The following is a 144,179-nucleotide window of genomic DNA, read 5'->3' on the forward strand; positions in this document are numbered from 1 at the left end:
TCAAAAAGGGGAAGTGGGGCTTTAATAATTTTGATTTTAAATTTTAAAGCACATGTCCAAAAATTAAAGATTTAAATTTACCATAATACAGCCCAATTTTTTTGCGGACATTTCAAAATCAGAAAAGTAAATAGCTTAATTTCAGATCATAGGATCTTAGCCCTGGGGTGGGGGGGGGGGGGGGAGGAGGAGAGGTTGAGCCCAAGCCACACAAGTTTATTTAGAGGGTAAATATAAGGACAACTGTTCCTATCCGGAACTTCAGTGTGATCCATCAAGGGGACCGGGAGAGGACGGGGGTGAGACCCCAGAACAAACCTAAACCAACCCTACAGGCCGAAACCGCCTACGCCCTAAATGCTTCCCTACTTCTACTGAGCTCCAACCCCCTCCCTCCTCCCATCACCCAGATACCAGGCGAATCCAACCGTCGTGCCGTCCAGTTGCAGCGTCCTTCACTGGCTTTAGAAATCCAACGATGGCGTCACATTAGTCATGAGCGAATCCAACGTTGAAATAGAATGAGATGGGAAAACATTATTAGAGTTCTTTTGTTGTGAAGTCTGGTGATGTCGAGAGGAGTGAAACGTACCAGGAGAGAGATCCAAAGAGATGTTAGTCTGAGCGCTCATACAACTCGATTTTCGTCGTATAATTCATTAGTTGTTAAATCGGCCTCGGTGGCGTAGTGGTTAGGCCATCGGTCTACAGGCTGGTAGGTACTGGGTTCGGATCCCAGTCGAGGCATGGGATTTTTAATGTAGATACCGACTCCAAACCCTGAGTGAGTGCTCCGCAAGGCTCAGTGGGTAGGTGTAAACCACTTGCACCGACCAGTGATCCATAACTGGTTCAACAAAGGCCATGGTTTGTGCTATCCTGCCTGTTGGAAGCGCAAATAAAAGATCCCTTGCTGCTAATCGGAAAGAGTAGCCCATGTAGTGGCGACAGCGGGTTTCCTCTCAAAATCTGTGTGGTCCTTAACCATATGTCTGACGCCATATAACCGTAAATAAAATGTGTTGAGTGCGTCGTTAAATAAAACATTTCTTTCTTTAGTTGTTAAATCTGAGCGCACCCGTCGTAATTCGGGAGTTTCTGCCGGCAGTTGGTAGTCTGAGACTTAGCATTATGCTAGTGGTCAGACTACCAACTATCACTACGCAGTTGGCCAAAATGGCCGATCTCTCGACTTCTACGACTGTCCAGTTACTAGTCTCGATTATCTACACATACAACTCCTACAACCGATTAGTTGTTAATCTCAGCGCACCCGTCGTAAGTTGGGAGTTGGGGAAATCACAACGCAACTGTCGAGTTGGCCAACTCCGTCGTGACAATTAATAGACTGATCCTAGCGTAATAATTATAAAAGGAAAAACAGGTATAGAAATGAAGTTTAGATTACTGAAGACTGATTAAATGACCCCATAACGAGTGATTAATTGACCCCATAACGTAGATTGTGGAGAGGCATTTAAATTGTGGCTACATTGACCAACAGTGATTAATTGACCCCATAACGAGTGATTAATTGACCTCATAACGTAGATTATAGAGAGACATTTAAGATATACTGACCACTAATATCTAATCATTTATAGAACCAACCAACCCAGACCCAAACCAACCAACCAACCAATCAACCAACCCAGACTCAAACCAAACAACCCAGACCCAAACCATCCAACCAATCAACCAGCCAACCCAGACCCAAACCATCCAACCAATCAACCAACCAACCCAGACCCAAACCAACCAACCAACCAACCAACCCAGTCCCAAACCAGCCAACCAACCAACCAACCAACAAACAAACAAACCCAGACCCACACCAACCAACCAACCCAGACCCAAACCAATCAACCAACCCAGTCCCAAACCAGCCAACCAACCAACAAACCAACCAACCCAGACCCAAACCAACTAAAAACACCAACCAACCAATCAACCCAGACCCAGACCAACCAAAAAACCAACCATCCAACCCAGACCCAAACCATCCAACCAACCAACCCAGACCCAAACCCAAACCAACAACCAACCCAGATAAAAAAAAAATACTTGCCTATTTTTAATTTCTTTTGCCATAATTGCATGAACGAATTAAACATCAAAGCCTATTTTGTTGAAAAAAATCACGAACCAGGAAGAAATGTTTATTACATTAAGCCGCTGTGTACACACCACATGTATGCTAATCACGAACCAGGAAGAAATGTTTATTACATTAAGCCGCTATGTACACACCACACATATGCTAATCACGAACCAGGAAGAAATGTTTATTGCATTAAGCCGCTATGTACACACCACATGTATGCTAATCACGAACCAGGAAGAAATGTTTGTTACATTAAGCCGCTATGTGCACACCACACATATGCTAATCGCGAACCAGGAAGAAATGTGTGTTACATTAAGCCGCTATGTACACACCACATGTATGCTAATCACGAACCAGGTATAAATGTTTGTTACATTAAGCCGCTATGTGCACACCACATGTACGCTAATCAATTAATAACAACCGAACAAAAAACAGTTAATAGTACAAAGTCGATATATGTAACCATATTGATGAATATATTATTCATATAAGGATTCTCATTATAGACGTATGGGAGCGGGATTTAACTCAGTCGGTTGAGTGCTCGGTTGCGGTGCTTGCGTCGCAAGATCAAACCACCTCGGTGGATCCATTCAACTGATTGGGTTTTTTCTCTCTCGCTCCAGCCAGTGCACCACAACTGGTCAAAGGCCGTGGTATGTGTTTTACTGTCTGATGACTACGTGTCAGAATTATCAAATGTTTGACATCCAATAGCCCATCATTAATTAATCTGTGCTCTAGAGCTGTCGTTAAACAAAACAAACTTTACTTTACGTGGTAAGTGACAGAACCTTAATTGGCTGGGCAGGGGAGGGAGGCGCTTGCCTTGAAATATTTTAGGAAGCCTGAAAGGATGTCCCACTCTGGTAAGAGCCAGTCCGCTGACTACACACATGAAAATAATTTCGTGGCAGCAGTCACAACATTATCAATATACACTTTTGACTCTGCCTTGTGCAGAGATATCATTTTGAAAATGTCAATGTTTTGTCGTTCAAATTGCATACAAACTTAAAGCACTATAATTTAGCACAAATCGGAGCCTGGGTGCTTATGACTACCTTCTGTTTTAAATACACCAAGTTTATCATGATGGCTTTTCCTAATGCTAGGATTATACTACCAACTATTGCGACGAAGTTGGCCAACTCGCCGATCCCTCAACATCTACGACTGTCCAATTTCTACTGTGGGCGCTCTTACAACTATATTCTCGTCGTATAAAACACCTACGACCAATTAGTTGCTAATCTGAGTTGGAAGTGTGGGGAATTACAACGCAACAGTCCAGTTGGCCAATTTCGCCATGACAGTTGATAGTCTGATCCTAGCTTTTGTCTAAGCACACAGTTTGTATAAAATATGTATGAATAATGATCTAGGTTAACAGTTTAAACATGTTACAATGGAAACTGTTAACACCAATGATTATCTCACTCATCTTATCGAAATCAGGACTAAATGACAAAACCGTATTCCGTGTCTGAACAAGACAGAATCGAAAGGTCGTTTTAGGCAAAGTAATTTGGTAGTTTAGGCGAAACAGTTTAAAAGTTGCACACCAATTCTCTGAAGTCAAGCTGAAACGAAGCTGGGTTAAGTCAAACTATCCACACCAATGTCCTCAACTGTAGTGTGTTTAAAACAGTTTGACAGTTATCTATCAAATGTCACAACTAAAGCTAACTTAATAGTTTGAAAGTTCCACGTCAATTTCCTCAGCTTCGGTGTGTCCAAAACGGTTTTGAAAGCTCGAGATCAAATCCTTCAAGTGAAGCGGCTCTAAAACGGAATGAAGGTTCCATACCAGTTCAAACAACTGAACTAGGTTATGTTGCGGCAGCGAGATTCTTCTCACTCCAGACCAAGTCATTTCAATTATGTTAGACACCACGTCAATACAGCCGTAGTTCAAAATGCAATGATTTTTTTACAGACAAATTCCTTACTCTTCTAATCTTTATGACATCATCACTAACTTCGATATGATCTAAAATGGCCGAACCAATGCACCGTGTGTCCAACAAAGTCTTACTCTCACTGTGGTCGATGGCAGTAATATTTCTGGACAATGGTGTTGCATTGTTTGCACCTGACCGAGCAGCACCAGTAGAATTTACAGTTACAGCTAGAGCTGGTCTCCACGGTGTATTTTCGAACCACGAATCCACACTGACTGCACAGTCGTCTGCAGCTTACCTTCTCCGACTTTGCTACCCTCAGTCCGCGTCTTGGTCTTGAGCAATGCCTACCTTCCGTGCCCCTTGTCCCCATGGCAGTGCTTGCCGTGCAATAGCTTGGCGATTTGTCGACGTATGCAAGGTCTTTGGAAGACACTCTCGCCATGATGAACATCCGCAGTTCGCCGACTGGCTTGTTTTCCTTGTTTCCAGTTATTACTCTGACAGATTTGTTATATCTCTTTTTCAGAAAGTTTCCCGAAGACCGGAAGTCGGAAAGCTTTCGCCAGCATGTCCGTATAGAACAACTTCCGGAAACGCCATGGCACTTGCAGCTGACTTGGAGCATTCTCCAAATAGACTGAAATGACAAGGAAAATACATTTATTCTGTTTTAAATAATATTATAATTAAGTGAAAACTTTGTTGGTCTATATTGTTATGGAATCATATGGATTGTCCAATCCCTCCCCCTCCTTCTACAACTGGGAACAAAAATCCTATTTATCTGGACTACTTGGTTATTCAAATAAGCATTTTGATGTTTATGCGACGTCAGATTCGGGAACGGGGCTACAGGGCACCCCCCCCCCCCCCCCCACACACACACACTTTGAAAATAATGCTTTGACCCTCCTCAAATGAATATATAGTAGCCCCTGCCCCATTTCATTCAGATCCTGTTATTTTCTGAAGTCTTTTACTTACTACGAACATCAGGGTGACCAGAAACACGTTATATTTGCCAGGATTGATAAATTAAGCTAAACGTGATGAATAACAGTTAGTAATGCTGTGGTAACTGAACAGGTAAAACACGGAATGTTTTGTATGTTTTTTCTCTCTCTCTAATTCAGGACACAGAATACAATCCTAAGTCTAGAACTGATAGCGAAAACACTAAAAATAAATTTATTTCTTATATTAATTCTGACAGATTTTAAAAAAAAAAGAAAAGAAAAGAAATGTTTTATTTAAGGATGCACTCAACACATTTTATTTACGGTTATATGGCGTCAGACATATGGTTAAGGACCACACAGATTTTGAGAGGAAACCCGCTGTCGCCACTACATGGGCTACTCTTCCGATTAGCAGCAAGGGATCTTTTATTTGCGCTTCCCACAGGCAGGATAGCACAAACCATGGCCTTTGTTGAACCAGTTATGGATCACTGGTCGGTGCAAGTGGTTTACACCTACCCATTGAGCCTTGCGGAGCACTCACTCAGGGTTTGGAGTCGGTATCTGGATTAAAAATCCCATGCCTCGACTGGGATCCGAACCCAGTACCTATCAGCCTGTAGACCGATGGCCTCAAAAAAAAAAAACACACCAAAAGAACACCAAACAAAAAAGAAAAAAAAAAAGAGGTGGAGGATAATAATTTTGTAGGAAAACAACACCAAACAAACATTAGTTTCAATCATTTATAGTAAACCATAATGATAATGACAACTATTCTGATAATTCTTCCACTATTTCACCAAAATTTCAAGAAATATGTCTAAACCAACCTTTCTTCCCACACCGTTGTTGTGCAGATTAACAATGGCGCGGATAGTCCCTCTGTTAATGGCACCATCGATATACTTCCGTGACAGGCTGTCTCCGAACCTCACCCCATCATCACACCCACTCCACAGCCACTGCCCTGTTAAAAACATTGTATAAAAAGCTGTTAGACGGCGAGGGGGGTGGGGGATACTGGGTACCACTCATTAACCCTTTTCCCTATTAAATATAATTTTATCTTGAGTTTCATAAAAAAAGCGTCCCATGTTTTAAAGTTAAAAGTTTGTTTTTGTTTAACGACACCACTAGAGCACATTCATTTATTAATCATCGGCTGTTGGATGCCAAACATTTGGTAATTTTGACATATAATCTTAGAGAGGAAACCCGCTACATCTGTCCATAAGTAGCAAGTAGCAACCTTTTATATGCACCACCCCACAGACAGGATAGAACATACCATGATCTTTGATATATCAGTCGTGGTGCATCGGCTGGAATGAGAAATAGCCCAATGGGCCCAGTGATGGGGATCGACACTAAACCAACCGCGCATCAGGCGAGCGCTTTACCACTGGGCTACGTCCCGTGTCCACCCATTTTCAAAGACAAATAGCGGGGGAAACTTGCAATACAGGATTATGAAACTTTGCACAGAACCAGCATCGTGTGTTGTCGATTGATGGATAAACAATCCCGTTGAGATATATATATATATATATATATATATATATATATATATATATATATATATATATATATATATATATATATATACTTTGTAAAATGGTGTATGATAAAAATGTAATATCAAAAAGTGTTATGCCATTGAGAAGCTACCCATTAACTACTGTACTACTAATAACTTGTTGATGACCCATTATCTGTTTTACCACTGTCTATAGGTTTTTCCACCACAAAAATGAAATACACTTTTTTCTTGATCGAAATGGGTTTTCGATATTTACTTTAAAGTTTTGTTTTACCACCAACTTGGCCATACGACCGGTGTCAACCTTCTTGTAGAAAGAATCCCATATCTATTTGTGCGTAGCGTAAATTGAAAATATCAAAATGTTGGGGAAAAGTATCTCTTGGAGAAATAACGAAGAGCATTTTATCATAAGGAAGAAAACCGCGAAGGGTTGTAGTAGAAGCAGGGAACATTTTAAATGTTGGATTAGCAACAGTTAGTGATCAGTCAAAAATTCAGTAGCAACTACTATTTAACATTTTAAAATTGTGTAGCGATTTCTGAAATTTGTGTAGCAAATCGCGAGACGATACTGAAGAAAATGTTTTAAAGGGACAGTCCTAAGTTTACAACCATTGTAAAATGTTTCCGACCAATACAGCCTTTTCGATGATGTAACATACAAATTAAATACATTTTCTTATTTAAATTATCAGTGTCTGTATTTACAAGGTGTTTGTTGTTGTCCTAATGCTTACAATAGCCCAGACTGGATTTTACCTCCCAATAATTTTGTACGTACAAAAAACTTATATCACGAATTAAAGTAAAATCTGAGTGCTACAAACAGTAGTATAGGGTGTATACTACCAAATCAAATCCCATAGACGACAATAGTAACATATACGGCTAAAACTCCTACCTGCAACGTATCAACCGACATAAACGCCACGGATATAAATACTACCACCCCTTACACTTAAAGTGAATCAGAAAAAAATGGGGGTCAAGCTGCTCGTTTCTGAGATAACGGGTAGCGTCTATGACTACCCTAGTTTCGCACAAAATTTGAGTACTTTTTTTTACAGGTACCCCATACATGTTTCAAGCACAAGGCTACTTGACACATTGGTACTAGATGAAATAAAATTGCACATTTATTTTACCCAGATGAAACTATTATTTTTTACAACCAACACACTCACATTTATAACCAATCACAGGACTTGTGGTGTTCTCTTCTCTATCAAAAGTTCGGTGCACCTCGAACTTTGACCCAGCCGGAAGTTATTTGGTATAGTACTACCTATACGACCGCAAACATATTCGATATACGGACACTGGTATTCTAAACAAGAAAATGTATTTAGTATGAAATAGTAGTCGCCAACAAGGCTCTGTTATCGCAAACATCGTACAATGGCTGCAAACCCAGGACAGGCCTTTTAAGAAAAGACAATAGGGAAATCGACGATCGCTCTTATTAGGTGTACAGTATGAGTGGCAAAGGAAACGTTATCGGCCGAACTAGGAATGGAATAAGTTACGCTAATAAGACTTGGCATATAATAAGTTTAACACCTTAGAAAGTTATCAAGTGTATCTGAACTAAATGCATTATCTGCTTCATTTAATAAAACATTTTTAAAAACTGACTAGTCATCTCCATCTCCATCTCCATCTCCATCTTTTGTCTGGTGGAACAATACATCTTTCATGGGTTTTCTGCGACGTTTCACTTAAATGTTTTCACGCAGCTGCTACAACAGGTTGGCGAAGGATGTTCAGTTTATTGCTTGACCCCTCGGATAGTAGTTTACCAATCGCCTTCCGTTGAAATCCCCAAAATCTGAAACCACCTTCTTGCCCGCTTATGAAACAATTTTGACTTTTTTTGCAGTTGGAGAGAACAAATAACTACACTTCTTTAATTGAAAAATAAATGATTCAGCTAGTGTATCTTGTTTGATACACATTCTAAAGTGTTGAATTGACTATATGCAAAGTTTTATGCTAGGACAAGGCTAGCAACTTTCACGACGGAGTTGGCTAATTCGACAGTTGCGTTGTAATTTCACCCAACTCCCGACTTAGATGGGTGCGCTCAGATTAACAACTAATCGGTCGTAGGAGTTGTATACGACGAAAATCGAGATGTAAGATCGCTCAGACTAGCAACTGGACAGGCTTATAAGAAGTGAGATCGGCGAGTTAGTCGACTTCGTCGTGACAGTTTGTCGTCGAAGACTAGCATTTCACGCGTAAACGTTTTTCAGTCACCTCTCGTATATGTCGAGTAGCGTCTCAGTGGCATAATATTTTTAACGTTACGTTTTGTGCACCATTCTGTGTGTTAGACGATATTTGTAGAACTGTATATGTAAAGATATGAATAAAAAGAAATAAAGTACAGTACCTTCAGTCTTTGTTTTACTTTCACCGCACGCGCAGTCTGCAAGGTGTCCCGAACTGCAGTTTTTAGTCAACACAAACATTACTCCCGCTGTGGTAATGGCTTGAACAAATGATGTCTCCTTGTTCGCTGAAAGGTGAATGGATAATAATTCCTTGCCCACTGGACTAATAGAATCAATCCCCGTTGTGAGGTATAGATAAGGCAATTTCAACCCGAGGCACAAAATGTTTTTTTGTTTTTGTGAGGGCTGAGGTTTTTGTGCCTCGGGTTGGAATTGCCTTATCTATACCTGACGACGGTGATAGATTCTATTAATACTGTTCTCTATATAATACGTGCTATACCATGACACGGTGTTTTCTTCCATTTGATGTCTCATGTGCTGTAACACTGACACCACTTTGGGATGTCACTATAGTGTGTGTGTGTGTGTGTGTGTGTATGTGTGTGTGTGTGTATGTGTGTGTGTGTGTGTGTGTGTGTGTGTGTGTGTGTGTGTATGTGTGGTGGGGTGATCGTCGCCTAAAAAGCGTGCAGGTTAACTATTGGTCTAAGGGGCAGATCGCAAATACATCATACATAAGTCCATTGCAACCTATTATTTTGAAACCAAAGACTGTTTGAAAGGTGTATGTATTCATTTTACACTGACACGTCACTGGTATTCGACATATAAAAGTTCGATACAATGGAACTTCTGGGCGTGTTTCGATGTAAAACTATAAATGCCACAGACAACGTTTCACATGCATGTACATTATAAATTATTGTAAATAGAAGAATGTCTTTAATGCTACGACATAATTGGTATCTGAGTTATTAAAGTTCGACATATTTTGGTTGGTCTCTGCAAATATGTCACCTACAGTGGTATACTTACATGGCGACTTCTGATTGTACTGGATGTCGGAGACATCACTTTCAGCGCAGCTCCAAGGATCCCAGCGAAACTGATGTCCACATTCCACCAATCCGAGTGTAATCCCACGTGAAACGCTTTCAGCTATTGGCAGATGAGGCTGAAATCGAAACATTAAATGCGTTTTGAAATATTATGAACATGTCAAGTGTAAACAGATCAGGTCCCCATTTTACGAAGCGATCTTAGTAAAGGGACTGCCCTGAGTTTGCGACCATTGTAACATTGTAACAGAGTCTTGTTGGTGACTACAATTTCATACTAAATACATTTTCTTGTTTAGAATACAAGTGTCTGTATATTGAATGCGTTTGCGGTCATGTACTAATGTCTGTAGCACTCAGATTTTACTTTAGTTTTGGGCTACTACAAGCATTAGGACAACAACTGACACCTTGTAAATACAGACACGGATATTCTAAATAAGAAAATATATTTAATTTGTATGTTACGTCATCGAAAAGGGAGGCGGGACATAGCCCAGTGGTAAAGTGTTTGCTCGATGCGCGGTCGGTCTAGGATCGATCCCCATTGGTGGACCCATTGGGTTATTTCTCGTTCCAGCCAGTACTCCACAACTGGTGTAACAAAGGCCGTAGTATATACTATCCTGTCTGTGGGATGGTGCATATATATATATATATATATATATATATATATACAAGATCCCTTGCTGCTAATCGAAATAAGTAGCCCATGAAGTGGCGACAGCGGGTTTCCTCTCTCAATATCTGTGTGGTTCTTAATCACCTGTCTGACGCCATATAACCGTAAATAAAATCTTTCTTTCATCGAAAAGGCCCTATTGGTCGGAAACATTTTACAATGGTTGTAAACTCAGGACTGTCCCTTTAAGTGTACAGGGTGATCTTAGCTCTACGGTCGCTTCGTAAAACGGGGCCAAGAATGGCAAACCTTTTTAAATATCAGTGATCATTAATGGATATGTATATTTATTACAATAACTTTTTTTCTCGTTATACCAATTCAAGTGTAATCTCTGGTGAAACGCTTTTAGCTAATAGATTCCTGTCCCGAGTCAGACCCCCGATCATATTGGAGGTCGGACTCGGGATAGGCGTGTTCGAAACCCCAGTGGTATATGAGCACGTTAAACTAGTTACCTACCTATCAGCTAATGGCAGACGAGGCTTAAATCGAAACATTAAATGCGTTTTAAAATAGTTTGTAAAAAGATAAGAACGGTTAACCTTTTTTTTTTTTTAAATATCAGTGACTCATTAATGGATAGGTATGTTTATTTTAATAAATTTCTTCTTATTTAAAAAAAAAAAATTTGTCCTCTTAGTGGAATCCTCAGGTCAAAGGTTTCTTGACAATTCGTTGCTGGTATAAAGAAATACAGCATATTAACGACTACCTGATACGTGTATATTAGGCCTAAACAAACTAATACAGACATCTTACATAATAACTACCCAATGGGCCCACCGAGGGGGATCGATCTCAGACGGACCGCGCTTCAGGCGAGCACTTTACCACTGGCCTTCTTAGTATGTACGGTCTAATAGACTAAGAATATTTTATTTGTTGAGTGCATATCAAAGATTCTTAATACGTAGTCCATTCGTTGCCTTTCAGAAGAAAGTAATTAAAAAAGTCTACATAGGCTGAGCGACTATGAATCGAAAACTAATCTTTCTAAACACGAGATTCCAGGTTAATGTTGCTGAAAGTCGGGAAAAACAAGAAGAAAGAAGAAATGTTTTATTTAATGACGCGCTCAACACATTTTATTTACGGTTATATGGCGTCAGAGAAAAAACAACAATAAAAAGAAAATAATAATAATTATGATTAGTTATATTATCATCTGAAAACTTTGAATGAAGAATTATATTATTATAATTAACGACCTTTTCTTATTACTCTGTACTTTTGTTGAATTGTTCTATTATTATTTTAGAACATTCTTTCTAGACGTTGATAATGGTGGTGCAATAATCAATCTGTTCATGTGTTTATTATTTTTGTTTTTAGTATGCTTTCATCATACGCATTTCAAAAGGCTGAATGATAACAAGTTCACGCGAGAGAAGGGACTCGCTGGTTCCACATATGCCTAGATATGGAAATTAACTTCCCAAAGACAGGATGTCCCATACCACGGCCTTAAATAACATGCCGTCGTGGAGCACTGGTTGGAATGTGAAATAACCGAAATGAACTCCAACCATTGTACATCAGGAAAGTCCAGTGGACGCACTAATTAACGGTTTATCTAAGAATTGGTTTAGGAGCGGACACAGAATTTTTACTTAGGAGGGTGATTTATCTGTCTGTCTGTCTCCCCCCTCTTGAGAAAGGAAACCCGCTGTCGCGGGGTACTCTTTTTCGATTACCAGCAATGGATCTTTTATATACACCATCCCACAGACAGGATAGTACATACCACGGCTTTTATTACACCAGTTGTGGAGCACTGGCTGAAACGAGAAATAGCCCAATGGGCCCACCGATGGGAATCGATCCTAGATAGATCGCGCATCAGGCGAGTGTTGTACCACTGATCTACGTCCCGCCCGCCCATATAGATTAGTGATTAAATCGAAATACGAGTACATTAGTTTCAATTGAGTCTAGACTGGATGCGGGCGAAGCATGCGTCTACAGAACGCATGCGGCCAGCCTCAGTGAAATAATCGGCATCCATTCTATATATATATATTTTTTTAAATATTGATTTTGTTTAACGACACCACTAGAGCACATTGATTAATTAATTATCGATTACTGAGTGTCAAACCAGTCTATATGAGCCTTTAACTTCAATGTCCCAAAGTTGAAATGGACAAAAGTATTAAAGGTGCAGTCTCTGTTGAAAGGTCTACAGCTGTTGATCAATAACACACGTGTCGTTTTGTTGTTAACATTATCATCGACAGAGAGACCAATGGGTGTCTGTGACACTCAGCCCACAACAGGGTCACAACAGGATACCTTACACTACGAATCACACAGTGCTCTGGTCACAGATAAATAATTTCCCGTGTCACCTAAACGTTTAGCCCAAGGGGAAGCACTCTAACTGCTTTCCAGCCAAACGGAATGTGACGCTAAACACACGGATGCGCGTGCTCGCTGCGTGGGTGGAAGGTCGTGACCCGGATCGCTGTCAGAGAGGTGTCACGCTCACCTACGCCCACAATAGCGGGGGAGTGGTTACGGGTCTACCCCCAAGACATAGGAAACACTTTGGTGAGTGGATCATGTCAAAGAAGGTAATGCAGCAAAAGGAAGCCATTACTCTGAATACTAATTCGGAATCTCACGCCACACAAACAGAGTGGTATGATTAAGTGGAACTGTTCTTATTAGCATGGTTTCCGTGCATTACTTTTCGTCAACTATGAGATTTGGGTTGTTGTTTTCTCTTTTGAGTTTGTTTTTTTTTAAACAAGAGGGAAACGCTAACAGATTGTTAACAACTAAATAACTATTATCGCTTTCACTGATTTCGTTCTCGTGGTTTCTGCCTGTAAACAAGCCCCTAGACAGTAAGGGGAGGGGGCACAAACTCTGGTGGGTGGGTGTGCAAAAGCCAGTGTTGTATCTTTATTTATTTATCTTTATTTCCCCTACAGAGTAGGGGAAAAAATAACAAATACATTTTTGTCCTCAAGTATTAAAGGGTTGTTTGTTTTTTTGTTTTTTGTTTGTTTGTTTGTTTGTTTTTTGTTTTTTTCGTTTTTTATTACATACACCACATTGATTTAATAATCATTGGCTAGATGCATGTTAAACATTTGTTAATTCTAACATATATTCATATAGAGGAAACCCGCTACATTGTTATATTAATATCAAGGGATCGTTTATATGTACATGTATCATCCCACAAAGAGGGTAGCACATACCACGGCATTTGATATACCAGTCGTGCTGCACTGGCTAGAATGAATGAGGATAGATCCCAGACCGACCACTCTCAGGGCCGTACCCTCTGGGGAATCTCATTTTTTTTTTTTTTTTTTACTCCAGAGAATAGCATACACATCTCAGAGTTTAATTTGTATAGTGTTTCATTTGTTTATAAAAAAAGTAGTGCCTCCACCATAGGATTTTGATCAGGGTACGGCCCTGGCTTTACCACTCGGCTAGTTGATCATGTATACTATACCGTATGTTAAATAGATATTAATACATCATGAGTGGCCGTTAGATACCATTTGCCTTACAACGAGTTGTTTTAAAATGTATCTAACGAGCGTAACGTTTAAAATATTTGACAGTCAGTGCATTTTCTTACCGGTATTCTGTTGTTGTGTAAAGCATACAGCGACGAGTTCCAGCTTAGTTTATTGGCTTTTGGTCCACTGAGAAGAATTTTGTTTAATGTCCTGCACAATAAAACATCAGTATGAAATAGTAGATTTTTATATATATATTTAACAATATTATTTAAAACATTATTTCATATAATTAAAAATTATATATATATATATATATATATATATATATATATATATATATATATATATATATATAAATTTAACTTTGGTGAATGGTTTTACAAAGAGCGCTCATCTTGTCAGGAGCAGTAATATTAAATAATTCCAGACTTCAGTAGTTCTTCATCGTTTTATTGCTACAGCTCTGTTTCGTATGGTCAAATAATGACCACACTCTTCAGGAAATTAACCTGAAGAGTGTGGTCATTATTTGACCATACGAAACAGAGCTGTAGCAATAAAACGATGAAGAACTACTGAAGTCTGGAATTATTTAATATATATATATATATATATATATATAGACACACACACACACACACACACACACACACACACACACTCTTAAAAAAAAGTAGGGGAACCAGAAATATTGAAACATACGTTTTGACCACAGACATCCTAGTAAAGAACGTTCAGGTCTGTTTATCAACACACCGAAACACATTCCATAGTTTGCACAAGCATTACGCAGTTGCCCCGTACACGTGCGTGGGGTGTCATTATCGATTTTGCAAATTTCCAGTAAGGTCCATTAATCACTGTGGAACATTATTTCTGTCAATCGTTTTCATTCTGTTGATCATACAGTTGTTATTGTTTTGTTTTAGTCACTTTTATTGTTTGAATTTGCGAATTACTGATAAAAAAACGTCAACTTTTAAATTTCACTTCTGTCCCCAATCGTCCTTCAAGATCTTTGGTGGTCATAAAACCTACTGTAATAATGAACTACCTGTTGTAATGTTTGCCAAATTAATTCACTATTATCATATAACCATTCGCCAGAGCTAATATACCTTATAATTTTGGCAACTGTAAATTCTTATTAGAGTTTCCCTATTTTTTTGAAGAGTATATATATATAACAAATAAAGCCTTATTGGTAAGCGTGTGACGACATACAATTTATATGCGTTACCCCCTCCCGCCAAAAAAACAACACAAAAACAACAACATAATAACAAAAGGGCTTAGTAATTTCGGCCCTATTATGATTCGATAGAAGGACTAATCATTTAGCTAGTTTCCCAAATCGGCACTGTTAGTGACTTAACGATGGCAAGCATTCTCAGAAGTTTTATTTTATTTTAGAAAGAAATTAAATTATATATTAACCATAAAATGTATTACATGTAACAAGCCTTTTAAGCGTAAAAAGCGAGAAGCAAAATCAAAGTGGTGACCTATCGATATCCGTAACATTAAAGGGACATTCCTGAGTTTGCTGCATTGTAAGATGTTCCCGACTAATAAACTATTTATACAATTAAACTTACATATTAAATATATTTTATTGTTTAGAATATCAGTGTCTGTATATTCAATGTTTTTCTGGTCGTCTTAATATTTGAAAGAAGCCCAAACTGGATTTTGTCTTCAAATTCTTTCGTACGTACAAAAAACCCCGTATAATTTAGGAAATAAAACGACCAGAAACACGTTTAATATACAGCCACTGATATTTTATGCAGAAAAATATATTTGATATGTAATTACAATCGTTAAAAAGTCTCTGTTAGTCGATAGCATCTTTAAAATGGCAACGAACTCAGGAATGTCCCTTTAACAGTGTAGTTGTGAAACCTCTCTTATATCGGAATAGAATAGAACAACAGAACAGAACAGAACAGAACGGAACAGAACAGAACAGAACAGAACAGAACAGATGTTTAACGACACCCCAGCACGAAAAATGCATCAGCTATTGGGTGTCAAACTATGGTAAATTCAAAACATTAAGTGATGATCAACATCAATATAAAAATGCAAGAGGTAAAAATAGGCTCTAATATCGTAGACAAATCAAATTAATACACATGTATTTGCAATCTTAAACGAGAACTTTGTGGAATATCATTTCTGTGAAACGTACCAAATATATTCGTACTCAATAGAAATTATATATTCATAGCGATAATTATATAATATATTGAATACGCATTCAAACACCGCTGTATTAAAAAAGAGAATAGTTTACAGAATCATTTTAGAGCATAGAGCAAGACACGAAAAACTTGCTACATTGTATAACTATTGCCTGTCTACAAAGGACAATTCGTAGATGTTCTCTACATCCAAATACATGAATAGTGTATCGCTATAATAAAGCAACTTGTTCATAACGACCATATTTGGAATAACCCATGGGTGGTCGTTATAGACAGGTTTGAGTGTACACATAAATCACTTACCAGAATGAAGCGATGGGAATACCAGTCGATATAATCAAGACATGAAACAATACATTTAACTCTTGTTCAAACATACTATGTTATATACGTTATGTATTGTACAATATTAAAATATTATTTCTTGAGATATAATGAATACAACACGGGAACAACTGAAATACTGTCCAGAACCATCCTGCCTCTAGTCTGAATGGACGGAAATAAAAAACAACAAAAAAACAAAAACAACAACAGGAAAATAGCCTAAAATACGGACCATATAGCTTGTCCATTTTATTCCACCCGGTGTAGAATAACTCGATTCAAATTCAACGACGCGAAATGATTTGTTCCCCGTCGGGAAGGCCTATTATAGACGAACAGATCGACTTTTCAAAGAAACCCCAGTCTTCACCTGCATTAGTTCACGGGAGTGTCCACAGCCACACCCCTAAATCAGCCTAAACCATTGTAAGACCAGGCATTATTGTTAAACAAAATGACCAGGTAGTGCTAATTAGGGACTTCCCTCAGTTCCACCAGCATAGACGTATCCTCTGAATAGAACAGGGTCCAGTTTGGTTTATTGTCCAATGCTGGAGGCTAAAACTTCATGATAGCTGTATCATGACATTTACATGGAGACATCATATACCACAGCGCTTACAGGGGCAAGTACCGCGTGATTGCTGTAGTTAAGGTGTTCCACCACGCATACATAAAAAGTTTTGAAGTAAATATAAATGTCGGTTAAGTGTTTTGTTGGGTTGTAAACATATACATTCATTTCATTTTGAGATCAGTTTAAGCACGGACAGATTGGTAAAATCATAACCAAGGAAGGTTTCAGCTTGTATAGAAATTTTAAATTTGAAAAAAGTGTATACAACAACAATAACAATAACAATAACAATAGCAATAGCAATAACAATAATATTACTAATAAATTAAATGAATAATACGTATAGACAATTCGAATGTTTTTTTTCTCTCAATTATCCCTGAATTAAAAAAACAAAAATGTCTTGTGCTGTGCTGTGCTGTATTTTTTAATTTTAATTTTAAATTTTAATTTTAACTTTAATTTTAATTCCTTTTATTTGAAAGTTTGTTGTGTTTAACGACACCACTAGAGCATATTGGTTTATTAATCATCGGCTATTGGATGTCAAATATTTGGTAATTATGACATATAGTTTTAGCAAGGGATCTTTTATATGCACCATTGCACAAACAGCGTGGCACATACCACGGCCATTGATATACCAGTCGTGGTGTACTGGCTGGAACGAGAGATAGCCCAATGGGCCCACTGAAGAGGATCGATCACAGACCGACTGCGCCTCAAGTGAGCGCTTTACCACTGAGCTGTCTTACGCGTCACATACACATGATTGCCAGGTTATTTTTCATAACACATAGTTGTTTACATAGATATTCAAAATTTCAAACATACGACTGGCTTATTCTATGTGATGATCAAGTTACCAATGCCATATATCCAATGAAAACCAACACGATGGAAATCGAGTACACTGTGGCGCATAGTTAACCTGACGAGCATGTATCTGTAACGCGTAGGTCAGCTACAAGTGTAAAAGGGTTGTAAATATATTTTAGTCGAGAACGATGTTAAAATTTGCTTAAACCTGCTTTTTAAGGATATGAAAGAAAGAGAATAATACACTCGTGTCCGTTAGATACCATTTATCTCACAACTCGTTGTTTAAAAACTTACCAAACTCGCTTTCGCTCGCTAGATACATTTTAAAACAACTCGTTGTGAGATAAATGGTATCTAACGGCCACTCATGTATTATTCTCTGTATACAATGTACATGTGATAACAATTTCAAGACTTACGACTGGCTGCTCCAGGGTGATGACCAGCGCCCCATTCCACGAAACGACCTTAGCCCTAAGATCACCTTGAGTGCATGACTATCTTATGCACTTAAGGTGATCTTAGCGCTAAGATCGCATTATGGAACGGGGCGAATGTCATACCATCCAATGAAAAAGAAAAGAAAAGAGCACGATCGAAATCGATTACACTGTGACGTATAAGTTAACCTGACATTGTGACGCATAAGACCCAAAACACACCGGCCCTAAGTTCAGCCAGTGAACATTTCGCTAACGTTCGCGAACTATTTGATTGGTTCCCGACGTGGCCATTTGGTTTAACGTGAAGCGCATAAACCAGTCTAGCGGACGTTTTTTTTTCTGTTCGGTCTGGCTGAACGTAGCCCTGATCTCGGTCTGGGTCTGACAAGTATGGTACCAGTCGAAAATGAAACGCATTGGCTGATTTTTGCCCGAATTAAACAAAAATGCCCCAATCTGGATAACAACATTTGTTAATATTAGCTTTCCAGTGTAGCTGCCAAACAGCTGTATAAGGTTGCAAACGAAGCTCTTATATTTACATGGAGGAAGGAAATGTTTTATTTAACGACGTACTCAACACATTTTATTTACGGTTATATGGCGTCGGTCATATGGTTAAGGACCACACAGATATTGAGGGAGGAAACCCGCTGTCGCCACTTCATGGGCTACTCTTTTCGATTAGCAGCAAGGAATCTTTTATATGCACCATCCATAGACAGAATAGCACATACCACGGTCTTTGATGTATTACAGCAAATATTGTCGTAGAATTTTGAAAATATATGATGGAAAGGTGTCTGGCCAGCTCATTTTACTGGAATATCTCTATCGTTTTTGCTCGAATTTTAATATTTGCTGCAGTTGCCCCCCCTCCCCCCGCTCCTCCTCACACGTCTCGTACACTTATGGTCAGTATAGTGTGGATGTCTGCATACTGACTGTTCCACGTAATATTATTCTCAATTGATGGATTTTTTAGCATGTTTTGTTTTTAACGAATTGGGTAACAAGTTGGACCAGTAAATTTTCAATCAAGGCTTGTGAATGTTGAAATCTAGAAGCCTCGAATACATTAAAATACATAAAACAAATTTCTTTAAAATATTAAAATACAAGATATAACTACAACCCCCCCACCCCCACCCCACCCCCCAAAACAAACAGCAAACAACAAACAAACAACAAAAACACAACAATTGAAAAAAGAAGAAAAACACACAACAAAAACAAAAACAAGAAAATACTAATACCTACCTACCTACCTACCTACCTACCTACCTACCTACCTACTACCTACATACATACATACACACCTGCCTACCTTCTTATCTACCTACCTACCGGCCCAATGTTTGTCACCATGAAACCTTAAACAAACCTATTTTTTACCTTCGTTGCAATGGGTATATAATATATATATATATATATATATATATATATATATATATATATATATATATATATATATATATATATATATATATGCATGGAGTCAAATAACTTCAAATTAATAGGCAATGCTTTAAACTCCTCTTCTATTCACACCTCCAATGTATTATAAAATTTTGTTATACACAGGCTACTCATTCCGAAAAAGCAGCAAGGGATCATTTATATACATTTTCCCACAGACAGGACAGTACATTCCGCGACGTTTGATATAACAGTCGTGAGGCACAGTTTGGGAGAAGAAAATAAACCGTGCCACCCATCCCACTTAACGCTGAGATCTACGAGGGGCAGATATAGGTGGGGTGCTGGTTTTATTTTACGTTTACCTTGTTTGTTAATGCCACTGAACTACAAGAAATTGATGTTGATTCTAGACCCGCTCCTGGCAATGATCACGCCCCGGTAGAGAAGAACTTGAAGAGGTGGACGGGTAGTGCTACAGGGAAGATGGAAAGAGAGGGGGCTGATAGCTTAGTGGATATGAAAACGGGGGAGGGTGGATAGGAGGGTGCTTAGTGTTTTTCGTGGAGTAAAAGTAAAAATTTGTCTTGCTTAACGACACCACTAGAGCACATAAATTTCTTAATCATGTGTTACTGGATGTCAAACCTTTGATATTTAGACGTATTCTTGGGGGAGGGGACTCCCTACATTTTTTTTTTCATTAGTGGCAAGTGACCTTTTATACACGTTTTATATCCAATCGGTCCACCGAGGTGGTTTGATTCTACAATCAGAGCTCCTCAGAAAATCGCTCTTCAGACTGGACAAGTTTCCCGTTACATGTACATGAACGATTCACAAATGTTAACACCTGTCAACTGTCACGACGAAGTTGGCCAACTGGCCCAACTCGGCGATTGCGTTGTAAGTTCCCAACTGCCGACTTACGACGGGCACACTCAAATTACCAACTAGTAGGACGAGAATCGAGTTGTAAGAGCACCCAGGTTAGCAAATGGAGAGTCGTAGAAACCGTGAGATTTAAAAACAAAATGGCAACTTTGTCGTGTCAGTTGGTAGTCTGAGCCTAATATAACGGCCCTAAATAAAAAGGTGACAATAGTCGCTGAATGTTCCTTTCCAAATAAAATAAATCCCCCCGCCACAAAAACCCACAAAAAAAGAAGAAAAAAAAAAAAGAAAAAAAAAAAAAAAAAAGAAAGACAGTTTTATGTTATTTATCATCGACATGCAAACACTTCAAAGCAAAAAACCCACAAAAAAAAAAAAAAAAAAGAAAAAAACAACAAAAAACAACAAAAAACCCAACCAAAAACCAAAACAAAACAAAACAATTACCAACAAACAGAATATTTTGTCAGGAAACGACCATTTTGATACAGCCAATCAGCCAATGCATGGTCACGACATAGAACTAATGATATAGAACAGCAACTAGATTTCATGTCCTCGATTATGACGTACTAAGAAGTAATCACTTTTAAAAGTCGTTTCTTCACCGCGATAATAAAAACCGAAAATACTGACGTAATGAAAGTCCTTGAATAGATCTAAAGATGTAGGTCATCATCAAATGATAATTACTTGCTATCAAATACCATCTCTTTTTTTCTTTCTTTCTGTAGTTAAACCTATACTGCTAACCCCTTTACAACAATATTATATTTTAGTATTGAAAATAGAACTATCGACAATTTTCAACTAATTACTTATACATGTATGTGAAAGTGCATCAGGAACCTCCGGTTAAATGACCACTTCAAAGCATCAATGGAAAATGGTTCTCATGATAAGCTAGGTAATGGCGGACGAATTACATGCCTGCGAGCGTGTCTTCGTGTGCAAAAGACATTTCTCTAATTGGATTCTTGCAGTGTATTAAGGCGAGTTGTAGATTTCCGTGTCAATTACGATGTCAGTTTCAGCGACAGGCTTCAAACAGCTGCTGGCTAGAGGCCGCGACGATGCAAGATGACGTTCTCCGTAAAGAAGCGAGGGCAATTGAGATTAACTAATAATGTCAAAGTTGATGGGATTATTTAATTAATGTTGTCAGAAGTATCGCGTGGAATCGTGATTCCGCTTGAACTTCCCTTACCAAGAACAGTTCACAAATGTTAACACCTAACGCTAGGATCAGACTGTCAACTGTCACGACGAAGTTGACCAAATGGACGGTAATAGGTAATATAGGAAACATATATTTATACATAACTAACTAAACATTCGCTCCCGACCTCTACATCAACGCCAGTGCCAACCAGTGTTGGTTATTGGTTAGAATGCCATCATCGATCATCGGTTATAAATAATCGGATCACACGAATCGATTAACTTTCGATTACTGAATCGGTTACAATAATGTGAGCTTCAGAAGGATTTTTAAATTAGAAGGATGATACACCTATTATCTTTGCAGCGAGACAAACCATACAAATCACTCGTTTTACCTTTAAAGATAAAAGTTTATTTTGTTTAACAACACCACTAGAGTACATTAATTAATCATCGGCTACTGAATGTCAAACATTTGGTCATTCAGACTCGTAGTCATCAGAGGAAACCGTATACATTTTTCGTAATGCAGCAAGGGATTTTTTATATACACTTTGCCATAAACAGGAAAACACACACCACGGCCTTTGACCAGATATGGTGCATTGGTTGAAACGAGAAAAACATTTTACCTTTTAAAAAAGTTTATTTATTTTGTTTAACGACACCACTAGAGCACATTGATATATTAATCATCGGTTATTGGATGTCAAACATTTGGTAATTCTGACTCGTTGTCAACAGAGGAAACCCGTTACATTTTCTTAATGCAGCAAGGGATCTTTTTATATATGCACTTTCTCACAAACAAGAAAGCACATACCACGGCCAGTTGTGGTGCACTGGCTGAAACGAGAACAAACCCAATCAGTTGAACGGATCCACTGAAGTGGTTCGATCCTGCGACGCAAGCACCTCAAGCGAGCACTCAACCGCCCCCTTTTACCCTTAATATCAACTAAATAACCGTTTTCTTTATGTACATGTACACTTGAATACAAACACAACCCTTAAAATATCAATTCCATCATCTAATCGGGAGAGAAAATTACAGTTAAAATGTCCCCACACAATTGATTACGTATTTTCATAATCGATCATCGCATCGGTACAGCCAAAGCGATCAATTTCCAATAATCAATCACTGGAACAACACTAGTACCAACAGTTTGATACATTTAAAAATGACGACTTTCTACGTATATGCTGTTGATATATCTAAAGCCGTGGTATGTACTATCCTGTCTGGGATGGTGCATATAAAAGATCTCTTGATACTAATGGAAAAAATAGCGGGTTTCCTCTCTAAGACTATATGTCATATTTACAAAATGTTTCACATCCAATAGCCAATGATTAATAAATCAATGTTCTCTAGTGGTGTCAGTAAACAAGACAAACTAACAAACTAACTGTTCGAATATCTATTACTGGTTTTTTTTTTTTTTTTTTTTTTTTTTTTTTTTTTTTTTTTTTTTTTTAAATGAATGACCAAGAACTATTTGTGATGAGTGGTGGGTTACTGGCTTCCATTTTTGTAGAGGGCAGGCTGATTTAAACATTAATGTGCGAAACAACGTTGATTCATATTTTCATTTCTAAACTACTCACCACGCATGTTTACTAATAATGTTTAATGGATTGCATCTCTAATTGTGCTCGCTCCAACCAGTGACTGGTATATCAGAGGCCGTGGTATATGCTATTGGATGGTGCAGCATATACAAGATCCCTGACTATACTGATGGATAGCTAGTTTCCTTTCTTCGACTACATATCGAAATTACAAAATGTTTGACATCCAATAGCCGATGATTAATAAATCAATGTGTTCTAGTGGTGTCGTTAAACAAAACAAATTTCAACTGTTTTTATCTCATATTGTGAGTAGAGAAATTATGGAAATAAATCGCTAACAGGTTTGAAATTAGCTCATTTTGTCTTCATCGTTTTTGCCTGAAGAGTTGACCCCCCCCCCCCCCCACCCCCAACTCGAGGTTGTTGAGAATTGTCCGAGATGCTTTGGTCGCAAGGTCGAATCCAGTCGATGAACTGTTGATGTGCATGTGCACCAGGACCCCGTTTTACGAAGCGATCTTAGCGCTAGGATCACCTATGCACTTATGGTGATCTTAGGGCGGGACGTAGCCAAGTGGTAGAGCGCTCGCTGGATGCGCGGTCGGTCTGGGATCGATCCTCGTCGGTGGGCCCATTGGGCTATTTCTCGTCCCAGCCAGTGCCAGTGCCGTAGTATTTACTATCCTGTCTGTGGGATGGTGCATATAAAAGATCCCTTGCTTCTAATCGAAAAGAGTAGCCCAGGAAGTGGCGACAGCTGATTACCTCTCTCAATATCTGTGTGGTCCTTAACTATATGTCTAACGATTTATAACCGTAAATAAAATGTGTTGAGTGCGTCGCTAATTAAACCATTTCCTTATGGTCATCTTAGCGCTAAGACCGCTTCGTAAAACGGGGCTCTGGTTGCAATTACAGTTCATACTTGTCTGTGTGTGTGTGTCTGTCTGTGTGTGTGTCTGTGTGTGTATCTCTGTCTGTCTGTCTGTCTGTCTGCCCCTCTCTCTCTCTCTCTCTCTCTCCTCTCTCTCTCTCTCTCTCTCTCTCTCTCTCTCTCTCTCTCTCTGTGTGTGTGTGTGTGAGAGTGTGTGTGTGTGTGTGTGTGTGTGAAATTGAGCAAACACCTTAATAATAATTAGGAACACCTTCAAAATTATATTAAATCAACTTTTTTCTTATATATTTCTTAACAAATCATAGATATTTGCCCATGTTGACGAAAACTATAATCCTTTAAATACATCAGACTCAGACTCGCACCTCAGACTAAGGTATCAATTATTGTGTCATCGTATAAATAAATGTAAATTCCCTTAATGACGCTGGTCATACGGATAAAGTCATTGCGTTTGGATAAAATACGCCGCGGTCTTCAGAGCTTACACGCTACTGACGGAAGTAAGGGTATAAAGTGTTGATTTCACATTTTAAAATATAAATACATTTTCAACACCTAACTCTATGTAATATACTTTTCAGTATGTCAGATCTATGTAAGCACGTACATGGGGTGTTCACGGAATAATGACGAAACGTGCAAAATCACAGGGATACATTAATATCTTGGTGGGTTTGGTGTCAGGCGAAGATTACCACATAGGCGGGACGTAGGCCAGTGGTAAAAACACTCGCTTGATGCGCGGTCGGTTTAGGATCGATCCCCGTCGGTAGGCCCAGTAGGGTATTTCTCGTCCCAGCCAGTGCGCCACAACTGGTATATCAAAGGCCGTGGTATGTGCTATCCTGTTTGTGGGATGGTGCATATAAAAGACCCCTTGCTACTAATGAACAAATGTAGCGGGTTTCCTCTCTATGATTGTCAAAATTACCATGTGTCCATGTGTTTGACATCCAATAGCCGATGCTGAATAAATCAATGAGCTCTAGTGGAGTCGTTAAACAAAACAAACAAACTTTTTAAGATTATATTATTGTTAAAGTTTTGTTTAAAGACAGAACTAGAACACATTTATTTATTTATCATCGGCTATTGTACGTCAAACATTTGACATAATATTAATCTTAGAGAGGCAACACGCTACATTTTTCCATCAGTAGCAATGGATCTTTTATATTCACCATCACACAGATAGAGTAGTACATACCACGGCCTTTGATATACCAGTCGTGGCACACTTGCTCGAACGATAAATAGCCCAACGGACTGGTATCAATCCTAGACCGACTGCGCATAAGACGAGCGCTTTACCACTGGGCTACAATCCGCTCCCGGATCTGTCATATTCACCATCCCACAGATAGAATAGTACATACCACAGTCTTTGATATACCAGATGTGGTACACTTGCTCGAACAAGAAATAGCGTAATGGGCCTATTGACGCGGATCGATCCTGGACCGACCGCGCATCAAGCGAGCGCTGTACCACTAGGCTATATTCCGTCCGCCCAATAATAAGTAACAACATATAGCGCTTTCTCATATTTAATTGATAGAAAGAATCACAGTTTGGTGTCAGAAGTGCAGCGTTAACAGCAAACATGATGACATTTTAGTAGGCGTTACAGTCATAACACGTGTATGTACATGGTCAGAATATTTAGATAGCTAAAAGAAATTGAGCAGTCTGTGATGTACATACAAATACTGAAATGTACTATACGGTTATTAGACACATTATCCAGCATTAAAATATAAACATGTTATGCACAAAAGCGATACTAAATCTGATACTAAATACAATCTAATATTAATAAACATATTTAAAAAAAAACTTAAGCTGTATGTTTGATTTGGATATAGCTCGAGTATCCTCTAGCGTTACTCTAGTATATAACATATAACAAAATAACGCTATTAGAGGACACTCGAAATTGACATAATACTGAACACCAAACAAAACAAAAATGTAATATTCAGCTATAACATTAAAAAATATATATTAATACTTTTTTTTAAAATAAAAGATTAAGACATACTGATATTCAACAGAATCACAGAATGATTTTCATTTCAACTTATTTTCGTGCTTATATCCAATTAAGGTTCAAGCACGCTGTCCTGTGCACAGGATGATATATCGTTTATCATTTCAAAGAATTTCATTTCATTCAACTTATTTTCGTGCTTATATCCAATTAAGGTCTAAGCACGCTGTCCTGGGCACACACCTCAACTATCTGGGCTGTCTGTCCAGGACAGAGGGTTAGTTGTTAATTGTTAGTAGTTAGTGTGAGCCGGTACCGGGCTGCGAACCCTGTACCTACCAGCCTGTAGTCCAATGGCTTAACCACTGCGCCACCGAGGCCGATTTCAGACAACTAAACCTTTCTAATCAAAGAAATCTATTCTAATCACAAACTAACCATAACACTGATTTGCGTTTCTTTTGGCGTTCAGTATACTAGTAATTATGTACACAAAACATGGCGAGTTTAGATGTATGACATCAAACATTTGCCGAACACAGGCTTGACATGTGATTTGCGGACTAAAGTTAAGTCAGGTAGTAAATAACTATGTACAAAAAACTACAGTAGATTTAACAACAAAACAGTGAAATGCCCTTCACGCCACCCCAGCTTCCGGTCGCACCTCAGGCTAGCGTCCTACCACTGAGCTACATCTATTCGTTATTAATCCCCTACTGGACTAATCGGAGGGGCTATAGGTTTCATTTCTGTCCTGTCTGTCTGTCCCACATATAGCTTTCCGGATGTTTTTTGTTTTTTACCACATTGCCTTGAGGTACTGCGCCGAAATTTTGTTTAGCGTTATGCTCTTAAGGTACTGAGATCGCTTCGTAAAACGGGACCCTGTTATAGATAAAGTTTGACCTTTATTGCGATTAACCCATTTTTCACATAGTTATGGCCCTTGAACTTAGGAGATAATAAAAGTAGTTTTTTTCGAATTAAAAAAAAAATAATTGCAATGCCTAAAAATATTGAGCTGAATTTTTGTGTATAACTTCATCATGTTCTGTTACGAATGTCTTCCATGTCAGTTTACCAATTTTTCACGCAGTTATAGCCCTTGAAAGCAGAAGATATATGAAAACCTGTTTTCGGGACTTTGTTTTTGGAATGCCTGAAAATATTGAGATGAAATTGTGTATATTGCTTTACCATGCACTGTAACAGATCAAATTTTAAGTTTCATGGCAATCTACACGTTTTCATAATAATGGCCATTGAATGCAACAGATACGAAAATTTGTTGGGCCCGGAAGGGGACATGTATTACATTACTCATCAGAATGCTCGTATACCCAGATGATCTAGAGCGAACAGCGAGGCCCGACAGTTTGTACACCCACAACTTCCGCCTGCAGAAACGTTTTTGAAAAAAAAAATAACTTGGCATGTTACGTCTAAACATGTCTCACTACCATACAACAATGCTGATAGACTCGCTGTCTATCCCACACTCTCATAAATCTTAAAGGTGCTATGTCAAAGTTGCAATAATGGCGGTTCCCGCCAAAAATATTTTAAAATGTTTGCTTTGAAACATAAAGTTTATACCTTCAGCTATATGCCTATAAAACATTACAACCAAATAATTCCATTACTAGTAGAACAAAATATATTTTTGGAGAATCTTGAGAGTGTTTCACACGCATTAACTAGTGAAGTCATTATTTATGCGAACACATTCAACACACTAAGTTTACCCAGATTGTTTTGTGGTCAACTGGCAAAAGAAACAAAGATGGTGGTCATGCTATATTTAGCCACAAATTATTCGGGAAACCCCTCTTGTCGTCCATTGCAAGACTTTTTAAAATTATTATTCTAGAGTTAATTATGGAAAAAATATGTGTGGGATAGATTAATTTGTAATTATTTATTACAAATAAATGTGAAAATAACAAAATTTTGTAATTTCAACTTTGACATAGCACCTTTAATTGATATTTTCATTAAAAATAGTCCTAATGTAACAATATTAGCTAAAAAAATCTACGTATTCCATTGGTTCATTTTAACTTACACAAGATGAAGATAAAATAAATTTTATTTACACATGGTAATATATATATATATATATATATATATATATATATATATATATATTATTTTAAGATACGAAAAAGCACCGTGTTTTTCACATAATGAAATACGTCAATATTTAATAATGATGATGATGATAATAATAATAATAATAATAAGATACACAGAAAATTACTACAATGCCCTGATGAGGATGAACATGAATACGATGATGATGATGATGATGAAGATGATGATGATGATGATGATGATGATGATGACGATGACGACGATACAACAAAGTAAATTAATAATACAATTATATATAATATACAACAATAAAGTGTTATAATGAAAGATGACGATTGTAAGCATTAAATTATACAATAATTTAATAACAATAAATTGCACTTTTAGCATCATGTTTACAGCATAGAGATAAAATACAACTCATTAATCTGAACGTTATGTCTAATGCTAGGATTACCAACTGCCAGCAGGAAGTTGGCCAACTTTCTGCTGTCACGACTTCTACGACTGTCTAGTCGCCCTTACAAGTCGATTCTCGAAGTATAACCTGTTAGTTGTCAATCTGAGCGCACCCGTCGGAGGTCAAGAGTTGGGGAAATGACAACGCAACCGTCGAGTTGGTCGACTTTCTGCTGGCAGTTGACAGTCTGATACTAGCATTACACGCGTGTAACTACATACATTTACACTGCTTAAACAGGCACGGCGGAGCAGAGGGTGGGGCTGGGGGGATGGAAGAGATTAATTTTATTTGTAAAATGCAGGAAATTGCATTTCAGGACATCTAGTTTTAAAAAATTCACGGGGGAAGATACCACCGAACCTCCTAGAAACTTTGCTTTGCGCCTTCAATCTCAGTCAGCCCCCTACCTATGTCTACTTGCTTCCGCCGTACCTATTAAACACCTGCGTTTAAGAAAATTCGGCCCTATGTGAATTAAAAAAACAAAATAAAATAAAACAACTCCCCCCCCCAAAAAAAAAACCACACACCAAAAAACACAAAAAAACACCAACCGCGCCCAACAAATTCAAAACAAATTTCAAATGAAGACGTAAATCAGTAACACCTTTAATCAGGAGCCTATGTCAGGCGGATTGTCCACAGGTGTGTCGTTCGTGGAAATTGTGTCACTGTTTCTCTGATAAAGACTGATATTCTCCACAGTTAGATTGGGTCGTTTGAACGCCAGCTTCACGTGCCCGTTGGAATAATCGACGGTCATGTGCCGCGTGCTGGAATAGTATCTACTAAACACCAACTGCTGAGACTCCGAGGACGAAGCACATATGAGCATCAGCCGAATCCTGCCTCTGATTCGCTTGCTGAACAGGCAGTAGACCAGTGGATTCATGCACGTGTTGGACGTCCCGAGCCACTGCGCTAGAGGCATTATGGAGTTCTGGAGTATGCCCATCTCGTCGCTGGTGTCATCGGGACGAAAGAAATACAGTTTGATCTGCACGGCGTACAACGGCAGCCACGACAGGGCAAACAGCAGGACGACGACCACCAGCATCTTGACGACCCTGATCTTCGACTTGAGGATGACTCCCCTCTCCGTGGTGATGCCCGGCGCGTCCCTGTTCCACACCCTCAGGCCGATCATGACGTAGCACAGCACGATGAAGACGAGCGGGATGGCGTAGCACAGGAGGAAGACGGCGACGAAGAAGTCTCGGTCCTGCCCGGTGGTGGGCCACGTCTGGTAGCAGACGTAGAGGACCTGGATGCTGGTGCGGTACTCGACCTGGTTATAGTACAGCGCCCAAGGGATCATGATGGTCAGCGCCACGCACCAGATCACCACGATTATCATCCTAGCGATACGCATCGTCATCTTCAGTCGCAGGACGAAACAGATGGCTATGAATCTGAAAATGAATGCAAGAACAAAAGCATTGTTAGTGTTTTCAGGAGGCATAAATCCATATGGAAAAAAAGAAAGAAATGTTTTATTTAACACATCAACACATTGTATTTACGGTCATATGGCGTCGGACATATGGTTAAGGACGACACAGATATTGAGAGAGGAAACCCGCTGTCGCCACTTCATGGGCTATTCTTTTCGATTAGCAGCAAGAGATCTTTATGTGCACCATCCCACAGACAGGGTAGTACATACCACGACTTTTGATATACCAGTCGTAGTGCACTGGCTGGAACGAGAAATAGCCCAATGGATCCACCGACGGGGATCGATCCCACACCGGTCGCGCATCGAGCGAGCGCTGTACCACTGGGCTACGTCTCGCCCAATTCCACATGGAGCGCTGAGAGAGGAGAGATGGGGGGGGGGGGGGGGGGGCATTTGTGTTTCGAGCATGGATTCAGATGGAGCGCCGGGGCAGGAAAGAGGGTGGAGGGAACACATTGGTGTTTCGGGAATGGATTCAGATGCAGCGTCGGGGGAGGTGTGGCTGGAAGGGAGCACATTCGTGTAGCGTGTGCCGGGTGAGGAGGGGGAGAAAGAGATGGGGGAGCACAGTCCGAATTTGGTGGGCAATTTCGGGCAAATATGGAACAGATATTCGAACACAAGATGCTAGACAGACCTTTTTACCATATATTTCCATGATTCTACCCTCCAAATTACGCCATGTGCACATGCGCAGTGATTCGTTTGCAACCCTATATAGATTTTTGGTAGTAATGCTAATATGAATAAATGTTGTTATCCAGATTCGGGTATTTTCGTTTAATTCGAGCAAAAGCCAGCCTGTCCCCCCCCCCCCCCCCCCCCCTCCCCCATACAAAAATGGGAGCCCGTACGCCTATACAGGTGGCATGGATCCAAATAGAGCGCTGGGGGTGAACAGGATGAGCGGAGCACATTGGTATTTCAGGCAAAGATCCAAATGGAACGTCGGGGGAGGACAGGGTTTGGGGGGGGGGGGGGGGGGTGCACATTCCGAACGTCAATGTGGCCAGAAAATCTATAGTTGTTTTTTCCGAAAGGTGTGTATGTTTTGCACTCAGCCAACTCCCGACTGATTATCAATAGGTGCGCGATGGGCAAAAGATATGCAGTTTTAATTTGCGAACTTTCATTGGAACGTGTGTGTATGTGTGTGTGTATGTATGTGTGTGTATGTATGTGTATGTATGTGTATATATGTGTGTATATGAGTATATATGAGTATGTTAATATGTGCTTATCGAGCATTCCAAAATAGGTCTACGTAAGTAACTATACACAAATATACGTGTTTTTTCTCTCCGTTCTTAAACAATTCCAGTCAGCCATCTGTAATGTATGTGTACTGAACACCTCCACTCGTTATATCTAGTTTGAAGTATTGATACTGCTACGCGGTGTGAATCACTCCAGACTGCCACTGACACACTGAAGTATCGTTGGTAAAAACGTAATATTAGTGAAGTTGACAGTTTAAGACGTTCTGGGCTTTTTATTAGAGGGGCGGAACGTAGATCAGTGGTAAGACGACGCCCCCTCGAAAAAAATCACACACACACACACACACACACACACACACACACACACACACACACACACACACTAAAATACCTCAGCAAAAAAATTACAGCAATCTCCCCAAAGAAAAAAACAAAACAAAAAAACCCACACACTAAAACCCCCAAAACAAACACGAAGGTAATGTGTAATTTAAAGATAAAAATATGTAAAGACAAAATATAATTTTGTTTCGCGACCTATGTCTACGACCTTTCACACACAGGTCGCTCATTCGTCTACCACCATTCGTCGTGTCGTTATTTCTTGTAGCAGCTTAAAGGGACACGCCCTTGTTTTTAAACACTAAGGCATATTTTTGACTATTATAGCCGATTTTGATAACCGAAATCATACTTTACTTAGATTTTATGGTTTAAATTATCAATTTACGTACATCCGAAGTGATGTTGGTCATCCTGGTGTTTTTAACATCACAAAGTGCTTTACTCATAATTTTTAAAAACGCACGTGCGTCTCAGAAGTAACAGTTATGGAGTCGAGTTTTAGTCTATTTTTAGAGGGTATTTCACCGTTTCAAAGTCACAGACTCATGTTTCACGCAATTGCAGCTTTATCCAGATGTGTTACAGGTTTGTAGATTAACTAAACTTGGTGTTAATTTTCACGGGTTGAAACTAGGGTAATGTAGTCCGGTTTAGGAAACAGTTCCTCATAAATAAATACTGTAAACTTCTGATATGCTTTTAGAAATCTTTCTTTGATAATTACTCGCAGATTGATCTCTGTTACTCTGTATTATTTAAATTACCCATTGGTTTGAAGTTACTTGTTATAAAGTAAAATTTAAAGTTTGTTTTGTTTAACAACACCACTAACGCACATTGATTAATTAATCATCGGCTATTGAATTTCAAACATTTGGTCATTCTGACACGTAGTCATAAGAGGAAAACCGCTACATTTTCCCCAATGTAGCAAGGGATCTTTTATATGCACTTTCTCACAGACAGGAAAGCACATACCACGACCTTTGACCAGTTGTTGTGCAGTGGTTGGAACGAGAAAAAATCCAATAAATTGAATGGATCCACTGATGTGGTTTGATCCTGCGACGCAAGCTTCTAAAGCGAGGACACCTGACTGAGCTAAATGCCGCCCATTACTTGTTATATGACAACAGAAAGAAAGACAGAAATGTTTTATTTAACGACGCATTCAACACATTTTATTTACGGTTATATGGCGTCAGACATATGGTTAAGGACCATACAGATTTTGAGAGGAAACCCGCTGTTGCCACTACATGGGCTACTCTTCCGATTAGCAATAAGGGATCTTTTATTTTCGCTTCCCACAGGCAGGATAGCACAAACCATGGCCTTTGTTGAACCAGTTATGGATCACTGGTCGGTGCAAGTGGTTTACACCTACCCATTGAGCCTTGCGGAGCACTCACTCAGGGTTTGGAGTCGGTATCTGGATTAAAAATCCCATGCCTCGACTGGGATCCGAACCCAGTACCTACCAGCCTGTAGACCGATGGCCTACCACGACGCCACCGAGGCCGGTATATGACAACAGAGCAAGTGGTATAGTGTCATTTGTATAACAGCAACACGAGGCGGTGTTCTGGCATGAGGGTGGCTAACTGAAATGTCATTTTCATTTCATTTCAACTTATTTTCGTGCTTATATCCAATTAAGGTTCAAGCACGCTGTGCTGGGTACACACCTCAACAATCTGGGCTGTCTATCCAGGACAGACGGTTAGTTGTTAGTGGTTAGTGGTTAGTGAGAGAGAAGAGGGTGTAGCGGTAAAAATTGAGTCGTTAAAAGTGACTCTGGGTGGAAGTTGGTATCGGGCTGCGAACCCTGTATCTACCAGCCTTATGTCCGATGGCTTAATCACGACACCACCGTGCTTGACACATGTCAATTGTTTACACGGTACTTGTCTGTTGACAGCACTCACTAAATTTAGTAGTCACATGACCCTCACGATAGTGTTGTGTATTTTTCTGACATAGAGGGGCAAGGCGTAGCCCAGTGGTACAGCGCTCGCTTGATGCGCGGTCGGTTTGGGATCGATCCCCGTCAGTGGGCCAATTGCGCTATTTCTCGCTCTAGCCAGTGCACCACGACTGGTACATCAAAGGTCGTGGTATGTGCTATCCTGTCTATGGGATGATGCATATAAAAAATCCCTTGCTGCTAATCGAAAAGAGTAGCTCATCGAGTGGCGACAGCGGGTTTCCTCTCTGAATATGTGTGTGGTCCTTCAATATATGTCCGACGCCATATAACCGTAAATAAAATGTGTTGAGTGCGTCGTTAAATAAAAATTTCTTTTCCACTCGATAGTGTTGTGTATTTTTCACAGAATATATTCTGACATAGAAATTGTTTGAATTGCATGGAATAATTAATGGTGGTGTGCAACCTACACCTCCGCATCCTTCTGATAAAGGCATGAAGTGCCATGATATAAAAGTTGCGATACACAGAACAATTAAATAACGAGGCATGTCCGACATGCTTTTCCAGACGTTGTTCACACATAGCCAAATCATTACAAACAATACACCAAGAGATAATTGCGAGAAAGAGACGCCTCATTACAACGCATTTACACGATCTTTGGCGGAAATTACCGAAACGAAGGCATCCCATAGCACCAAGGAGTTAATTACCGTGAAGTGACGAACTGTGAAATTGTTCGTCTATCTCAAAAAAGTAGGGAATACATATTTCACGACTGCAAACGTAGACAGGGGAGAAAAGATAATGATGTCTGAACACCAGTTATTTGGCGTCAAATACATGGTAATAATTGAACACACATATTTACAAAACGAAAAGCCTCACTGCTGTCTCAAATGCTGCTTCGTTCCATCACCTGCTGGGAGTCCGTATAATTGACCTTTTCACAAACAAAGCCTTTCATTATGATTACTAGACGAGTAGATGAAACAACAGGCTTAATTTCTACCTGGCTCTTTGCATTAGTTTCGTCCGTGGGAATGGGAACTCTATTTACGTGCCCCTATCCAAAAAGGTTCAGGCACGCCTACCACGGATTCGGCCTCTGACTTCGCCAGTGGGCGGTTCCGTGGCAGGGTTTATTTTAACATGTGTTATCCTATCTGTGGGATGGTGCATATAAAAGATCCCTTGTTACTAATGAATATATATATATATATACATTGATATATATCATATATATATATATATATATATATATATATATATATATATATATATATATATATATATATATATATATATATATATATATATATATATATATATATATATATATATATGAATATATATCAATGTGTCCTAGTGGTGTAGTTACACAACACAAACTTTTATGGGCGGGACAGTGGTAAAGCGCTCGCCTAATGCGCGATCGGTTTAGGAACAATGAACAGCTCCAGCCAGTGCACCACGACTGGTATATCAAAGGCCGTGGTATGTGTTATCCTGTCTGTGGGATGGTGCATATAATAGATCCCTTGCTACTAATGGAAACATGTAGCGGGTTTTCGCTCTTAAACTCTATGTCAGAATTACCAAATGTTTGACATCCAATAGCCGATGATTAACAAATCAATGTGCTCTAGTCGTGTCGTTAAACAAAACAAACTTTAACTTTAACTTTATCTCTCAGATTGTTCAAAGAACCATGTTTGAAACCCAGAAGCCATACAATATAAATATGTGGTTAAAGCCGCACACCCTAGTTCCATCCAGCGAAAATAAATTATAATTTGGTTAATCTACAAACCTGTAACACACTTAGATCACGTTTTTATCAAATGAAGTGAAAAAGCAGGTTTTATATCGATAAATACCATGGGAATCCCAATGTCCCAATTGCTTGAAATAATTTTGAAAATTTGTATTCTGATGTCAGCGGTAGATGTCGCTCGAAGCACAACAATGCCTACGTCACGACAAATTTCACAGACTTGGGGTGCGTTCTTTTCACTTCTCCTGGACATGTTCCAACTGTTCTGTCCTGGTTGTATCCCCTCTCCAGATATCGTAGGACTTAGCACAATTATTGGTTTTAAGGGTTTGTAACGTTTTGTATTGAGATACTTACTTGTCTGAACTTGATTGTTACTGAACATTTTCACGAACTGTGAAGAAAAATCTCACAAATGAACAACAACAAATCGAATGTTGATTGCGCGAACCGTGCACGAGAAAACAAACCGAACCAAAATGATAACGGTCACGTGGTATACCAACGTCTGTGACATTGAAATGGAAATATCCCGTCTAAAAATAGATTAGACCTTGTCTGCTCAACGGTTTTTTCTCAAACGTGCGTCCGTTTTTCAGAAATACGAAAAATGCATTTTGTGGTATTATAAACACCAGGATTACCAGGATTACCAAAAAACACTTCAGGTGAATGGAAATGTATATTCTAAATAATAAACGGTTAGTAAAGTGCAATTTTATTTGTGAAAAAATGGGTTTAATAGCGAAAAACAACGCCGTAATGGTTAACAACTAGCCGTAACTAGGGTGTGTCCCTTTAAACAAAATTTTAATATTCCTTCAAAGAAATATTTGTTGTAGGAGTTGGACTGTTTGAGACAAGTGCAGAAGCACTAGCTTATATGACCTCTGATGGCTTTGACAATTTGAAAGTCTTTTGCTTCAAAAATAACTCAAAACGACGATGAAAACATTAAAGACTACTAGTATATCAGCATACTAAGGCTAACGTTCGGCAGGCTAATTATTTTTCTTTTAAAAAACGTTTTGAGAAGGTCATGAAATAATTGATAATTACTTAATTCGAATTCTATTTATTCACGTTTTACTCCGTCTTTTTAAGACATAAAGATCACAAAGCAATCCCACGTAGATCAAATAAATTTTAAGAATATTAAACATCAATAATTTTATTATTTTTAATGTCTATAATTTCTGGACGGAATTGCAAGTGTTTGTTTAATCAGTCCTTATGCACTGACTATCTTATTGGTTTTTGTAAAGTTCGAGTGCGCTCAAATTACGATTTAATAACTTTATACATTACACCTGATATCTACAATTAAAAGCAAATTTAGTCGAGTTGATGCGCAATGTATTGATACCTTTAAAACTAATAATATCATATCAGTATATTTAAAACTATTATTTGGGGGTGGATGGGGGTGGAGGCGTGTAGCTTGCAATTGGTGGTAGATTGTCGCAGTATTGATCGCCCTCGAGAGCCTCTGGCATTTCCCTATCCCAGGTCCCAGTGGTAAAGCGCTCGCTTGGTGCGCGGTCGATAATTCTGACATATAGTCTTAGAGAGGAAACCCGCTTCCATTTGTAGCAAGGGATCTTTTATATGCGCCATCCCACAGATAAGATTGCACAAACCACGGCCTTTAATGTACCAGTCGTGGTGCACTGGCCGGAACGAGAATGGGGATCGATCCCAGACCGATCGCGCCACAAACAAGCGCTTTACCACAGCCACCCCCTCCCCATCCACACATAGAACAATAAATGTCGAGGCGCTAGTTCACAAACGTAAAAACCTTATGCAAGGCACCTAACAACCGCGAAGCAGGACGTAGCCCAGTGGTAAAGCGCTCGCTTAATGTGCAGTCAGTCTAGGATCGATAACTGTCGGTTGGTCCATTTGGCTATTTCTCGTTCCAGCCAGTGCTCTGGAACTAGTGTAACAAAGGCGGTTGTATGCACTATCATGTCTGTGGGATGCTGCACATAACAGATCCCTTGCTGCTAAGCGTAGCGTCTGCGGGTTCCCTCTCTCATCTGTGGGGATTCTTAACCATGTGTCCGACGGCAATTAAAAATGTAATTAAAAATGAGTGCGTCATTAAATAATGCACTCTTTCCTTTCCTATCATATTCCACCCTTCGATGCTAATAATAATACATGGTTCAGGAGACACTATCTTAAAAAAAAATACATGTATTCCTTTTGTTTCCAGCATCAAAGGGTGAATGTTTTTTTTGTTTTTTTTTAATATACCGTTTCTGTGATAAATGTGCATATTATAGACTGAAGGCTCATATAGACAGACGCGGCGCGTGCGTGCGGTCCGGCTAAAAACAAATCGATATACATTAGTTTCAACGAGAGCGTCTAGACTGGATGCATGCAATACCTGCATCTGCAAAACGCAATTTGCCAGCCACAATAAAATAATCGTATATGGTTTATATGCCTGAACCGAAATCCGCAGACGCATCAGACGCAATATTCAGACCGCACGCACGCGCGGCATCCAGTCCTATATGAGTCGTTACAGGTGCATGCACACGCGCGCTAGCGCACGCAGTACATATCACAAAGAGAATTGGGTGTGTTGTTCGCATACCTGTCTATAGCAATGGCGGCGAGCGTGTTAACCGAGGCACACACGGAGATACCTTGTAGATAGGGCACGGCCTTACACATGAACGCCCCGAACCTCCAACCTGAAAATACACGTGTCAAGAAACATTAATACTTAATTAACATTCATTTCCAACTACTGTCAACATGTTTTATTACATTGTCGACCATAGTCAATTCTACAAGAACAGCAACAACAACAGCGACTACAACAACAACGACTGCAACAACTACTACAACTGATATTACTACTACTGCTACTACTACAACAACTACTAAAACTACTACTACTACGAATACAACAATAACAACAACAACTACTACTACTATTACTACTACTACTACTACTACTACTACTACTACTACTACTACTATTACTACTACCACTACCATTACTAAGGACACAGATATTGAAGGAAGAAACCTGCTGTCGCCACTTCATGGGATACTCTTTTCGATTGGCAGCAAGGGATCTTTTCTACGCACCATCCCATAGACAGGATAGTAAATACCACGGTTTTTGGTGTACCAGTCATGGTGCACTGGCTGGATGGAGAAATAGCCCAATGGGCCCACTGACAGGGATCGATCCCAAACCGACCGCGCATCAAGCGAGCACTTTTACCACTGGGCTACGTCTCGCTCCTCATGCTCTAGTGATGTATTTAAACAAAACAAACTGATTACTGCTGTTGCTGTTACTGCTGCTGCTGCTGATGATGGTGTCGACAAAAGCGACAAAATAGTGATAATCATCACCATATTTTGTATTCCCTTCCAGCAGAAATCCTTCTAACATCATTTGTGTGACCAATACCTTATTTCTGAATTTGACATTAATTTGAACTGAAATAAGAGCAACATTGTGTAACTTGTCTAATATCGCTATTGCCAGCCAATCCAATTGGCTGGTTATGGCCTGTCATGTATAAAGCAAACGATTATTAGTTCGTTAAATGCCCTGTCGATATAATTTAAGTGATAACAAGGCACAAAAAGAAAAGAAAAGAAAAAACAAAAGAACGCACTCAAAACAAGACCTTACATTTACGGATATATGACGTCTGTCATATGGTTTAGGACCATATATATAATGAGAGAGGGTTATTATTTTCAATTAGCAAAAAGATATATTTTATATGCACCATCCCACGGTCTTTATTTACCCTTTGTGGACCACTGGCTGGTCAAAACAAAAAAATAACAACCCAGTGGGCCCACTGACAGGAATGGACCCTAGACTGACCGTGCATCAGGTGAACGCTTTACTAGTGACCTACATCCCGACCGTGTACCAAGGCAAGGCACGGAATGGGTGGTGCGGGTCGCTAAGACAAATATAAAAAACACCCTTTTTGGCTAAATATATTAGGCCCTACTGTGTACCTTTTGTTCAGCCTAGGTATGGCCCTGTAACCTGAATGTCCCATAATGAACCTAATGCCTATCACTATCAATTGCCACGACAAAGATGGCCAACTCGCCGATCTCTTGACATCTACGACTGTTCAGTTGCTAGTCTGAGCACTCTTACAACTCGATTCTCATCGTATACAGCTCTTACGACAGACTAGTTAATATTCTGAGTGCACCCATCTTAGGTTGGGAGTGGGGCAAATTACAACGCAACTGTCGAGTTGGTCAACTTCTTTGTGACAGTTGACAGTTTGACACTAGCATAAGGACATTAACACAATCTCAAGGGGATTATTTGTATTCACCCATTGCAAATGATCAGTGCTACATGCACTTTGCACGAATACTAGTATATGTAATGAGAACACACGTTGAAAAATAATAGCAATCTAGTCAAGTTCACTAGAATTCCTCCTGGAAATAAGGCCAGCATCTCCACTTGAAAAACACCACACGCACTACGGCCGTAAGGATAATCGTGTTTAACTGTGTCAGACAGAGTGTGTCGCGTGTTAATTCAACGTGGACGATGAGGTATTAAATTTATGTAACTCAAAGCCAATAATCTGACTGTTCCACTGGCCACGTCAGTTGAAATCCTCTAGTAATGAAACACGCACTCTAATTAAAATCCGATCTTCGTCAGTAGATTCGTTCAATTTAGTTTAGAGCTCATATTCATTCATTCATTCATTAATTCATTTCATTTCAACTTATTTTCGTGCTCATACCCAATTAAGGTTCAAGCACGCTGTCCTGGACACACACACACACACACACACCTCTCAGCTATCTGGGCTGTCTGTCTGAGAGAGAGAGAGAGAGAGAGAGAGAGAGAGAGAGAGAGAGAGAGAGAGAGAGAGAGAGAGAGAGAGAGAGAGAGATGATAGAGAGAGATGAGGCAGAGAGAGGGAGGGAGGGAGGGAGGGATGGATGAGAGAGAGAGAGAGAGAAAGAGAGAGAGAAAGAGAGAGAGAGAGAGAGAGAGAGAGAGAGAGAGAGAGAGAGAGAGAGAGAGAGAGAGAGAGAGAGAGAGAGAGAGAGAGAGAGAGAGAGAGAATAAAAATAGTATAGAAGAGAGGAGAGAGATAATAAAACTAGTATAGAAGAGAGGAGAGAGATAACAAAAATAGTATAGAAGAGAGGACAGAGATAATAAAAATAGTATAGAAGAGAGGAGAGAGATAATAAAAATAGCATAGAAGAGAGGAGAGATAATATGTATATTGATATGTCTGTATGTAAGACAGAGAGAGAGAGAAAGAAAGAAAGAAATAAGAGAGAAAAAGAAAGGAAGGGAGAAAGATAATGTTATTAGTTTTACACCCCCTGTGAACTGTCAAAACTCTTCGGTTTGGTTTATAAAAAACTCGTTCAGTTAATAGATTACGCGGCTGCAGCGTTTTTCTTCTCTAAAACACTCGTCCAATAGCGAGGCGGCTTTTGGTTAAAAACATGAATCTTGGTACACACACACACACACACACACAGACACACACACATACCGATTAAAAGTATTTTCAGATACAGGACTCAAGGCAGCGGCGCCCACTGGTAGCCAGGGGTGGAGGGAGATCTACCAATGTTCCCCCACAACTTTTTAACGTGTCAGGATTACCATATGTTAGACCCGTGACAGCCGCCAATTAAACAATGATTTGAGACAGTGAAGCTTTCCACTGATACTCAAGTCAGATTTGAATCAATAATCATTTGTCGTTTTTCCTGCAATTACTGAGACGCATTAGCTTGTAGGGGGCGCCAAAACATTTTCCAAGACACGAGTTTTCTACAAATTAAGAAGAATGTTACGAATTTTATAAGATAAATTACGTTTCTTGCGTATGCACAAGAAATTACTATTGCCTTCTCTCTTCCTACTTGACAGTAATTCAAGACTTGATCGTTTTTCAAAAATGGTTAAAATAATTACGGCTGACTCCATCTAAACAACATTTCATTGGGGGACCCTGACATTGTTTATTTGCAAATAAAGCAATAAAGATAAACTGTATTTCATGTTAATCTAATGCTGTGATATTTAAAGCTGCAACGTGACTTTAACACAATCCATTGCCACATACTAATACACAAACGTTACTGTCTACGGTACGTCAGTGTCTAGCATCAATAGTTTTTAAGGGATGGGACGTAGCCCAGTGGTAAAGCGTTCGCCTGATGCGCGGTCAGTCTGTGATCCATCCCCGTCGGTGGGCCCATTAGGCTATTTCTCTTTCAAATCAGTGCACCATGACTGGTATATCAAAGGCCGTGGTATGTGCTATCATGTCTCTGGGATGGTGCATAAACAGTATCCCTTGTTACTCTATGTCAAAATTACCAATTGTTTGACATCCAATAGCTGATGATTAGTAAATCAATGTGTTCTAGTGGTGTCGTTAAACAAAAACAAATTTTAAGAATACTCTTTAACAACTACTACAGACTAGCCAATAAACCGCTTACTTCCTTATTGAGGACCAATTTTGTCATAGAGCATCTACACCATTCGTTTTTAAGGGCGGATCGAGGGAATATTATAGGGAGGGGATTAAAGGCTAATGGGCACAGGGACTAATTTCTGAAAATGTCACTCAAATACACGTTTAGTATTCGTAACATGAATATTGAAAACAAAATGTTATAAAAAGTGGGAAATTAAATAATAAAAAAAAAAAAGGAAAAAAAAAAGGGGGAGAACAAGTCTCCCTTGTGTCCCATTAGATCCGCCATTGGGACTCCTAATCTGGGTGGCCAGGGTGGAATTGTACATTTTGTATTGCTATAACTTTGTTGTTGGATGAAGTGGGTTAATTGCTTGTCATTAAATATTATGTAGCTAATAGTTTGTTGAGTGAGATAGAGCGTGAAGTCGGGTAATAGGTTGTGCCTATATTTCCTAACATTAGTGGGTAATTTTTGTTTTTGTTTTTGTTGGGGGTTTTTCTTGCTATACTAGTGTGTATGCAGAATTCAGGGCACGGCACGCTAACACTGTGTTAGGGTTGTGGCTGGAATGAGCCTTTATTGAGCTGTACATCGCTCATAACATTACATTGTTGTGCACATTTAAAATACAGAATTAAATATGGTTTTGTTTTATTACTTTTGTGATTTATTTATTATTAATTATTTACATTTAGGTTTTTTTTTATTGGGGGTGGGTGGGTGGGTGGGGAGGTAGATATTGTACACTTTGTTCAAAACGTCGTTGGATTTTGTCAGATGAGCTCATCTGTTGCCGTCTGTTGCTGTCTGCTTTGTTGGTTGTTCTGGGTTTTTTTGTTGTTTTGTTTTGTTATTATTTTTTATTTTTTTGGTTTTGGTTTTGTTTTTGTTTTTAATTATTTGTTTCTTTTCTTTTGTTTTGTTTTTGTTTTTGCTTGTTTGTTTTTTGTTTGTTCTTTTTGCTATTGGTGATATTTATTTATTTATTTTTGGTGGGTGGGACGTTAGTGTGAGGTTTTTAGTTAGAAACAATTCAGTTAACTCTCATTCATCTTAGTAGTTCGATAAATTAAACACTTGGCTTAATTGTTATCATCATCGTCATCACCATCACCACCATCATCATCGTCTTGTCGTCATTCATCATCATCATCATCCTCGTCATCATTCATCATCATCATCAACAACATCATCATCACCATCAACACCATCATCATCGTCATTCATCATCACTATCATCATCATCGTCACCATCACCACCATCATCATCATCATCATCATCATCACCATTACCACCATCATCACCATTACCACCACCATCATCATCATCATCGTCGTCATTCATCATCATCAACAACAACAACAAATAAAGAGAGCGAGGTATTATTGTATATAGTAATATAGTAGCAGACGACTCCCGCAGTTTCAGTTGAATGGTTCTGCGTCCACGTAAATACTATAGTTAGCTCACGTAGTTTATTTTGGTATCCTTTAGCGGTCCAAAAGTCGGCAATCTTGTCTATTTTGGCCGAACCATAAATCAGATTACACATCCTCGAACGACGTAGGACGTCTTATTGGCACCTCGTTTATATAAGCACAAACGTACGATGCTTGTTAAGACATGTTTCCAGCGGAAAATAACCTCCCGAATTAATCCAGTAAAGAGTGGCTCAATACAGTTTTATTATTTATAAAAAGTTGTATGTATATTTTGGGTTTGTTAAAGTTTTTTTGTTGTTTACCGACACCATTAGAGCACATTGATTTATTAATCATCGGTTACTGGATGTCAAACATTGTTAGAGAGGAAAAACAGCTACAATCTTCCATCACTAGTAAGGGATCTTATATATGCATTATCCCACAGACAGGATAACACATACCACGGCTTTACACTCTGTGTCACTCAACAAACTATTAGCTACATAATATTTAATGAAAAGCAATTGACCCACTTCTTCCAACAACAAAGTTATAGCAATACAAATTGTACAATTCCACCATGGCCACCCAGATTAGGAGTCCCAATGGCGGATCTAATGGGACACAAGGGAGACTTGTTCTCCCCATTTTTATTATTATTATTTTTTTGTTATTTAATTTCCCACTTTTTATAACATTTTGTTTTCAATATTCATGTTACGAATGCTAAACGTATATTTGAGTGACATTTTCAGAAATTAGTCCTTGTGCCCATTAGCCTTTTTATTTTTATATTTTTTATTTAACGACGCCGCTAGAGCACATTGATTTTTTATCTTATCATCGGCTATTGGACGTCAAACATATGGTCATTCTGACACTGTTTTTAGAGGAAACCCGCTGTCGCCACATAGGCTACTCTTTTTACGACAGGCAGCAAGGGATCTTTTATTTGCGCTTCCCACAGGCAGGATAGCACAAACCATGGCCTTTGTTGAACCAGTTATGGATCACTGGTCGGTGCAAGTGGTTTACACCTACCCATTGAGCCTTGCGGAGCACTCACTCTGGGTTTGGAGTCGGTATCTCGATTAAAAATCCCATGCCTCGACTGGGATCCGAACCCAGTACCTACCAGCCTGTAGACCGATGGCCTGCCACGACGCCACCGAGGCCGGTCCATTAGCCTTTGGTCCCCTCCTTATAGTATTCCCTGGATCCGCCCTGAAAGACGAATGGTGTAGATGGCCTATGACAATTGGTCATCAATACGGAAGTAAGCGGTTTATTGGCTAATCTGTAGTAATTGTTAAAGAGTATTCTTAAAATTTGTTTTTGTTTAACGACACCACTAGAACACATTGATTTATTAATCATCGGCTATTGGATGTCAAACATTTGGTAATTTTGACATATAGTAACAAGGAATACTTTTTTATGCACCATCCCAGAAACATGATAGCACATACCACAGCTTTTGATATACCAGTCGTGGTGCACTGACTGGAACGAGAAATAGCCCAATGTGCCCACCGACGGGGATCGACCTCAGACCGACTACACATCAAGCGAGCATTCTACCACTGGGCTACGTCCCGCCCCTCGGTTGGTTGAGTGCTCGCTTGATGTGTTTGTGTCGCAGGATCGAATCACCAATCACGAACTGACTGGTGCATCACAAGTGGCCAAAGGCCGTGGTATGTGCCTTTCTCTCTGTAGGAAAGTGCATATAAAAGATCCCTTGCTGCTGGTAATAACTTGGTACTTGGTGATGCCACGACCAGAAGCGGTCAGGCCCTTTTTAAGGGCCCTATGGGCAACCTAGGGAGACACCACAGCATCGTAGAGGTCTAAAATTAACGAGCTACTCTCGATTCACTAATATCAAAACCTATATTAGCTCGGCCATTTACCTTTCGACCGACCGTTCAAAATTGCGCCAAATTCCCTCAATCGAAATTGCGTACCCTTTTCTCTTTGGCATTTAACTGCTCCATTCAAATTCCATAGCACCACACCACCACCACCACTCGCCTGCTACCGATTTGATCGGGCTGCTAGTGCTCCCTTTCACCTGCCAGTGCAGGCGGTCCCTCCTCTCCCCTCCCCCACCTTTCCTGGAATGGACGGAGGAGCCAGCCAAGGCCGGCTCTTGTGCCCACGACAGGCGTGCGCTACAACAGCTTGTTCTGAATGTGCACGTAAAACCCTATGACCTGACCTAAAGATCCCTTTCTGCATTAGGAAAAATGTATCGTGTTTCCTCTGTTGACTACGTGTACGTGTCAGAATTAGCAAATGTTTTGACATCCAATAGTAAAAAAGTAAAGTTTGTTTTATTTAACGACGCCGCTAGAGCACATTGATTTTTTATCTTATCATCGGCTATTGGACGTCAAACATATGGTCATTCTGACACTGTTTTTAGAGGAAACCCGCTGTCGCCACATAGGCTACTCTTTTTACGACAGGCAGCAAGGGATCTTTTATTTGCGCTTCCCACAGGCAGGATAGCACAAACCATGGCCTTTGTTGAACCAGTTATGGATCACTGGTCGGTGCAAGTGGTTTACACCTACCCATTGAGCCTTGCGGAGCACTCACTCAGGGTTTGGAGTCGATATCTCGATTAAAAATCCCATGCCTCGGCTGGGATCCGAACCCAGTACCTACCAGCCTGTAGACCGATGGCTTGCCACGACGCCACCGAGGCCGGTTGACATCCAATAGCTGATTCTTAATTAATTAATGTGCTCCAGCGATTTCGTTGAACAACAAACAGAAAAACCCTTTATCTTTACTATGGGTTAGCTGTTAGTTCGATAGTTTCTTGATTCGAAAGGGGGAAAAAAAGCAGATTAATCTATGATCATATCAGACCGATACTGATTATGTTCAGCACAGCGCATATGACCCACATGCGCCACTGCGACATGTAAGCTAAGAAATAATAATATTATATTATTAATAAGAACATCAGCACTAGTGTTGTTGGTGCATTTAGGTAACAGGAACCGAATGGTTTTCTACATAACATGCAAACCAATATTCACATAACTCGTTTTTCCCCACATTTCTTTGTACTTTTTTCACCTCGGATTCATTTTCAGAAGTGTATACATTTTTGTTCAGTTATATCTGGAATGGCAGTTATTTGTTTGAAAAGTATACGCCTTCTGTTGTGTCAGGCAAATATTATTTTAAACGAAAAAAACAATTCTGAAAATGTCGAATTTAATTACTAGCACTGACAAAAATACGGCTAGTTCTTTCATGTAAAACTCTTTGACATTATGTTTGAAGTATAACAGCCATGCTGTCGAGTTCGCTACCAGTAAATGGCTGCATTGTTCCATTTATAATACATTTGGCAACCGTACAAGTTTTTTGAGATAAACTGCTTTGTCCGTGATGGAGTGAAATTGATATGACATATGCACGAAGCATAATATCAGCTAGTATAAAAACAAACAACCAAACAAACAAAAAAATATGTTCTGTAGTGTGGGAAATAGTATCCAAAATGGCGGCAAAACTTGGAGTAATACATTATGTAACAAGCTGTTTTATTGGCCATACCACCGGAAGGATTGAGCTCAAAGATACACTGCCCTCTCGCATAAAATATTGTGCTATGGTTAAATAGATAACCACATATTCAGATTCACTATTGAGGCAGGTAACTCCATAAGCTTACGAGACGGGGTTGGTGGTCGGGAATGGTCAAGTGCCTTCCCACAAGTTCTGGAGCAATTATTCGCATTCGTCCAAAAACGATGGTGATGTTCGGACAAATTGAGCTAGCCTGAAATGTTTTCACTATGTATTTTCATCATGTTACTCACGATATTAGTTGTAATACATGTAAAAATGGATAGTGAGTAGTTTGGAACCCTACCTAGCTGTTAGGTAGTATTGCAAACATGAATAAATGTTTTTGGATTCCGTCATTTTTGAAATTGGGAGCCCGTAGACCCATAGACAACTGGATTATTTGTTATGAGAATATAAGATTCAACTAGTACAACCTTTGTCTGTTAATACACGGTAGGTGCTATAGCTATCCATGACTGCTATACAAATTACAATAATATATAAAAGTCGTGGGAATTGCTATGCTTACGGTCTTTGTGAAATTGCATATAAACTGCGATAAAAGATCCCTCATTGCTAATCGGTTAAGGTAGCTTATGTTGGGTTAGCGGATTTCGTATCTCACTATATTGTATAGCCCAACTTTTTAAATTACCAATACTATATGAAGAACAACAAAATGTTAAAAGTTAAAGTTTGTTTTGTTTAACGACACTATTAGAGAGCAGATTGTTATTTTATTTTTATTAATCATCGGCTATTGTGTGTCATACATTTGATAATCATGACACATGTTGTAGTCTTAGAGGGAATCCGATACATTTTCCCATTATCATCAAGGGATCTTTTATAAGCACATTCCCAAAGACAGAACAACACGTACCATGGCCGTAATATACCAGTCGTGAAAACTAGTTGGGATGGGGAAAAAATGAGTTCGTCAAGGGTGGGGAGGACATCCCAACGACCAACACCTCAGGCCAGGCTCTATAAAGGCCAACGAAGGTCTCTCTCTCTCTCTCTCTCTCTCTCTCTCTCTCTCTCTCTCTCTCTCCAGCGCTCCCTCCCTCCCTCTCCCTCCAGCCTTCTTCCCTCTCCCTCCCTCCCTACCTATCTCTTCCGCCCTCCCTCCCTCCCCCTCTCTTTCCCTTCCTCTCACTCACTCAATCTCTCTCTCCCCGCTCTCCCTCTCTTCCCCTCTCTCTCCCCCTCTCTCTATATCCCTCTGTCTCCATCCTCTCTCTCTATCTCTAACTCTCTTCCCCTTTTCTCCCTCCCCATCTCCCCATCCCCCTCTACCTATCTGTGCGCGCTTTGTACCCCCCCCCACCCCTTTTTTATCTGTGTTGCCCTCACAGGTTTGCGGTAAGGTTGAGCATGTATTTAGCAACGCTACCTTATTGTACTTAGTATATCGCCAATCAATATGATTATAACATTTAAAACATTACGAGTATCATATTTGGGTAACAACACACTTCTTTAGGTCTTCAGAAAGGACACTTGATCAACATCCTAATAAATGAAACAGATTATGTTTCCGCAATCACATATCTGTAACAAATCACTATAATTATACCCGGTTAAGTAGTTTGTAAATGCCATAAACAATGTCTTTTTTAATGCCTGTCAGTTATCAGTGTAAATGAGTTTTCGGTAACAGTTTGGCCGGAAATTATCACACCTTTAGCTAATAAAAAGAAAAAAAAGAAAAGAAAAAAGAAAGGAAAACCGATTTTGATTTTGATTTATTATTATTTATTATTGTGCTATTATAGCATTAGTTCTAATTTCTAATTACAGGATATGTACAGTGGAAACGGACTACGCCTAAGGTTTTCATTTCGAAGGACTTCTATCGCGAGATCAATGATTACGTCATTATCTAGCAAGGAAATTGAAATCTATGTGTTATCGACCAGTAGGTTATTACCAAAGCGATATGGGCGTAATAACATACGATATAATCTATTTTATTCCACACACAAATTAATGTTTTGTGTTCAAAGATATTCACATGTTGCATGAATCATGTATGTGTGTTTTCCTCTATATAGCAATGACCGACATATTGGTTTAGCATTCTGCATCCGTGACACCACTAGATCATACTGATTTATTAATCATCAGCTATTGCCTAGTGTTGAATGTCAGACATTTGGTAATTTTGACATGCATAGTCTTTTAATTTTTAATGTCAAAATAACCTTGTCAACCACCAAATAAATGTTTAAATGTTATGCGTTGAAATGTTGTTAAAGAAACGTTTTATTCTTCCTTTTTTATTTCTTATATTCTTTCTTTCTTCCTGCCTCTATTTCTTTTCAAAGAGCCCGTTAGCCATGATTCTACATCCAACCCCAGAGAATTAAAAAGCTAACACATAAAAGCCAGATTACGTTTTGCACTAAGTGACCGGTTCGTAATTTCGAAGACCAATCCTCTGTCAGTAGGATCCAGTTCGCGATTTCCTCTTACAAGTGCCAAATGTCTCGCCTGTCACTTGAAATCAGAGTCACGGATTAATAAAGTGAAAAATGTTCGGAAGAATGAGTCGACGGAAGCTCATATAATTAAGTAAAAAGTGAATTCTTAAATGTCATGTTTAGTGAGATTTAGAACTCGAACCCATATTTTCTTTCTAAAAGTAAAACAAAAATGTGTTTGGTAAAAACATTATATTATTCTAACAAAAATGTATACGGTAAAAACATTATATAACGCAAATTATCAGGTATACCAATTACATTAATTATTTAATTTGATTTCGTGTGCGGGATATAGCTCAGTAGTAGAGCCTGAAGTGCTAAAGGTTATAGGATCGATCGCGTTCAGTGGGCCGAGTGTCCACCAGTCTGACCAAATGCCTCACTGAGATATGAATTGTCACGTCTTTGAGAAATTGCATATACAAATTGCTTGATGCTTTTCGCACGACTCAAAATAACAATAATTATGTAAGACACCAGATGTAGTGACTACTGAACACTCTCCGAAGTGGTCAGACTAAAAGCTAATGGGAAATGACAGGTGAGTGGAACGGATAGCCACAAGACACAAGCACATGTCGCGGTTGGAGAAACAAGGACTCGGATGTGGAGGTGGACAGCGAAAGAAGTTGACAGACACGAGGAGATGCCAGATAGAGAAGAAATGAGATGGAAGTCAAAGGAGAGAAAGGAAAGGGGGCAGTGGGATGGAAGTCAAAGGATGGAAGTCAAAGGAGAGAAAGGAAAGGGGGCAGTGAGATGGAAGTCAAAGGATGGAAGTCAAAGGAGAGAAAGGAAAAGGGGCAGTGAGATGGTAGTCAAAGGAGAGAAAGGAAAGGGGGCAGTGGGATGGAAGTCAAAGGAGAGAAAGGAAAGGGGGCAGTGGGATGGAAGTCAAAGGAGAGAAAGGAAAGGGGGCAGTGGGATGGAAGTCAAAGGAGAGAAAGGAAAGGGGGCAGTGAGATGGAAGTCAAAGGAGAGAAAGGAAAGGGGGCAGTGAGATGGAAGTCAAAGGAGAGAAAGGAAAGGGGGCAGTGAGATGGAAGTCAAAGGAGAGAAAGGAAAGGGGGCAGTGGGATAAAAAAAGCTGTGGTTAAAATTAAGGTTTGTTTTGTTTAACAACTTCACTAGTCTTAGAGAAGAAACCTACATTTTTTCCATTAGCAAGGAATATTTTATATGCACCATTCAACAGAAAGAATAGCACATACCACGGCCTTTGATATACCAGTCGTGATGCACTGGCTGGAACGAGAAATAGCCCAATGGGTCCACCGACGGGGATCGATCCGTGAATTTGCACTCTGTCGTTAAACTAACATCTCTTTCCTTTCGTAAGTCATCCTTGTTAGTTGAATGATTAGTACAACACCCAACTATTTTACAATATCGTTTCAATAAAATAAATAATACTGAAAAACAAATCTACAGATTACAGATTTTTTTATATTTTGTTAATGAAATGGGTTTCTAGATATAACCGGAAGTGCGTGGTCAGGCGCACTCCGTCTTTCTCAAGACCGCAAACTGATGACATGTTACGCTCGTAAAATACAGGCTAAAACAACCGAAGTTCAGTCTATTGATTCGATTTGCCAGACAAGGGAATTAATCAGCAATGCATCACCCGCCTGATTTGGTCAAAATGAGTGAAATGACTTCGCTATGGACGCATTATACACTTTTTTGTTTGCTTCGAGAAACTGAATAGTTAAAATCTGCCGTGGGGCGCTAATTGAACGGAAACACCAAGGGAAGTTCCGGAAATGATCTAGAATGGGCGTAGTAGCATGAAAGACATTTTTGTTTTTCAAAAAAAAAAAAAAAAAAAAAAAGCAGCAAGAAAAAAAAGCCATCCCAAAAAAGCCATTTAATAGGATTCATAATTTTGTCTTACTTTCTGTTAAGCATAAATTGAAACAGAATAGCATATCAACCCCTAACCCTAAAAACACATTCACCACCACCACCCCAGAAAAGAAAAAAAAAACAAGAAAAAATCCAACCCCCAACAATCCCTACCCAGCAACCCCCCACCCTCCAAAAAAGCAGCCAAAACAATACGAAAACCAGTCTGTATTTCCATGAAACATGTAGTACCAGGGTTCCGTAACTGAGACGATGGCCCCAGGGGTTTAGATATTAAAGCAGAAATGAAGATAATAACACATTTTAAAAAAAATTGGTTTGTTAGAACCCAAATAACCTTCTTCGCTCAGACTCCTATGTGACTTGCCAGGAAATGCGAAATAATCAATCTGTCATGAATTTTAAACACACTTCTTTTATTCAAAGGGGCAGGACGTAGCTCGGTGATAAAGCGTTCGCCTGTGTAACTAGTTATGGCTTAATTATAACTGGTACCAATTTCTTTTTAGTTTCAGAGCTGAATCCACAGATAAATACGTTCTGCACCGGAATAAAGCATATGATATTACATTAATTTAATAACAAGATAGGTACAACTGTACTGGATGGTACCAGCCAGGTCGTGCTGATATAACCCAGACATCAAAGCATAGGTCATTTGTGAAATCATTTTCTAAAGTCAGGACTGATGCCTAACGACTGGCATACACCTACCGATTTAACACTGACTCGACAGTCGCGTCGGCGTTAATCAATAGACGTGTGCAGCGTAAAGAAAACGTTGGAATCTTTTCTAATCTCCAGTTTTACCCCGATTAGACAGGCGCGTTACCTGGTGTGTGCAGGTGCACATTTTCAGACTACTGCCGACTCGAAAGTTGAGTCGGCGTTAATCGGTCGGTGTGTGCCAAGCTTTATGCTGTCCCCAATTACAAGTGCTAGCCAGATAATCACTGCGCTGTAGGTTCAACGTCCCTCGGTGGACGCAGTGAGTACTTCCCCGTTCCTGTCTGTGATCGTCAACTAATATCTTAAAGGCCGTGGTATGTGCTGCTTTCTTTGCAGAAAAACATATATAAGATTCCTTGTTACCGTTTAGTTTTCCTCTCCATATTCAAGGTTAAATGTTGCTTAAATAACGACACCACTAGAACACATTTATTTCTTAATCATGGACTATTGGATGTCAAACATTTGGCAATTTTGATACATGAAAACAGCCACATTTTTGCATTAATAGCAAGAACATCTGTGTGATCCTTAACCATATGTCCGGGGCCATATAACCGTAAATAAAATGTGGTGAGCGCGTCGTTAAATAAACCGTTCCCTTCCATTTCCTTCCTAACAGCAAGAACAGCACATACCACTGCACACTCACAGCAGCTATAAGTTAACAGTTAAAGTTTGTTTGACTACACTATATCCTGACAAGAACACATTGGCTTATTGGATGTCAAACATATCTTACTTCTGACACATAGCATTCAGTCAAAAGGCAAACTTTGTTTTGTATAATGACACCACTAGAGCATATTGATTCATTAATCTGTTGGATGTCAAGCATTTAATAATTCCGCCATATAGTCTTAAGAACAAACCCGCATAATAGCAGCAAGAGATCATTTATGTGCACTTTCCCACAAGCAGGACAGCACATGCCACGGTCTTTAACATAGCGGTCGTTAGACACTGCTTGGAACGAAAACAAAAACGAATTCGCCGAGGGTGTCCGATTCCTCGACTTAAGGTAGTACTAAACCAAATAACTTCCGGCTGGGTCAAAGTTCGAGGTGCATCCCAACTTTTGATAGAGAAATGAACACCACAGGTCCTGTGATTGGTGATAAATGAGAGTGTGTTTGTTGTAAAAAAAAAAATAGTTTCATCTGAGCAAAAAATGTATGCAATTTTATTTCATCTAGTACCACTGTGTCCAGTAGCCTTGTACTTGAAACATGTATGGGGTACCTGTAAAAAAAAAATACTCGAATTTTGTGCGGAACTAGGGTAGTCATAGACGCTGTCCGTTATGTCAGAAATGAGCAGCTTGACCCCCAATTTGTTCTGATTTACCTTAAGAGTGAGGGGTGGTAGTATTTATATCCATGGCGTTATGTCGATTGATACGCTGCAGGTAGGAGTTTGAGCCACTATGACCTTCTCTGGTCCGCCAATGATATATTGCCATGTCAATCTTACATCATTTGATGTGTATTTTCGTTTGGAATACACAGGAACTGTCAAATACAGCAAACCACAAAAAAACGTCATGTAAAGGCGTGTGCGATCTTACGGCTTCTCGGGAAGTTAGTTCAATTGTCATACAGTAGTCACCTTCCCGTCTATTTTGAACCGCAATTGTAAATGTGCTTATGAAACCTTGGAAGAAAACCGAGAACTGCGTGGGAACACAGTTTCAATGACAGGAGATCCACTTTACATTGGCCTTACACCCAGCGTCTATTGTTATCGAAATGCGGCCTTTAGCGAAAGGATAACTAAATTTAATTATGTGTTTCCCATTTCACTGGCCCTTGGGTGATAAAAGTACTTTAAGTGCTAGTCGTGTTGGGAGCAATAAACTGCTCGCTCCAGCTGACACTACATATAGTTAAAGGAGAAACATGAAAGGAAAGGAATGTTTGTTTAACGACATCTCAGCACATTTTTTAACTACGGCTATTTGATGTGTTACAAATAGTAATTTCGACATATGTTTAGGAGGGAGGGAGAGAGAGAGAGAGAGAGAGAGAGAGAGAGAGAGAGAGAGAGAGAGAGAGAGAGAGAGAGAGAGAGAGAGAGAGAGAGAGAGAGAGAGAGAGAGAGAGAGAGAGAGAGAGAGAATTTAGATAATTGTTACACAATTGATATGAGCTACGAGCTCGTATATATTCTATTTACGTGCCCGTGTCTTATTTTATGTTCCTGTACGTCTATCCTAGGCCAAGTCTGCAATAGTGCGCATGTAAGGAGTCACCAATGAAGCAAGATGTCACCATTATTACATCTAGAACACTACCAGTCGGGGTGTTTAAAATACGCCTTTGTTCAAGACGGCCGCTACATTTTGACGGCGTAAGTCCGGTTCTTAGCTCTCTCACCGGGTTGACACATTGAATAGTCGCAATTTCCGGTGAAAGGTTTCGCAAGAATTTCGCTTAAATGAAGTGTATTGAAGTATTGTTCCACTTCAGATGTAGTCTCGATCAAACTAAGAGACTTGTCCCATAGGTCTCGCGGAGCATAGCCCAGGAACTCTATAATAACGAAACGGATACTGAATCTGATGGACTGGCTATAGACACGGCGGGATGTAGTTCAGTGCCGCTCAGTGGTACAGCTCTAACGTGAGGTTTGTGTGTGTGTGTGTGTGTGTGCGCGTGTGTGTGTGTGTTTGTGTGTGTGTGTGTGTGTGTGAGAGAGAGAGAGAGAGAGAGAGAGAGAGAGAGAGAGAGAGAGAGAGAGAGAGAGAGAGAGAGAGAGAGAGAGAGAGAGAGAGATCCAGCAATTCCTCATTTTAGGATCAATACCACGAAATCAAATCTCATAAAGAGTAATAAGTTAATAACATATACTGTATATATATATATATATAGTGTTTTCCCTAGCTTGTTTTAGAATGGTGCAGCACCATGCCTCAGTAGTCTAGCACCAGCTTGCCTTAATCAGCACCATGCTGCCCTGAGATTAAATAAGCCTTTTTCAGTAATTAATTCTAAAATTGCCTTTATGAAACACTAAAAAATGTATTATTAATTAATAAAATATGCATTTTATATCTTTTGCCATTCATTTATTAACGCAAGCACATAAATTACATTAATGGTTATTTCAATTATTTTTTGTGTATTTTTAATGAAAAACAAGTGCCCTGAAAATGGTGAAATTGCCCCAAAAGTGTTTGGTCTACCATGCCTTGCCTAATGTCTAAGGAAATCACTATAATATATATATATATATTCCCCTCTAAGAGTATATACCATATGTTTGAAATCCAATAGGCGATTATATATCAATGTGCTCTAGTGGTGTTGATAAACAAAACAAACTTTAACTTTATAGTATCGTCGTCTATAGTACGGGACGTAGCCAAGTGATAAAGCACTCGACTGATGCTCGATTGGTCTAGGATCGGTCCCCGTCGGTGGTCCCATTGGGCCATTTCGCGTTCATTCCGATGCACCACGACTGGTATATCAAAGGTCGTGGTATATGCTAATATGTCAGTGAGATAGTGCATATGAAAGATCCCTTCTACTAATGAAAAAATGTAGCGGGTTTCCTCTCTGAGACTACATGTAAAACTTGCCAAATGGTTGACATCCAATAGCCGATGATTAATAAATCAATGTGCTCTAGTGGACTAGTGGATTCTCATTTTTTCTCTATCGAAAAGTATATGGCATTTCACTGTCGTCAATAATATATGTATTATAGACAGGGTCTAGTAAATTAAAACAATTCGTTCTAAATCCGTTTGTTTTCAAAAGCAATACAGTATGTTTCATCCAATAAAAAAAACTCCCGCCTTAAAACAGATCGTCTGCTGCAACATTCCATGAATCTAGGACATGATTAGACAACAGCCAAGAGGAAATTACGCGGTAGTGTTGACGAAGCACAAAACCCCACAAATGACTAACGGGCCTTATGCTTATAGCTGTTTATAGCACTTCTACCTGCTCCTAATTAATACGTATCCTCAAGCGAGCCCTACAAATGTTTTTTATTCCTTGTTCATAAGATTGCCTTTGGCGATGTTTTGAAATCGGGATTTGTTTCTCAAAGCATTCAATCAGTTGGAAAGATAATGAAAAACATGATGGGAAAGACGCTGCACATATTTGAGTTCGATTTATTCAAGAACGAATAGTTATGTTGTTGTTTTGCCCAAGAAGGGAAAGGTTTGTGTGCAGACCGTAAAATAAAATATATTTTAACATTTATTTAAAGCAACAGCGGCCAGTAATAAAAAAAGTTTGTTTTATTTAACGACGCCACTAGAGCACATTGATTTTTTATCTTATCATCGGCTATTGGACGTCAAACATATGGTCATTCTGACACTATTTGTTTTAGAGGAAACCCACTGTCGCCACAGAGGCTACTCTTTTACGACAGGTAGCAAGGAATCTTTTAATTGCGCTTCCTACAGACAGGATAGCACAAATCATGGCCTTTGTTGAACCAATTATGGATCACTGGTCGGTGCAAGTGGTTTACCATTGAGCCTTGCGGAGCACTCACTCAAGGTTTGAAGTCGGTATCTGGATTAAAAATCCCATGCCTCGACTGGGATCCGAACCCAGTACCTGCCAGCCTGTAGACCGATGTCCTAACCACGACGCCACCGAGGCCGGTGCCAGTAATAACAACAATGATAATAACACAAATAAGATTAATAAATAAACCCAAAACACACCCACACACAGTGAAAGTCGATCTAATCCATGCAGACGAATTTCGACATTTTGACCTTGACCTCGGACTACAAAGGTTTATAGGCACCTTCTATTAACCTTTTTCTTTGGTCATTTGAATTTTAGTTAACCGCTTGGAATCACAGTGGACACATTTTACTGAAGTCTAGCAATGGGAGGAAGGAGATTTATACGTGATGTCAAATACAAATATTTAAAGGTTTACACTTTTGGGTGTAGCAACACCGCCATCGTCAAAAAAAATTAAATAATAATAATAATAATAAAAATAAATAAAGAAGAAGAAAAAAAAAAAAAAAAAAAAAAAAGAAAAAAAAAGAAACAGAAAGAAACAGAAAAAGAAACCGGAACGAAACCAAAATACACCGAATGGTGTAAAACAATGGCGAAAGTAGGTGTATATAAAGCGAGCTGTATGGGGAGAGAAACTAATATTTTTCATTTCCTATTTTACTAGCAGACCTACCCCTCACAAACACACACAAACAGCACTCAATTCAAATAATAATAATAATAATAATAATAATAATAATAATAATAATAATATTAATAATAAAAAAATTAAGAATGAAAAAAAAAAGAAAAAAAGAAAAAAAAAAGAAGAAAAGAATTAAGCACTACTAATTACTAATATACAAGAATATTCACAAACAGAATACCAACACCCGGAAGTGCCAATGTCTTAATAGACAAAATGACATATGTCCTTAAGAGTTCACTGTAAGCGATTACTAAGTAGGAAACAATTTTGATCAGCTATTTATCTCTATTAGAGTACACTGGTGAATAGAATTTTTAACGAATATATGATGTTAAATGGATCTGAAATGATTCAATTAGTGACAGTATTCATTTCGCTGAATCGGTCTTCAGAATCGCTAAAGTGCTTTATTGTCAACAAGTGGGACACCGTAGTTGTACTTGCGGGTGCACGAACGCACGCACGCATATAGTTACGTTCGTGTGTATGTATAGATGAATGAATATCTACATATTTTATGTATGTCGGGTTTGACTAGAACATATAAATATATAAACGCACGGGCGCTGGGGACAAACATCCTTTTTGGCCTTACAAATTGGCTCTCATACCATAGCTGGGATTCGAAATTTAGGCACCGAATCTATCCGCAGTTCCCAGACCACCATCGTATTCACTCGGCCACCGAGACATTATTTTAAAAAAGTCCAGTTAACCTATGATATACATGTACCCGAAGCCTACAAACCACGTGGTCGGCCCTTAGTGCACATGAAGTTGGGGGAAACCGGTCACTGAAAAATATGAGTTATGACGTCAGGCGAACGTATAAATCGTCCAGCCCCGGGGTGCCAGACATATTTATCTAGCACCGTGCAAACGCTGGCTAATTCAGTTCACTGGGCAAGAGATATGTATGCATGTCGAGTTTCACTAGAACATACAAAGATATGAACGCACGGACACACGGGATAAACATAATTTTTGGCCTCACATGTGTATGTGTATGTGTGTGTGTATGTGGGGTGTATGTCTGTCTGTGTGTGTGTGTGTGTGTGTGTGTGTGTGTGTGTGTGTGTGTGTGTAGGCTAGGTTTGTGTGTGTGTAGGCTAGGTTTGTGTGTGTGTAGGGGGTTGTTTGTGGGTTTGCGTGTGTGTACATGTGTGTGTGTGTGTGGAGGAGGGTTGTGTGTGTCTGTTTGTGTGTTTGTGTGTATGTGTGTGTTTGTGTGTGTGCGTGTGCGTGTCTACGCGTGTGTACATGTGTGTGTACGTGTGTATGTGTGCGTGCGTGTGCGCATGTGTGTGTATGTGTGCGTGCGTATGTGTGCATGTGTATGCGTGTGTGTTCGCACGCGTGCGTGTACGCGTGTGTGTTTGTGTTTGGGCACGCGATCTGTAATCTGTTCTGCCCTGTGATATAATAATATGCTACGTTATCTTACATAATGTGTACATGCTATGGTTATCGTCATCATTATTTGGAGATTTACGGTACGTAACGTATTGATTTTCTGGGGGCAAAGCGTGAGTTTCTCTTATTACTCCGCTGACTGTTTACAACAGATTATTTTCCCGGCACAAATCATAAGAACTCCTTCAGTGGCATTGAGTAATTTCGTTTGATGTTGACATTTCCTGCAGGAAATTACGAACACTAAAAGTTGCATTTAGTCTGACCGACTGCCATATAATCGAGAAATAAGACGAAGGAAAATGGAGAGACAAAAAAAAAGAGTTGTTTTAACGACATTTCCGTAGTTTGTTAATGAAATAAAAGAAGTGTTAACGTTATATTCAGAACAGTCTATTTTTTTCCATGATACAAATGATTAAGTAGATACTGTAAAAAATGGGTATAAAATTGTCAATAGTAATTTTAAAGATACAAAACGTATGCGAGTCAACCTGAATAATTTAAAATAAAATTAAAGCAAACTTAATTAAAATTCGCGTTTCTTTTGTTGTCCATTATATTTAGTAATTTTAGGATCCAAAGCTAAAGGTTGGAAAAATATATTTATTACCCCAGCAGGCACTCATAACGGGGAAAATAAAAATCATAATTTCTCACTGAGAAATTATCATGCATTGGTTTAACGTACACTACTATTGGACGATTTGACGCCAACAAACCAATCACCTTGTCGGTACTAAATATGACGTCATCACGATTTGGCAAAGCACACACAATGACGTCACGTAGTTTAAAGTGTTTACGTTTATGTCTTTTTGGTTTCAATGTTAAACTTGTAATAAAATGGTAGTAAAATTATAGATTTTTTTTCTTCAGAATATATATATAGAACTTTGTTTTTTGAAAATTATCTGTGAACCGTGAATAAAATACAAAGTTAAAACAATACCCAGAACAATAAAACAGTTTACGTCGTTTCTGTAGGCCTATACATGGACGTGTAAAGGCTTTAAAAAAAACCCCAAATAGTTGAGGTAATAAATAGAATAACAAACTCGGTACCAGTTATTATCAAATTTATGTCCCTCGTGAAATAATTTTCACTCGGGACATAAATTTGATAATAACTGATAACTCGTTTATTATCCTCTACATATATCGCTATCGGAACAACCATGCGTCCTATAGACGAAGGACATGGAAATGGTTTATTTAACGACGTACTCAACACATTTTATTCACGGTTATATGGCGTTGGACATATGGTTAAGCACCACAAAGATAGTGAGTGAGGAAACCTGCTGTCGCCTCTTCATGGGCTACCCTTTTCGATTAGCAGCAATGGATCTTTTATATGCACCATCCCACAGACAGGATAACACATACCACGGTCTATGATGTACCAGTCGTGGTGCATTGGCTGAAGCGAGAAATAGCCCAATGGGCCCACTGACGGGATCGATCCCAAACCGACCGCGCTTCAAGCGAGCACTTTACCACTGGGTTACGCCTCGCCCCCTCCTTTAGACGAGGCAACCACTATTTTTCAAAAGACCCATTCGTCTCATTGCATGGTTGGGCGAGATGTAGCTCAGTCGGGTGAGCACTCCCCTAATGTGCTTGCGTCGCAGGATCGAACCACCTTGGTGGATCCATTCAACTGATTTTTTTTTTCCGTTCCAACTAGTACACCACAACTGGTCAAATGCTGTGGTATGTGAATTCCTGTCTGTGGGAAAGTACATATAAAAGATCATTTGCTGCTAATGGCAACATGTAGCTCGTTTTCTCTGAAGACGAGTCAGAATTACTAACTCTTTGACATCCAATGGCCGACATTGGGCTATTTCTCGTTCCAACCATTGCACAACGTCTGGTATATCAAAGGCCGTGGTATGTGTTATTCTCTCTGTGGGGTGGTGCATATAAAAGATCCTTTGCTACTAATCCAAAAGAGTAGCCCATGAAGTGGCGACAGCGGGTTTCCTCCCTCAATATCTGTGTGGTCCTTAACCATATGTCTGACGCCATATAACCGTAAATAAAATGTGTTGAGTGCGTCGTTAAATAAAAACATTTCCTTCCTTCTTCCAATGGCCGATTATTAATTGATCAATGTGATCTAGTGGTGTCGTTACACAAAACAATTTTAAACATTACATTGACCGCATTGTGCAGAATTATGGTCTCGATCATGGATAACGGTTTTTTCGTTCAGATACATACATATACATGCATGCATCAATCCATCCATCCAGCCATCCATCTATCCAGACAGACATTCCTTATTTGATACCAGTGGCGGATCTAAGGAGTGAGCAGCCCCCTACCCCCTAAATTGTACGACAGCAAACATTGAAAAATTGAAAGAACATATACATATACATATACATATACACACACACACACACACACACACACACACACACACACACACACACACACACACACACACACATATATACATATATATATATATATATATATATATATATATATATATATATATATATGTATGTGTGTGTGTGTGTATATATATATATATATATATATATATATATATTACGTTGCAGAATCTGAGGAGTCCCCTTCGAAATAATTTGTGTTCTTCGTCCACATGTGATCGGGGCCCCCATAAATGGATTTTCTGGATCCGCCACTGGATACCCAATGATTGATGTTGGTTTTAAATGTGCATTAATTAATTCATTCAAAACAACTTCGCATTGGAGAAAACATTAATTCCGAAATGCCACATACATACATGCGGTCTACTCCAAAGCAATTACGCATTGAAAAAAACAAAAAACCCTAAAAAAAACCATATTCAGTCTGGAATGGCAAAAGAAGAAAAAAACAACAACAAAAAAACCCAGGTCTCTTTATTGCGATTTATTGTCCTTCCTCTCCGAAATACGTTTCGGAAATGATCTCATTCGGAAGTTATTATTTCTTGCTATAAACCCTTGCAGCTTCGGTGGAAGGCAATGAGGAAGTAAAACGCTTTGAGGATTATTTGTAAATACAACCTTCATTTTCATTCAAATGTCTTTAGACGGGAAATGAAACACTTCCTCACACATCCTCGAAAGAAACTTTTTATTTAGCTATTATAAACTTATAAATGGCAAAAGGTTGGTGAAAAGGAATTTGTAGATAAAGAAGAAAAACAACAACATTTAAATCGAAGCCATATTAAAACAACACCATTACTATAAAGGTCAAAAGGACTACGGTTTGTTATTGAGAAATAGCCAAAAGAACAGCAAAATGTCACATCAATGAACGCTACAGGATTCAACTATCATCCATTCTTTTTTTTTTAATCTGTGCAGAGACCCTGCATTTCTTTAAATAAAAGACATTAGCGTAGTCAGGATTTTATATATGTACTTTTATATTTTACATGTTTTTCTCATTTCTTTCGAATGCAGGTCCAAGCCATTAGCGTAGATCTGATGGGGGAAGGGGCAGATATGGGAATATGGGCATGGTCTCCCAATCACACCCCTTCTTTTCCACCCACCTTTTATATGCTTGTGTTGTATGAATGTGGTGTGAATGTGTCAGCTTCAGGTAAGTAGAGACGTGGGTGTATTACCTGGCAGTAATGTACTCCCCGCTCACCGGCTAGACCATTTATTGCATATAACGAATTAATTTTCTATTGGTGTTATTGTTTTTTAAAACTATGTATACATGTTTAAAAGCGTGCTCTGTTTTTTTAAAATCTGTTTCATATTTTTAAATTATTTCTTTTATCCACTGACATAATAAAACGTTTTAATTTAATGGGGCTGTGCGCTGCACCCATGCCGTTTGGAGAGCCCTGGCAGTTTTCCCTTGCCTCGTGCCCTCCCTGCGGTTTTTATAAATTAAAGTGGTGACAGCGTCTGGTGAATGACGTAACGTGATTGTTCTCGCAGGTGACAGCGAGGCTCCTCGGCTCCAAGTGATCAACCAGAGTGCGTTTCCTCACCGGCGGCGGACCAGACGCAAAACTTTCCTAAATTACCTCCTCCTTTTATAGTTACCAAGTGATTACCACACTATGCCACTCTGCTAGTAGCCTGTCACTCTACTAGTGACAGCAACGCTGGATATAATTCTTCCACGCGGGGTATCATGAGTGGAGGGCACTGCGGTTTGACCGACTAGGGACGTCTTGGGTGGGGGTGGCGGTTGTGGGGGTGGGGGGGGGGGGGGGGGGGGGGGGGGGGGGGGGTGGAAGTTACGGGTAGGGAGCTTAGGCTTTCCTTCCCCGGTTGGCCACACCAATATTACCAATATGAGTGCTGCCCCTCCTAACAACCACTACTAATTAATTCCTGTGACTGGAACCCCAACCTTTCCTACCAACCAACTTTTCCCCAAACCATTTAAGGGCATAAGGTTAAATAATTGTTTTGATTTAATTTAGATTACACAGCCTAAAAGCGCCAAAATTTATACATTTTTTAATATAAGTAGGTGGAGTTTTTAATTATTTGGATTGTGCAAACAAATTATTAATTTTCCTTTCTTTTATTTTGGCATTTACAAATTCGAAATTGTCCTAATATTTCTGTCCCGGGTCAGACCACTGGCTATCCAGAGATCAGGCCCGGGACAGACGTGCTCGAAACTCTAGTGGTATAGGAGCATGTAAATAAATACTGGAATGGAATGTGTTTGCCTGTTGCCCCACAGCGCGACTTGAAGACAGTATGGGTGTCCCCAATGTTGGTGGCCTCCAATAAAAATTCCTGGCTAATCCGGTGGTCCAAGCACGCTGTCATCACAACATCACAATTGTCTGTGTCGTCTGTTCGGGTAAGTGAGAGTTAAAGTTTGTTTGGTTTAACCTAGTGGTGTCCACTAGAACACATTGATTTATTAAGTATCGGTCACTGAATGTCAAACATGGTCTTCAGAGAAAATAGGCTAATTAGTTTTTCCATTAGCAACAAAGGATCTGTTACATCCCCTCCTGAATGGGAGCAGGCATTGGGATGCGAACCTAATCCCTACAGGACTCAAAGCTGAACACTTAACCACTATGCCATCAATGCCGGTTATTTTGAATGTCAGAAATTGGATTCTGGCTTACTGTACACACTGCACATTTTATTACACCAGACAGTTCGACATTCGATGCTAGTTTGGTATTGACGTACTCCGGGACGTACAAGTATATCATAGCTCGTGACGTAAAAAAGTATACAGATTAAAGGGACATACCCTAGTGTTTAAACACTAAGACATAGTTTTGACTATTATAGCTGTTTTTTGATAACTTAAATCATACTTTATTTAGATTGTATGGTTTAGATTATCAATTTCCGTACATTGGAAGTGTTTTTGGTCATCCTGGTGGTTTTAATATCACAAAATGCATTTCTCATATTTTTAAAAACGCGTCTGAGAAGTAACGGTTATGGAGTCGAGTTTAATCTATTTTTAGATGGTATTTCACCATTTCAAAGGCACCGTCACATGTTTCACTCAACTGTAACTTTATCCAAATGTGTTACAGGTTTGTAGATTAATTAAACTTAGTGTCCATTTTCATGGGCTGAAACCAGAGTCTATCCCTTTAAACTGTTGTATTTAGTTCTCTGCCTCAACCTTAGAAAGGATATGGACACATGAATAAAGTTTACTACTATTTAGTTCTCTGCCTCAACCTTAGAAAGGATATGGACGCGTGAATACACTTTACTACAATTTAGTTCTCTGCCTCAACCTTAGGAAGGATATGGACACATGAATAAAGTTTACTACTATTTAGTTCTCTGCCTCAACCTTAGAAAGGATATGGACACGTGAATAAAGTTTACTACTATTTAGTTCTCTGCCTCAACCTTAGAAAGGATATGGACACATGAATAAAGTTTACTACTATTTAGTTCTCTGCCTCAACCTTAGAAAGGATATGGACGCGTGAATACACTTTACTACAATTTAGTTCTCTGCCTCAACCTTAGGAAGGATATGGACACATGAATAAAGTTTACTACTATTTAGTTCTCTGCCTCAACCTTAGAAAGGATATGGACACGTGAATAAAGTTTACTACTATTTAGTTCTCTGCCTCAACCTTAGAAAGGATATGGACACGTGAATAAAGTTTACTACTATTTAGTTCTCTGCCTCAACCTTAGAAAGGATATGGACACGTGAATAAAGTTTACTACTATTTAGTTCTCTGCCTCAACCTTAGAAAGGATATGGACACGTGAATAAAGTTTACTACTATTTAGTTCTCTGCCTCAACCTTAGAAAGGATATGGACACGTGAATAAAGTTTACTACTATTTAGTTCTCTGCCTCAACCTTAGAAAGGATATGGACACGTGAATAAAGTTTACTACTATTTAGTTCTCTGCCTCAACCTTAGAAAGGATATGGACACGTGAATAAAGTTTACTACTATTTAGTTCTCTGCCTCAAACTTAGAAAGGATATGGACACGTGAATAAAGTTTACTACTATTCAGTTCTCTGCCCGAACCTTGGAAAGGATATGGACGCGTGAATACACTTTACTACTATTTAGTTCTCTGCCCGAACCTTGGAAAGGATATGGACGCGTGAATACACTTTACTACTACTTAGTTCTCTGCCCGAACCTTGGAAAGGATATGGACGCGTGAATACACTTTACTACTATTTAGTTCTCTGCCCGAACCTTGGAAAGGATATGGACGCGTGAATATAACTTTACTACTATTTAGTTCTCTGCCCGAACCTTGGAAAGGATATGGGCGCGTGATTAGACTTTACTACTATTTAGTTCTCTGCCTCAACCTTGGAAAGGATATGGACGCGTGAATACACTTTACTACTATTTAGTTCTCTGCCCGAACCTCGGAAAGGATATGGACGCGTGAATACACTTTACTACTATTTAGTTCTCTGCCTCAACCTTGGAAAGGATATGGACGCGTGAATACACTTTACTACTATTTAGTTCTCTGCCTCAACCTTGGAAAGGATATGGACGCGTGAATACACTTTACTACTATTTAGTTCTCTGCCTCAACCTTAGAAAGGATATGGACGCGTGAATACACTTTACTACTATTTAGTTCTCTGCCCGAACCTTGGAAAGGATATGGACGCGTGAATACACTTTATTACTATTTAGTTCTCTGCCTCAACCTTAGAAAGGATATGGACGCGTGAATAAAGTTTACTACTATTTAGTTCTCTGCCTCAACCTTAGAAAGGATATGGACACGTGAATAAAGTGTACTACTATTTAGTTCTCTGCCTCAACCTTAGAAAGGATATGGACACGTGAATAACGTTTACTACTATTTAGTTCTCTGCCTCAACCTTAGAAAGAATATGGACACGTGAATACACTTTACTACAATTTAGTTCTCTGCCCGAACCTTAGAAAGGATATGGACGCGTGAATACACTTTACTACTATTTAGTTCTCTGCCTCAACCTTATAAGGGTATGGACGCGTGCATACACTTTACTACTATTTAGTTCTCTGCCTCAACCTTGGATAGGATATGGACGCGTGAATTCAATTTACTACTATTTAGTTCTCTGCCTGAACATTAGAAAGGATATGGACACGTGAATAAAGTTACTACTATTTAGTTCTCTGCCTCAACCTTAGAAAGGATATGGACACGTGAATAAAGTTTACTACTATTTAGTTCTCTGCCTCAACCTTAGAAAGGATATGGACACGTGAATAAAGTTTACTACTATTTAGTTCTCTGCCTCAACCTTAGAAAGGATATGGACACGTGAATAAAGTGTACTACTAATTAGTTCTCTGCCTCAACCTTAGAAAGGATATGGACACGTGAATAAAGTTTACTACTATTTAGTTCTCTGCCTCAACCTTAGAAAGGATATGGACGCGTGAATAAAGTTTACTACTATTTAGTTCTCTGCCTCAACCTTAGAAAGGATATGGACGCGTGAATAAAGTTTACTATTTAGTTCTCTGCCTCAACCTTAGAAAGGATATGGACGCGTGAATACACTTTACTACTATTTAGTTCTCTGCCTCAACCTTAGAAAGGATATGGACGCGTGAATACACTTTACTACTATTTAGTTCTCTGCCCGAACCTTGGAAAGGATATGGACGCGTGAATACACTTTACTACTATTTAGTTCTCTGCCTCAACCTTGGAAAGGATATGGACGCGTGAATACACTTTACTACTATTTAGTTCTCTGCCTGAACCTTGGAAAGGATATGGACGCGTGAATACACTTTACTACTATTTAGTTCTCTGCCTGAACCTTGGAAAGGATATGGACGCGTGAATACACTTTACTACTATTTAGTTCTCTGCCTGAACCTTGGAAAGGATATGGACGCGTGAATACACTTTACTACTATTTAGTTCTCTGCCTGAACCTTGGAAAGGATATGGACGCGTGAATACACTTTACTACTATTTAGTTCTCTGCCCGAACCTCGGAAAGGATATGGACGCGTGAATACACTTTACTACTATTTAGTTCTCTGCCTCAACCTTGGAAAGGATATGGACGCGTGAATACACTTTACTACTATTTAGTTCTCTGCCTCAACCTTAGAAAGGATATGGACGCGTGAATACACTTTACTACTATTTAGTTCTCTGCCCGAACCTTGGAAAGGATATGGACGCGTGAATACACTTTATTACTATTTAGTTCTCTGCCTCAACCTTAGAAAGGATATGGACGCGTGAATACACTTTACTACTATTTAGTTCTCTGCCTGAACCTCGGAAAGGATATGGACGCGTGAATACACTTTACTACTATTTAGTTCTCTGCCTGAACCTGAGAAAGGATATGGACGCGTGAATACACTTTACTACTATTTAGTTCTCTGCCCGAACCTTGGAAAGGATATGGACGCGTGAATACACTTTACTACTATTTAGTTCTCTGCCTCAACCTTAGAAAGGATATGGACGCGTAAATACACTTTACTACTATTTAGTTCTCTGCCTCAACCTTAGAAAGGATATGGACACGTGAATACACTTTACTACTATTTAGTTCTGCAATCTAATATCACAAACGCTCCATGGAATATTGTAAGTAGTACTTTGCGCAAAATCTAGAAATAATAACGTCCAGTAATAACTTATATATTACTTTAGAAAACCGGTCCGGCGAACCGTTCAATGGACGAGGTAATAATACGTGCTATCATTCCCAAATTGCCGTTTCCATATCGCGTATTTGAAATTACTAGATGAAATAAGTCCTGTGCTTCCACTTACTGCTACTTCATGTGGCATGGTACTAATGTGTGTTTAAGATTAGTCGATAGATGAGAGTATAAAAACTGTTTTCCTCTCGTATTAATGTATACGCTATATTACAGCTACGAAGGCCGTATTGTGTGCTATCCTCTCTGTGGAATGGTGCATGTAAACGATCCCTTGCTAGTAATGAACAAATGTAGCGGGTTTTCTCTCTAATATTATATGTCAGAATTACTAAGTGTTTTAATATGTTCGAGTTAGTTATTCAAACATATATATTGTCAAGATTAAAAACTGAAATGTAGCATTTTCTTTCCTCATACACACTGAACAGGCGCGGATCAAACGGAAAGGCTGATGGTGTGATCACCTGGAATTTGAAATGTCCCAAAAAATCCAATATTTTAGTGGGGAACATATAAGATTTTAAAGTTTGTTTTGTTTAACGACACCACTAGAAAACATTGATTTATTAATCATTGGCTACTGGGTGTCAAACATTTGGTAATTGTTATATAAGATTTTTAGAGAGGAAACCCGCTACAGTTTTCCATTAGTACCAAGGGATCTTCTATATGCACCACCCCACAAACAGGAAAACACATACCACGGCATTTGATATACAGGTCGTGGTGCACTGACGGGAATGTACGATTTCAATAAAGTTTATAATTCTGTGGTCGATTATCATATACATACATATAATTATGTTAGTGTACCTTTAATGTTCTACTACAGTAGCATCCCCTCCCTGAATATTGGGGGGTCGCCCTTTCTACAGTAGCATTCCCTCCCTAGAAAAATTATGTTGAGTGTCACAGAATAAATACAATATTGCCAGTCTGGTTGAAATGACATCTTACTGATCATTTCAAATTTAGTATTCTAAGTACACAAAATCGACTCCCTTCTTCTCGATGCGCGGTCGGTGTGGGATAGATCCCTATTGGTGGGCCCATTGGGCTACTTTCGTTCCAGCCAGTGCACCACGACTGGTATATCAAAGACCGTGGTATGTGCTACCCTGTCCGTGGGATGGTGCATATAGAAGATCCCTTGCTGCTAATCGAAAAGCGTAGCCATGAAGTGGCGACAGCGGGTTTCCTCTCTCAATATCTGTGTCGTCCTTAACCATATGTCTGACGCCATATAACCGTGAAATGCAATGTGTTGAGTGCGTCGTTATATAAAACATTTCTTTCGTTTCTTTTCCTTCTTCTTGAAATCCAGGTGAGCGGGTAGCAGAGTCGGGTCAAGACTGTAGCAAGCGTAGTTTACAGACTGGGTCGAGTCATGCTACCCCGGAAAATACATTTTAAAAAGGGAAAATTATGTTGAGAAGGTTGGGGATAAAAGGGGTTCGATCCCCGAAAGCCAGCCCTGCAAACGCGTCTGTGGATTTACATATGAATACGTATCGAAATGTATTGTTGATGCTAAAACTCAACATCCACTCCAGATGCGTCCGCGAATAGACATCAGCAATTTTAATGTCCACTATCTTCAAGTTGCAAGCCAAAACTCTCAACCACAGATAATTGCAAGCTGATTTCAGTAATTAGTTTCGTTTAGCACATTATCACGCTGTCACCTGTTTAGTTAGACGCATTAATGGTGCAAGGAGAAGATATCAAACAGCTGTTTACAATGTCCAGCATCCTGGTTTGACCTGTCCCTAATTAGATTCTATATGGAGTTAGTGTCAAATGGACAGTGAAACAGGTGCTCAACACCAATTTGTTTCTTGAAAACTAGACAAGTTGTGATATATTATCATAGTGCTATAATGCCAATTTTTTTAACAATACATTTTATATATTTACTGTTACATGTACAGTAAGAATGAGTTAGTTGGTAATCTGACGTCAGTCATGTAATCAGTAACATGTCTATTTAGATGGCGTGCTGCCAATCAGACCAATTAGTGTTATGCAATAATAATAGCAATCAAAGACAGAGAGTATTTTAATTAGTTTCGGGCTGATTGCAAGAAAAGAAAGAAAATATTTTATTGTCCCCAGCTCATTTTGACGAAAGAATGGTGTTTTGTTTTGTTTAACGACACCACTATAGCTCGTTGATTTATTCATCATCGGCAATTGGATGTAAAACACCATGATAATTTTGACACATAGTGTTAGACACATTAGTAGCAAGGGATCTTTTATATGCACCATCTCCCACAGATATACTAGTACATACCACGACTTTGATATACCAAACGTGGTGCACATGCTAAAACGAGAAATAGCCCAATGGGCCCACCCGCCAGGAATCATCCCTAGACCGACCGTAGGGCGGGACGTAGCCCAGTGCTATAGCGCTCGCTCGATGAGCGGTCGATGTGGGATCGATCCCCGTCGGTGGGTCCATTGAGCTAGTTATCGTTCCGACCAGTGCACAAATTTTGTAGTAAAATAAATGCTTATATAATGTATGTTCGCAATAGTGTATGTTTTTAGTGCCAACGAGAACCCGTTCTATTAGAAATGTGCATTTGAAGTTGGGCAATTTAACATGGATTTCAACGGCAGATGACATCTGTGTAGTGAGACCTTACTTGTAATCAAAATGAGAGATTCATGTTTTAGTCTCTCGCACAAACCTGAATTATCTGCCCATTATTTCGTACTAACAATCTGTTGCACATGTATGTGCTGTCAACATCTCTACAATAAGGGCTCCTCAAGATACGATCGGCGAAACGTAGCCCAGTGGTAAAGTGCTCGCTTGGTGCGCGGTCGGTTTGGGATCGATCCCCGTTGGTGGGCCCATTGGGCTATTTCTCGCTCCAGGCAGTGCACCACGACTGGTACATCAAAGGCAGTGGCATGTACTATCCTGTCTATGGGATGGTGCATATAAAAGATCCCTTGCTGCTAATCGGAAAGAGTAGCCCATGAAGTGGCGACAGCGGGTTTCCTTCCTCAATATCTGTGTGGTCCTTAACCATATGTCCGACGCCATATAACCGTAAATACAATGTGTTGAGTGCGTCGTTAAATAAACCATTTCCTCCCTTCCTCAAGATACGATAACACAGAAACAACACATTTGTTTTCATGTTCGAATTTATGAACCTGAATTAATTATCTTCTTCTTTTATTACGAAAGAACCATACATCGCATTTTCGGGTTCACTTCTGAAAGAGCTCTAACCGCATGCAATACTCGTATCATTTGACACATCAAATCTGGATTTGTGGCATTAGTAGGCGCCATGAATGCAATTACAAAGGACGTTAAATGTCAGGAGCCAACGAGTTAAAGGAAAACTACTGAACGCAGCTTCATTACCTGATACTGATGTTCAAACCAAGCTTATTCTGTACAGTAGCCCCAGCTTTAATATACAGATGTTATTCTACGAGCTTATGTGTGTCGTACTGATTTTACGAGCGAGAGCGAAGGTAATACATGAATCCTGACATGTGTTTTATAAACTCAGAACGACTCACACGCGAGTGTAGTAATTTATTTATTATTCAGAAGGAAGGAAATGGTTTATTTAACGACGCACTCAACACATTTTATTTACGGTTATATGGCGTGAGACATATTTTTAAGGACCAAACAGATAATAAGGGAGGAAACCCGCTGTCACCACTTCATGGGATCGACAGGACAGCACATACCACGGCCTTTGATGTGCCAGTCGTAGTGCACTGGCAGGGATCGATCCCAAACCGGCCGCGCATTACCAATGGGCCGTTTCAAAATGTTTCAACCAGAACTAGAAAATGACGAAATGACATCATATTTTATATGCACAGTATGAACTAGGACAGGGGAAGCAACGCCATGTTTTGACGTCGCATCCCAAAATTACGTCATGACACTTGTTATTACACGTGTGCTTCGTATGTGTGTTTGTTTGTTTGTTTGTTTTCTTAACTCGATTATGTTGAACTATTATATGTGAATAATAAACTAATATATATTAAAGCAGGACCTCATCATCATCATGGGAACATGTCCTTGGGATGTTTTCTGGATGTATGGGGGAGAAATCATTTAGTGACAAAGCCTGTTGGCTTTTTTTTTTTACCTTTGAAGCCATTGTTCCATTTGTTCCATATATATCCTAAGGTCATTTGTTTAAAAAGAAGATGCGAGGGATATATTTTATTTTTAAACCCACTGCTCAAATATGTCTTTAGTTTTTTTTTCTTTCAAATACAAATTGCACTGTATTAAATAAAAATGTCGTTTTTAACTTTCAAATGTAAAAAGCCACATGCTATTTTTTTCAAAATACAAGATAATAGAAAAAGAAAGAAATGTTTTATTTAACGATGCACTCAACACATTTTATTTACGGTTTTATGGCGTCAGACATATGGTTAAGGACCACACAGATTTTGAGAGGAAACCCGCTGTCGTCACTACATGGGCTACTCTTTCCGATTAGCAGCAAGGGATCTTTTATTTGCGCTTCCCACAGGCAGGATAGCACAAACCATGGCCTTTGTTGAACCAGTTATGGATCACTGGTCGGTGCAAGTGGTTTACACCCACCAATTGAGCCTTGCGGAGCACTCACTCAGGGTATGGAGTCGGTATCTGGATTAAAAATCCCATGCCTCGATTGGGATCCGAACCCAGTACCTACCAGCCTGTAGACCAATGGCCTAACCACGACGCCACCGAGGCCGGTACAAGATAATAGATGTACTGTACGCGTAAGTTATTTTTTTTATGTTTGTTTTACTTTCAGAAAGAGGAAACCAGCGATTTAAATTTACGTTCTTTTGTTTTATATTATTTTATATACTGTATGCGTGCGCTAACTTATTTTACTTTTAAATACAGTAGACCAGCTTTGAAAATCATCGCATAATGCTCACAATTATGTTATATGCGGCGCGCGCTGTATGTGGCGTTACAGTGCTATCTTTTTTACTTTTAAATACAGGACCCATCCCGTCAGTGGGCCCATTGGGCTATTTCTCGCTTCTGCCAGTGCACAACGACCTGTATATCAAAGGCCATGATATGTGCTATACTGTCTATGGGATGGTGCATATAAAAGATCCATTGCTGCTAATCGAAAAGAGTAGCCCATAAAGTGGCGACAGCAGGCTTCCTCCCTCAATATATGTGTGGTCCTTAATCATATTTCCGACGCCATATAACCGTAAATAAAATGTGTTGAGTGCGTCGTTAAACAAACTATTTCCTTCCTTCCTTTAAATACAGGACACCAGCTTCAACTCTTAATTTTTGTTATAGATACAAGTTGTAAAGTATGCGTGGGCTATCCTTTTTACTTTTAAATACAGGACTCCAGCTGCTTAAATACAAGAGGCACGGTCTGTCTAGGATCGATCCCCGATGGTGGGCCCATTAGGTGATGATGATAACTAGTTTAACGTGCCCATATACCACTAGGGTTTCGAACACGCCCATCCCGAGTCCGACCTCCGATAAGATCGGTGGACTGACTCGGGATGGAAGGAGGGGGGGGGGGGGGGGGGGGTGAAAATGGGCAGAATTTTGGAAATAGCAATTAGTAAAAAGGTTAATAGAATAAAGAAAAAAAAGAAAAAAAAAGAGATTACAAGCCAAAAATAAAAAGAATTGACTGCTCGGCCGAATATTTATATAATTTGGAGCATTTTAGAAGGACAGTCCAAAATTAAATAAGAGAAAGAAGAGAGGATCGGACTATTTAATAATATTTTAAAAAAGAAATAATTTCGACATAAAATTTTGAACGCAGATCTAAAAGTTTAAAGTCCGGGCCCATTAGGCTATGTCTTTTTCCATCCACAACTGGTATATCAAAGGCCGTGGCATGTGCTATCCTGTCTATGACATGGTGCTTATAAAAACTCCCTTGCTACAAATGGAACAAATATAGCGGGTTTCCTCCCTGAGACTATACATATATATATGAGAGTGTGTGTCAGTCAAAATGATCAAATGTTTGTTTGACATCCAGTAGCCGATGACACACAATAGCCGATGCGTATTTTTGTGCTGGGGTGTCGTTAAACATTCATTCTGACTTCCAATAGCCGATGATTAATAAATCAATGTGATCTAGTGGTGTCGTTAAACAAAAGACACTTTTCGTTTTGTTCGTTTTGATACTAGTTTTACTGTACACGATGGTAGCTATTCCGTCTTTCAGTGTCAGCTGGCCACGTCACTTCAAGTTGACAGGCGGTTTAGGCTTGTGAATCCACGACACGTTTTCACGATCACGAATTGAGCACCGTGGCTATCTGCCGTTTCAGACCGGATTAAGTAACGGTGTTGATGTGACAGCCTGAGAGATTGAGGACATCTTTACATAAACGCACACGATTAGAAAATAGCTAAATACAGAGAGGTGAATAAGACATTTTGGGGGGGGGGGGGGGGGGGGGGGGGGGGGGGGGGGGTTGGGGTTTTTTTGGGGGGGTTGTTTAAAAAAAAAAATAATAATAATACCGATAGCTATTAAGGTATGTTCGTTCCACTGTGCGTGGGTGTTAGACTATTGTTTTAAAATAACTAAATGTTGTAAATATATGGATTAAAATATTCATATATAATGGTAACCCATGTGATGCTATGGTCTGAATACATAACTTGAACTATAAACTATGGTTGTTTCTTTGGTTTTGAGTTGTTGGTGTTTTTGTTATTTTCTATTTATTTTGTTTTACATTTTTCAATTAGCCGTTACTAAACAGATATTTAAAGACATAGCTCGAAATTCCCCTCACCCCTACCCCCTCACTTCTCTATCCGTCCCTGTCTTGAACAGAACTCACTACCAAAGTCAGAGGTTATCTAATGCTACTAATGGTAAAATGTAGCGGGTTTTCTCTCTAAGACTTTATGTCAGAATTACCAAATATTTGACAAAACAAACTTTAGCTGTAACACGTAGCTTGAAGAGGGTTGATTTTCTTCAGTGTGTTTTAATCAATTAGGGCGGGACGTAGCTCAGTGGTACAGCGCTCGCCTGATGCGTGATCGACCTAGGATCGATTCCCGTTGGTGGACCCATTGGACTATTTCTCGTTCCAGCCAGTGTTCCACAACTGGTGTATCAAAAACCGTAGTATGTATTACCCTGTCTGTGGGATGGTGCATACAAAATATCCCAGTGGTAAGGCGCTCGCTCGTTGCGCGGTTGCTGTGTGATCGATCTCCGTCGGTGGTCCCACTGTTTACTTGATCGACAAATTTATTTTGCAAAACTATTTATTTTATTTCCACCTACATTACGATCATATTATTTACTGAAGAATAATAAGACCAAATACATATATAATATCTTTAAAAACTAGCAACAAAAACAAAAATAATATATTAAAAAATAACGATTCAAACAAAATATGCTTACAAAGAATATTGTTTTACAAACTATATTATTACACTGATCAAATTGTACACCTTTGTACTTTCATTTGTTGCCAATCTTTGGTTACATTTTCAAGAATTCAAAAACAATTTAATATGTTCTAAAAAGTATCATAGAATCAGTTTTAACATTTACGAGAGTTTTACTGTAAAATATGAGAAATTAATGTGTTTGGGAGTGGGTGAATGAATATATGGATTCAAAGGTTGGATAATTATCAATGTCTTGATTTGACATTAAAGAGGGAAAGGAAAGAGCTATTTGTTTAATGACACCTCAGCGCATTTTAAATTAAGTCTTTTTGATGTCTAACATGGTTATTTGGACTCTTATGCTAGTATCAAACTACCAACTGTCAGCAGAAAATTGGCAAACGTTTGCTGTGACGACTTCTACGACTGTCTAGTTGCTAGTCTGAGCACTCTTGCAACTTACTTCTCGTCGTATAAGCCATTAGCTGTTAATCTGAGGGAAAATTACAATGCAACCCTTGAGTTGACCAACTTCGTCGTGATCGTTGATAGTCTGATCCTAGTATTAGTCTACAATGAGAGGAAACTCGCTTCAGCGACTTAAGCTAATCGTACCAAACAAGCATCAACCTTTTTTGTCATTGAACAATATAGTATTTTTCAATAATGTCAGATCCTTTCTTTTATCAGTTATTTCGACTCAGTTAAGCAAACCAGAAGAGATTGCGGTTTCTGACAACGAATTCGTAACACGGAGTATATGTGTACGGTAAGGGTGTTTCGTAATTATTGTAATACGTATTATTTACCCTTTGAATTATAATATATAGAGCCTATTTAGTGCTTTTTTCGAATACGACTTTTATGTCAACCAGTGATGTGTGAAAACCATATTTTCACAAATTGCGAAGCAATGAGTTAATATGGTTTTTACACATCACGAGTAGACATAAAAAAAAATCGTATTAAAAAAAACCCCACACCATCAAATGGTAAATTTATTATATACATCTTTCCTAATTTTTGACAATATCTTTCGCTTTTTGTTAATGTCTTTTGCTTATCTTATCGAAAACACGTAACGCCATCATATATTTCTTCGGATCGAACTTTTCCTGAAAATTTACTTGACCATAGACTTTTTAAAAGAAATTTATATAAACAATATCTTTATTTAATTATTAAATTAACATTTATTTAATAATACTGCTGTGCAAACATACCTGACAAAGCGATCCTACAAAAAACCCCACACAAAACAAAACGAATCGAACGACGTTAAATTTTAACTTACACCTAATGGCAGGACATTGTGCCATCATTATTTAGCTTAGTATTCAATCAGTTTTAGATATTTTATTGTAATTGTACTTAATATCCCTTTTTATAGGTACAGTTGTTTAAATAAATGTTTTTTTTAATTTTTCAAATACAATAAGATGCATTGGTAATCAACAAACTTAAAATAGCTAAAATACAGTGACAATATGATGTTATATCGGATATCACTTTTATGGTTTCCGTAGATCTATATATTTCATTGTTATTAATTTTATATAATAAATCGGTATACCGATATTAGCGCGCCTCACTATTAAAATGTTATATTGCATTAGCGACTGTGCTACGTCAATATCTGATCGCAAATGTACAGGAAAGTACAAAATAACTGTGTATAGTAAAGATTGTTAGTTTAATGAAATAACTGTCGCCAGTCATGCGATAATACGTGTCTATACAATCATTTGTTATACATATTGGTGTCAGCTTACTAGTTCCTGAATAGTCATATTCAGCACTAATGATGCTACGAATATTGCAAATGATAATATACAAAGCTGTTATATCGTTATATAGATTTTTATTACACACCGGTTCAATTCTATTCAGTTCTTTATTAGCTTTAAGTTTTACAACTCATTATTATATATATATATATACCATAGCTAGTTCGTGATTCACCATCGTGTTGTCGACCACCTGTTCAAATTAGATTTACATTCGAACAGGTTTACTAGACCTAATGCCAGAAACCTTAGTGATATAGAGACATGTAAAAATACTCTAAGTCTAAGACTAGATCTAATATAAGCATCTGTAGGAACAGCAGAGGTAAAACGCTCGCCTGATGCGCGCTCCATCCAGGAAAGCCCTTGATTAATTAAACAATGTACTCTAGTGGTACACATCTTCCATCCAAGACAGATTCTAGTCGAACCCCATTGGGCCACATTTCGTACTAGTCAGTGCACCACGACTGGTTTATCAAAGACCGTCGTATGTGCTATCATATCTGTGAAATGGTACATATAAAATACACCTTGCTACTAACGTAAACCTGTAACGGGTTTTCTCTCTATAAGACTATTCGTCAAAATTACCAAATGTTTGACATTCAGTAGCTGGTATTTAATAAATTAATGTGCTCTAGTGGTGTCGTTTAACAAAACAAACTTTAACTGTAGGGACGGTGGCGGGATGTAGCCCAGTGGTAAAGCGCTCGCTTGATGCGCGCTCGGTCTAGGATCGATCCCCGTCGGACCCCCATTGGGCTATTTCATGTATCAGCCAATACACCACGACTGGCTTATCAAAGCCGTTGTATGTGCTATACTATCTGTGGAATGGTGGATATAAAACATACCTTGCAACTAATTGTAAAAATGTAGCTGGTTTCCTCTCTAAGACATTCAGTAGCTGGAAATTAATAAATCAATTTGCTCTAGTTATGTCGTTAAACAAAATAAAAAAATCACTTTGTGTCAACATCGGGTGTGTTTCCCCTCTAAATCACTAAACAAGTGCCACATTACCATACTTCTTACACATAATAACAATGTGTCGAGAGATAAGAGATAATTATTTGTACATGCTCCTATAGTATAACACTGGGGTTTCAGACATGTCTGTTCCAGGTCCTATCTCTGGCAAAACATGTACATTAACACGCATTTCATAACAGACATTATCCACCACTTGCCGCCACCATTTGTGAATGCTAAAATGCTTCTTACGACCATGAAAAAACCCAGTTTGCCATCTGTTCGCGAAAATGTCGCCGTGTTGCCAATGCATTGACCACTGTCGCGCTCTTAGCTTCCTGTTTGAGTCCTGGACCGTTTTTACCGTCCAGGTAATCGTATTTAATAACAGACACTGTGGCTTGCATTCTGGAAATCGAAAATCCAATAACGTATTTTAAATCCAGTTGAATATCAATTAGCGAAGATAATTAAACGGAACATGCCCGAGGAAATAAGAAGGAAATCAAATATCTGCGGTGCTTATAGCTCCAGCATTCCATTCTCCACAGAGGCCAAGCGGGAGATGATTAGCACCGTCCGGAAAGCCACACATGTGAACAAGTTGGTGTCAGAAGAATGAGAAGTAAATTGTCGTGGCCACTGTCATTTTAGTATTATTGGCAGCAAGCAAACCTACGGGGGCCTCCGGCATTCTGAATTCTCTATTTTTGGTCAGTTTATTCATTCGTAGTAGTTATAGTCTGGTTGATTCATTGATTCATTATTTTGGTCAATTCATTGATTAAATTTGTTTTCGTGTTTCTATTCAATATAAATGTTATACAACGCTGTACTGGAGTCGCCTCTGCTTTCTGCATTGACGTAAAACATGGGAGGGGCGGGACGTAGCCCAGTGGTACAGCGCTTGCTCGATGCGTGGTCGGTCTGGGATCGATCCCCGCCGGTGGGCCCATTGGGCTATTTTTCGTTCCACCCAGTGCACCACGATTGGTATATCAAAGGCCGTGGTATGTACTACCCTGTCTGTGGGATGGTGCATATAAAAGATCCCTTGCTGCTAATCGAAAAGAGTAGCCCATGAAGTGGAGACAGCGGGTTTGTTCTTTCATTATCTGTGTAGTCCTTAACCATATGTTTGACGCCATATAACCGTAAATAAAATGTGTTGAGTGCGTCGTTCAATAAAACATTTCTTTCTCTTTTCCATCTCCCTTGTGAACCGTTGAAACTCCTTCTTGGTGAGAACTGCCACTGAGATGCGAACCCAGAACCCATCAGTCTTAAGACTGAGAGCTTAACCACTACGCCACCGAAGCACCTTTACTGGTCCGTTTCCGTTTTTAAAAGTCATCATCTAAAGGGCCATTGTCGTGGCAGGCCATCGGTCTACAGGCTGGTAGGTACTGGGTTCGGATCCCAGTCGAGGCATGGGATTTTTAATCCAGAATACCGACTCCAAACCCTGAGTGAGTGCTCCGCAAGGCTCAATGGATAGGTGTAAACCACTTGCACCGACCAGTGATCCATAACTGGTTCAACAAAGGCCATGGTTTGTGCTATCCTGCCTGTGGGAAGTGCAAATAAAAGATCCCTTGCTGCTAATCGAAAAGAGTAGCCCATGAAATGGCTACAGCGGGTTTCCTCTCTCAATATCTGTGTGGTTCTTAACCATATGTCTGACGCCATATAACCGTAAATAAAATGTGTTGAGTGCGTCGTTAAATAAAACACTTCTTTCTTTCTTTCTAAAGGGCCATTACTGCTGTATAGTATTATGCTACTCAGATGGTTTATTTCAATGTATATACATGTATTTCCTATAGGTTCCAGCACGCTGGGCACTCAACTCACAAATCAGAATTGTCTGTTAATGACAGAAAAGTCGGTTTCTTGCAATTCCTCCCATGAAGGAAGGAAGGAAATGGGGTTTTTTTAACGATGACCTCAACACATATGGTTAAGGACCACACAGATATTGAGGGAGGAGACCCGCTGTTGCCACTTCATGGGCTACTCTTTTCATTTAGCAGCAAGGGATATTTTATATGCACTATCCCATAGACAGGATATCACATACCACGGCCTTTGATGTACCAGTCGTGGTGCACTGGCTGGAACGAGAAATAGCCCAATCGGCCGACTGATGAGAATCGATCCCAAACCGACCGCGCATCAATCGAGCGCTTTACCACTGGGCTACGTCTCGCCCTTTTCCCCTATGAAAAATATTCTAAAACTATATGTCAGATCCCCGTCGGTCGGCCCATATGGCTATTTCTCGTTCCAGCCAGTGCACCACGACTGGTATATCAAAGGCCATAATATGTACTACCTTCCTTCTATATGTCGGAATTATGAAATGTTTGACATCCAATGGCCAATGGTGAATGGATCAATAAACACAAGTATCTATCTCTTTCTCTCATTGAGTTATCTCTCGTATATCAAAGTTCGTGGTATGTGTTATCCTGTCTGTGAGATGGTACATTAAAAAGGTCCCTTGCTACTAATGGAACAAATGTAACGGGTTTCCTCTCTAACACTATATATCAAAATTACCAATTGTTTGACATCCAATAGTCGATGATTAATAAATCAATGTGCTCTAGTGATGTCGATAAACAAAACACACTTTAACTTTATATCAGGATTCTGTTAGTGAAAAAGACGTCCCGATGTCTTGCATCTCCCTAATAGCAAGAGTCTCTCTCTCTCGTCTCTCTCCTCTGTCCTCCGCCTCCTCTCTCCTCTCTCCTCTATCTCTCTCCTCACTTTAACTCTCTGTATCTCTCCTCTCTGTAGTGAATCCTCTCCTCTCTCTCTCTCCCCTTGCTCTCTCCTCTCCCCTCTCTACTTTTTTCTTCGACTCTTTTTTTCTGTTCTAACGCTCCAAACCGGCCTTTTCTCTAGAGGAGAATCTCTTCTCCTTTTCTCTGTATCCTATTTTTCTCGCTCAGCTTTTTCCCTCTCTCTCTCTACCCTTTTCCCGATTCTCTCTCCTCTAAATCCTCTCCTCTGTTATCTCTCTCTTATATTCCTCCTCTTGAGATCCTCTGAGGAGGGTGATATCTTGATCTCGTACTATCTCTCTCCTTCTCTTCTCTCGTCGATTAATACCTTACTTAGGCTCTGATCTATCTTAATCCCCTTTATCACTCTCTCCCACTGTTCTATGTCTATGTTATTATCTCTTTCTTTCGCTCTCTTCTCTCTAGCCTATCCTCTCTATACTCTCGCTATCTATCTCTTTAATGCACGCAACTCTCTCTATCAAATCTCCTCTCGTCGCTTTTTCGACGACCATCTTCTCACCCCTCTCCGGTAATCCCTATACTCTCTCTATCACTCTTGCTTACAGTACTCTTCTCCTCTCTCTATCTCTCTCTCAGTATCTCTCTCCTCTACTAGAGCTCTATCGCTCTCCCCCTCTCTTATCTATCTCTCTTCAATCTGTTCTCTCTCCATTCTTCTAAACCATCTCTCTCGTATAGGCTTTTTCTTTCCTCCACCTGTCTCCCGTATTCATCTCTCCTCTCTCTCTTCTCTCATCTCTCGCTCTCTTCTCTTCTCTCTCTCTCCTCTCCTCTCTCTCTCTCTGCGTTATAGTCGGCCATTCGAGAAACAAGTTTATGAACCTGGTGCCTTACCACAGTTCCATCATGACCGGTATCCTACACACTCTGTTAGCCGGCATGCCACTTAATTATGTCTACGAGCCTATACAGGGCACAAGACACCACGACCGTCTGGAAATTGTGCTTGAACTATTGACTCACGGGCACTCGGTAATGGAACATTTTTGAATTAGTTTCTGATAACTGCATCGGCTGGTGTTGACGTGTGGGGTCCAATAGTATAGTATGTGGCGAAGCCTGTGACGACGTACTCCAATACCCCTTACGTTTTTTCTACTATCTTTGACATTAGCAGCTACCTCTTTTACATGGTTAAGATTATTTTATGAGTTTAGGGAAGAGAGAGAGAGAGATATAGAAGAGAGAGAGAGAGAGAGAGGGGGGGGGCAGAGAGAGAGTGGAGAGAGAGAGAGAGAGAGAAACACGACAAGAAGAGAGAGAGAGAGAGAGAGAGGATAGAGAATAGGAGAGGGAGAGAGTTCCAGACAAACACCCCAAGATGGAGAGAGATGAGAGAGAGAAGAGATAGGAGAGAGAGCGAGAGAGAGATCGAGAGGAGAGAGAGATAAGAGAGAGATGGAGGGAGGGAGAGAGAAAGAAAGAAAGAGACACACACATAGACAGATAAACATACAGACAAACATATACAGAAAGAGAGACGTAGACAGATATTGAGAATGGAACCACCACTATCTGCAGTCACCTATTATGTTTTCATTATCAAATTATCTTGAATGTTTCATACAATTAAGGTTCGAATGTTATATATGTTGACGTTTGTGGAACTATGAACCACAGCACCGCTTTACACACTGTTTGATCGGTGTTAAAAAGTATCAGTTTCAATTTATATAATTCCATATGTATGACAATTTAATCACTACAAAATACTATGAAATAACCATCAAACTATATGTTCAGTTAGCCAGCGCACCACGACTGGTATATCAAGGACCATGGTATATCCTATCCTATCTGTGGGATGGTGCATTATAAAAGGTCCTTTGCTACTACTGGGAAAAGGTAGCGGGTTTCCTCTCTCTGTCAAATATGACTATATCAAAATTACCAAATGATTACAATCCATAAGACGATGATTAATAAATCAATGTGCTCTAGTGGCGTCGTTAAAGAAAACAAAATTTAACTTTAAAAACAAAATCGTTCAATTGTTCCCTTCACATGATAAAGTCAATGGTCTTCTGTGGGTGGGTATTGGGTGGACGTAGAAGAGATAATCACTGACACACATCTCAATTCCTCGGGGATTATCTATTTCAACCCTGGAAACGTCATCCTCAACAGAATGAACAGCAGGGTAAACGACTTGGAGGCAAAAGGGTTAACGCCTGAAATAGAATATTTCTGTGGGAGTCTATTGACAACGGAAGTACATGAAACTGCTAACCTAATTTCTGAGAATTACCGCTCGCCCACTAACGAAGCTAGTGATTAAGGGTAAATGACGTTTTATTTAGCCTCGTGTTAAAATTCAGATTGGGTAACACGAAACTGGATAGCTTTGCCAAGCTCGCTACGACTGTTTGGAGTCTTTAAGTGTGTAATTAGTATCGTTAATTTCCAACATGTCGACTGGTGGTAGAGTACCCGTGACAGCTTCGTGGAATTGAGGTGTGTGTGTAGCAATTTCCTTGAGGGCTTTATTCCGAAAAGGTGCCAAAACCAATTACAATTCAATAATGAGAATGCGTATTTTTAACAACTGGCTCAAACGTTGGCAGTATTTTGAAAAGTGCATATAGTTAACGGTGTATCCTCAGCCATAAAGAACAGGCATGCTAGCCTTTATTTGTCGGCGGACCGTTAACAAAAGCGCCCAATTCCTTTTTTAAAACTGCGCAACTTTTCTTTCTGACTTAATCCTACGAGACTTTCAGAATTCCATACCACCAAAACTACCCACCCCGATCGGGCTGCTGGTGCTCTCTTGCACCTGTCAGTACGGGTGGTCCCCTCTCCCACCCCCACCCCAACCCCTTTCCTGTCCTGGACAGAGGAGCCGACTAAGGCCGGCACCTGTGCCCATGACAGGTGTGCGTGACAACAGCTTGTTCTGAATGTGCACGTATTTCCCACTTCTCAACCAGTGATAACGAAGAAGATGTCATTGATATCTGTCCTGTTTTAGTTCACTACCCCAAATTCTGGCCATTGGAAACTTGAGTAGACGAATTTCCATAACGATATTTGCAACGACCCATTTCTCAAGAGGCTAAGATGTTATGATTTCGTGTACTAACATTAATAAATAGTTCATAATAATTGAATGGAGTATCCCCGTTAGCATTTCCACCAACATACACTGGCCATCGGTGTAATCAAGGGAGCGGGATACTCATAATGACGTTTGGCAGAACCCACATCTCCAGAGAAAGAAAACTCTATGATTTTAGTCGTTAATAAATAGAGTCGGACATCGCAATGTCCATGTTAGATTGGTATATAAATATTGCACTTTCTGGATTGACACAATCTTTGAAAATAGTTGAGTGGGGTTTATTTTCTTCTTTTTTGTTCGTTTTTCAGTTTTTAAATGAGTGTGTACATATATTGACAATAAATTTTAAATAATGTATTATAAGACGCATTAGCTTCACTAAGTGTAGTAAACTTAACTCACTTTTACAGGGACATTCCTGAGTTTGCTGCAACTTTTAATATGTTATCGACTAACTGAGCCTTTTTAACGATTGTAATTACATATCAAATATATTTTTCTGCATAAAATATTAGTGGATGTATATTAAACGTGTTTCTGATCATTCTAAGTTAAAATTCATTTTATTTCCTAAAATATATTTTTTTCGTTTTGGGCTTCTTACAAATGTTAAGACGACCAGAAACACATTGAATAAACACACTGGTATTCTAAACAAGAAAATATATTTAATATGTAACTTTAATCGTGGAAATATTTTATTAGTCGGAAACATCTTACAATGCAGCAAACTCAGGAATGCCCCTTTAACACAATCTTTGAAAATAGTTAGGTGGGGTTTATTTTCTCCTTTTTTGCTCGTTTTTGATTTTTTAAATGAATCTGTACATATATTCACAATTAAGTTTAAATAATGTATTATAAGATGCATTAGCTTCACTATGTATCATCTTAATAGTACACTTAACCCACGTTTAACAATGATGGACTGACTTATTCTGAATACGTTGGGATATTTCACAGTGATTTTAGCATAATCACTCCGTTGGGAACTCCGCTGAAATGTTAAAACACACATCAACAGCAGAAATAGCAGATAATACAATTAGATCCATGGAAACTAGATTGCACTTTGAAAAGCGAAATAAAAAAGGAAGTGAGACCCAAATTCTCAAAGGATTTCAATATTTTGTTTGTATGTTTATGAAATAAATAAACCCAAAAGTCGTTTTTCTTAAATTTCCGTAACCAACTTGATAATTAGTGTATATAATACTAATTTGTTTGTAATTGTCCCTTTGGAAGTTATAATATAACAACAAATGTAGTTGCTATGGAAACTGAGGTGGCATAGGATAACAAAACGAGAGACAAAATCCTGCAAGTTTAATACTTTTCTCAATTCTGGATGTTGAACTTAGTTAAAGTTAGTTTGTTTTATTTAACGACACCACTAGAGCACATTGATTTATTAATCATCGGTTAATGGGTATCAAATTTTTGGTTTGTTTATGACTCGTAGTCATTAGAGGAAACCCGCTACATTTGTTTTTCCATTAGCAACAAGGGATTGTTTATACGCACTTTCCCACAGACAGGAAAGCACATACCATGGCCTTTGACCAGTTGTGGTGTACTTCACGGAACGGGAAAAAACCCAAATCAGCTGAATGGATCTACCGAAGTGGTTCGATCCTACGATGCAAGCACCTCAGGCGAACACTCAATCGACTGAGCTAAATCCCTCCCTCCTAGTGCCATTATGCAAGTTTCACTCCATTTTATGTTATTTAACACCACACAGCTGCCAGCAGCTGTATAACCATAAACGTAACTGTGCCATTTAATTAAACCGATATATATGTTATCGCTATCAACTCACGAAATCCGGGCCACGAGTAATAAATACTAGTACTAATTTCCTGACCACAGCTGTTTATGGTGAAATAAAAAAAGAAAGAAAAAACCCCCTCTCAATCTAAGAGCTTTGCGACACTGCAATATAACTTATCAATTCTCAAAGGTGATTAATGCATCTCCCAGGAAATCGAGTTTACTTCCGCTTGGAAATATCCATTCCTTTCTCGTCATTTGGCGTTATTTGATAAGACCAGGGGACATAAATCATACACAGAGTAGAAATAGGTCACTCTGGGGTGCAGCCTCGTGATTATTTTCTGTCATAGTCGTGATACAATTAGCCACAATACTTTTCCATCTTGTTCCCGAGATATCTACTTGGGGCCCATAGCGAATGTGACCTCATCCTACGTGATGTAGTTCATGGGGTAGAGCGCTAGAATGATGTACGATGGGTGAGAACCACACTGCGGTACTTACTGCCCTTTCTATGGAAATGTACATATTATATAGATAATACTACAAGGCTGGTAGGTACAGGGTTCACAGTCCAGTACCGGCTCCCACCCAGAGCGAGCTTTAACGACTCACTACACCCTCTTCTCTCTTACTAACCACTAACAACTAACCCACTGTCCTGGACAGACAGCCCAGATAGCTGAGGTGCGTGCCCAGGACAGCGTGCTTGAAACTTAATTGGATACAAGCACGAAAATAAGTTGAAATGAAATTTATGAAATTATCAATAAAACTTTGCATTACAACGCCACACATCCATCAACGAAGTTCACACAAACGATATTATAAACATTATTAAAGGCTGAACAAAATTATTAAAATTTATATTTTGTTAAGTTATGCTGCTAACAGGCCAGCCACACCCGAGGGGATCTTTTACTAGAAAATGACCATCCTTCTTGCATCGCCACAAAGAGGACTGCCACTTAGTCTGGTTTTACTAAATCAAAATGAGCACAGGACAAAGTTTATTGTAATAGGTGCAGCTGTGATGACATTCACTCCTGAAGGGGCGGGACGTAGCCCAGTGGTAAAGCGTTCGCTTGATGCGCGGTCGGTCTAGGATCGATCCCCGTCGGTGGACCCATTGGGCTATTTCTCTTCCCAGCCAGTGCTCCACAACAGGTGTAACAAAGGCCGTGGTATGTACTATCCTGTCTGTGGGATGTACATATAAAAGATCCTTTGCTGCTAATCGAAAAGAGTAGCCCATGAAGTGGCGACAGCGGGTTTCCTCTCTCAATATCTGTGTGGTTCTTAACCATGTCTCTGACGCCATATAACCGTACATAGAATGTGTTGAGTGCGTCGTTAAATAAAACATTCCTTCCTTCCTTCACTCCTGAATCACTGTAATGGCTATAGTGTTTGCCTAGAGTCAAGACATCAGACGTCACGTTTTCTTTCTTAACTCCACATTTGAGCAATTCTTATAAATTAAACCAATTTAGCGATTTGAGTGACAAAATCCATTCATCTCGCCTCGGTCGGTCTAGGATAGATTCCCGTCGCTAGGTCCATTGGGTTATTTCTCATTCCAACCAGTGTAGCACAACTGGTCAAAGACCGTGGTATGCGCCTTCCTGTCTGTGGATAAATGCATATAAAAGATCCCTTGCCGCATTAAGAAAAATTTTGCGGGTTTCCTCAGATGACTACTTGTCAGAATTACCAAATGTTTGACATCCAATAGCCGATGATTAATTAATCAATGTCCTCTAGTGGTGTCGTTAAACAAAACATACTATAACGTTTTTTATTTAGAAACGACGGCAAACCAATACAAAATACCACCACCTCCATGTTCATATAGACTATTTCATATTTTGTATGTGTTTTTTTTGTTTTCTCCTCATATAATATGATTGGATATCATTATCTCATTTCGTTAAATCAGTAAAATATTTATCACACTTACTGAGTAATTGTCATTTACAAATATATTTACAGATAATATGATATCGACAATATGTAATTGAAAACAAGGGATATCATCTATGCAATAACACATTCTATCAGTTTCACGACATGACACACTGCAACAAAATGACTTGTTATTATGCACCGTATTGCTCTAGTTTTGAACTTTAAACGAAAGTGCAAATGCGATGAACCTTGCACAAAAATTAATTTAAAATAAAAAATAGCAACGAGAAAATCATGTAAATAAGGTTTCAAAATAGACCACACTAATCTCATATTACACAATGAAGTGACACGGAGGTCAGAGGCAATGGAAGCGTAAAACGTCATTTTGTTGTCTCACTTTTTTTATAAACTGGTAGAAACCCATCATGAAATACGTTCAATCTGCTTTTTCTAGTGTATTAAGTGTTGTACAAACATCAATATAGCCAGAGGGTTGATGCTGGAACCAAAGAGCTAGGAAGAAAACGGCAGGAACGGCATACAATATGCTGAAGCAGTTTTTCAAAGAGCAAACAAACGTACGACTCAGAAGATAATAAGGTTAGCTGCACCAGATACAATATCACACTTGATGGTTATTTTCTGAATTTTGTTTTTACTGCTCGAAAAGTGGAAAGCATTTTTTAGTCGTTGGTAGTGCAATGCATTAAAGTGACAGGCTCTAGTTTATAAACACTACGGCGGGTTTTTGTTTCACTATTAAAGGGACATTCCCGAGTTTGCTGCATTGTAAGATGTTTACGACTAATAAAATATTTCTACGATTAAACTTACATGTTAAATATATTTTCTTGTTTAGAATATCAGTGTCTGTATATTCAATGTGTTTCTGGTCGTCTTAATATTTGTAAGAAGCCCGAACTGGAGTTTGTCTTCGAATAATTTCGTACGTACGAAAAAATCCTTTTTTTGGAAATAAAATGAAATTTAACCTAGTACAAATATTAGAACGATCAGAAACACTTTTAATACACAGCCACTACTATTTTATGCAGAAAAAATATATTTGATATGTAATTACAGTTGTCAAAAGGTATCTGTTAGTCGATAACATATTAAAGATTGCAGCAAACTCAGGAATGTCCCTTTAAAGCCGAATTCTGAAAACGCACGTGCGTCTGAGAATCATCGGTTGAGGAAGGAAGGAAGGAAATGTTTTATTTCATGACGCACTCAACACATTTTATTTACGGTTATATGGCGTCAGGCATATGGTTAAGGAGCACACAGATATTGAGAGAGGGAACCCGCTGTCGCCACTTCGTGGGCTACTCTTTTTGATTAGCAGCAAGGGATCTTGTATATGCACCATCACACAGACAGGGTAGTACATACCACAACCTTTGATATACCAGTCGTGGTGCACTGGCTGGAACGAGAAATAGCCCAATGGGCCCACCGACAGGGATCGATCCCAGACCGACCGCGCATCGAGCGGGCGCTTTACCACTGGGCTACGTCCCGCATCGTATCGGTTGAGGAGACGATCGTATATCTAGTCTTTTTTTAAAGGGAATTTTCACCGTTTATAACATCACGAACTCTTGTTTCACTCTATTGCGTCTTTACTCAGATGTGTCACAGGTTTGTTGATTAACCAAACGTACTGTCTGGTGTCCACAGGTTCAAACTAGAGTCTGCGGTTTTAAGAATAATGGCGGCAGGCATTGCATGAAGGCAGTTGTCTATGATCCTGGCATGGAAAGCACGTGCACAATAGATTATTAGATTTTTAATAAACTACTGTTATAGGCGTACGGGCTTTTAGGTTTTTGTAGGGGAGCAGGCTGGTTTTAGCCCGAATTAAACGAAAATGCCCGAATCTGGATAACAATATTTATTCACATTAGCTTTACTACCAAACAGCTTTATAGGACATCAAACAAATAATTTCGCATTTTTACATGGATTAAACCTAATTTTGCGGGTATAATAATGGAAATAAATGGTAAAAAGGTCTCAGGTTACCACATTTTGTGCGAATATCTCTATTATTTTTTATCCGAATTTAAGGTTTTGCTTCAGCACTGGGGGTGGGGAGATTTTGCCCCCCCCCCCTCCCCACTTCCCGTCCCCTGTCTCGTACGCTTATGACTACTGTGCACGTGCTTTCTAATACAACTCTTTGTAATTTTCATGAGTAAATTATGGTATTAAATTATGAGACACTTTAAATATATTAGGATATGTCTAATGGCGATATTTCTCAGTACACAATGTAATAGATTCGGAACTAAATAGACGTATGAATGAATGAATGAATGAATGTTTAACGACACCCGAGCACGAAAAATACATCGGCTATTGGGTGACAAACTATGGTAAATGCAACAACAATGTGATGATCAACATCAATATAAAAATTCAACAATTAAATTAAAACACGGTGTAAAGAACTGTGCAAAAATACAAATATCACAGATATATAAAATTAAAATTTAGAGTAAAAATCAGTATCGTGTAAAAATTGTAATACAAATTCTGGATGGAATCGCAATGATTCCATCACATTTGTTTCTCCAAATATATCTTTCCGAGTCTCTTTGAGATGAGGACATTCTACCAAAATGTAGCGTACCGTCAGAGTACACTGACAGTGCTCACACTGAGGTGGAGGATCCTTCTTCAAAATAAATGAATGGTCAAATATGTATGACCGATGCGAGCACGACACAAGACTATTTCACCTTCCTGCACTGTCTATAGGAGGACTGCCACTCTCCCAAGACTGGCTTGATAGAATGAAGCTTGTTCGCAACCGCACTGTCCCAATCATGTTGCCAAGTCGAAAAGATAAAATCGTTGTTATTATGTTTAAAATCAGTATAAGGTACACCAACCCTGGCATGAGGCAAATCCAAAGCAGACTTGGCAGCAGAATCTGCCTAAATAGACGTGTGCGTGTGAAATTGGTATATATAGCAGAATCATTTAATTTGAAAATATGTAAATAATAAATGTTTATAGTGTCATTTTGCTTAACCTGCTAAACAAATGAATAAATAAATAAATAATAAATAGAAGAAGCAGAACTAGAAGAAGGAAGTTAGTTTGACGACATAAACAGAGCATATTGATTTATTAATAATCGGCTAATGGATGTCAAACATTTGGTAATTTTTTACATGTAGTGTTAGATAAATGCTACATTTTGTTTATTAGCAGTACGATACATTTTAGAAACATTTTATAGACAGGACACCACATACCACGGATTTTGATTAGCGAAACAATTAGCGAATGCGTCCTCTGGAGTGGTTAGATCCTACAACGTAAAGACTTTAGACGAGATCTCAACCGACTGAACTAGATCCCAAGAAGAAGAAGTCGTAGTAATAGTAGAAGAAGAAGTAGTAGTAGTAGTAGAAGAAGAAGTAGTAGTAGTAGTAGAAGCAGAAGCAGAAGACGAAGAAGTAGAAGCAGAAGACGAAGAAGAAGACGAAGAAGAAGAAGAAGAAGAAGAAGAAGAAGAAGAAGAAGAAGAAGAAAGAAGAAGAAGAAGAAGAAGAAGAAGAAGAAGAAGAAGAAGAAAAAGAAAAACAAAAACAAAAAGAAAAACAAAAACAAAAGAAGAAGAAGAAGAAGAAGAAGAAGTAGAAGAAGAATAAAGAGCATACTATACGTGTAGCAGTTCTGGTACACATTCATGTAATTGTGAAGTAATGCAAAACAAATGTGAAAACTAAATCTGGTGAGACAAGTTGCGGAGTGTTTACTCCTGATACCATTTTCTCAGTGTACATGATACTTTATAATATATCAAAGAGATAATATATATTTATACATTCTGTATTGTCATTGACATTAATTCTTTGCGAGACAGTCAACTCAAGAATGACATTTACGCTGTTCAACGGCTGCGATGCGATCAAACTCTTGCATATCAAACTTCATCAGCTGGCTAACCTTTCACGCCATGCTGGAGTATTCGGTAACTGAGCATTAAATAAAGGGCGACAAATCGCTAGATCGATCTCCCCCGAAGATTGTCAATTATGTTTCGTTTGTATTCGGTAGGAGTGATGTCAGATCTTACTACCACTACGCTTTGTTATCCGTCAATAGATCTGATACATACCAAGGACGTTTCATGTTCAGATGACCTACCATCACGACCTATCATTTCGAATGTTTAAACGTACTTATTGGTCCATCTCTCTAAAACTAAAATGCATGTAGTTATGATGCATTGTATAGCCATTTATTCTGAGTGATCAATTAATTGCAAATGTATCCGGCAATGTTCAGGTCGTATATGAAGACAAGTCCATGTTTATATTCGCGATAAGGTCTGGTACTTCGAACTTGGATAGTGAATGTTTGGTCTACGCTAGTGGCATAGGCGTATGGGTTCCCACTTTTGTAGGGGGCGGGGAGGGGGGCGGGGACAGGCTGTTTTTTGCCCGAATTAAACGAAAATGCCAGAATCTGGATAACAACTTTTATTCATGTTAGCATTACTACCAAACAGCTATATAGGGTTGCAAACGAATCACTACTCGTTTTGATGGTAAAATGATGGAAATATATGGTGAAAAGGTCTCAGGTTCGCACATTTTGCCAGAATATATCTATAATGTTTGCCCGAATTTGATGTTTTGCTCCATTACTAGGGGCAGTTGCCCACTGGTCCCTGCCTCCAATGCCCCTGCATCATACGCTTATGGCTAGTGGAAATTATTAACCGTGTCACTGTAATACATAGGTCACTAGCTAAAACGTGTTGAACACTGGTGTTCTCATCAATCTGATTAAAATTATCTCTACTGGTCTACCAGTAGATCTAACAGCATTGCGTGGACTCCCATGTCCAGGTGACATTTCATCTATAAATAACACTTTAAATATCGACCAATTACACTTCGCCTTTTATAGCGTTATTCGGGAGCATACAAATTCTAAAAATATCGGGCGAGACTATTTATGCAATAGGCGAACTTGTTGGTCTATTTCAGCTTTGAAAAAAACATGGGGAAAAGTGCAGTAATAAAATCTGGATTGTATACTAGTATTAACAGATTTTATGGCTATATCATCACGGTTTTTTTTCGTCTTGAAACTAATTTTATATAAAATTTTATATTGAAATTAGTTTTCGACATACTTCGTAATTCACCCGAATCATTTCGTATACCCTCGGCATAATCCCTAATGTTTTCAAATTCTTTTCAAATCACTGGCATGATTTTGCAAGTAAGGTTTTGATTGGTCGAAAGAAAGGTCAACTGGACATGAGCTCCAACGGGCTGCTATTAGATCCACATGTAATAGTGGAGCTAATTTTAATTAGATTGGGTACTCATTCAAATAAAAGATCACGTGAACCGGCGAGAGTCAGATCAACAGACTGAGTGCTAAAATAGGAGTATCCAGTAAGATCCGTGGCGTGTTCAGGAAGGCGAGCGCTTGCGAACAATTGATTTTTTTTTTTCCAATCGTGTTCTATACCGGCGAGCGACAGCGCGAGCTCGACCTCCAGAACATGACTGTGTTTTCAATTTGCTGTTTTTAACCATTCTGATCATTGGGGCAAACATTCACTAAAACGTCTGCAACTTTGCGATCTCGCAGTGCAGAGCAACAATGCATGCAATGAAGATATAATGTTGCTTAAGAGTTAAACTTTATTTTTTTTAACGACACCACTAGAGCACACATATGTATTAATCATCGGCTGTTGGATGTCAAACATTTAGTAATTTTGATATATAGTCTAAAGAGGAAACACGCTACATTACATTAGCAGGAAGACATTTTTTTATCTGCACCATCCCACAGACAGGATAGCACATACCATGGTCGTTGATATAGCAGTCGTATTGCAGTGGCTGGAACGAGAAATAGTCCAATGGGTCCACAGACGGGGATCGATCTTAGACCGACCGCGCACCAGGCAAGCGCTTTACCACTGGGTTACACCCCCCCCCCCCCTCGCAGAGCCTTGTGAATTATGCTTCGCACACACCTACCGAATAACGCCGACTCGACAGACAAGTCGGCGTTAATCGATAGGTGTGTGCAGGGCATAAACGTGGCAGTTGCGTATTATCTCCAGTTTTGCCTCGATTAAACTGTGGTGCGTCGGCTGTTGGTACAGGTGCACATTTTCAGACAACCGCCGACTCGACAGTCAAGTCGGCGTTAATCGTTAAGTGTGCGCCAGGCATTAGACACACGTCTGTATGTCATTTTCACCCCTCAATACTTGCTGGTTTTAGGAAAGAAAGAAAGAAATGTTTTATTTAACGACGCACTCATCACATTTTATTTACGGTTATATGGAGTCAGACATATGGTTAAGGACCACACAGATATTGATAGAGGAAACGCGCCGTCGCCATTTCATGGGCTACTCTTTTCGATTAGCAGCAAGGGATCTTTTATATGTACCATCCCACAGACAGGGTAGTACATACCATGTCCTTTGATATACCAGTCGTGATGCACTGGCTGGAACGAGAAATAGCCCAATGGGCCCACCGACGGGGATCGATCCCAGACCGACCGCGCATCGGGCGAGCGCTTTACCACTGGGCTACGTCCCGCCCCGGCTGGTTTTAGGTGGCAGTAAATCTATGTAGCGGCAATGATTTCGCCTTTTACGAGGTGTCATCCATCGGCAACGTTAATCGACTGTTCATAACAGAGTGTACCGGACCAGCGTTAAACGGCTATTTCGTTTCATTTCCCGGCATGGGGTATATTGTTCCCAGTCCGAGATTCAATTGGCTAGCAGTCAGCCATAACAATGAACGAATGATGAATGTAACAGCCTCGAAAATACTGTTATACCCCAACGCAGTAGAGGATCTTCGCCAAAATCAGCTAGCAATAATGAGGATAGAAGAGGAAACATGAATGCATTTGTTGTTATGTGACCGGCCCCCGCTCCGGAGTTGGTCACTGGCGAAGTCAGAGGCTAAATCCGTAGTGGGCGTGCCTGAACCTTCGTGGATAGGGGCACGTTAATAGAGTTTCCCGTTCCCGTATGTGACCAGCCTCGGTGGCGCAGTAGTTAAGCCATCGGACTACAGGCTGGTAGGTACAGGTTTCGCAGCCCGGTACCGGTTCCAACCCAGAGCGAGTTCTTAAGGGCTCAGTGGGTAGGTATAAGGCCACTGCACCCTCTTCTCTCTCACTAACCACTAACCAACTAACAACTCATCCACTGTCCTGAACAGACAGCCCAGATAGCCGAGATGTGTGTCCAGGACAGCGTGCTTGAATCTTAATTGGATATAAGCACGAAAATAAGTTCAAATGAAATTTGCAGTAACTACTTATTGCTAGTAAGAGTTGTTGGGAGGGGTGTGTGTGGGGTGGGGGGTGGGGGCACGCAACACATTTTAGTTACTGTTATATAGCGTCGGACATATGGTTAAGGACCACATATATATATTAAGAAAGAAAACCCGCTGTTGCTACTTCATGGGCTACTCTTTTCGATTAGCAGCAAGGGATCTTTTATATGCACAATTCCACAGACAGGATAGTACATACCACGGCCTCTGTTACACCTGGAGCCTATGTGGAGCACTGGCTGGAACGAGAAATAGCCCAATGGGCCTACCGACGAGAATCGATCCTAGATTGATGGGTGTATACTACCAAATCAAATCCCATAGACGACAATAGTAACATATGTGGCTAAAACTCCTACCTGCAACGTATCAACCGACATAAACGCCACGGATATAAATACTACCACCCCTTACACTTAAAGTGAATCAGAAAAAAATGGGGGTCAAGATGCTCGTTTCTGAGATAACGGGTAGCGTCTATGACTACCCTAGTTTCGCACAAAATTCGAGAACGTTTTTTTTACAGGTACCCCATACACGTTTCAAGCACAAGGCTACTTGACACATTGGTACTAGATGAAATAAAATTGCACATTTTTTTTACCCAGATGAAACTATTATTTTTTACAACCAACACACTCACATTTATAACCAATCACAGGACTTGTGGTGTTCACTTCTCTATCAAAAGTTGGGTGCACCTCGAACTTTGACACCGCCGGAAGTTATTTGGTTTAGTACTACCTATACTGATAACATACATTTTTCAAAAGGTGTCCAGCTATGTGTCTTTATGACAACCAGGATCTGGTCTATTCTGACATAAACTGACAACCTCACTGAAACTGTTGTTTCTACAGTGCAACCTAATATAATGTACACCTCAAAAAGCATATATATTGCATATAGTTTTGTACAAATGCAATATGTCATATTAAACAACAAAATGTTTTAAAATAAAACTCCTGAAGATATTTACTTTCAGTTGGGTGTGTGTACTCAGGTATATATGTAGAGACAACAAAGATAGTCAGAGTACCTCTACAAGTTTAAAGAATTCCATTAAAACACATGCACTTGATTGACCCCTAGATTATGAAGACCTTAACAGGCACATCAAAGAAATATCAGTATTAAAAAAATACACTGTCTGAGGAAGGAAACACAAACATGACTGTACCTGTATGAAGTAATGACTTAATGTCCTGAACATTAGTGTTGGGAGGAAATTCTGTATGCTGGGTGTGGGTGTCTTCAAGTTACCAGGTGTGGGAATTTCAAATCCATCAGCCATGCCGATTTTCATAATGAACCATCAAAACTACTGGCAGCCACCAATATTCCTGACTATATTTTATTTATAGCCTACTGTAGTTGGAGGTTTTAATAGTTGTGATATGTGGAATAATCATGCAGCTTTAACACATTTATTTTTGATTAATTACTGAAAAAAACTATTTTTAAATGACAAAATTACCCGAACATCTATTTTCTTGCATTATTTTCAAATCCGGATGAATACAATATGTACATTAGATGTATTCCTACAATCTGTAATCCAGCATTTTATTTAGCTAGTAACATTAGGTAATACAGCTTTAACAATAAAACAAATTATCAACTTAATCCAAGGCAGATAATCAAATCTGAAAAAATTGGTTCTGAATCTAGTATAAACTCAAAATGCTTTTCATGAGAGCTAACTAAGTGATTATTAAGAAGAAAAAAATTATCTGGAGATCTAAGTATATGTTTAACAACCTTATTGTTATGTACAAATAAGAACAGAAGGCACAATAGTGACAACAAATTTAATTATGTTTTTGGTAAAGTTTTTCTTCAAATTTACTTTAAATTTTGCATAAAACTACAAATTTGTCTAAAATATAACTTAGCACCCTATAAATATGTCAAAATGACAATAAAAATCAACTTCTTTACAAATTTGAGTTTTCAGAATTTCATACATAAAAAATTAACAATGTTAATGGAAACTAAAGACATTAACCCACTATTGGCACATGCTATTTTTAATATAAAAATAAATTGCTATTAAAATCTTAGTTCAGGTTGCCTATATATAATACCATATTTAAGAGCAGTTGTATATGGCAAGTCAAATACCATGTAAAAAGAAATTATTGAAATATTTACAGTATGAATTATAGGCCAAAACCAACTTTTCTTCAGTGCTAACTTTGATTCAAACTCCATTTAGAGCCATGTACAGAGATTATTGTCAAGGTCAAGGTCATTGTGAACTTGCATGATCGAGTGATGGCTAATTAATCAACCAGTATAGTTTAACTAAATAAAATGACAAAATCATAATATTTTTTATTATGCACTGAATATGTGCTATAGGGTGTATACTACCAAATCAAATCCCATAGACGACAATAGTAACATGTGTGGCTAAAACTCCTACCTGCAACGTATCAACCGACATAAACGCCACGGATATAAATACTACCACCCCTTACACTTAAAGTGAATCAGAAAAAAATGGGGGTCAAGCTGCTCGTTTCTGAGATAACGGGTAGCGTCTATGACTACCCTAGTTTCGCACAAAATTCGAGTACGTTTTTTTACAGGTACCCCATACACGTTTCAAGCACAAGGCTACTTGACACATTGGTACTAGATGAAATAAAATTGCACATTTGTTTTACCCAGATGAAACTATTATTTTTTTACAACCAACACACTCACATTTATAACCAATCACAGGACTTGTGGTGTTCACTTCTCTATCAAAAGTTGGGTGCACCTCGAACTTTGACACAGCTGGAAGTTATTTGGTTTAGTACTACCTGATAGCGCATCAGGCGAGCGTTGTACCACTGAGTTACGTCCCGCACCCAGTCTTGGCGTAAGCAAGTAGTTTCCTCAGTGGTGGCATTCCTTTCGTAGACGACAGATGGACTCTTGACAACGATTAGTGAAACCAATCACAACTTCACTAATGTCCTGTCGACACTACCTTGCGCGTAGATGCGATTTTGATCACGCTGACAGTTTTGTCGTTAGATAACAGAATTGGCATTAGCTAATTTCAACATGGATCACCATCGGCTTTAAGACTCGAATGGGTTTACATCCTGGTACCAGCTACTACAAAGAATAGTGGGGAAGTATGAGATCACTATATTAACTTCTATTTCACTAACAACTCACCATTAATTTGTCTGAACGACAAAACCGTCACACGTAACCAGTGTCATATCTCTGTACAATGCATAATCGAATGGGAATTTGGCAAAATAATGGTTGATTCCATGAATCTCTATCTAGTGCTTCATCTATAGGAGGACAGTCACTCCATGAGAGATCCTTTATTACAGATTGCATCATGCTCTGTACAGACAACTTAGATAGCTGAGATTTGTGCTGACGTCACCTTAATATGATATAAACAAGACATCCGCATTAAAATCACATTAACCAGTCTGCATGCTGTTCCGAATGTCTTGCACTGAACGAACATTAGCCTACTAGAGTTGTTTTCTTTTAATGACACCACTAATTGTCCAACATCACCGATGTCAAATTAAAAACGATATAAAAACGATATATATGTAGAGAGAGAGAGAGAGAGAGAGAGAGAGAGAGAGAGAGAGAGAGAGAGAGAGAGAGAGAGAGAGAGAGAGAGAGAGAGAGAGAGAGAGAGAGAGAGAGAGAGAGAGAGAGAGAGAGAGGAGGAAGAAGAAGAAGACGACGACGAAGAAGACGACGACGACGACGACGAAGAAGACGAACAAGAAGAATAAGAAGAAACAAGAAAACAGGAAACAGCAATCCCACCCCATTGGATGCAAATGATGGACATTAAGCTCATCATATATTAAAATTAGGGTTTCTGCTTCTGGAAATCCTGGACATGGGAATATCGAATTGGCGTTTTTATGGCCAATAGTTTTGCTAAATGGTTTAAAGGAGAGACGATGCCAAAGTCGTCCATATGACTTCATGGTTGTATGGGAACATCAACAACCTCCAATCCCTTGACCTAAAGCACAATGACCATTTAAGGAATGATCCATATTGACTTTTTATGTGGCTTCATGCCTTGATTAAACTTTGACGACAGCGGTCGGATTGTTTGCTTGATTCATAGGCAAGTGCTGTGGCGAAGACAGTTAAGCTGAACCATAAGGCAATAACTCAACTGATGATATGGTATCAGCAAACAGCGTGCGACATAGCTGGGGTTAGTTAGATCGCGAGTTGCATGCCACTCTCAAAATAAGTATGCAGTGGGTCGCTCCTGAACATTAAGTGCTGCTAAACACAGTTAGTCAATGCCAGGGCCGACTTCGACCAAGATCCCAAAACGTTTGTTAGTTATTTCAGCTCAATTATCTTGTTTACACTGAATACATTTTCAAAGACGCTGTCCTGGGCACACACCTCAGCTGTCTGGGCTGTCTGTCCAAAAAGGGCTTGACTTTCTAATCAACTAAGGCAACTGCATTTATTGGATTCGACATAGATTGACACCCAATAACCTATGTATTTTACGTGCTGGGGTGTCGTTAAACATTCATTCATTCATTATTGGAGTTCGATCGGGGCAGGACGTATCCCAGAGGTAAAGTGATCGCGTGATGAGTGGTCGGCCTTGGATCGATCCCCGTCGGTGGGCTCAATGGGCTATTTCTCGTCCAAGCCAGAGATCTACGCCTGGTATATCAACTGCCATGATATGTGTTATGGTGTATGTGGGGTGGTGCATATAAAAGATGTCTTGCTACCAATAGCAAAATGTAGCAAGTTTCCTCTAACATAAAATACAAAATTACCACATGTTTGACATCCAATGGCCGATGATTAATAAATCAATGTGCTCTTTAAACAGAACGAACTTTAACTTTATTGATGACAAATCTAAATGTAAACATGCATTACTATGATGATGTATGGAACATCCAAACCGCGTAGACTCTTTGATTAAGTTATTAAAGATGTGTTTCTTTCCTTTCGTCTAGATCTGTATCATATCGACGGTCAATTTGGTCTCGACGCCATGAATGACTGATTTCATGTATAAATGGAAATCAAATGCATGGGTTGTAATATCTTGGTGGTGTTAGATATTTGTAACCCTGCATATCGAACTTAGTTTGGCATACGTATAATTGGTAAATGGTTCCGAAATAACCAGATAGGAAAAAAAAGGAAATTAGTTTTGGTTTAACCACACCGCAGCCTACGAGTATTTCATTTCCAGCATATGGTAATACCAATATTTGGCCTGGAGAGTGTTTTGTTTAACGACACCACTAGAGAACACATTGACTTATTAATCATAGTCTATTGGATGTCAAACATTTGGTAATTTTGACATAGTCTTAGAGAGGAAACCTGCTACATTTTTCCATTAGTAGCAAGGGATTTTTAATATTTACCATCCCACGACCTTTGATATGTCAGTCGTGGTGCACTGGCTAGAAGAAGAAATAATCCAAATGAGTCCACCGACGGGGATCGATCCTAGACCGACCGCGCACCAGGCGATAGCTTTACCAAAGGGCTACATCCCGCCCATTGGAGAGTGAGAGTATACTAGATAAAAGTTAATTTTGTTTAACGACACCACTAGATCACATTGATTAATTAATCATCGGCTATTGGATGTCAATGCATGCGGCATTTCATAACCCTGATGGAAAAAACGTCTGTGTCAGATTGATATGACGTTGTTTGAAATCGGCATAACATGAGCAAGGTATATCCGATGATGTGATAGGTAGACACCAAAACAGGCTCAGAATGTATATTGCTCGACATGGCGGGACATAGGCCAATGGTTAAACACTCGCCTGATGCGTGATCTGTCTGGGATCGATCCTCATCGGTGTTATTTCTCCTTTCAGCTAGTGCACCACGACTGGTATACCAAAGGCCGCTGTGTGTGCTATCCTGTCTATGGAATGGTGCATACAACATAACCTTTGCTACAAATGGAAAATGTAGCAGGATTCCTTTCTAAGACTATATTTCAGAATTACCAAATCTTTGACATCCAATAGCCGATGATTAATAAATCAATGTGCTCTAGAGGTGTCGTTAAACAAAACAAAATTTACTGTACTTTTCATAACTCTCATGGAACAACTTCTGTGCCAGAATGATATGGCGTTGTTTAAAATCGGCATAAAATTAGCCTGTCCCAAGATATATCCGTAGATGTGATATGTAGATACAAAACAACTGGAGCAGAAGGTATATTGCTCGACAGGAAAAAAATTAAATAATAATAACACCTTATTTTTTCCGTTGATTACACACTTGGTGGGAGACGCATCCATTACCTGCCCCTTTTTTCCCAACTTATTTTCGTGCTTATATTCAATTAAGGTTCAAGCACGCTGTCCTGAGCACACACCTCAGCTATATGGGCTGTCTGTCCAGGACAGTGGGTTAGTTGTTAATTGTTAGTTGTTAGTGAGAGAGAACAGGGTGTAGTGGCCTTACGCCTACCAACTGAGTCGTTAAAACACGCTCTGGGTGGGAGCCGGTACCGGGCTGCGAACACTCTACCTATCAGCCTTATCTACCAGTCACGAAGTAGATGGCAACTCCCACTATGCTACGTAGGCCATTAACAAATGGCCTTGTAAGCAGAACACGAGAAGCACTGACACCATTCATCGAAATTTGAACTCAACATTCTGGTTAATATTATATTATGTCCAGTATCTTGTGAAATCAGCTTGGACACCAGAAATAAGAACATACATCGTTTGTCACACGGGTTTACACGTTTTTACTATAATCAATATTTGGTGAAGGTTTAACATTTCTGTTATATAAAAATCATTAATTGCAAAAAAGTGTAAACGTTGATGCTAGCTCATGAGCTCCAATTCCTCTCGTGTATTGTTTTCCTGTCAATACTTGATCATCAGCTACAGGACAAAATATATCAGTCTCGAGTCATATTTCATTTATACCTGAACCTTTCGTGTCATGTCAGATAACTTTAAAATTACAGGTAGTTCGTACGTTTTGCGGTACAGTGCACTAGCAACAGTAACGCGCCGGTCACACTGTCAAGGATCCAGACGCCGGGTTAGCCACGGATACGATCCGGCATCATTCGTGACTTGTGGTCCGTACTAAACTGTACCGATCCTTCGCGATCCGTAGCGACCCGTAGCAACTAACTCCTGTCCTTAATAATCCTTGGTTTATCCGTCGAATACCGTAGTTAAACCGTGGTGCATCCGTAGGGGACCGCGGATAGACCACTATCCTGAGTCATCCGTGAGGTTTTCATCCGTCGTCGATCCGGCCAAACTGATCAGATACGTTCATACGGTAAATCTCTGAACGATAATGTTTAAGATATTGATTTTAGGAGTTGGGAGTTACAATTGGCCATATATCTGACATTGGTTAAATTTGGATTAATAATATCAATAGACCAATTGAATTCAAACCATGTACTATCATGCCATTTCGTTGCCAGCTCTGGCATGATTTCATAATTTTGATGCATCAGTTGAGGACGTTAGATATAAACCAAACCTCGAAACATAGGTGTCGGGAGATACCGGTAACTATGTGTGTGTCTGTGTGTATGTGTGTGTGTGTGTGGAGGGGTGTAAACTGGAAGGACCAGTTGTAAAATGTGAAGATGCTGTAAAAAAAGAGTAAAGTTTCTTTTATTTAACGAGGCCACTAGAGCACGTTGGGTTTTTTTTATCTTTATCATCGGCTATTGGACGTCAAACATATGGTAATTCTGACACTGTTTTTTAGAGAAAACCCGCTATCGCCACATAGGCTACTGTTTTACTACAGGTAGCAAAGGATCTTTTATTTGCGCTTCCCACAGGCAGGATAGCACAAACCATGGCCTTTGTTGAACCAGTTATGGATCACTGGTCGGTGCAAGTGGTTTACACCTACCCATTGAGCCGTGCGGAGCACTCACTCAGGGTTTGGAGTCGGTATGTCCCATGATGGGTGGGAAGCGCAAATAAAAGATCCCTTGCTGCTAATCGGAAAGAGTAGCCAATGTAGTGGCGACAGCGGGTTTCCTCTCAAAATATGTGTGGTCCTTAACCATATGTCTGACGCCATATAACCGTAAATAAAATGTGTTGAGTGCGTCGTTAAATAAAACATTTCTTTCTTTCTCCCATGATGGTAACATGCAGATTGAAACATACATTATTGTTTATTTCTAACTATTCAAAATACATTTTAAAGATATAATTCCTTCTCCGCTTTCGTAAAATCATTCTCCCAAAATTTCGTTCAGACAGTCGTCTCTTATTTTGATGCCTGTAAACACATTTGTATCTACATTTGTTTTGTTGTGGCTGAATAAATGCATATGTCTTCCATCTGAATTTAGTTTTTTTAGAGGAGGGTGTATAATATGAGCGTCTAAACAATTATTATTGTGTCGAAAATACGTTAGATCCAAGTATAAAAGCATGTTTTTGTTTTCGTTATTTTGACTACGTATAAGCATTATTTTTTAAAAGGTCAACACATTTTGTGGATTCAGTATCTTTAAATTTGGTTAGAAAACTATGTTGGATACAATCCTGAAGAAATGATAGCACAAAAATAAATAATAACAAGGTCTGTGACACAATTAGATACTATGTGTTTTCAACATAATCCTAATTTCGTATACTACCATTATGTCATTTTGACCCCCTAAATGTAATTTCCTAGATGCCCAACATATTTTTTTTTCTTCTGGATTCATCCACTAAAATTATATTTAAAAAAGTATAGTTGATACAATTCTAAAAACATGCTCGCCCTTCGATAAATAAGCTTTTATTTAAATAATGGGACTTGACTATTTGACAATACAGTTTCATCACATTATATAAACTACTAGTATTTATTTCCCTAGTGTCTGACGTAGGACGGTCGGTAGCCCATATATACAGCTCGGTGCACTCATGAGGAATGAGTATCATTTCATTCCCGACAGTTAATTTAAAAGAAGAACATGCTAGCGTAAACAATAACAAAAAATACTGTGGAGAATATCGCCCAGTTTATTGAACATGCCAACACGTAGTTAGGCCACAAAATAACCCAATTTGTTAATTGATTTTTGTATCTTGCAGCATTTAGTTAGATAACTATACAAACTACATGTATATAATTTAAGGCTAGTTTACAGAATTTTGTTTGTGTTTTGTTTAACGACACAACTACAGTCATTTGTTAATAGATTTTGGTATCTTGCAGCATATAGTTAGAGAACTATAAAATGCAAGACTAGTTTACAGAAGTTTGTTTTTTGTTTAACGACACCACTAGATCACATTGATTTATTAATCATCAGCTACTGGATGTCAAGCATTTGGTAATTCTGACATATAGTCCTAGAGAAGGAATCCGCTACATTTATCCATTAGTAGCAAGGTATATTTTATATGAACCATCCCACAGACAGGATAGCACAGGAAATTGGTACTAGTGTTGTTCCAGTGATAGACAGGACTGCATCTACCACAGGCTTTGATATATGTGTATAATATATTAGTCATTGTGCACTGGCTGGAACGAGAAATAATCCAATGGGCCCCACCGACGGATATTGATCCTGAACCAACAGCGCATTAGGCGAGCGCTTTAACACAGGGCTACGATTCGCCCCTAGAACGTTACCAACTCAAAGTCAAACAAGCGTAAAGCTGAGATTCCTTTTGTCCGGTTGCGTTTGCGGCTCCGTTTACGACTCTGTTTGCGGTTGCGTTTACAATACGTTTTGAGTGAATCCATTTGACGGCAAAGTATGCGTTTATACAGCCTTTTGGCAGAAAGTCATCATTACCGCACGGCGAAACGGATGAATCGCCCCACGGAGCGATTGAAATAAGCGCATGCGGTTTCGGATAACTAAACACAAACGGACCGCACTAATGGAATCACTCTCACCTGGAACAAGCTGGTTTGATTAAACCGCACCGCACCGCAAACGGAGCCGCAAACACAACCGGACCGCACTAATGGAATCACTCTCACCCGGAACAAGCTGGTTTGATTAAACCGCACCGCACCGCAAACGGAGCCCCAAACACAACCGGACCGCACTAATGGAATCACTCTCACCTGGAACAAGCTGGTTTGATTAAACCGCACCGCACCGCAAACGGAGCCCCAAACACAACCGGACAAAAGGAATCTCAGCTTAAGACACAATGTGATACTAGTATAATATTATAGTCTATAGATTTTATTCAATTAATCAACAATTATGTCTTGTAAATGATCTGTATAGCAAAAATAGAAACAGTGACAGCCATTTTGGTTTTGTCTCTCCTGGATTAGAAACAAAATATTGAGAATGTCATCCACCATATTTGAATTCAGCATACCCAAATTATGTAAAATCAATCGAATAACAAAGCTACCCCAAAAATGCTTATCAAACTTTTGGGGGGCTTTTTCTGTTGATTTTGCACTAGGCTAAAGACCAAATTAATTTTGTGGACATCTTATAATCAGTACCAGCATTTGATTAGACCCTAACGGGCACTAATTTCTTGTAATATAAGCCTTTTTCATCCATCCATCTAGACGGTGGGACGTAGCCCAGTGGTAAAGTGCTCACTTTATGCGCTCTCTGTCTAGGATCGATCCCCATCGGTGGGCCCATTGGGCTATTTCTAGTTTCAGCCAGTGCACCACGACTGGTATATTAAAGGCCGTGGTATGTGTTATCCATCCAGCCATTGATTCCTTTACCCACCCTTCTATTGTTCACTCATTCCATACATACACCCAACACAATTTGATCATAATAAACATATTATGAAAACTTGTTTTAATTAAAGATCGAGTACATTAGTGAGATTCGAACCTGCCTTATGGATCTGCTTTGCCGTAACCGAGAAAGCGACACAAATTATCCATTAACCCAACATCTTTGCATGTCGGTACTTTTTCAACGTGTTTCTCGAAACTTTCGATTTACAACAAAAATCGGAGGCGCGTGTCAAATCGAAAATGTTCCTTTAATAGCGAAAAATAAGACTTTTATGAAGATTGATACTGGCTAATTCAGATTAGAAAGTTAGTTGGTTAAGACCTAGGTGTAAATAAATTGCTGGCTTGCACAACGTTTGAAGGTAATAAGGGAATGGCAATCGTATAGTGTGTGTTTGGGGTTTTACGCCCGCGCGGGCGTTATTCGAATTCATAAAGCAACACACGAACCGGCAGATGACACTCGGCAGTGTGTTAACTTAATGTAATCATTGAACTATACTGATGGGAAGAAATAAAGGGACGCATGGAAGGAAGGAAGGAAGGAAGGAAATGTTTATTTAACAACGCACTCAACACATTTTATTTTCGGTTATATGGCGTCAGACATATGATTAAGGACCACCTAGATATAAGAGGAAACCCGCTGTCGCCACTTCATGGGCTACTCTTTTCGATTAGCAGCAAGGGATCTTTTATATGCACTATCCCACAGACAGTACATACCACAGCCTTTGTTATACCAGTTGTAGAGCACTGACTGGAACGAAAAATAGCCCAATGGGACAATCGACGGGGATCGATCCAACACCGCATCGAGCGAGTGATCGATATGACAGAAGACAAACAGTTCGCGAGCGCTCGTCTCATGAACGCTCGGCCCCATGAACGCGCCACTACAGACTAGTAACGTTGTGTGTGTGTGGCATAAAACATAAAAACATGTAATATAATTATAATATATGACATATATGAATATATTTTATCACCTAAACATGACTATAAAAAAGTAGCTTTTCGAGTTTTCGTCCCTGACCTTGGTAATGAAACTTTACCTTTAAGCAGAGTCGTACCTTTCTTTAAAACAAGTAGCATAGACAATGCAAAAATTAATCGGGGCACAACAATAATTAAACTTAAAAAGATGTACTTTTTCGGGGGTATATTTAGGTGTGAGGGGGAGGCGGGTTGAAGGACAACTGCTCCTCGTCATACCCATCCAGGTACGACCCTAAACAAGTTAAAACATATATTGAACACTACTTTGAAACTCACCGTTATACAGATTGGTCATGAGAGTGACCGGGAGACAACAGAAGGCAACGAGAAGGTCAGAAATAGCCAGATTGACGAGGAACACGTAGGTCGCCGTGTGGAATCGTTTGTCCTTGTAGATGATGACCATCACACAGATATTCCCAAGCAGAGCCAACACAAATATAATCCCATAGGCCAGACCTAGGACGACCACCATGTACACGGGCTGTTTTATAAGACTGTAGTACGCATCATCCACAGACGCGTTCCCTTCACTAAAAGAAACATTGGTCCCGTTATACTCCAAAAACGCCATCTTATATTTCTGAAAGATGTTCAGAAAGCTATCTTTTAATCCATAGATCCTTTCCAAAGCTTTGACATAATTTACGAATTATTCGCTCAAAACGTTTTACCTCTGTATTGATACGCCACATATATATATATATATATATATGAAAGTTATATATGTATCTCCGATGAACGATCAGAGTTCTTTAGGGCATGCTTAGCATGACAACTAATGTGGTCAATGGTCACGCAAACTTAGGCCAGGCTGACGCTGACGATGTTCAGGATGTGGGCTTAACGTGCTTGTATCCAATCTGGTTTCAAACACGCCAGCGATGATAATCAAAATTGCTTCTCCGATAACCGCAGGATCCAATCGGGTTAGTGTCCGACTAATGAAATAAAAACATTCCGTACGACCCGAGGACCTGTCCGCTCATTAAAGGGTTCACAATACATAAGCTGTTAATATATGTAATTAGCTCCTGGCCCTATACCTTCCACAATACTGTCTACTCCAATCCGTTTCGTTTTTTTTTTTTTTTTGGTTTTTTTATTATTATTTCTGTGTTACTTTATCTTCCCAGCCTACCGTGAACCATTAATTAAAATCGTGATGGTATATATCGCCGACACTTATCCTCTTAAATCTCCCTGCCAGCTTTTTTGATTAAAATGACATTTTGCTTCGATGGAATTGCACTAGACAATGATGGAACTGGATGACTCTTCTTGACCACTAAACGGTCTGCTAACTAAAATTTAAACCTGTTAGGTCGATTCCGGAGGTAATGGATTTTCGCCGGCTCTACTTCATCCTGCTGATTGGCCGCGACTGTTGTTTCAAAGTTATTCGACTGAACAGAATCCAATTATTTCAATGCTGCCTTATCAGTCTTGATGTCTTTTAAGTCCACCTTTTCCTTATTTTCGTTGCCCCGGAATTGACCACTGGATAAGTCAGAGACTAGATCTGGGGTGGGCGTGCCTGAACCTTCGGGATATGGGAACGTTAAAAGAGTTTTCTTCCCTTCCAAAACGAAACGGTAAACAATGTATGGTAAAACAAAACAAAAAACCCACACACCGTCACTGCCATTACAATCCTAACTGAAGCCAGTCAAATAAGTCTTTGATCGTCGCTACTTCGCTAATAGACTTGACGGAGGAAGGCAGACGTTTACTACTTACTGCTTGTTCGTTCAGGTTTGCCAAAAGGTAGCGAACATTTTCGCCAAACTGCGGCAGCTGCGAGCTGCGCTGTTCCTGACGTTCGCCGACAGGACATATCAGTTTTTGTGGAAATAATTCATGATAGCCCAGTTCCAGCGACTGACCAATAATACGAACAACCGTGCCGGAAATTATTATTATTTACTGCTGAATGACATCCTTTTAAGCAAACAGGTTTTCTATTTTCTTAATAAAAGATAGTGTGTAAGTCAATAGTTGGAAAATATAATTATATAACCTTACTGGAAATTCTACCAGAGGAAAAAAGAAACGTTTTTATTAAAAACACTGCAAACTAAGCGCCTGTTGGTTGTAAAGCACTGGCTGAGTTATTATGTAGTGTAAAATACATTAAATTAAAAAATATATATTTATATAATAGATTGCTTACAAATGATTGCTTAAATTATCTCTTTTTTTATGGTCGAGACGTAGTCGGTCTGGGATCGATCCCCGTTGGTGGTCCCATTGGATTATTTTTCGTTGCAGCCAGTACACCACGATTGGTATATCAAAGGTTGTGGCATGTGCTATCCTGTCTGAGGGATGGTGCTTATAAAATATCCTTTGCTACTAATGGACAATTGTAGCTGGGTTTTTCCGAGACTGTCAAAATAACCAAATGTATGACATCCAATAGCCGATGATTAATAATCAATGTGGTCTAGTGGTATCGTTAAACAAAATAAACTTTAAACAAAATACATGATTATTTTTTATGTTAAAGTTACAGTTTGGTTTGACTACGACACTACTAGAGCACATTGATTTATTAATCATCTGTTATTGGATGCGACAGGGGATCTTTTATATACGTCCCCACAGACTTGGCAGGACATACCACAACCTTTCCAGTCGTAGGGTACTGGTTTCTTTCTTTTAAAGACACCGACCCTGACTAAGATACACCCTCTGCTTTTTAGATTAGCACGAAATGCATTTTGATCTATCACAACACCAAAAACCGTATGCACATGTATTGTCATGTGAAATACCCATATCGAAGGATCATTGGCTGTTTTGCGAGAGTACTTATGTGATGACAACCTCTCTCTCATCTCTCATCTCGTCTCTCGCTCCAGAGCCGTCGCTCTCTCTCGGCCCTCTCTCGTCTCTCTCTCTCTCTCTCTCTCGTCGCGTCTGTCTATTTGTCTATAGATTCTTCTGTCTGTCTGTCGTCTGTCCTGTCCTGTCTTCGAGCGCTCCTGTCTGTCTGTCCTGTCTCTTCTCTCTCCCTTCTCTCTCTCCTCTCCCTCTCTCCTCCTCTCCACTCTCCTCTCCATCTCGCTTCGCCTCCTCGTCAATCCTCTCCATCTCAGTCCTCTCTCCTATCCTCTCTCCCTCTCCTCTCCTCCCCTCCTGTCCAGTGTCGCTCTCTTCCTCTCTCTCTCTCTCTCATCCGCTCTGTTTGTTTGTCTGTATAATCTGTCCTCTGTCGATGTCTGTGTTGTTTGTGTGTCTGTCTCCTCTCGTCTCTCGATGTCTATTTGTCCTGTATACTGTCCTGTCCTTCTCGCTGTATCGCTCTTTCTCTCTCTCCTTCTGTCTATATCTATCCCTGTCTGTATCTTTGTCGGTCTCTCTGTCTCGTCTCTCTCCTCTCTCTCGCTGTCTATTTGGTCTGTATATCTGTCTCTCTCTGTCTGTCTGCCTGTCTGTCTCTCTCTCTCGCTCTGTCTCTCCCTCATACTCTATCCGTCTCTCTCTCTCTCTCTCATCTTGTTCTGGTCTGTATATCTGTCTCTGGCTGTGGTGTCCTTCTGTGTGTCGTCCTGTCTCTCTCTCTGTCTCTGTCTCCTGTCTCTCTATCTTGTCTGTCTATTTGTCCTGTATATCTTGTCTGTCTCTCTCTTCTTTCTCTCTCTCCTTCTGTCTCTCTCCCTCTCTCCCTGTCTGCCTGTTTCCCTCTATTTTTGTCCTGTTTGTCTGTCTGTCTTTCTGTCTGTCTGTCTAGCTGTCAATCACTCCTCTCCTCTCTCTTCTAATCTGTCTATTTGTCTGGATATCTGTCTGTATCAAACTTTCTCTCTTCCTTCTGTCTCTCTCCTCTATCCCTGTCTGCCTGTTACGTCTATTTCTGTCTGATTTGTCTGTCTTTACTGTCGGTCTGTCTTGTAACATGCCTATCTATCTGCCTGTCTTGTCTGTCTTGTCTGTACTGTCGGTGTATCTATCTATCATCTATCTATCTATCTATGCTATATTTCTGTCTGTTTCTGTCTACCTCTGTCTCTCTTCGTATCCTTTGTCACTGTTTGTTTGTCTGTCTCAGTCACACATATCTTATGTCTCTGATTATTATTCTGTCTCCACTCAGTTACGCCCATCATCAACCTTTCACGCTGTCTATCTTTCATTTCTATGTAATTTCGTCTGTCCACGTCTCTGTGTGTCTCTCTTTGTGTGTCTGCATCTCTCTCTGTCTGTATGTCTCTCTCTCTGTTTTGTATCGTCTCTCTCTCTAGTCTCGTATTTTCCTCTCGCCTACTCTGATCCAACCTTATAGTATCATTCTGCATCCTCTCCTCCCTCTCATCTCGTCTCCCAATCCTTCTCTCTCCCCATTCTCTCTCTCGACTCCTTCCTCTGCTCTACAGATTCTGAGACCTCGTCTAATCTCTCGCGCTCCTTACACTCACCTCCTCTTGCTCTCTTGTCAGATGTTACCTCTCTCTCTCTCTCTCATCTCACACCACACACAGCTAAAAGAAATCACCTCAACAGACAAATTTCCCATTAAACCCAAAAAAATTCCAAATCTCAAGTGTTAATATTCTATTGGTATGCTTATTGAACAATAGCTTCCGATAACTATCAGGTTTCAAACTCAGATTTCGCTCTTGAGATTTTATGCACGGTTTTAAAAATAACCACTTTCACCTCGTTCAAGCCTAGGACCGATTATAAATACCCGGTGGTATGTAGTTCCACTAGTTATGTGATTGGGATAAAGATATTTATAAGCCAATCACTTGCTAAGTGGTCGATAATCGGCCTCGTTGATGTCGTGGTTAAGCCATCAGACACAAGGCGTTGTCCCTGTAATTGGTTTCGCATCACCGAATAAATACGGCTCCATCCCAGAGCAGTTTACAATACTCGAGTGGGTAGATGTAAAGCCACGTAATACGGCCATTTCTATCTCAGTAACCAGTGGCAACTAACCCACAGTCCCTGGGACTTATACATGCCAGATAGCTGAGGGGACGGTGTCCAGGACAGCGTGCTTGGACCTGTTATATGGATATAATCACGAAAGTGAGTCGGTACACAACAAACAACTTGTCGTCTTAGCCCAGTGCACCACGACTGGTAGTCATCAAAGGCCGTGGTTATGGTGCTATCCTGTCCTGTGGGATGGTGAATATAACAAGATCCTGTGCATTGAGGGAATAACAAACAACAATGGTTATTGTGAACATTTTTTTTTTTAATTTTAATCTGGGCAATAAATGTTTGCAATTTTATTTCATCTAGTACCACTGTATCAAATAGCCCCATGTATGGGGTACTTGTAAAATAAGTACTACAATTTTACGAGAAACCATGGGTAAAATTATCCGGTTATTTTGAGCAATGAATAGTTCTACTTTCTTCGGTTAACGTTTATTTTGTTTAACGATATCAATAGAGCACATTGATCTATTAATCATCGGCTATTGGATGTCAAACATTTGGTAATTCTGACATAAAAAGCTACAGTTTGTTTCTGTGCTTATTTTCACTTCACACCACTGTGAGCACATTGATTAATTAATCATTGGACCGGTATCGAGTCCTCGTTAGAGGACAAACATTTGATAATTCTGACTCGTCTAGTCAATCAGAGGAAAACTGCTACATGTTGTTTGTCTACAGGCATCAGAAGAAAATGGACCTTTTATATGCACTTTCCCACAGACAGGTAAACACATATCACGGCACCGTTGTTCCGTGTTGGGTCGTTACACATGCGTTGGGGGGACTCAACGAGAAAAAATCCCATCAGTGTCGAATAGATACACTGAGGGTTGCTTCGATCCTGCAAACGCAAGCACATCACTCGAGCACTCACCGAGTTTGGGGCGGAAAATCCGCTACGTTTTGTCATTAGCAGCAAGGGATCTTTTATATGCATTATCTCACAGGACGAATCACATACCACGGTCTTTAATATACCGGCCAGGTTGCACTGGGTGCAATGAGAAAGAGCCCAATGGACCCACTGACGGGGATCGATCCTAGACCGACCGCGCATCAGTCGAGCGCTTCACCGCTGGCCTACGATCCGCCTCTGGCAGAACAGATGTGTAATATTATTTATATCACGCCACCGCAGAAGATAGCTGACCCACTAGTCGTATTTATAATTGTCAGCTATTATATTAAAGGCTTGTATGTAAGTCAATAATCTACCGAACATTCACCCAATCGTTTTAATAAGTATACGTGCATACACGCGAGTTGACCAACTTCAGTGAAATCGCGAATCTGGGAATCTGGATTTCTACGAAACAGATATATTATAGTAAACTCGAATATTCCTACAATTGATAAATATGGACTTTATGTGGGAAATAATTGACGTTCTATTAAAGGATGGTATCAAATTAACCTCGTGTTTCCACACATTGCTCGAATTGGTTGGGCGGGACGTAGACCAGTGGTAAAGAGCTCGCCTGATATTCGGTCGGTCTAGGATCGATTCCCGTCACTGGACCCATTGGGCTATTTCAAATTCAAACCAGTGTACCACGGCTGTCATATCAAAGGTTGTGCTATATGCTATGCTGTCTGATTAAAATAGTATAACGGTTTGACTGCACATGTACTTTCGAAATCATGTTGTACATAATACCCTCTTTTTCTCATTTCGATTGTTATTAATATACATTTGAATACAAATTTTATATTTATACATTACTATTATATTATAATTAAGTAATTGTCGCCATTATATTGTATGTATATACGAGAGAGCCTGGTAAGTTGGCAAACTTGTGCGCATTCCAATTGTTGTTTATGCAACAAAAATATGTTTTCAATTAAAAAAAATAATTAAAAAATCATGTCTGTGGGATGGTGCATACAAAATATCCCTTGTTACTAATAAAAAAATGTTGCGGGTTTAGTGGTGTCGCTAGGTAAACACAAATATATTAACAGCAGACCGCACACTAGACTTGAAATAACCTTTTTGAAACAGTTCCATGCAGGTGATGAATCCGTTCGTGCTGGATCAAGGTTTCTGGTTAATGGATCTTCCATGTTCTAGTTATACGCGACAGATGCCTGACATACAAGGCCATGTAGAGTTGATCTGTGTCGATATCCAGAGCCAAGACATTGGTTACGTGTCCAAGAAATTAGTAAGAGACAAGCAATTCATTGATCAGATCAGCGTTATGTAGTCATAATGTCGTACAAATTTACTGCCAGCAGCTTGGGGTTTTGAGCTGTTTGACATTTTAGTAAAAAAAATCCAGTACATAATATGAGAGAGAGAGAGAGAGAGAGAGAGAGAGAGAGAGAGAGAGAGAGAGAGAGAGAGAGAGAGAGAGAGGGGGGGGAGGGGGGGAGGGGAGGAGAGGGGGGGACGGGAGGGGGGTTAGGGGGGGGAGGGGGGAGTCTCGGGAGAGAGAGATAGAGAGAGAGAGAGAGAGAGAGAGAGAGAGAGAGAGAGAGAGAGAGAGAGAGAGAGAGAGAGAGAGAGAGAGAGAGAAGGTGGGATGATATCTGACTCAAACAGCCAAGAAAGATAAGGGTGAGTGATAGTCATTGAACTCAGTCTATATGTCCAATATTTTGAGCACTGTTCCTGCTTAAAAAACACCGGTCTAGGTTGGTGGTTATTGGGTTCGTACACGAGTACCAGCTCATACCCACATCAAGTTTTTGCGGCTCAACTGAAGGCAATATATAGGGTCACTACACCAATTTGTCTTGTCGTAAACTTATGAACTATCCATTAACATAATGACAATTAGTTAATGTTTGTACTCGGGACAGCGTGCTTGAACATTAAAGGGACACACCCTAGTTTTTAAACACTACAGCATATGTTTCACTATTAGAGCCGTTTATGATCACTGAAATCAAACATTACTTATATTTTATTGTTTAGATTATCCATTTCCGTACAACCGAAGTCGTTTTAGTCATTCTAATACCACATTTTTTTCATATTTTTAAAAACGCACGTGCGTTTGACAAGTAACGGTTATGGAGTCGCGTTTTAGTCTATTTTTAAGAGTATTTCAACGTCACAGACTCTTGCTTCACGGACTCTTGTTGTATCCAAATTTGTTACAGGTTTGTAAATTAACTAAACTTAGTGTCCATTTTTACGGGTCTAGGTGAAAAATTATGCCTTAGTGATTAAAAACTAGGATCTGTCCCTTTAATGAACATGGAAATATATAGATAATAACCGGTTACTGTAAGATTAAGATAGGATTTATCCTGCGACTGTTAGAAATGTGAACGCTTCAAGGCTACGCCGAGCCGCACTCGTCATTCGGCCTGAGCAGGATAACGCCGGTATCTTAACACAGTAACCGGTTATTTATTTATCCTGCAATCCACGTAATACCAAACGCAACAAAAACAACTTTACCGTTTTCCAGAATACTATGTCCACACATGTTGAATGTCTTTGCACCTACAATATCTATGCACCAAAAACAAAATTATTCTCAAATAACAACAATGTGTTTCTTATGTTTAAAATAGTTTTAAATTTTTTTTAAAAATTAAAACAGCCATCTCGAAACAAAAATACAAATTTATTAATGGTTTACTTATTATACCCAGCGTAAACTTAATTCCGCTACACAAAAAAAAAAAAAAAGAAACATAAAAAGAGAAAAAAAAGAAGAAAAAAAAGAAATTTAATAAAGAAAAAAAAAGAGAAAAAAAGAAAAAAAGAAGAAGAAGAAGAAGAAAAAGCTATATTTTTTGGTTAGAGACCATACATATAGTGATTGCGGGATTAATTGAAATGATTAAATGCCTAGAAGCGGATGTCAGTAATATACTTTTCAAGTCAGAAAAACTAACGTAATTCCTAAACTCCATAGTTTCAGAAAAAAATATTTCATCTGGTATAATATTACTTATATAGTAATGACTTTTTAATATGAAGTAAAAAAAAGCCAAAAAAGCCATTGACGTTCGCGAATGAAATCTACAACAGGAACTGCGTCATGGTAGTGTTACTGATGTCTCGAGGGTTACCCCAAACGCCGGAACGTTTCGTATTGCTTAATTGTGAAGTTGGTAACTTATCACTCTCAAGTTTCAGAAAGACGTAATAAGTCAACCTTGAAACAATTGGTTAAGCAAAATCTGTAGCGAGATTAATCATTGGTAATTGAGTGTTAAAGGGACTGTCCTGAATTTCCTGCATTGTAAGATGTTTCCGACTAATAAAATCGTTTAACGTCTACGCTTCAAATATACTTTCTTGTATATCAGTGTCGGTATATTCAATGTGTTTCTGGTCGTTTTAATACTTATAAGAAGTCCAAACTGGATTTTGTCTTCAAATTTTTTAAAATTTGGGTTTTTTTTAGGAAATAAAATGAAATTTAACCCATTACAAATACTAGAACGATCATAAACACGTTTAATATACAGCCACTGATATTTTATGCAAAGACAAAAATTTATCTGATATGTAATTACAGCCGTTAAAAAGTCTCTGTTAGTCGATAACATCTTAAAAATTTCAGCAAACACAGGACTGTCCCTTTAAGGCGCTTGTTAGTCTAAGGACGGGGATGTAATCTCGACGTCCTAAATGGCATATTTCATTTCAACTTATTTTCGTGCTGATAACCAATTAAGGTTCAAGCACGCTGTCCTGAGCACACACACACCTCAGCTATCTGGGCTGTCTGACCAGGACAGTGGGTTAGTTGTTAGTGGTTTGTGAGAGACAAGAGGCTGTAGCGGTCTTACACCAGCCCATTTATGAGTCGTTAAAACTCGCTCTGGGTGGGAGCCTGTACCGGGCTACGAACTATGTACCTACCAGTCTTATGTCCAATGGCTTAATCACGACACCACCGAGGCCGGTAAAGGGCATATACAGTATTTATAAGTACACTAACATGTTTATTATGTAGACGATCCTTTTGGTAGTTTGAAGTTCGGGGGAGGGAATGAATGAATGAATGTTTATCGACACCCCAGTATAAAAATACACATCGGCTATAATTGGGTGTCAGTGAGCATCACAGTAACCCCCCCCCCCCCCCCCACCCACCCGGACCCTTCGACCCGCGTCTGTGTTTTCTTGCAGCATGATAACTGGTCAAACAAAATTAAAATATATGCGGTAGCGCGTCAGACTCCAACAGGATAAATGGCAGATTTTACAGTGTATATTGACAGTATGACTTCCAGATACAGCAGGGAGCGCAACATAGCCCATTGGTAAAGCGATCGCTTGATGCGCGGTCGGTCTGGGATCGATCCCTGTCGGTGGGTCCATTTGACTATTTCTCGTTCCATCTAGTGCATGACGATTGGTATATCAAAAGCCATGGTATGTGCTATCATGTCTGTGGGATGTAGCGGGTTTTCTCTCTAAGACCATGTCAAGATGACCAAACGTTTGATATCATATAGCAGATGATTAATAAATCATTGTGCCCTAGTGGTGTCGTTAAACAAACTGTAACTTTAACTTTACACCAGTGGGTTCGCATTCAGCACAGTACACCGTGTTTTTCTTAAAATGTAGTTTAGTAATTCACTGAATTCTTGCAATTTGGGCATCTCGCGGTGCAATGCAAAAAACACATTAATTTATTAATCATATGCTATTGAATGTCAAACATTTGGTAATTTTGACTCGTAGTCATCAGAGGAAACCCGCTACATACAAGGGATCTTTTATATGTACTTTCCCACAGACAGAAAAGCACATACCACAGCCTTTGACCAGTTGTAGTGCACAGGATGGAACGAGAGAAAAAAAAAATCCTATCAGTTGAATGGATCCACCGAGGTGGTTCGATCCTGCCACGCAAGCACCCCAGGCGAGCACTCAACCGACTGAGCTAAATCCCGCCCCTCTTGCGACAATGATGCGATATTGCTTAAAGTTTTGCCACTGGGCTACGTACCGCCCCTTGCTTAAGAGATTCTAAGAGAACTTAGTGAATTAGGCCCTGCTTATCTCCACTCTTTGCGAATATATAGATTAGTTCACTAGTTTGCATTGCTTCTTATTTTGTTTTATTGAATACTTTCTTTCTTTCTTTTTTAATACCAACATGTAATATGAGTAATGAAAAGCTATATAATATGAAACGATATTGCTTTCCTTTTGGATTTTCCTGACTTTTATTAACGTTCAAATTGGTTTTATCAAAGCCTTTCACTTTGAACTTGTTTTGGTCACGGGCCCTCAATATATCATCCGCCTACCGAGCGATTAATTTACATTGATCGATTTGAGCAGTTAACTCACTGGTCGCCCACATCTAATGTATAGGAAAGAGGGGGATGTGCTGCCCTGCTTGTGAAAAAAAAATACAGTTGGACTACTGTCTATTATTAGATCGAATAGTGTAGTTTACGTAACGGAAACTTTTTTCACAGTGCAATATTAGTCCATGAAGTGGCGACAGCGGGGTTCCTCCCTCAATATCTGTGGTCCTTAACCATATGTCCGACGCCATGTAAATAAAATGTGTTGAGGGCGTCGCTATATAAAACATTTCCTTCCTTCCATAAGACAATCATTAATGTTCTCTATTGATGTCATTTAAAGAAAACTAAATTTCAACTTCTTTACCGACATTCTGATATATGATATTCGACTTGTTTTCGTGTTTATATCCAATTACAGCTATCTGGACTGTCTGTCCAGGACAGAGGGTTAGTAGTTAGTAGTTAGTGAGAGAGAATATGGTGTACTGGTATTACTCCTACCCATAGAGTCGTTAAAACTCGCTCTGAGTGGTAGCCGGTACCGGGCTGCGTACCCAGTACCTACCAGCCTTATGTCCGATGGTTTAACCACGACACCACCGAGGCCACCATACAAAGTATTATATAAAACATGAGGAAAGGAAGGAAATGTTTTAGTTAACGACGCACTCAACACATTTTATTTACGGTTATATGGCGTCGGGCATGTGGTTAAAGACCAAACAGATATTGAGAGAGAAAACCTGCTGTCGCCACTTCATCGGATAAAGTGTGAGATCCGACTCCATACTCGTACGTAGAAATGTTATTTTCACAGCCATGAACGCATATGTTTTCTTGCGCCACAAGACTCGCCACAATGTTAAACCACTACAATGCGGTAGGTGGCATATCAAAACAGTTGTATGTCATACATCATTTGTCTATGGAACATGGGCCATCAAAATTATATCCTTTGATGGTTTGAGTCATGTATGCAAATATTATGCGAGGGATCAATTAATGTGTGGTAATTTATCACAAATAAATGTCAACATTGCGAAATATGACATTTATAAGTCAGTAACTATGTTAATACCACAACTAAAGGCCAGTGGTTTAACCACGAAGCCACTATTTATAACCTTCTCGCACTGAAATAGTGGACATTAGCACAGAAAACGTATGGCCTCGATAGGATATATTGCATTTCCATTTCCATTGATTGATATCTTGAGGCGTTATATAATCAATAGTTTTTCATTCAAAACACTTGGCTTGAGTCATTTATTCCAGCTATTAATGTCTTGGAAGAAACTAGCTATGCGGATACTGAAACAGCTGAATGGCTAGATTAATCGGTCTTAGATTTACAGAGATTAGCGCACAAATCTGACATCAAAAAAAAGATAGAAAAAAAAGAATTAAAATTGGTTTGTTCAACGATACCACTAGAGCACTTTGATTATTTCATAATTTGGCTGTTGGATGTCAAAGATTTAGTAATTTGGACCTAGAGAAGAAAAGTTAAAAGTTTCATTTGTTCAACGACACCACCAGAGCACATTGTTTTATTAATCACGGCTATTGGTTGTAAAACAACGGGCCTCGGTGGCGTCGTGGTTAGGCCATCGGTCTACAGGCTGGTAGGTACTGGGTTCGGATCCCAGTCGAGGCATGGGTTTTTTAATCCAGATACCGACTCCAAACCCTGAGTGAGTGCTCCGCAAGGCTCAATGGGTAGGTGTAAACCACTTGTACCGACCAGTGATCCATAACTGGGTCAACAAAGGCCATGGTTTTTGCTATCCTGCCTGTGGGAAGTGCAAATAAAAGATCCCTTGCTGCTAATCGGAAAGAGTAGCCCATGAAGTGGCGACAGCTGGTTTCCTCTCAAAATCTGTGTGGTCCTTAACCATATGTCTGACGCCATATAACCGTAAATAAAATGTGTTGAGTGCGTCGTTAAATAAAACATTTCTTTCTTTCTTTCTTGGTTGTAACACCTCAGGTAATTTCGATATATAATCTTAGAGTTAAAATCAAAAGTTTGTTTTGTTTCACAACACCACTAGAACACATTCTTTTATTTCATCATCGGCTGTTGGATGTCAAACGTGTGACATAGAGTCGTAGAGAGGAAACCCGCTACATGTTTTTATTTGTAGCAAGGTATCTTTTATATGCACCATTCCCTAGATACGATAGTACATACCACGGTTTTTGATATAGCAGTCGTGGTACATTGGCTGCAACGAAAGATAGCCCAATGGGCCCACCGACGAGGATCGATCCTGGAGCGACACTGCATCAAGCAAACGCTTTACCCATGGGCTATGTCCCGCCCCGGCAGCGAAAGAGACCACCAATAACGTAAGAAGCTATGTGTCAAGAAGCCTATATGAGTTATTAGTTGATTAATTTTATAATCTTTTACGCGTTGCTTTTTGCTCCGTGTATACGCTATTTCGGATTAAGGTTTATTTCTGACGCTAATGGAGTCTAAGACACAATAGGAATCTACACGACAAAACCTCATCTAGGGTACACGTACTTTGTGTATACTTGCCCCAATAATGGATGCACGTTTACATAGGCGGTTTAGATAAAGGACATTTTGAAAGGGCTGTTTCAAAAGTGTATAAAAACATACTCGATAATACATTTACATAATAAATATTGTTAGAAATATTAATATTGGTAATATTATAAAAACATATTGCAAAACAAATTTCAAATAGAAAGATAGATTTATTTTTAATAAAAGTTGTGAGTATGACACATTAAACGAACTTTGGGAAAAGCGGCTTAATCTTTTTATTGCTGACATGCCAACATAAAATCCTAAATATTTGTTTTTATAGAGTTAATAACCTTTTCTTTATTTATGGGCTTTTGCTTTGAAAACAAATACACTCCTTCTTTTTGAACCTCACCTATTTGTACCATACTTCCTTCATATTTCTATAATACCACGTGTTGTTCTTACTACACAGACACCAACTTAAAGCCATTAATTAAAAATTAAAACGTTCCCTTCTGTTCTTTCTTTACGTTTCCCTTCTTTCCCTTCGTTTCTCCCCTATATGCTTCACCTGGCAGGCTGGTCATTAAAACTATATATGGGTATGCTTGTGCAATGTATGCCAACAAAGGAAATGTAAAAGGTATGTAACTACCATCTACTATATCATATATATGTTTATATACATGTCCTGTATTTCTTACACAACCGTTGGTGAGAACACCATGCGCTATGTTTGGTTACACATAGTTGTTAACACATGCATGTGTGTTAACAATTTCAAGACACACGCCCGGCTGCTCCTAGGTGAGGACAAGGTCACCGATGTCATACGTCTAATGAAAAACTACACGATGGAACTCAATTAGACTGTTACGTATAGTTAACCTGACATTCTGAGCGATTTACCACTAGCATACGTCCCGTCACCTGTCAGTAAAGAAGTCGTATATTTCCGTACACGGTTTCTTTGATTTTCCGTCGGGACAAATTGTCTACTGTTAAGTGGTTTTCAAATGGCTTCCTTGTCAAGCTCTGGCATTTAGAACAGCTCAGCACATTTTAAACTGCGGTTACGCGGTATCTAGCATAGCTATTTCGTGTCTACGGTTATTGCGATATTTAGTCCAGGTAGTGAGATTTAAAAAACAAAAAAAAAAATAAAAAAATAAAAATAAAAAAACAAACAAACCCAAAACAACACACACAAGAAAAACCATACACACAAAAAACACAAAAAGCCCCACAAAAAACACAAAAAATCCCAACCGATATCAGAAGAAGTTTGTTTTGTTTAACGACACCACTAGAGCACATCAATTAATTAATCATCGGCTATTGGATATCAAACATTCGGTAATTCTGACATGTAGTCATCGGAGGAAACCCGCTACATGTTTCCTAATGCACATTCCCACAGACAGGGTAGTACATACCACGGCCTTTGATATACCAGTCATGGTGCACTGGTTGGAACGAGAAATAGCCCAATGGGCCCACCAATGGGGATCGATCCCAAACCGAGCGCTTTACCACTGGTCTACGTCCTGTCCCCCCACATGCTACTATGTAGCAGAAATGTATCTATTATGGATACAACAAAAAAGAAGAAGAAAGAAATGTTTTATTTAACGGCGCACTCAACACATATTTATATGGCGTCAGACATATGGTTATGGACCACACAGATATTGAGAGAGGAAAGCTGCTGTCGCCACTTCGTGGGCTACTCTTTTCGATTAGCAGCAAGGGATATTTTATATGCACCATCCCACAGACAGGGTAGTACAAACCACGGTCTTTGATATACCAGTCGTGGTGCACTGGCTGGAACGAGAAATAGCCCAATGGGCCCACCGACGGGGATCAATCCCACACCGACCTATTATGGATACTTTGCCACAAACAAGACACATACGAGAGTCATTCTGACATATCGTTAAAATACTGAATATATAATAATAATAATAATAATAATAATAATAATAAATAAATAAATAAATACTACTACTACTACTACTAATACTACTACTACTACTAATAATAAATAAATAATAATAATAATTAATAATAATAATAATAATAATAATAATATTTGTTTTATTTAACGACATAACTAGAGCACATTGATTTATTCATCATCGGCTATTGGATATCAAACATTTGGTCATTCTTTACATAATATGATAGTCTCATAGAGGAAACCCGCTACACTTGTTCTATTAGTAGGAAATGGTCTTTTATATGCACCATCCAACAGTCAGGATAGCACATAACACGGCCTCTGATATACCAATCATGGGGCACAGGCTGGAACAAAGCATAGCCCAATAAGCCCACCGGTGAGGATCGATCTCAGACCGACCGCGCATCACGTCAGAGGCTCGTTCCACGGAGCGATCTTAAAAAGGGATTTAGCTCAGTCTATTGACTGCTCGCTTGAGGTGATTGCGTCGCAGGATCGAATCACATCGGTGGATCCATTCAACTGATTGGTTTTTTTCTCGTTCGAACCATTGCACCACAACTGGTCAAAGGCCGTGGTATGTGCTTTTCTGTCTGTGGGAAAGTGAATATAAAACATTCTTTGCTACATCGGGAAAAATGTAGCGGGTTTCCTCTGATGACTACGTGTCAAAATTACTAAATGTTTACGAAAAAGCCGATGATTAATTAATGAATGTGCTTTAGTGGTGTCGTTAAACAAAACTTTGTTTGGTCTTTACCGCTGGGCTACGTACCGCCCCGGACACATATGAGAGTCATTTCGACATATTAATATACTGATTAAGACCAAAACCACTTAAAAGGGTGTCACGGGATCCTATAATACCCGTAACTGAACAAAACACGATTATCCAAATATCTCTCGTAACTGTATATCTATTAGATCTCTCTGTATCGGGCAGGCAACTACCCGAGTGGCTCGGCTCTAGGAGTAATCAGAGATAAGATCTGATATAAATATATATATGTAGCACGTGTAGTTCACTAGAAAACACAACAAAACACAATACACTTTGGAATCTGTATTAACTCTAACGCTGACAAATGTACTTGCCGCAGTAGTTAATTAACAACAACAATATAATAACAACCCAGAGCTAATCACTTAGTTAGTTAATCACTAGGTGTCTAGTTTACACAATATTCTAATCACTTCACCGTGATACAACACACACACACGTGTGATAATTGAGAAACGCTGCCAGGAGAACTTAATTAATAAAGGAATTACAACTCTATTCCTAACTGGTTAATTTTTAATTAACCCTTAAATACTCATTCAGTAACCTTGTAATACAGAATTAATACTGGTACATATCACAATAAAGACAATAACCTACAGTTTACCTAGGTCCTCTAGGATGACCGGCTAAGCTTTATCTTACCAAATATTCGTATAAAAATATTAGAACAGTGAAGCCTACAATTTACTTCGTCAGATTACACGAGACACTGTCTAAAGAATATTGGTATAATACAGTATTAAAATATTTAAAGTCACATCAATCACATCAAGGTTATACAACAGAGCAGAAATATATAGTTACCAAGTCCGGTCTGAACTAATATAGTTCGTTCAGTTGAACCACGTCCGTTCCCCTGGATACTTCCAATGTTTCTCCCCGATATATCTAAAATCCTATCTATTTATTCAAAAAATCTCAGACTAGTCCGGAGACAGCGAATATCGCCTGGGGGCACAACGCGGTACCTCAAATATCATGTGATATTTCCACAACTCCCAGAGACGGTATATTTTCTTTGATGGCCAGACAGACCGTCGCCAGTTCGCTAGAAATACCCCGGTCGTAAACCGAACTACCGGAGGTATTACGTAACCACTGTGCCCACCTGGTCTAAGTGCATATTGGGACGCAGGACTACCACCGTCGCGCGGGGGTATTACGTAACCAAGCTGCACACAGCCCTCTAAAATAATTAACATCGCCACAGGCGAAAAGAATAATAGCATGTTCCGTCACAAAGGGCCACTGACGACAATTGATCCTACGACCCGTTGGCCCGCAGGTTGGGTGCACGACCGTTGAGCTACATTCGGCCTCGTTTGACATTTAACAGTGATCTGCCGATTAATTAGTTTCGTTTAGTAATATGGGCTTTCCTAATTGGAAATCAGACACTTTATTTTAAGCTCTGAGACCAGGCAGACTGATCGGATATTTATTATAGCTATTAACTTTTAGAAGAAAATAACTCTTTCTGTATTAAAGCAGCTCAATAGTTAGATTTATCGGTCTTTGAAACGTCATTTGTTTCACGAAACCAACATTAAAATAATAATAATTCGTGCAAGACATGCATTCAAAGCTTTGGGGAATGTAATGAAAGAAAGACATGTTTTATTTAACGACACACTCAACACATTTTATTTACGGTTATATGGCGTCAGACATATGGTTAAGGACCACACATATTTTAGAGGAAACCCGCTGTCGCAACTTCATGGGCTACTCTTTCCGATTAGCAGCAAGGGATCTTTTATATGCACCATCCCACAGACAGGGTAGTAGCCTACATACCACGGCCTTTGATATACCAGTCGTGGTGCACTGGCTGGAACGAGAAATAGCCAAATGGGCCCACCGACGGGGATCGATCCCACACCGACTGCGCATCGAGCGAACGCTGTACCGCTGGGCTACGTCACGCCCCGGAATGTAACGATATATTTATGCTACTTTATGGCAGTGTAATATTTTCAAAAACAATTTAAAGCAATTGGACAAGGTGAATGCTTAGATATATTGGTATTTGCTTTATCAAGATTAGCTCATATTTGAATCGGATATTTTAGTCATTTATTTCAGAAGACCAACATAAAAAAAAGTTCGTGCAAAAGACACGCTAAAAACATTCCTAAAGCTTTGGGAAATGTAATGATTTATATATATTTTGAAAAACAAGTTGAAACAAGTGGAAACGGTGAACGGTTAGATATATTGGTCTTTACTTTATTAAGATTAGAGCACATTTTAATCGGATATTGGTCATTATTTCAGAAGACCAACATTAAAAAGAATCATTCGCGCAAAAAACACGTATTGCTAAAGAAAATTCCAAAGCTTTGGGGAATGTAGTGCTTTATATCTGCTACTTTATGTCAATGTAACATTTTGAAAAACCGTTTGAAATAATTAGAACAGATGAACGGTTAGATATATTGGTCTCTGTTTTATCGAGATTAGCTCAGATTTGAATCGGAAATGTAGTCATTAATTTCCGAAGACCAACACTGAAAAAAGGTTTGCGCAAACGACAGGCGTTGCTGAAATGATTTCCAACGCTTTGGGGAATGTAATGATTTATATATGCTACTTTATGTCAGAGTAATAATTAGAAAACAGTTTGAAACAATTGAAACAGATTTATTGTTCTTTGCTTTATCAAGATTAGCTCACATTTTAATTGAATTTGTCGTCATTATTTTTTTTAGGAGATGAACATATAAAAAAGGATCAAGGCATGTTCAAAGAATTTCCAAAGCTTTGGGGAATGCAATGATTTATAAATGCTTTCTTTATGCCATTGTTATATTTTGAAAAACAAAGCGTTCTTTTCATCTACGGCTCACATTTGAAAATGTTTGTTTTCAGGACACGAACATTAAAAACAACGAACAAGACATGAGGTCCTCAAAGACTTTCCAAAGCCTTGGAGAATGTAATGTTTATGAATGATTTATGAATGCCATTGTTATATTTTGAAAAAACAAAGTGTTCCTGTCATCTACGGCTAACCATATACAATTTACATCACGGACGTAATGAAATTCTTGTCTACCAGACATCATCTCAAGAGTCTGGAGATATAATGACGAGATTTTAAACCCGCTTAGAAATGAGATACCATTGATATTTTAATTCAGATCTGCGTACACATAACATCTGCAATGTCATTTATTGTTACTTGTGTTTGCTATTTTAGTATATGATTCGAAGGTTATACATCAATATTCCTAAAGTGTTTGGTACTTACAGACCCGTGTTTATCGGTAAAGTGATAGAACCAGGGGTTAGCAGGCCTGTGTCTAGAAATTATACAGGGGGGTCTAGATTATGGCGAGCAAAATGTATAGGAGTGATGCTCCCCAAGAAAATACATTGCAAAAAGTTTGCTTGGGCGGGGTAGGGAGTGGGGGGGGGGAGGGGGTTGAGGTGATCAACCCATGAAAGCCACGCCTTGCTCACATGCCTGGTCAGCGGTGGAGCTAATAAAACCCCAACAAACAATACAATTTATGATCAATTTAGTTATGTCATGCTTCGTCGAGCAATGTTCGTCACTAAACACGGATATCAAAGACCTGTGTATCAATACTAATTTTAAAAACAGGATCCAGAGATCAAACGGCAACGGATCAACCGTAGCGCACTGTAGTGGTGTTTTGAAGTGTGTGTGTGTGAGGGGGGAAGGGCGGGGGGCAATGGAACATGTATGGAATGTCTATGGAATACTGCAAATAAAACATCCCTCTGATGACAATAGGAAGGGGCAGCCCGCTTGCGAATCGACTGCGGGTTTCCTCTCTAATGATCTGCAAGGTGTTTAATAATATCTCCGACGTCATATATCCGTAGTTAAGTTGAGTGACCGTTAAAGAAGACATTCTATCAATTTCCTTCAGATGTAGCTAGGAAAGGGACGATGCTTGCTTGCTTATTTACCCACTCAAAACCATCAAAACACATTCACACCCACCCACCCACCCCTACACAAACACACTTACACACACACACACACACACGCACGCGCGCGCGCGCACACACACACACATACACACACACATACACACCAATGTGTTCCCATAAGTTTAGATGTACGAGGTGTTTCAAATGTTGAGCCTCATAGTGAGAGAGTACACACAAGGTTCTTATTCCACATGGTATTTTTCTACATAATCCCCATTTGGATCGCGGCATACAAGTTTGCTTTGTTTAATGACACCACTAGAGCACATGGGTTAATTAATCATCGGCTATTGCATGTCAAACATGTGGTAATTCTGACAGCGCTGGCATGTGCAAGTGAGCCCAAGCAGCCCGACCAGGATTGGTAGCAGGCGAGGGTTGATTTTGGTGCTATTGAATATGCAGATGTCCCGTAGGATTAATGCCTAATAGAAAATAGAAATTAGAAATTTGTTCCAGATAATGCTGACGCAATTGAAAATGGTTGATTTGACTTAGTTGATCGAAAGGTAGCTTCTTACTGACACCATTTGGGATTGGGTACAGTGAGCCGGTATTCTCTTGCGGGTTCAGGAGCTGTCACGGGGATCCTATAATACCCGTAACTGAATAAAACACGATTATCCAAATATCTCTCCTAACTGTATATCTATTAGATCTCTCTGTATCGGGCAGTTTATACCCGAGTGGCTGGGTTCTAGGTATAATCAGAGATAAGTTCTTATATAAATATATATATATGTGTTTTGTTGTGTTTTCTAGTGAACTAAACGTGCTACATATATACATATATATATATATATATATATATATATATATATATATATATATATACATATATATATATACATATATATATATATATATACATATATATATATATATATATATATATATATATATATATATATATATATATATATATATATATATATATATATATATATAGCACGTTTAGTTCACTAGAAAACACAACAAAACACAATACACTTTGGAATCTGTATTAACACTACGCTGACAAATGTACTTGCCGCAGTAGTTAATTAACAACAACAATATAACAACAACCCAGAGCTAATCACTTAATTAGTTAATCACTAGGTGTCTAGTTTACACAATATTCTAATCACTTCACCGTGATACAACACACACACGTGTGATAATTGAGAAACGCTTCCAGGGGAACTTAATTGATAAAGGAATTACAACTCTATTCCTAACTGGTTAATTTTTAATTAACCCTTAAATACTCATTCAGTAACCTTGTAATACAGAATTAATACTGGTACCTATCACAATAAAGACAATAACATACAGTTTACCTAGGTCCTCTAGGATGACTGGCTAAGCTTTATATTACCAAATACTCGTACAAAAATATTAGAACAGTGAAGCCTGCAGTTTACTTCGTCAGATTACCGGAGACACATAATATTGGTATAATACAGTATTAAAATATTTAAAGTCACATCAATCACATCAAGGTTATACAACAGAGCAGAACAATATATTTACCAGTCCAGTCGGACAACGCTCCCCGGGAACCTTCCAATGTTTCTCTTCGATATCTCTAAAATCCTATCTATTTATTCAAAAATCTCAGAGACAGCGAATATCGACTGGGGGCACAACGCGGTACCTCACCTATCATGTGATATTTCCACAACTCCCAGAGATGGTATATTTTCTTTGATGGCCAGACTTACTGTCGCCAGTTCGCTAGAAATACCCCGGTCGTAAACCGCACTACCGGAGGTATTACGTAACTACTGGCCACATGGCCTCCACACCTGGTCTAAGTGCATATTGGGATGCAGCTCTACCACCGTCGCGCGGGGGTATTACGTAAACAAGCTGCACACGGCTCGCTAAAACAATTAACATCGCCACAGGCGAAAAGATAAGAGCATGTCCCGTCACAGGAGCGCGGGAGAACAATTTAACTGGTAACATCGTCTTCATTCATATTACATTCGTATAACGTTAGGCGCAGAAAACCAGACTAGCAAGTGGTCCCGAGCGCTGCACGACATACATGTCTGATTGTGATCACTAGACACATTGCACCGTCACTTACGTGTCTGTCTGCGATCAGAGGCCTAATTAACTAAACTCTCGCAACTTTGCAATCTCGCAGTGCAATGCTAAAAGACTTGCAAAGAGGATGATTTGTTGTCTAACAGAGCCTAAGAGACCTTTGCAAATTAGGCCCCAGGTCCACAAATAAATGAACCTTTCGACATAGATAATCGCTTGGCAGTAGAGGTAGAGGTAGAGGTAGAGAGAGAGAGAGAGAGAGAGAGAGAGAGAGAGAGAGAGAGAGAGAGAGAGAGAGAGAGAGAGAGAGAGAGAGAGAGAGAGAGAGAGAGAGAGAGAGAGAGACAGAGACAGAGAGACAGAGAAAGAGAGAGACAGATACAGAGAGAGAGGCAAAGAGAGAGGGACAGAGACAGATAGGGGCAGCGAGAGAGAGGGGGGAGGAGAGAGAGAGAGAGAGAGAGAGAGAGAGAGAGAGAGAGAGAGAGAGAGAGAGAGAGAGAGAGAGAGAGAGAGAGAGAGAGAGAGAGAGTATAGGACCATAAATGCGCTTGTTTGTTTTGGATCATTCGGCTATTTATGCAAATATTTTAACAAACTTCCTTGTTGGTAAGGTGCTTCCGTATTTATTTAGTTCATGTCTTACATACACTCGACCAACTCTTAACCCAGCCTGTTGGCGATCAAACTCGTCCACGAAAAACATCCAATTAACGTCAGTTCTGACGGACAAACATATTGACATTAAGTGTGAGACTAACATACGTCATAAACACAAATTCAACATCACATGATTAGTAAACTGTGATATGTCATTAAGTGCTTTACTCGCCTATGAAACTCACGTAAGTGTAAACTTCAACGGAATAAATTTAAAACGAGGACGCCAATATCACCAGATACCGGCCTCATGTGGTGCTGTTCTTAATCCATGAACCTCATAGGCGGTGTGTACTGGTTTCCAACCAGCGACTTTCAATGACTGAATTGGGAGATGTAAGCATACGAAAACAAGAAAGGGGTGAGGGTGGGAAGGGGTAGTTACCCCCTCTCCTAGTACTGGAGCAAAACCTCAAAATCGGGGGCAAATTATAGAGATATTCGGGCAAAATGTGCTAACCTGAGACCTTTTTACCATGATGTATTTGCATCATTATTCCCTAAGCATTAGTTACAATCCTCGTAGGAATGCTTAGCGATTCGTTCTCAACGTAAGATGTTTCCGACTAATAACAGATTTTAACGTCTAAAAATATTTTCTTGTTTCGAATAACAGTGTCTGTATATTCAATGTGTTTTTGGTTGTCTTAATATTTGTAAGAAGCCAAAACTAGATTTTGTCTTAAAATCATTTCGTATGCACGAAAAAAAAAAACCTCAATATTTTAGGAAATAAAATGAAATTTAACCCAGTACAAATACTACAACGATCAGAAATACGTTTAAAATACAGCCACTAATATTTTATGCAGAAAAATATATTTGACATACAGTCGTTAAAAGTCTTTGTTAGTCGATAACATCTTGAAAATTGCAGCAAACTCAGGACTGTCCCTTTAACCCCTGCCCTGAACAAACATACCAGATAGATGAGGTATGTGCAAAGAGGGCAGCAGAGTGCTTGAACCTTAGCTGATTATAAGTACGAAAAGTAAACTGAAATAAATACCATCACTAAAGCACATGCATATGCATTGTATACGTTATACTGCAATTTTAAAGTCTAGACTCAGCGCTTTAATAAAGTCTCGCCATCTAAATAGCCTGCGGTTGAGGATCAGCAGACGCTGTTCTGGAGTCTGGACGTAACGTAAAGTAGAATAATATACTACCATTATAGATACACCAAGAGTGCGAATGTCGTTAATCTTGATACACGGGGGCGGGCGTAGCCCAGTGGTAATGCGCTCACTTGATGCGCTGTCAGTTTCGGGATCGATCCCCGTCGGTGGGCTTGTTGTGCTATTTCTCGTTCCAGCCAGTGCACCACGACAGGTATATCAAAGGACGTGGTATGTGCCATACTGCCTTGCTACTAACGGAAAAATGTAGCGGATTTCCTCTCTAAGACTATATGTTAAAATTACCAAATAGTTGACATCCAATTTGCGATGATTAATAAATCAATGTGTTCTAGTGGTGTCGTTAAACAAAACAAACTTTATTTTTCATTATTAGACATTCTAATTGACCTTATGTATTCATTTATTGTTAGTTTTTAATAATTATAGTATTTAGGTCCGACAGTTTTTTGTTCGCGGCAAAATATTTAGCTTTTCGAACCGAATATACGGCAAGAATTTCAACCATTTTCGACCCTGATATTAGAAGATAACACAGTGTTCGTGATACGTCTCTTAACAGAAAGTTTCTATTCTGAACCTGAAAGACAAAATAATTGACACTCGCATCTTTGCATAAGACAGAACCTAAGATGTTTTAAGGTGAAAACGATAAGCTCCTATGCACCACTGTCAGGTGTTTCGAGTATTGTCGGAACGCAAACATTCACAAGAAGGCTACATTCTTTCCATCTCATGATTTTGATAAATCGTAGCCGCATTTCTTCACAAGACAGAATAGAATAGATGTTTAACGACACCCCAGCACGAACAATACATCGCCTATTGGGTTACAAGACAAAGCGGGGTGGCTAGTAGTAATGAAAGTGAATGGCAGACAAAGATGGAGACAGCGATTTGTGCCAAATTTAAAGACCAAATCTTAAAATAGCAAACAACAACCCAGTATACATTTTCGTCCTCCAGACACTAAATAACTGTTAACATTTTGCAAACAACCGCATTAACCAACACGTAACACGAATAAACTCCACAATAACAATATAAATTTCAAATGAAATCTGAAAATTCTTTATGTTGTGAATTTCTTTTGGCTTTCGTTACACTATATGTACCAAAATCGTCATTAGCTCTATAATCCTTTAGCTCTAGGCAGATCATTTTGCTACAGTAACTGGTCGTATAATCGGGGTCCTGCAGATTACAGAGTGACAGGGTGCATTACTAGTACTAACCAGTACAAGGAGGGCAGACAGGACAGCCACTGGCAAGGTGCGGACGTGCTCAACTTTAAGTGGATTATGGACGCGCTAATACTTTTGTTGTCCTCTCCCGACTGTCATCAGTATGTGCTGCTCTACGACTGGTATATACTATCACAAGCCGCTGGGCAGGTGCTTATAAACGACCGTAGAGGATAGCCTAATGAAGTGACAGTTGGTTTGTTTTCGTTTTGATATTAACATCAGTCCAAGACTCGTACTTTGAAAGTCTAAACCATTCTTACCAGTTCTCTCACCTACTCATTCGCATCATCCCCCCCCCCCCCTCTCTCTCTCTCTCTCTCTCTCTCTCTCTCTCTCTCTCTCTCTCTCTCTCTCTCTCTCTCTCTCTCTCTCTGTCTCATTCTCTCGCATTCTCTTTCTCCCTCTCTCTATCCCCTCTCTCTCTCTCTTTCATTATCTCTCCCTCAGATACCCCCTCTGTGTGTGTGTGTGTGTGTGTATATATATATATATATATATATATATATATATATATATATATATATATATATATATATATATATATTTATATATATATGTATGTCTCTCTTTTTCGCTCTATCTATCTCTGTCTCCATATCTCTCTCCTTTTCGTGGTCCGTTTCTTCTCCATTATCAGTTTACAAATCATCAGCTATTGGATGTCAAATATTTGGTAACTTAAACATTTGATAATTTTAACATAGTCTTAGAGAGGAAACATACTGTTTGCAAGGGATTTTTTGTTTGGCCTAATGAACTAATTTTAAAACGAAGACGCCAAATTCACCCGAAACCATCCTCGGTGGTGTATTGTCTAATACATCGACCTTATAGACGGTGTGTTCTGTTTTCAGACCACGGAAATGACTCTCACCCAGAGCTAATAGTAACGAATGAATTGAAAACTGTATAAGGCAACTACACAGACGTCTCTGTCACCGACTACCAACCATTAACCCTTGCTCATAACAAACACACCAGATAGATGAGGTATGTGCCAAGAGAGCAGTAGAGTGCTTGAATCTTACTTGCATATAAGTATTAAAAGTAAATTGGAATAAATACATTCACTAAAGCACATGCATATACATTGTATACGTTATATTGCAATTTTAAAGTCTAGATGCAGTGCTTTAACACAGTTTCGCAATTAAATTTAATAGCTAGCGGTTGAGGATTGCAGGCGTTGTTCTCGAGTCTGGACTTGTGTAAAGTAAAATAATATGTTACCACTATACACATACGCCGAGATTGCAAATAATGTTACTCTTGATACACAATAAGACCACACATGGCAGCTAAAATAAATTGTATATAGTCTTCATATGTGCTTTTTTAACATTAAAGCACAGTTACACTGTACTTTCATGATTAGACATCATAAATTGACCTTATGTACAGGAATAACATTTCTGGCGGTGTAGGCGCCAACTTTTGCGTAAATGTTTTATAGCGTTAAAGTTTGGTGATTAGGTCAGTTCCTCATAAACTATATGTCCTTGGTCAATAAACATTAGTTTATAGTTGCATCTAAGGACGTTCATCACAACTGTTAGTTTTTAATAACTATAATTTTTAATCATGTTAGGTCCGACAGGGTTTGGTTCGCGCCAAGAACTATGTAGCTTAACGATCCGAATACACGGCAAGAATTTCGACCAATTGCAACCCTGACATAATAACATAAAACATTGTTCATGATACGTCTCGTAACAGATATTTACCATTCAGAATCTGAAAGACAAAATAATTAACACATCAAAACTTGCATCTTTGCACAAGACAGAACCTAAGATGTCTTAAGGTCAAAACAATAAGCTCCTACGCACCACTGTCAGGTGATTCGACTATTGTCGGAATGCAACCTTTCACTAGAATGTTACATTGTTCTTAATTCATATTTACGAAGGCTTCCTCTTTGAAGATTGTTTTTGACACAGCCCCATTTCTTCAAAACACAGAGAGGAGTGACTAGTAGTAATGAAAGTGAATGGCAAACGGAGATGGAGACACCAACTTGTGCCAAAGTTAAAAGTCGAACCCTAATATTGCAAAATAACAATCCAGTATACATGTTCGTACTCCAGACACTAAGTAACCGTTAACAGTTTGCAAACGACACCTAACAAAAATAAACTCCACAATAAATGTATAAATTTCAAATGAGTAGCCTTGAAATCTAAATAGTCTTTATGTTGTGAATTTCCTTTGGCTTTCAGTATATATGACACTACCGAAATCGTTCTAGCGCTATAATCCTTTAGCTCCAGGCAGATCATTTTGCTACAGTAACAGGTCGTATAATCGGGGTCCTGCAGATTACAGAGTGACAGGGTGCATTAGTAGTACTAACCAGTACAAGGAGGGCAGACAGGACAACAACTGGCAAGGAGCGAACGTGCTTAACTTTGAGTGGATTATGGACGCGCTAATACTTTTGTTGTCCTCTTCCAACGGTCATCAATATGTGCTGCTCTACGACTGGTATATACTATCACAAGCCGCGGGGCAGGTGCTTATAAACGACCGTAGAGGATAGCCTAATGAAGTGACAGTTGGTTTATTTTCGTTTTGATATTAACATCAGTCCAAGACTCGTACTTTGAAAGTCTAAACCATTCTTACCAGTTCTCTCACCTACTCATTCGCATCATTCTCCCTCCCTCCCTCCATGCCCCCCTCTCTCTTTTTCTCTCTCTCTCTCTCTGTATGTGTGTCTTTCTGTCTCTCTGTCTCTGTCTGCCTGTCTCTGTCTGTCTGTCTGTCTGTCAGATCCTAGAACAGCATTTGTAACGATACATAAACTACAGTTTAACCCAAAGTCTAGACTTGTGGCTTTATTGACGTCTAATCAATACAAACAGCATGCAATTAAAGTCACACCTTGAGTTGTACGTTCGTGTCTTAAAGTGATTACTGTCATTGGAATGATTTTGTTCAACTTCATCCTTCAGATATTTGTGAAAATTCGGATTCTATCGTTTTATATAAACACACCATTTTATATATAAGGGTCTCTCTTTTTTGTCTAACCCAACAATGTAATTATAAATGTCTGAAGATTGTAGAGCAAAAGCTGCATATCCATAGCACTGGGTCTAGCAAAGATTACTAAAGTTTCAATCAGTGCTTTAGTTTTAACATTATTTGCAATACGACAGGAGAAATGAGAGACATTTGTATGAAATGGCACAAACATGAAAAGTCAATGTTTGTTTTTGTTTAACGACACCACTAGAGAACGTTGATTTAATAATCATCGGTTATTGTATGTTAAACATTTGGTATTTTTTAGACATATTCTTAGACAGGAAACCTGCTACATTTTTCCATTAGCAGCAAGGGATCTTTTGTAAGCACCATCCCACGGACATGATAACACATACCACGACGTTTGATATACCAGTCGTGGTGCACTGGCTCGAATGAGAAATAGTCCAATGGGCCCACCGACGGGGGTCGATCCCAAACCGACCGTTTATCAAGCGAACGCTTTACCGCTAGGCTACATCCATCCCCGACCCGGGCGGGCAGAACTGTTATATTTCTGTGCGTGTTTGTGACCATCAGGTTTCTTATCTAGGAGGCGGGATGTAGCCCAGTGGTAAGTCGTTCGTTTTATGTGCGGTCGGTTTGGGATCTATCCCCGTCGGTGGGTCCATTGAACTACTTCCTGTTCCAGCCAGTGCACCAAGACGGCATTAAGACTGGAGAAAAACCGAAACCCTTATATGAAATGGTCCAAACAAGTAAAGTTAAAGTTTGTCTTTGTTTAAAAGGACATTCCTGAGTTTGCTGCATTGTAAGATGTTTCCGCAAAATAATATTTCTACGATTAAACTTACATATTAAATATATTTTCTTGTTTAGAATATCAGTGTCTGTATATTCAATGTGTTTCTGGTTGTCTTAATATTTGTGTGAAGCCCACACTAGGAAATAAAATTAAATTTAACCTAGTACAAATAGTAGAACGATCAGAAACACGTTTAATATACAGGCACTAATATTTTATGTAGAAAAATATAATTGATATGTAATTACAATCGTTAAAACGTCTCTGTTAGTCGATAACATACTAAAAATTGCGGCAAACTCAGGAATATCCCTTTATCCACGACACCACTAGAGCACATTGATGGTGCATAAGAAAAGAGCCTTTGCTACTAGTGGAAAAGTGTAGCGGGTTTCCTCTCTAAGACGATATGTCAAAATTACCAAATGTTTGACATCCAATAGCCGATTATTAATAAATCAATGTGCTCTAGTGGTGTCGTGTTGCTTATCTAGAACTAGATTAACTGTCCAAAGCCACTGATTAAATAACGTACTCATCTGAGTATCGTTAAACAAATCCTCCTATGCATGGACATTTCGTTTGCGATTATAGATGTTTCTGACCATATCGTATTTTGTTTTTACATTTTGCGATAAAATTCGACCTTTTGACCAACCGACATTCATTGCAAATCTGATTTCCTGTAGCAAATTACCATTGGGAATGCAGGTGTCCATTTAGCGAGGCATACTTAAAAGTTGCGGCAATATTTCAGCATGTAAAATGGATTTACAGAATTCTGTTATCTTTCTGTGACGCGTTATTCTTCGGTTTCCTAGAGATCTTATTTACAAAGAGTATCAAATTCAAAAGCACTGAATGTGAATGCACAACGTCTGGCTGGGTAGAACGGATTTTACTGTTGAATTCCAGTCAGAAAAAAAGAATTATATTATGCATGTGTAGCGTATGGAAACACATTTGAAATACATATCTTTCTGACTTTATCTTCTGCAGCGTATGATATTCCGTTTGCGTCATAACCTACACTAAATGCTAAAACTCATAAAAAAATTAAATAATAATTTTTTTTTTTTTTTTTAGCTTTTAAACCCATACAAACCCGCATAGCATTTGTTTTTACAAAAATAGAAGAAAAAAAGAAGAAGATTTATTTGAATAAAAAATGTTTATTAGCAAATTACAATCAAATTATATAGATTAAATCTCATTTTTAATACAGAGTGCAAGAAGGAAGGAAATGTTTTTATTTGACGACACACTCAACACATTTTATTTACGGTTATATGGCGTCGGACATATAGCTAAGGACCACACATATATTAAGAGAGGAAACCCGCTGTTGTCATGTCATGGGCTACTCGTTTTGATTAGCAGCAAGGGTTCTTATGTATATACCATCCCACAGACAAGATAGCACATACCACGATCTTTAATATACCAGTTGTGGTGCACTGGCTGGAACAAAAATTAGGGCCCACCGACGGGGATGGATCCTAGAAAGACCGCGCATCAAGCGAGCGCTTTACCACTGGGCTACGTCCCGCCCTTCGTCTTAAAATATAACATTCCTTTCAGTCTTTTATCAATTAATTCAGCCCCCACCCCCCACCCCACACCCCCACCCACCAAACACACTCCCATCCTTACATTTATACTCTTCAAAAAAAGTAGGGGAACTCTAATAAGGATTTACTATTGCCAAAATTGTAAGGTATATTAGCAGTGGGAAATGGTTATATGATAATAGTAAATTAATTGGGCAAACATTACAACCAATAGTTCAGTATTACAGTAGGTTTTATGACCACCAAAGATCTTGAAGGACGATTGGGGTCAGAAGTGAAATTTGAAAGTTGACGTTTTTTATCAGTAAATCGCAAATTCAACCTCTAATGGGGGTTACAGCCTCCATAGTGGGGATGGTGGTGCACAAGCCATAGTTTTACCTTTATTAAAATAGAGTAGGACCAAGCAAACCAAAACAAAAATCCAACACTAAAAAAAGTAAATAATTGTTTTTGTTTTTTGTGGGTTTTTTTTTTTTTTAAATCCGTACATTGTTGTCCTCCGGTGGGCCTGTAGAAACCTAAATTCTGAAAATATAAATATGTCTTGACACTTTATGTGACTTTAGGCAATGTATTCACCGCTAAGGCTTTGTCTTAATTAAGTAATTGAAGCTCTTTGTAAGATAAACTGCTCGTATTTCAAACGTGGGTGTTCGTTTGATGACGAAGCCTTGTAAAATGAACGACACTGTTCCTTGAGGGGGACGCAATTATTACATCATGCTAACTAATGACCGTGCAGTGCAATGTGGTCACAAAAACAGGTCATGAAAATTTCAGTGGAGCTCTGTTCTTCCTATTTTTTTTCCGGAATCAACTGTATTAAGGATTTTAATCACAAAATTGACTTCGTCCACCAAAGTATTACCATTGTAAGACCCCACCTCTCAAAAAACCCCACAAATAAATAAATAAATAATCAAATTATTGCCAGTCTAAGGTATGATACAAATAGTATTTGATTGAAAAAGCTTGTGTTCTGGAAAAACAACAACCCACAAACATCTGAACAAACCAACAAAACAAAAAGCCCAAAAGCCACACACACACACACACACACACACACACCCCTCCTTCCGAAAAAAAAGAAGAAAAAAAGCCACCCTCCTAAAAAAACACCCAACAAAAACAAAACAAAACAAAACATTTTGTTTTCGTAGATGAATAATAAATACACGAAAGTCCAAAGGCTGTTACTAATTTGTGTCAGTGTAATGATGTTAGTGTTGATATGTGTTGATATGTGTGGTAATATTAGTGATATAATACCAAAAACTCTAAGCGTATTGTAAATATTTGTGTATATATTTACAAATGATTTAAGCATACTTTAAGGGTTACAGCTCTATAGTATGAAGGTTCAATGGTCCGAAGGTTCAACCCTAACCCTAGGTTCAGTAGTCCGAAGGTTTACAGACCTATTCCCAGGACTATTGAACCTTCGGACTATAGAGCGGTCCCCTACTTTGAAGTAAGTTTCTTCTTCTTTTCGTTCGCTTGTTGACTACACGTCGAGGCCAGCAGTGACTATGAACGATATTGTTCTCTGTAGATCACTTCTTGTGCCATACAGCTTCTTCTGGAGAGTTGTTGTAGTTGTCCAGGTAGTCTCCCTCAGCTGCTGTAGGTTGATGCAGTCTTGGATGACGTGTTCGGTCGTCTGCTATGCTTCCCCACAGGAAGGAAGGAAATGTTTTATTTCACGACGCACTCAACACATTTAATTTACGGTTATATGGCATCAGACATATGGTTAAGGACCACACAGCTATTGAGAGAGGAAACCTCTGTCACCACTTCATGGGCTACTCTTTCCGATTAGCAGCAAGGGATCCTTTATATGCACCATCCCACAGACAGAATAGCACATACCACGACCTTTGTTACACCAGTTGTGGAGCACTGGCTGGAACGAGAAATAGCCTAATCGGTCTAGAAATGAATGCCAATCCATGTAGTGTGTTGCCTGTCAACTGAACTTTAATACGAGTTGCTTCCTTTTTCGGACCCCTCAAAATAAAGAGTTAATATTTCGAATCGGCCTCGGCGGCGCAGTGGTTAAGCCATCGGACTACAGGCTGGTAGGTACAGGGTTCGCAGCTCGGTACCGGCTCCCACCTAGAGCGAGTTTTAACAACCCAATGGGTAGGTGTAAGACCACTACACCCTCTTCTCTCTCACTAACCAGTAACCACTAACAACCAACACACTATCTTGAACAGACAGCCCAGATAGCTAGCTGTGTGCCCAGGACAGCGTGCTTGAACCTTAATTGGATATAAGCACGAAGATAAGTTGAAACGAGACCGGTCTCGGGATGGACGTACCCGAACTTCTTGTAGGATGTGGGCACGTTGGTTCTGAGTCTGCTTCCAATGAGGTGTTTAGTACCAAAGCATGTGATGAAAACATATGGCACGTTCTTAATGCTCTAGATATTTAATCCTCATCCTGTGAAATTATTTAAATAAATTACACCTCTCAGCTTTAGAAAATTATTTCAAATTGCAATCAGCGAACTTATTAAAACAATTGTAGATTGACGTCACGGGGCTCTTATTTCAAGATAGAAAGATGATTATCTTTTTTCCCCATTTAATTGCTACAATCGCTATATTTGTACGCTCGTCTAAATAAAAACAATACTGGTGTGATACCTGATATATCAATGTGGCAATGTACAATATACACCAAGTGCATTTGACAATGTACAATAAACACTTAGTGCTGGTGAATACGACCAGATTGTAAACAGAAGGCCTCTCGATCTAGAACTGTACGCTATTTATTATAAAACCTATTTTAGATTAGAAAAAAAGTAGTTAATTCATGAATCATCATCGGCTATTGTCAAACATTTGACAATTCTGGCATATACTAGTAGTCTTAGAGAGGAAACCCGCTACATTTTATATTCCATTTGTAGCAAAGGATCTTTTATATGCACTATCCCGCAGGCAGGATAGCATATAGCACAGCCTTTGATATACCAGCTAGGATTCACAGATTGGAAACAGAAATAGCCCAATGAGCCCACTGAGCCCACTGACAGAGATCGATCTTAGACCGACAGCGCATATAGCACAGCCTTTGACATACCAGCTAGGATTCACAGATTGGAAACAGAAATAGCCCAATGAGCCCACTGAGCCCACTGACAGAGATCGATCTTAGACCGACAGCGCATATAGCACAGCCTTTGACATACCAGCTAGGATTCACAGATTGGAAACAGAAATAGCCCAATGAGCCCACTGAGCCCACTGACAGAGATCGATCTTAGACCGACAGCGCATATAGCACAGCCTTTGACATACCAGCTAGGATTCACAGATTGGAAACAGAAATAGCCCAATGAGCCCACTGAGCCCTGAGCCCACTGACAGAGATCGATCTTAGACCGACAGCGCATATAGCACAGCCTTTGACATACCAGCTAGGATTCACAGATTGGAAACAGAAATAGCCCAATGAGCCCAGCCCTGAGCCCACTGAGCCCACTGACAGAGATCGATCTTAGACCGACAGCGCATATAGCACAGCCTTTGACATACCAGCTAGGATTCACAGATTGGAAACAGAAATAGCCCAGCCCACTGAGCCCACTGAGCCCACTGACAGAGATCGATCTTAGACCGACAGCGCATATAGCACAGCCTTTGACATACCAGCTAGGATTCACAGATTGGAAACAGAAATAGAAATAGCCCAATGAGCCCACTGAGCCCACTGACAGAGATCGATCTTAGACCGACAGCGCATATAGCACAGCCTTTGACATACCAGCTAGGATTCACAGATTGGAAACAGAAATAGCCCAATGAGCCCACTGAGCCCACTGACAGAGATCGATCTTAGACCGACAGCGCATATAGCACAGCCTTTGACATACCAGCTAGGATTCACAGATTGGAAACAGAAATAGCCCAATGAGCCCACTGAGCCCACTGAGCCCACTGACAGAGATCGATCTTAGACCGACAGCGCATATAGCACAGCCTTTGACATACCAGCTAGGATTCACAGATTGGAAACAGAAATAGCCCAATGAGCCCACTGAGCCCACTGAGCCCACTGACAGAGATCGATCTTAGACCGACAGCGCATATAGCACAGCCTTTGACATACCAGCTAGGATTCACAGATTGGAAACAGAAATAGCCCAATGAGCCCACTGAGCCCACTGAGCCCACTGACAGAGATCGATCTTAGACCGACAGCGCATATAGCACAGCCTTTGACATACCAGCTAGGATTCACAGATTGGAAACAGAAATAGCCCAATGAGCCCACTGAGCCCACTGAGCCCACTGACAGAGATCGATCTTAGACCGACAGCGCATATAGCACAGCCTTTGACATACCAGCTAGGATTCACAGATTGGAAACAGAAATAGCCCAATGAGCCCACTGAGACCACTGAGCCCACTGACAGAGATCGATCTTAGACCGACAGCGCATATAGCACAGCCTTTGACATACCAGCTAGGATTCACAGATTGGAAACAGAAATAGCCCAATGAGCCCACTGAGCCCACTGAGCCCACTGACAGAGATCGATCTTAGACCGACAGCGCATATAGCACAGCCTTTGACATACCAGCTAGGATTCACAGATTGGAAACAGAAATAGCCCAATGAGCCCACTGAGCCCACTGAGCCCACTGACAGAGATCGATCTTAGACCGACAGCGCATATAGCACAGCCTTTGACATACCAGCTAGGATTCACAGATTGGAAACAGAAATAGCCCAATGAGCCCACTGAGCCCACTGAGCCCACTGACAGAGATCGATCTTAGACCGACAGCGCATATAGCACAGCCTTTGACATACCAGCTAGGATTCACAGATTGGAAACAGAAATAGCCCAATGAGCCCAATGAGCCCACTGAGCCCACTGACAGAGATCGATCTTAGACCGACAGCGCATATAGCACAGCCTTTGACATACCAGCTAGGATTCACAGATTGGAAACAGAAATAGCCCAATGAGCCCACTGAGCCCACTGACAGAGATCGATCTTAGACCGACAGCGCATATAGCACAGCCTTTGACATACCAGCTAGGATTCACAGATTGGAAACAGAAATAGCCCAATGAGCCCACTGAGCCCACTGAGCCCACTGACAGAGATCGATCTTAGACCGACAGCGCATATAGCACAGCCTTTGACATACCAGCTAGGATTCACAGATTGGAAACAGAAATAGCCCAATGAGCCCACTGAGCCCACTGACAGAGATCGATCTTAGACCGACAGCGCATATAGCACAGCCTTTGACATACCAGCTAGGATTCACAGATTGGAAACAGAAATAGCCCCCCATGAGCCCACTGAGCCCACTGACAGAGATCGATCTTAGACCGACAGCGCATATAGCACAGCCTTTGACATACCAGCTAGGATTCACAGATTGGAAACAGAAATAGCCCAATGAGCCCACTGAGCCCACTGACAGAGATCGATCTTAGACCGACAGCGCATATAGCACAGCCTTTGACATACCAGCTAGGATTCACAGATTGGAAACAGAAATAGCCCAATGAGCCCACTGAGCCCACTGACAGAGATCGATCTTAGACCGACAGCGCATATAGCACAGCCTTTGACATACCAGCTAGGATTCACAGATTGGAAACAGAAATAGCCCAATGAGCCCACTGAGCCCACTGACAGAGATCGATCTTAGACCGACAGCGCATATAGCACAGCCTTTGACATACCAGCTAGGATTCACAGATTGGAAACAGAAATAGCCCAATGAGCCCACTGAGCCCACTGACAGAGATCGATCTTAGACCGACAGCGCATATAGCACAGCCTTTGACATACCAGCTAGGATTCACAGATTGGAAACAGAAATAGCCCAATGAGCCCACTGAGCCCACTGACAGAGATCGATCTTAGACCGACAGCGCATATAGCACAGCCTTTGACATACCAGCTAGGATTCACAGATTGGAAACAGAAATAGCCCAATGAGCCCACTGAGCCCACTGACAGAGATCGATCTTAGACCGACAGCGCATATAGCACAGCCTTTGACATACCAGCTAGGATTCACAGATTGGAAACAGAAATAGCCCAATGAGCCCACTGAGCCCACTGACAGAGATCGATCTTAGACCGACAGCGCATATAGCACAGCCTTTGACATACCAGCTAGGATTCACAGATTGGAAACAGAAATAGCCCAATGAGCCCACTGAGCCCACTGACAGAGATCGATCTTAGACCGACAGCGCATATAGCACAGCCTTTGACATACCAGCTAGGATTCACAGATTGGAAACAGAAATAGCCCAATGAGCCCACTGAGCCCACTGACAGAGATCGATCTTAGACCGACAGCGCATATAGCACAGCCTTTGACATACCAGCTAGGATTCACAGATTGGAAACAGAAATAGCCCAATGAGCCCACTGAGCCCACTGACAGAGATCGATCTTAGACCGACAGCGCATATAGCACAGCCTTTGACATA

At 39.4% G+C, this 144,179-nt stretch overlaps 2 protein-coding genes across 2 annotated transcripts; both read right to left on the reverse strand.

Moving 5' to 3' along the window:
- Nucleotides 1-4,150: 4,150 nt before the first annotated feature.
- On the reverse strand, nt 4,151-12,510 carry LOC121379744 (protein Wnt-8b-like). Its single transcript, XM_041508392.1, has 4 exons — nt 12,469-12,510; nt 9,798-9,936; nt 5,810-5,946; nt 4,151-4,654 (listed from the first exon to the last, which is right to left on the reverse strand). The coding sequence occupies exons 1-4, from the start codon at nt 12,508-12,510 to the stop codon at nt 4,151-4,153; spliced, it is 822 nt and encodes a 273-aa protein (XP_041364326.1).
- A 16,975-nt stretch (nt 12,511-29,485) lies between these two features.
- On the reverse strand, nt 29,486-107,383 carry LOC121379745 (neuropeptide SIFamide receptor-like). Its single transcript, XM_041508393.1, has 4 exons — nt 107,086-107,383; nt 41,386-41,439; nt 38,218-38,317; nt 29,486-30,284 (listed from the first exon to the last, which is right to left on the reverse strand). Exons 1-4 carry the CDS (start codon nt 107,381-107,383, stop codon nt 29,486-29,488), a joined length of 1,251 nt encoding a protein of 416 aa, XP_041364327.1.
- Between the last annotated feature and the right edge of the window lie 36,796 nt (nt 107,384-144,179).

Source organism: Gigantopelta aegis, chromosome 8, assembly GCF_016097555.1.
Source record: "Gigantopelta aegis isolate Gae_Host chromosome 8, Gae_host_genome, whole genome shotgun sequence".
In the NCBI taxonomy this organism is placed as follows: domain Eukaryota; kingdom Metazoa; phylum Mollusca; class Gastropoda; order Neomphalida; family Peltospiridae; genus Gigantopelta; species Gigantopelta aegis.

What these genes read in the sequence shown, in the direction of transcription:
- LOC121379744 (XM_041508392.1), bottom strand. Translation starts at nt 12,510, where the DNA reads ATGGATGCCGATTATTTCACTGAGGCTGGCCGCATGCGTTCT. An exon ending in AGGCTGGCCGCATGCGTTCT is followed by an intron (nt 9,937 to 12,468) that starts GTAGACGCATGC and finishes TTTCGATTTCAG; the next exon opens with CCTCATCTGCCAATAGCTGA. An exon ending in ACAACGGTGTGGGAAGAAAG is followed by an intron (nt 4,655 to 5,809) that starts GTTGGTTTAGAC and finishes TTGTCATTTCAG; the next exon opens with TCTATTTGGAGAATGCTCCA.
- LOC121379745 (XM_041508393.1), bottom strand. Translation starts at nt 107,383, where the DNA reads ATGGCGTTTTTGGAGTATAACGGGACCAATGTTTCTTTTAGTGAAGGG. An exon ending in CATGACCAATCTGTATAACG is followed by an intron (nt 41,440 to 107,085) that starts GTGAGTTTCAAA and finishes CTTAATTTGTAG; the next exon opens with AAAACTCGTGTCTTGGAAAA. An exon ending in CTACAAGCTAATGCGTCTCA is followed by an intron (nt 38,318 to 41,385) that starts GTAATTGCAGGA and finishes GTGTATTTTCAG; the next exon opens with GTTGGAGGTTCGGGGCGTTC.